This window comes from Eptesicus fuscus, chromosome 5 (genome assembly GCF_027574615.1).
Source record: "Eptesicus fuscus isolate TK198812 chromosome 5, DD_ASM_mEF_20220401, whole genome shotgun sequence".
Classification (NCBI taxonomy): Eukaryota; Metazoa; Chordata; class Mammalia; order Chiroptera; family Vespertilionidae; genus Eptesicus; species Eptesicus fuscus.
The window spans coordinates 3683205-3825777 of NC_072477.1; the positions used below are offsets into that span (position 1 = coordinate 3683205).

Genomic DNA, 142573 nt, shown 5'->3' on the forward strand with positions numbered 1-142573 from the left:
ATCCATCCATCCATCCACCCACCCACCCATCCACCCACCTGACCATCCATCCATCCACCTGGACATTCAACCATTCATCTGTCCATCCATCCATCTATCCACCCACCCACCCATCCATCCATCCACCTGGAGATCCCTCCATATGTCCATCTAACCATTCAAATACCTGGCCACCCATTCATTCATCTATCCACCTGGAGATCCATCCATCTGTCCATCCAGTCATCCACACACCTGGTCAGCCACCCCTTGTTCCATTTGCACAATCAACTACCCACCTTGTTATAGACAAAGCAACCTCAGTCAGAGAAAGCTCCATTGCCTGGGAGAGGCCCAGGGAGAAACTCTCAGAGCATGGAAATGGTTAAAATAAATAAAAATGAAATCGGAGTTGGTTGAGGCGTGTATTCTTAATGATACACAGGAAACGACAAACCAGCCATGCTACATAATTGACCACTGAGGATTTTTCGTTCCCAGTCAGTTTGAGATGTACCGAATCCAATATCATATCAGTGATTTGATTTGTTAATAATCAAATTGCAAATACCTTTTCATTTGGCTTCAAAAAGCAAACAGCCATTCAGAATAATTTTTATGGGTCTTGGAATGTAATATAAACTTAAAATATTGTGTTTGCAAGTCCCATTGGCATGACCGTATTATAATTTATATTGCCCTATTTTGATGTACAGTGGCATAATGAAACTTTAAAAAATATATTCCGCAAAGCTGCATCTAAGCCCAAGCCAGCAGCACAGATTAATGTAAGAACATCATGAGGATTCTTTGAATGTTTTCTTAAGGAGATTTCTAGAGAATGGCTGTTCTACTCACCAAAACTTTAACTTAAGCAGGAATTGCAATGTCTTTCAGAGTTTTCCTCTTGTCACTTTTCTAGACCTCCTGTCTGACACCCCCCCTCCCACCCCGTCTTCCCTCCCTCCCATGCATCCTCACCTCTGCCCTACTTCTTTCAGTTTTCTGAACATATTGTGTGTGTATGTTTCTGTATTCAGTGTTCTGTTTGCCCTGTCTGTAAAGCTCCTCCTCTCTTCTCTACTTGGGGGAATAGCTCTTAGACATTCTTCAGCTTCTGGCCAAAATGCCATCCCTGCTGACACTCCAGAAGTTACATCACCATTCCTCCACAGCAATGGAAAGGGGACTCTGTATGGCACTTGTCACAATGTGCTATTATTATTCGTTTACGCACACTCCACTCTGAGTTCCTTGAAAGCCTGACTGTGAGATGTTCAATTCAAAAGCCCCTGTGTCAACCTCTATGCCAGGTGCATAATACTTGCTCAGTAAGGGTTGGTGCAATGGTGCTTCGGATGGATGGGTAGGTGGATGGAAGGCAGGATGGGTGTGCGGGTGGATGGGTGGATGGATGGGTGGGTGGGTGGATAGATTGTAGGAGGATAATGCTCTCTCTGGCCCTGGAGGCCTTCAAGTACAGGACGTAGGTTGTCAGGCGAACGAATCTGTAATGCATTGTGCTATGACGGTAGGACAGCTGTGATGTCCCTAGGCAATAGGAATTTTTCAGCTCTGTTATAATCTTACAGGAGCACCATCGTGTGTGTGGCCTATCGTTGACTGAGACATCAGTATGTGGTGCATAGTCAAGCCAATTATTGAAATCTCTTATTCTTTTTAGTACTTTTTCAATAGGAAAGCAGATAATTATAGTGCCTGCACATAATGCAGATTTAAATTTCTTCCTAATATTCATGCTCTTATTTTCACCTAATTGCTTTGGGTAGGACATCCAGCGAAATGTTGAGTAATAAAGAAGATAGCAGGTATCCTTTTCCTGTTCCAGACTTTAATGAGACAGTTTCTATGATTCATCATTGGAAATTGGTTGTGGTGATTTCTGGTAACTATACTATCAGTGTGCTAATTAGGGCATAGGCTGAATGGTACGGCAAAGATACTCCAAAATGCAATGGTTTGGATAACACAGGAGCTAATTTCTCGTTTTCGTAAAAATTCGCAATGATGGCCCAGGGTAAGCAGCCCAAAGCTGGTTCTGCCATTCTCCACCAACCTGCTCTACTCTTGCATATTCCAGCCAGCAGGAAGGGGGAAAGGAAGTCTAGGGTAAGCAGCTTCCTCTTTAGAGCAATGACCTGGCAATGGGATGTATCATTTCTGCTCGTATCCCATTGGCTTGAACCTAATCACCTGATCACAACCACTGCAAGGCAGGCTGGGAAATGTAGTCTCTGGCTCAGTGGCCAGACTGGCAGGAAAAGCTGCGGTTAACTACAATTGAAAAAACGGGGAGGGAATAGAGCATGGGAACTAGAACCATATTTGCATTTCTAGGATTCGACTACCAGGATCAAGCTGCACTATTCCCTTAACAGACTGTTGACCATGTTTTATTTAGGGTTTGCTTCTATATTTATAGATGAAATGGACCTATAGTTTTTATGTGTGCACCTGTCTTGTTTTCAGTATCAGGGCCATGCCAACCTGAAAGGATGAGCCGGGAAGCTGTCTGCCTTTTTCCATGCTCTAGAAAAGTTGATATATTATGAAACGATCTATTTTTTTTTTTTTTAAGACTTGGGAGTATTTGTTCTTAAAACCATCTGGCATGGTGATTTCTTAGAGACAGATCTTTAGCTCCTTTGGCAGAAACAGCTAATTGTCCACAGGATCCGTTCTCTCCTTTTTCTAAGAGAAAAGGAGCCTTGGTTTGTAGCTGGGCAAACATGCCTGCAATGCGACGTTCCCCTAGCTTCTCTCGTGGCTAGGTGTGACCGAGTTCCAACGTTCAGGCTGGAAAGCTTTCAGAATTCAGGTGGCAAAGGCAGTGATGTTTGTGTGCAACTTCTGGCACATGCTTTTGCATGTGAGTGTCCCCCTTCTTCCCTCCACGTGCTGGCCGGAAGGGGGGCCCAGAGGGGAGTCCGCTGGCAGCAAGCTGGGATGGCGGGTCAACAGAGCAGACTGAGCCCTAGTCTTTAGGGCTGTGAGGCCGCCACGCCAGCTTCTGAATAGGAAACTTGCCTTGTGCAAAGGAAAAGTTGACTTCTGTTTTGTTTAAGCCACTTATTGCGGGTTCTTTTTTAAAAAAATTAAAATTTTAATATATTTTTATTGATTTCAGAGAGGAAGGGAGAGGGAGAGGGAGAGGGGGAGAGAGAGAGAGAGAGAGAGAGAGAGAGAGAGAGAGAGAGAGAAACATCCATGATGACAGAGAATCATTGATCGGCTGCCTCCTACACCTCACACTGGGCATGTGCCCTTGACTGGGAATCAAACCGCTATCTCCTGGTTCACAGGTTGATGCTCAACCACTGAGCCACGCCGGCCGGGGTACTGTGGGTTCTTGCTACAACCACTGACTCCCATCTCATTAATATAAGGCACAATTTTAATGAATTGCATTTAAAAAAACTCCTCTGTCTGTAGTTATGCTTCTTTCCCATTTCTGTTATTTATTTGTTCTTCCCGAGGCGCCTGTATGAAATGATGTAAGACAACTCTTCCAGCCTAAACAGGTCAGCCTTGACTAACCAGGAGTGGAGGGGCTGTCGGGAACGAAGGTTCTGGCTAATTCAGTGATCTGCCTGACTGGGCCCATCAGTCAGTTCGGGTTATCATCGCGAACTGGGAGGCTTACACAGTAGGACTGGATGGCCTCCCAGTCCAGCGGCCACCAGAGCGAGGTCAAGGTGTGGGTACCAGAGGCGGTTTGCGGGTGTCCTGCCTCGCTGAGAAGGGTGCGCTTCCCAGGGTGAGCGTTCAACGCCGTGCAGAGCCATTTGAGGTTGTAGCCACTTCCAAGTCACAGAGCTGACTCACCCGAGCCTCCGCCCTACAGCCCTGGGGACTTACTTTTGAGCTATTTCATGCCCACTTTTGTTAGCCAGACATACCCAACACCGTGTCCGTACTAAGGGATGATTCTAGAAACAAGGTTTGAGTAAGGACATGCTCTGAGCTCTCTCTTCTTCCTCCCAACATCAGTGCTTCGTCTAAGTGGATAAAGGAGTTTCTCCTGAAAGAACAGAGTTCTGTATGCAAAAAACCCACATCATTCTTTGAACAATTAGCCTGGGGATCTGGCCGGGCCTTAGGCTCACTGCTGGGAATAAAAGCCCAGCTCTACCTTGACACGAAAAGACAAAACGTTGTGGGTGATGGCGAGGGTGGTCATGGCCGAACTGCCTGGGACACTGGGAAGTCCAAATTCCATAGTTTCTCCTCTTGAGAGCAATAGACATGAATACACTGGTAGACAGCAAGGGAAGAAGGAGGAAAATGAGGAACATGAGCACAGAAGAGCCATTCACAGCAGGCGTCCTTGTCACCATACGTCTGCGCACAATGCCCAGCTCAGAGCATGCATTCTGAGTGCGTTACTCGACGAGAACAGATATGAGGCTCGGATCATTGAAAAGTCCCCATTACGGTTCCAACCAGTGGGGACCTCCAGGCTCTGCTGAGTGACAGGCCAGACAGTCGCCCGGCACCCAGTCACAACAGGGGAGGGAGACCCACCCACCCCCTCCTTCTCCCTCCGAACAAAAGCCCCCATGGCGCTGTCAGGTCCCATTCGGAAACACAATATCAGTCTTGCCTTATCCATATTATTGATGGGTTGTGGGTATTTGACTGTAATTATGTCAAAAATGAAATATTTCAAAATGTGATTGGCAGGCTGATTACAGTAATGCGTGGGATTAACCCAGCGCTCGCCTGTGCGCCCAAAGGAAGCCTGTCGGTGGCAATTATTCTATTTTCTTTCAAGTTTGCCAAGATTTCTCTTGTTTTCCATTGTGTCCTTGAAAAATAACCCGCCCGGCACCTGTAGGGGGCGCCCTTACTGTTCTTCCCCAGGGGAGCCCGTGGATTGGGGTTGGGGGCAGAAATGAAAGGAGTCTTTGACTCCTGTGAGCTTTACCAGCCTCCAGAAGCGACTAGAACCAAGGACAAAGACTGCCCGAACTCTCTCTCCCTCTCTCTCTCTCTCTCTCTCTCTCTCTCTCTCTCTCTCTCTCTCTCTCTCTCTCTCACTCTCAGGCTCTCTTAGGGTCCATTTGTCTCTCTTTCATCATCTCTTTGCCCCATCTTCTCAATTCCAAATCCTTGAAGGAAGGGACTTATTGGCCACTGCCAGATGTGAAGGAGCAGTTGGTCACAGCTGTCTCCATGCCCCCGGGAATGGGCTGCGCTGGGTCCGATTTTGCTCTCATTTCAATTCAGTGACATTGTCAGAGAACCTGCGAGGCGCCAGGCTCTGATCTGGACCCTGCTGGGCGTAGATTCCAAGAAAGGACACCCCCCGGCTGCCCCATGGGGCTCATAGGGCACAGGGCGGGCACAGGGCGGGCACAGGAGGGCCTCGGTGGCCTTCCCCGGCTGCTCTTCTGCTAACTAGAGCCCCTAGAGGAGAAGGATCTCATCTTGAGATGGGAGCACGTGTTGAGTGCCAGAGCCCTCCAGGGACCGTGACGGCGGCGCTCAGCTCAGGAGGAACGTGTCCCTCGCGGCCCTGGAGGTCATCCAGGCTTAGAGCCACTCCCAGAAGCCTCCGGGCCGGGGCTGGCGGGGGCTCTTCTCGCCTTTGCTCGGCCTTCGTTGTGAGCCCAGCACGCTGCCTGGCAGGAGTTTTCTCTCCAGAAGGCCCCGATTGCCAGGCAGGACCGGCTCTTATCCGTCTGCGTCTGAGGCCTGGCGCATGTATGTGAGACGAATGACCTGTGTGTTTTCCTGGGGCCACTAGCCGAGTGGCTTAGCCGGCAGGACTGTGTGGCACAGGTCAGAGGTCAAGGTGTCACAGGGCCGGCGCCCCCTGAAAGCTCCGGGAAGGTCTGTTCCCGCCTGGCTCCTGGCTCTGGTCGTTCCTCGGCAGTGACAGCATCACTCCGCTCTTCGTGTGCCTGTGCCCAGATGCCCCTCTCTATTTATTTATTTATTTATTTATTTAGTTAGTTAGTTAGCTAGTTAGTTAGTTAGCTAGTTAATCCTCACCCGAGGATATTTTTCCATTGGTGGTTAGAGCGGGTGGGCGGAAGAGGGAGAGACAGAGAGAAACATCGATGTGAGAGAGACACATCAATGGGTTGCCTTCTTCACGCATTCCGACCAGGGCCGGGGAGCCTGCAACCAAGGTACGTGCCCTTGACCGGAATCGAACCCAGGACCCTTCAGTCTGCAGGCAGAGGCTCTATTCACTGAGCCAAACCAGCCCAGGCCCAGATGTCCCTCTTTATAAGGACACTGGTCAAACTGGATTAGGGGTCCACCCCACTCAAGTATGACCTCCCTTGACAAATGACACCTACGAGGACCCTATTACTAAAAAGGCCACCTTTCGAGGTATGCTGGGAGTTAGGTCTTTAACACATGAATTTCGGGGACACACAGCTCAACTGCTCACCCCCCTTCGGCTGGTCTCCAGGCCCCTTCCCCAGAGCGTGCAGGCCACTGCCTCCCTGTGGCCTCACAATGCCCCTGCGACAGAGCAGAGCTGCTGCGGCAGAGACTCCCAGCTGCAGAGCCGGCATGTGAGCGGGTCTCGCTCCAGCTCAGGCCGGGCCTCCGAGTGGCCTCACCAGCGCGCCCCGGGCCTCCCGGACTGTCCTTCTCTCCCCTGCAGCATGGCCTCCCCGCCCCAAGGCGTGTGTCAGCCCTGCCCCTGGACTCCGGAGACCCAGGTAAGGCTGCGCTTTGTCTTGGGCTATTCTGGGTGGAGGGGGAGCCGTGGGAGGAGAGGAAGGGCTTGGAACGGCCCCACACGCCTGCCTCGGAGGGAGGGTTTGCTGGCGTGGGAGCGCGGTCTCGGCTGTGGCCCAGGAACACGAGCAGTGGCTGTAGCGATGGCTTTGCAGAGGGAATGAAACACCGACCGGCATGGTGCCATTGCTTGACGCCCGGAATGGCGTTAAATTCTCATTCGTGAATGAAACCCACTACTAATGATGTTCCCGTGTTTATGCCGCGTTCTTTCCCGCATGGGCCATGGGCCCTGTGCTGTCAGGACTGTGGCTGGGACCTGACACATGCTGGGGCAGGAGACAGGGTGGGGATGACGGATGCAGTAGATGTGCCTGAGAAGTGTGTGTGCGTGTGCGTGCGAGCATGTGTGTGTGCATGCATGCATGTGAGTGTGTGTGTGTGTGTGCACGCGCGTGCACTACTTCTTATCTTCACGGGACATTTCTGTTACTAGATTTGATGCTTTGAGATTGTCCACTGTTCTGTGTATGTCTTGCTGTGTCTGAAACCCCTTAGTGACATATGTCAGCAGCCATTTAACTCCATGCACACTTTGTGGGGTGGGCATTGGGGCAGGGACGCGAGGCAGCCAGTCTCTGCTCCCAGTGGCGTGGCCGAAGCTCTGATGGTTTGACCTGGAGATGGCCATGCAGCCCAGTCGCGGCCACAATGCTGGCGCCTGGATCCGGCTGCTGGCCCTGGTCCCTGCTTCTTCCCCACGCTGCGTCAGCCGGGCTGGGTGGTCCATGATGGCGTTTGCACTCACGTGTCTGATGACTGGGCCCGGCGACTGGAACAGCTGGGGCTGTGGGCTTCTGGCCCTCCGTACACACTCCCCGTGTGGCCAGCTCGGGCTTCCGTACAGCGAGGTGCTCTGGGGACCTGGGCAGGTGGCTCCCCGCCAGAGTGGGTGTTCCAAGTCCGGGCGGAAACCCCAAGGGCCCTGTTTCCCAAATGTGGTGTTCAGTGTCCCTTCTCCCAGGCTGTTGGCCAAGCAGTCACCGAGGCGAGCCCTGGACCCGGGGAAGGGGAGGGAGCGCCACCTCTTGATCGGAAGCTTGACAAGGTGCTGCCGTCTTTAACCTTTAACGCTCCTTCAAAGCCTCCTCACAGGAAGTACAGATGCCATGCTTCCCACACTGATTTCATTCGGGGACGCTGGCGGGGCCATCGGGAAACGTTATGTTTTTATTTTCCTTGTCAATGCTGCTCTGCCTGCCACCCTTCTCAGGGGATACCTCTGCTGTTAGCGCCCATTGAGTAGGCAGACAGTGGACCAAATATCCTTGGTCCTCAGCTACTGGCAAAGGGCGGGCCAATGACCCAGAGGGGCCAATCACATCCTCTTTTCCGTAGCAGGTGACTGAGCTGGAAGGTCACGTGGAATTGAGGTGGAGGCAGGGGTGGTCCACGCACAACATGAGTGGCCAGGACGACTCGGTGGCATTTTCCAATGGCCTTTACAGTGAGGAAGAGGAGGTTCGAGAAGTGAATGGCTGGCCCGGGGTAAAAGGAGAGTCAGTGGGCTGAGCTCTAAGTGGGGTTCTACCCACTACTCCACTTCCCTCAGTGGGACCTGAGTAGATGAAGTGACCCAACCAAGGATCGCACTGCAGTAATGAGGGGGTCATAATTCAGCTCCACTTCTGGGTGGCTCGGCTGTCTTTCTTCCTTTAAAAAAACTCTTTTAGTTTTGTTTTTATTTTAGTACTAGAGGCCTGATGCATGAAGATTAGTGCAAGAATGGGCCTTCCTTCCCCTGGCTGCCACACTGCCTTCGCTCAGGCCAGAGCCACCTTTCTGCCTTCCCACGCTGCCGAGAGGCCCAGAGTGGCTGGGGCTGTGAGGAATGCCTGCATTGTCGCCATGGCGACGATGCAAGCATCCCACCCCCAGCCACTCGGCACCTGTGTATGCAAATTAACCGGCCATCTTTGTTGGGTTAATTTGCATACTCACTACTGATTGGCTGGTGGGCATCATGAAGGTATGGTCAATTTGCATCTTTATTATTAGTGTAGATATTTTTATTGATTTCAGAGAGGAAGAGAGAGGGAGCGAGAATAACATGGATGTGAGAGGTTGCCTACCACACGAGCCCTGACCAGGGCTAGGGATTGAGCCTACAACCTAAGTACATGCCCTTGACCAGAATCGAACCCAGGACCCTTCTTCAGTCCACAGGCCGACACTCTATCCACTGAGCCAAACCGGCTAGGGTTCGGCTGTCTTCCTTGCAGCCCATCCAGGATGGTTTAGGTACTGCCAATGGGCACAGCGGAGGCGCAGGCCTGAGAAATGTACCTGACTCGCTGGCTGGAGGTCCAGCCTGGCCCTGGGGCTGGCCGCTGCGTCGGCTGCTCCCAAGGCAGCCTTCCGGGGAACAGGATCAATGGCAGAGTGGGTAGATCCAGCAAGGCTTTCGCAATAAAAGCTTTTTATGCCTCTTGTTCAAAGCATTTAAGTGCCTTTTAGATCACAGATTGAACCATCGACATTCTAAAGTGGAACCTTTTAATACCAAAATACACTTCCAGAGTGAAATTCCATTATGGGAAAAAGCATTTCACGGCACCGGGCTAGATAATAATTCTCTCACGTGTAATAGGATGTATGAAATGTTTGATGATAAATAGAGTTTCTCAGCATTGTAATAAGGCGACTGATACTGCAGTGTGTGTGTGTGTGTGTGTGTGTGTGTGTGTGTGTGTGTGTGTGTTGTGTACACATAACAAGTTCCATCTTATTCTGGACACCAGTTTCTTTATCTGTAAATAGTGGGAATTGAACTTGATGGGCTCTGAAGTGCTTTCCGCTGTCAGATTATATGAAAAGGCTATTTTTCCACTCTGGGTTTCCATTTCCTCATCCTTAAAGTGAGGGCTTTTGAATCAACCAGGGAATGTTTAGTGCAAGTGAGAACTGAAAGTGGCTTAAGCAAAGAAAAGGGGGGCAGGGGAGGAAGGACTATCATGTTTCGTGTAACTAAAAATTTCAGAAGCGTTCCGGGTGCAGGTAAGGGTGCATCCAGGGGCTCGGCGGTGTGGCCACTTCTTGGTATCGTGGGCAGCCAGGCTCCCCCTTCATGCTTCCCGCCCTCTGGCCCAGGTTCCCATTTTCATGGCTCAGCAAGATACTCCAGTTCTTACTCCAGCTTAAGAACTTCTTTCTCCCAGTACTTTTCACAAAAGCCCCAGGTTTGAATCCCATTGGCTCCGATCGGATGACACGTCTATCCCTGAACCAATCAGCAGTTCCAGGGTGCAAACCACACCGATTGGCCAGGCCTGGGTCACATGCCCACTCTAGGGCAGAGGCGGGAGTAGGGTGAGCCCATCCAGCTGTAGAGTGAAAGTTGGGGCACGGTTCCCATGGAAAAGTGGGAGCTGCTGATAGAGGGCGGGGGGAGGGTGCAGGCAGAGGAAGCCACGGTACCCTTTGGGTTTGAACTGGCTCTGGCTGGCCCTGCGGCTGGCCCAGACGGCAGGGGCTTCTGAGTAATAAATGCTTAGAGCTACAGGCACTTTTGAGATTATAAAGTACAACTTTTATTTTATTTTATTTTTGCTTCAAAGTTAAAGGAGCCCTGGGCAGATGTGGTCCAATGGTTAGAGTATCGTCCCATGTACTGAAGGGTCTCGGGTTCAATTCCAGTCAGGGCACATACCAAGGTTTCAGGTTCGATCCCTGGTCCGGGCGTGTTCGTGAGGCAACTGATCAATGTTTCTCCTATGGATGGTTTTTTAATCTTACATTGAGGTTTCTCTCTCCCTCCCTCTCCCTTCCTCTCTCTCTCGAATCAATGAAAAACACATCCCCGAAGTGAAAGGAGACTGAGGTGCAGAGGGGAGAAGGGGCTTGCTCAAGGTCACCTGAGTCTTCCGTGGCAGGCCTCCTGCCATAGCTCGGCCTCTTTCCCTCAGCTGCGTGCTCCTTAACTCTCTTCTGTGAACTGCGCAGCGAGGGGGGCCTCCTGGGAGGGACCGACCCCGGGGAGCCCCTTGGCGGTGCCTGGCGAGGGCTTTGCTGATTCGACTTGCTTCCGCCGACTGCAGCCCTTTGCACAGCCAGTTTGGGGTGGTGCAGGCTGGCTGATGCCTTCCAAGTTTCCCTGTGCGGATTTCTGAGTAGCTGCGCCCGATGTGCTGCGCACTCTTGGCCAAGTCACTGAACCTCTCTGGGCATCAGTTTCTCAATCTGTAAATCTGCCCTCGTATCAAAGCTCCTCTTTCTTGCCTCTCTCCCCACGGACACCTCCCCGCCAACCCCCGGATCTCTGATGCCCAGAAGAAGGGGATCTAAGACACAGGTCTATGAAATGGGTTTCCTTGGAACCTCAGGAAGCGTTTGTATTCCAACGAGTTCAAAGAGCGCAGTGTGGGCTCTCCTACAGCGGGCGTGTTTCCGGCATGCGGGACGGCCTCGGCTCCCACCAGGGCTCAGCCTAGGCCCGTGGTCGGCAAACTCATTAGTCCACAGAGCCAAATATCAACAGGACAACGATGGAAATTTCTTTGGAGAGCCACATTTTTTTAAAACTTAAACTTCTTCTAACGCCACTTCTTCAACATAGACTCGCCCAGGCAGTGGTATTTTGTGGAAGAGCCACACTCTAGGGGCCAAAGAGCCGCATGTGGCTCGCGAGCCGCAGTTTGCCGACCACGGGTCTAGGAGATTCACCTGTGTGTGACCTCGTGTGGCTGATGCCATCTTTTCAGACCTCTATGTCCTTCTCTGAGAGCGGGGACCCTGCAGGAAGGCTGTGCTTGGGCCGGAGCGGGCTCCCGGTGAGGAAGGTCAGGCAGCGGCAGGAGCCGGCGGGCAGCACCTGGGGCGGTGAGAGCTGTCAGCGCGGCCTGCTCTTCTCATTCCGTTAAAGGGGGTGAGGGCGGCCCCACGGGCCATGGCTGCTGGGACGTTGTGTCTCCAAAAAGATACGACCAAGACCTCGGCCCTGCGCCTGGGACTGCGACCTTCGTTGGCAATAAGGTCTCTTTGTAGATGGAATCAAGTTTAGGACTTTGAGACGAGATCCTTCTGGATGTAGGGTGGGCCCTAGATCTAATAATTGGTGCCCTTAAAAAAAGCGCTTTTTTTTTTCAAGAGAAAGCGGAAGGGAGAGAGAGAGACTGAGAAACATCGATGTGAGAGAGACATGCTTATTGGTTGCCTCCCACCCATGCCCCAACCAGGGCCCAGGATCGAACCTACAAACCCAGCCAAGGCCGGGGATCGAGCGTGCAACTGGGTTATGTGCCCCTGACCAGAATTGAACCCGGAACCCTTCAGTCCGTGGGTTGGTGCTCTATCCACTGAGCCAAACCGGTTAGGTTCGGCGAGAGAGAGGGAGATGCCCACAGAAAGAAGGCCCTGTGGAGGCGGAGGCGGAGGCTGGAGAGAGGCAGCCACGAGCGGGACCCCAGGAGCCGGAGGAGGCCCGGGAGGACCCCCCTGGAGCCTCCGCAGGGCGCGGGACCTGCTGGCACTTTGATTTCGGGCTCTGGCCTTCAGATCTGTGAGAGGAGACGCTTCTGTTCTTTCAAGTCACCACGCTCGCCGTAATTGGCTGTGGCAGCCACGGGAAACCGAAACAGCTGCCGACCCAAGTTTGTGATAAAGCAGGAACTTTGTGAGTTCGGTGGTGTGGACGCCAGCTGCCTCTCTGACTACAAAACGGTCTTATCTCTGTCTTCCTCTCTCCCCCCCATTCATTCTCAGCGTGAGCCCTATCTTTATGTCCGGTCTGATTACCCGTGGAAATTATCCCTACTGAGCTGATTCATCAAAATACTGAGTCATTCACATTGCACTTAGGAATTCCTGATCCCGCTTAAAAAATAGGCAGTAACAGCCCTGGCCCGTTTGGCTCAGTGGCTAGAGCGTCGGCCTGCGGACCGAAGGGTCCCGGGTTCGATTCTGGTCAAGGGCACGTACCTCGGTTGCAGGCTCCTCCTCGGCTTGGGCCCTGGTGGGGGCGGGTGCAGGAGGCAACCAACCGATGTGTTTCTCTCACAACTGTGTTTCTCTCCGTCTTTCCCTCTCTCTAAAAATCAATGGAAAAATATCCTTGAGTGAGGATTTAAAAAAAAAAAATCAATAACACACAAATAAACCCGGCCACGAACCAGCGAGCTTATTGGTGATTTAATTCACTCCAGGTCATAAAGTGTGTGTGGGGGGGGTGGGGGGTGGAGGTGGAGGTGGAGGTGAAATTACACGGCAGGAATGCATGTTTAATCATACGTCTTTGCTAATAAAAATATATTAATACGTCATTATACATGCATAGGCCTTGGTGAGTTAGCCACCCCAAACCACTCATTTCTTTACTCAGCAAGTATCATTGGACTGCGTGCTCGGCCCTGGGCAAGCCCTCCGCTGTTATGGACCTTCCGTGCAGGAGGCCGGCAGCTGAATGGGCGATGACCTTGGATGTTGGACTCCGGGATGAGAGGTTTAAACAGAAAAGGGCAGGTGCGGAGAGAGCTGTTTGGATGCGGTGGCTGAGAGCATGGGCTCTGGGGCCAGAGTCCTTGGGGCTAATCCCAGGCCTGCCGCTCACTAGCTGTGCACCTGAGACCAGCTCCTGCTATGGCTGTGCCTCAGTTTCCTAGTTCCCTAGTCCTTGGACGTAGCCTCTCTTAAGTCTTGGTCTTTTGGGGGGTTTCAGGGGACAGCCCCAAATGTTGATGAAGCTCCACTAGGTTGGTAGGGCTCAGGGTCCAGCCCGGTCTCCCCTGCGGAGGGCGGGGGGTGAGGGGGCAGCTGCGGTCTCCGCCTGCCCTTTTGCCCCCCCTCTTGTTAGGCCTGGGCTGCTGGAGGCCTGGCTCGTGCAGGTGCAACTCATTCATCAGCCAAGGCTTCCAGGGGTCCTCGATGGAGTGTTAGGGCTGCCCCTGTAGCTCCCTCCTTTCGGGGATCCCACCTCCCCAAGTTCCAACTGCTCTGGCTGTCCGCACTCCCCCTCTGGCTCCTCGGGCTGAGACTGGACGTTCTGCTGGAGTTGGAGCCACCGGGTGGCCCGTGATTCCAGGAGCGTCCTGAGAGGGCAAGTCAGAATGACGTGGGTCTCCCTCAGTGTGGCTCCTCCTTTCAAGGCCAAACCCCCTGGGCCCCTGCCTGCCCTTGGCTGCTGTCGAGTGGGAGGACAGTGTGATGTAAGCTACTCGGCCATCGCCACGGAAACCTCTGGCCTCTGTTCTAAATCCACACTCACTCCTTAGGGGAGTTCGTCCATTCTCCCGCATAACCCGTTCTCATTTCTCACAAGCCAACTCTACGCAGCGGTCCCCGCGTTTCTTTCCCCGCCCCCCGCGATCTGTGGATTTGAACAGAAGGAAGAGAACAGGGTCTGGAAGACGCAGAGGTTGGAACCGGAGATGAAGTGCCAGCGAAAGGACCCGCAGGAGCTTTCAGAGGAGGGAGGGAAGAGGGCAGCAGGTCACAGGCCCGGGGGAACGTGCTGGGGAGAAGGGAATGGGCAACGGGGACAAAGAGGCCGGCAGGGTAAGAATGGTGGTCAAGCCCGGCCGGCATGGCTCAGTGGTTGAGCGTCAACCTATGAGCCAGGAGGTCAGGGTTCGATTCCCATCAGGGCACCTGCTCGGGTTGCGGGCTTGATCCCCAGTGGAGGGTGTGCAGGAGGCAGCTGATCAAGGATTCCCTCTCATCATTGATGTTTCTCTCTCTCTCCCCCTCTCTGAAATCAATTTTTTAAAAAAGAGCGGTGGTCATTGTAATCAGTAGCGCGTGGCCACTGGGGGCAGCGCAAGCATGCTCGGGGCGGCAGGAAGAAGGCAGACGGCGAGGGAGAGGTCGAAGAGGAATTGAAGACGCAAAGGCCTAGACGGAGACAAGGCGGTGGAGCCGGGGCCTCAGCTGGAGCAGGTGCCGGCCACGAGGTGGGGAGCTGTTTCCAGTTCCTCAGAAGCTCAAGCTGCTTTCACACTCCGTGCCTTTGCGGGTGCCTTTCCCCGGCCAGGAATGCCCTTCCCGCCCTTGTCTGCTCGACTCGTGTCCTTTCTCCCTCCAGAACTCCACTCGAGGGCCCAGCCTGACCCACCAGCTCCTTAGGTTAGGCCTTTCTCCCCCTCCTTTTTTTTTTGCTCCTTCATCTCCACCTACTTCCCTCTGTCACAGCTCATGGGGTTTAGGAAACCAAGTAACTAACACTTCGTCGTCCCTTGGCATTTTGAAATAAATCAAAATACAGACACAGAATCAAGTCGATGAATATCCACATGTCAACTTGATCTTCGATAAAGCTGCATCGGAGAACGCGGCTTGACCTGTGGCCCAATGGGCTTCCTTAGCCTTTGGTCCCGGATCTAGACTTGACTCCCCTGAGCAAGGCCTATACCGCCAGATGCATGCGGGTCTCTGTCCCACACCTGTGAGCCTTACAGAGTGGTTTGTGCTCCCAGACCTGAGTCAGGAAGGCAGCACTGACCCCAGCTTTCTTACCCTGGGAGGTAGAAACAGGCAGGCAGATGAGAGAGAGAGAGAGAGAGAGAGAGAGAGAGAGAGAGAGAGGAAGAAGGGCACTTGGCCCCATGCTGAGTTCTGTTTCCGTGTTCCATGAGACAAGTCACTTATTGGGAGGAGTGGGTGGGGCAGAGCTGAAATCCATGTCTAATAACCCCCCCGGGGTGTGGGAAGGAATTCTCCCATGGGAGCTTGAGGCGGAGACAGCCATCCTCTCCCACAATGCAGCCAGCATCCCCATCCTGTAGCTGTCGCGTTGGCTTTGTGTCCACCTGCCCCAGCCGAGCGTGGCCTCCTGAGAGACGGCAGTCTTGGCAGGTTCATCCCCACCCGGGAACCCAGCACCGTGCCTGGGGCACAGCACATGCTCAGCAAACCACTGTCCAGCAGCAAACGGCTAAACGCCAGGCGGCACCCGTGGGTACGTCCAGGGGCTGTGCCGTGTATCCTAACTCCTCTGGAAGCTGTGCGGTGTGAAGACCCCAAGGCCTTATTGTGGGGGCCGGTGAGAGCCAGGAGAAGGAATGACCAGGTTCACACATGGGCCTTTGGTTTCTATTTTAATTCCCCGAGATAAACGGTCCCTCCGTTAAATCACGCGTCACGCCACCGTAGCAGGTGTTCGCTTATGAGAATATTGGCTGAGCTCAGCTCCCTGGTGTGAGGTGCGAATCCTGAGGAATTCCAAGGTGCTGGCGAATTGAGGCCCGGGTTTCTTTCGTTATTGGTCACTAATGTTCTGCCATCAAGCCACACCCATGAGGGGCCAACTACGTGGCTAGTTTGCCTGAATCGAGGATGATTTACCAACTTGCTGACTAGTCATTCTCTCTCAGGGTGTTAGACAGACAGCGAGGCAGAAAAAGACAGGGGGTGGGGGAGGGGATGTCCACTTGTCGAGTGTCACAGGCAGGGTGGCGTGGTCGTGGCTCCGGGTCAGACAGTCCTGGGCAGGAAACCCGTCCTTTCATGAACCGGCCGTGAGCGCAGGGGAACACCTGTTTCTCAACATTAGGTCCTGGCCACGCCTGCCTGTCAGGGTGGATGGCGAGGGTGACATGTCAGTCGTCTCCCAAGCCCTCCTGTCCCAGAAGTGCCACACATTTGGACTCCCGTCCCCTTGGCTGCTTTCTAGGAATTCTGTCCATCCAGTTAACATATGAAGCTCTAGCTGGTGTGGCTAAGTGGATAGAGCGTTGGCCTGCAGATGAAGGGTCCCGGGTTCGATTCCTAGTCAGGGCACATGGCCGGGTTGCAAGCTCGATCCCTAGTGGGGGGGTGTGCAGGAGGCAGCCGATCCATGATTCTCTCTCATCATTGATGTTTCTCTCTCTCTCTCCCTCTCCCTTCCTCTCTGAAATTAATCAATCAGTCAACCAATCAATAAAATTTAAAACCAAAAAACATGTTAAGGCACATTTGCGCCAACGTCTCTCCCTCGGTTCACATTTGTGGCCTCATAGGAGGTGCCCTCTGAACTGAGTGACATAAGAAAGGGCCCCTGGCCTGGTGGCCAGCCAAGTGGCAGCAAAATGCTGATGGCCAGCAGTGATGGATTGACAGAACGCCAAGGCTCTCCGCAGGGCAGGAGCAGACTCAGGGACTGGGGGCTGGCTCACACCAGAGCCACCTTTCTCTGTGGCTCCACCTGCTGGTCACCATGTGTGTTCGCGTGCTGGGGCTGCCACAGCAAAATACCACAGACAGGGTGGCTTAAAGCGCAGACATCCCTTTTCTCTGGATGTCCAAGGTCGAGGCGTTGGGAGACTGGTTTCTTCGAAGGCCCTCCTCCCTGTGTCCTCATCCGTCTTCCTTCTGCGTGTGTCTGTGTCCCAGTGTCCTCTTGGCGGGAGGACGCCAGCCCCACTGGGTTCAGGTCCACCGCATAGCCTCGTTCTGATGTAACCCCCTCCGTAACGACCCTGTCTGCAAACCAGTCACATTCTGAGACACTGGGGGTCAGGACTTCAACATATGAACTTTGAACTCGGTGGGGGTGGGGACACAATTCAGCCCATGACACCTGGGAGCAGAGCAAGCAGCCCAGAGCCTGGGGGACAAGGCAGGCCCCGTACCGGGCTCTATCACCACCACTGCCTGGGATTGGGTGGGGGGAGAGGGCAGGATACACACAGGGCCTCTCAGACACACCTGGGCACCTTCCCTCTGGCTTCCCTCTTCCTTGCCCCTCCCTGTCTCGGATGGAGCTCAGTCTGCTGGAACTTCTGCTTTTCCTTCCAGATCTTGGCTGTCCGTGCTCAAGAGCCCAGGCTTCTGAGCCACAAATCTTCTCTGGATTACATTCCTACTGCCCTGAGTTTCAAAGGCGTATTTCAAAATTTGAAGACGGAGACTTTCCATCCTTGCCCTCTGCTTCACACCCTTGGGGCATCCCTCCTCGGAGGCTGACAGCTGGAGTCCTCTTTGTGGCCTGGACTGGGGAGAAGCTCCAGGTCACAGAGAAATCAGTGGGGAGAAGGGGGGGTATAACGTACTTTACAAACAAACCATGGCCCCTGCACGCCGTCTCCTCAGACTCTGCCTCACTGCGCCTGAGCGGAGCACTGGTCTCAACGACCAGACCCCAGATTTCTGAAGATCAGGGTCCATGTGCGACTTTCCGTTGTTTAATCCCATATTCCCATTGACAGAGAGGCGGAGCATAATCCCTGGAATCGTACAGCTGAGTTCAATCCCTGCTCCGCCACTTGCTAGCTTATGACTTTGGGCAGGTTGCCAAAGTTCTCCAAGACTCAATGTGCTCTCCTGTACCGGGCTGACAATGGTGCATACCTCGAAGAATTGCTGGGAAAATCGAGTGAGATGCTAGATAGAAAGTGGTTCCGACCGTGCCTGGCACATGGTAGCTGATAAGATATGTCTATTATTATTACTATCTTCTATAATAATAAAAGTGTAATATGCTAATTAGACCGGACGTCCTTCTGGATGACCTTCTGGACGAAGCCAGGGCTGTGAGGGAAGTCCGGGTGCCAGAAGGAAGCTGGTGCTGGCAGCCAGGAGAAGGAAGGCCTACACTTGCACGAATTTCATGCATCGGGCCTCTAGTCTATATAATAAAAGGCTGATATGCAAATCGACTGAATGACGAAATGACTGGTCGCTACGATGCACACTGACCACCAGAGGGCAGATGCTCAATGCAGGAGCTGCCCCCTGGTGGTCAGTGTGCTCCCACAGGGGGAGTCCAGCTCAGCCAGAAGCCCTGAGCTGGGCTCATGGCTGGCCAGCACAGCAGTGGTGGCAGGAGCCTCTCCTGCCTCCCTGAGGATGTCCGACTGACAGAGAACGGGCCTAAACCATCAGTCGGACATCCCCCCAGGGCTCCCAGACCATGAGAGGGCGCAGGCCGGGCTGAGGGACCCCCCCCCCCAAGTGCATGAATTTCGTGCACCGGGCCTCTAGTTTAAAAATATTTTTCTATAGATTGATAGGCCATGAGTTTCGTTAAAGCAGGTGGTGGTGATGGGGATGATGTGTTAAAAAAAGGAAAATGCATTTTCCATGCAGTGACTATATTTGGCAACAAGTCTCTCCAATTCTCTTGTGATGAAAGGATTTTGTTGTGCTCAGAGCCCCTTTGAGTCTCATAATAATGCTTATATATAGTGCCTTTTGTCCCAGCATCTTGGAGCGGCCCCGAAATCAAAACATAACAAGAGTTGGATGGTGGCAAAAATAAAAGCAACAATTTGCTTTTGTTTTTGGAAAAGCTTGCCTTCCTTTCCTCATTTGCAACTTGGCAGCTGGATGTGAACACGTACGTGTATTTGACCTGCGTCTGTGGCTGCCACTGACAGTGAATGATGGCAGCTGTCTGCCGCTTGGCTCCTGGAGCCCGAGTGACGTGAGGGGTGGGCCTCAGGGTGTTCAGAGGGAGGCACACGGGTGAGGGGCGAGCGGGAGGGGGCGGAGGAAACAACCACCCCGGTGCCTGCTCGGGGCCAAGAACTCTCCCCATGCTATTGCATTGAATCCCCGAAGCTACACACCCGTCCAGCTGAGGAGGGAGGCTCAGAGAGGCTAATGGTTTCTATAAGGTTGCACAGCAATGAAGTGGTGGAAGGAGGCTTCAGCCTCAGGTCAGTCTCATTCGTAAAACCCAAGCCTCTGTCCCATCCCCACGCGTGTGGAGGGGGAGGAAGGAGGGCGGGTCTAGGCCCTCGGGAGTGTGGGAGTTGGAGCCCGTGTTCCATGTGGGGCGTGGAGCGGACAGGGGAGGCGGCCCGGAGGGAAGCTCTCACGCAGCAAGCGCCAGGTGTCCTGGAGTGTCGTCAGATCTGAGCCCGTTCGTTGTAAGACGCCCCCTTGTTTTGTGTGTTATTAATAGAGAAGAAATGAAACCACTGCTAAGTACAGCCGGCATCGATTGCAAGGCATCTCTGAAGTTTAGAGACATGAACATGTGAAAGGCTTGCGTGTTAGGATTGATGAGCGATGTCATGTATCAGGGACAGTGCCTCTTCGGTGTTGGTGAGTTGGACACAGGACACAAGAACCATTCTGGGGATGCTGAGCACCGAGGGGTTTAATGCTGGTACAGGGCGGCAAATGCTGACAACACGGCCACGGGGCTGGGCTGGGCTGGGCTGGGCTGGCAGGAGCCGCTGGGGGCACTGCAGAACCGCGTCGCTAGGGAAGCCACCAGCTGTGCCACCATGAGAAAGGACAAGAAAGCCTGGCCAGCGCGGCGCAGGGGTTGAGCGTGAACCTATGAACCAAGAGATCACGGTTTGATTCCCAGTCAGGGCACGTGCCCGAGTTGTGGGCTCCATCCCCAGGGTGGGGCGTGCAGGAGGCAGCCGATCCATGATTCTCTCTCATCACTGATGTTTCTATCTCTCTCTCTCCCTCTCTGAAATCAATAAATATATATATAAAAAGGAAGAAAGAAAAAGGACGAGAAGGAGGAGGCTGCCACTGGGACTAGAGAGTTAGGGACAGTGGGAGTTCCAATGAACGGTCCAGATGGAGGGAGCACAGTCCATCACCCGCTCTCTGACACCAATTGCGAGTTTGGGGGAGGCCCCCGGCCCCCCCTCAGTTTTGATCATTCACGAGAAAGACTCACAGAACCCACTGAGAGTTGTTACACGCATGGGTGTCATTGATCATGGGGGAAGGACACGGGTGAAAACTGGCCACGAGTAGACGCGGCGGAGGCCCGAGGAGTCCAGACACGGAGCCTCCGCTGTCCCCTCCCCGTGGAGTTACGGCAGCATCGGGCTCCCAGCATCCACATGTGCCATACATGTGCCAGCATCCACATGTGCCATACGTGCGGGTAGCGCCAGCCGGGCACCCAAGCCTCAGGGTCCCGGGTTTTCACCGGGGCTTCGTCACCAGGGTGTGACCGAGTGCCAGGGGGCTGACCGCAGTCCCTAGTCCCTGCAGGGGCTGACTGATGCTGCGTGATGCCAAGCACCCATCGCAGATGGCACGGCCAGCCCCTGCCCTACGCCCTGTTGAGGACTCAGGCTCCAGGCCAAAAAGGTACTCGGATTAGGCATGGCATTCCAAGGTCTAAGAGATCACCTCCGAGAAGCTGAGGACAAAGGCCGGAGCTTTTTGGGAGCGAGGTTAAATTCTGTCCGACACAAACTCCCAACTGTCCCTGCGCCCAGGGACCAGGGCGCCGCCGCTGCCACCAACACAGCTGGCTTCTGACCACCGGGCCCGGGAACGCAGCCGCAGGAACATCCACGGCTCCCTGACCGTGACACCGCGCTCTGCCCTTCACAGCTCCCGGGGGATCTAACAGACGGAACCCATTTTGCATCCAGGGCCTTAGGCACGAGGGTGTGGGTGTCTGGGAACTGCAGGTGTTAGCTCCGTGGCCTCACCGGAGGAAGGGAGAGCAGGCGGGGTAGGATGTGTGCTGTGTGTCAGTAGCATCTCCGCCAAGCCCCTTGGCCAACGGAGCAGCCCATCCACAGGCAGCTCACGCCCCCTCGGGCCGGACTTTCCCCCGCACCCGGGTCTGTGAGGCGACCCAGTCCCTCTTGGAGGCGCACGCATTACAGTTTCCCCTCCCATTAACCTCTCAAAACTCGGGGAAGACAAATAACCATGGCCCCCGGGTCACCAGCTCGGGGGGGAATGAACGGCTGGGCACTGCACGGGAGAGGCTAAACGTCTGGTCTTGTGAGAGTCCGTCCCAACGTCGGCTGAAACCCAAACTGTATCGCTTACCAGCTGTGTGACCTTGAGCCAGGTACTTCCCTTCTCTGAGCTCCCGTGTCCTTATCGCTGCAGTGGGGAGGGGACACGATCAAACGTCACGTGTCATTGGGAAGATTTCTTGAAATGTTGTTTGTAAACTCTGGGCGCAATTCCTGGGAAATGCTTATGTAAAAAATATAGAAGCTGTCATCGTCACCATCGTCACCATCGATGTCGTCACTATCAGGATGAAGAAAAGGAGGAGGAGGAAATGTTAAACCCCTGTTTGAACGTTTCCAAAAATGTTAAAACCCCATTCATCCACTTCTGACCTCAGAATCTATCTATACCAGTGGTTGGCAAATTTTGGCTCACGAGCCACATGCGGCTCTTTGGCCCTTTGAGTGTGGCTCTTCCACAAAATACCACAGCCTGGGCGAGTCTATGTTGAAGAAGTGGCGTTAGAAGAAGTTTTTAGTTTAAAAAATGTGGCTCTCAAAAGAAATTTCAATCGTTGTACTGTTGATATTAGGCTCTGTTGACTAATGAGTTTGCCGACCACTGATCTATACTAATAAAAGGGTAATATGCTAATTAGACCGGACATCTTCCAGACATCCTTCCAGACAAAGCCACGGTGGTGGGGGCCGAGGCAGAGGCAGTTAGGGGCAATCAGGCCAGCAGGGGAGAGCAGTTAGGGGGATCAGGTTGGCAGGAGAGAGCAGTTAGGGGGATCAGGCTGGCAGGGGAGAGCAGTTAGGGGGATCAGGCCAGCAGGGGAGAGCAGTTAGGGGGATCAGGCTGGCAGGGGAGAGCAGTTAGGGGGATCAGGCCAGCAGGAGAGAGCAGTTAGGGGGATCAGGTTGGCAGGCAGAGGCAGTTAGGAGCAATTAGGCAGGCAGGAGTCCCTGATTGGAGAGGGTGCAGGCCGGGCTGAGGGACCTTCCCCTCCCACCGTGCATGAATTTCGTGCACCGGGCCTCTAGTAATCTATCATCATCAATTATTAGGGCGTTAAATCTACAAGAACCTATTGCTAGGATGGTGGGAGCCCCTGGATTAGTTCAGCAGGTCAGCTGGTCAGTGTCCCCGTGCCTGTGAAGCCTGGCAGGACCCTGAGCCCGTTTCCCTGCACCCTCACTGCACCAAGTTGTGCCCACAGCTAGCTCTTACCGCCTTGCCTTTTCCAGCGTCAGCAGCTGCGGCTGATCGCAGGGTGATGCGGAGTCAGGCAGCTCTGTTGGTCACCGCAGTGTGACCTTGAGCAAATCAAGTCCATTTCTCAGGGGCTTTGTCTCACTTGGACACTGAGGCTCTCAGGGTTACAGGAGATGGTTTTCCCCAACACGTAATAGGTGCTCAAGAAAATGCCTCGTTATAGCATTGGAGGGCACGTCGGCCTCTCCGACTGGACTGTGAATCTGTTAAGGACACTGTGTCTGGCACACGGGAGATGCTCAAAAGTCGTTCCCGAAATGGAAACAAGGGCGCTGGGCAGCTGGGATGAGATGAGGCGTCAAAAGGGGATGGAGGAGCAGGAACCAGGGGCAGGGTCCTCAGAAGACCCCGGAAACATTCTGCCCCTCCTCCCTTTCCCCTCCCCTCCTCCCAGGAGCTCGCATTTTCCTGGGCTGTTGTTCGGTTGCAGCACTGAGTAATGAGGCCCTAGCAGCTTTGTTCTGGGAAGATCAAAGTTCTTCTCGCTCATTACCTCGCCTACCTCCCACCACCTGGGCAGGCAGAGAACTGGTTGGGCCAGGATGATTGCTCCCATTCTACAGATGAAAGCAACAAGGCCAAGGACTCGTGGGCTGACTCCCGGGTGGAGCCAGCATCCGCTGGGCAGCCTGCCAGGGCGGTGTTGTTTGCTAGAAGCTATCACGTTTGTTTGAACTTCACAGACTTAGTTTCTGCCATGGTCCAGTCTATACCAACCTCCTCTCTCTTTCCCAAACTTCCCTGTACTACTATGGCCTTTCTGTGCCTCTGTGATAGGGTTATGAGGGTTGGAGGGGCTTCTGGAAATAAAAAAGAGTGAATCAATACTGATCACATGTATAGATTTAACTGGTCTGCCCTTGCTAGGTGGCTGGAAACTTTTATTCTTTGGGTTGAACCCATGAGTGCGTCCCCCTGTTTTATCCATGATGATCTGCTTGCCAGGAAACCCATGACCTGACTATGCCAGTATTTCCAAATCTCTATCACAGCACTGAAATTATTATTATTTTTTTAATATATATTTTTATTGGTTTTAGGGAGAGGGAGAGAGAGAGAAACATAAACGATGAGAGAGAATCATTGACCGGCTGCCTCCTGCATGCCCCACACTGGGGATGGAGCCTGCAACCCGGGCATGTGCCTTGACCGGGAATCGAACCTGTGACCTCCTGGTTCATAGGTTGATGCTCAACCACTGAGCCACGCCGACAAGGCTGACATTATTTCTTTGTAAGAAGTCTCCTCATGTACTGAAGCTGTGCATAAAGGGGCAGTACAAACATGACTTGGAAGTAGATTCAGGGGGCCTGGGATCACTTAAAACCTTTGAGATTTTTTTCTCTTTCAAACTTGAGAGAAGGCACAGTACCTAACACATAGTAGGGCCTCCTTAAACATTAGGTTAACCAGAGTCCCAGAGTCCACAGCGGTTAGCACCATCCCTGGCTCACAGTAGGTGCTCAGTGAGCATTTGGGGGGAATGTAGAGGTGGTTTTGAATACATGGCGGGACTATTTTCATGAACCAGCCCTTCCTAGCTCCATTCTGAACGTCTAAGGCCCAGCCACAGCAAGTTCTCACTGGTCAACCTTCTGCTCCACACTGATCTTGACACCAAGCTACCAACTCATCAAAATTCACTGAGGATCTCCCATGTCCCCGAGCTGTATCCTCACAGCTTGCACTGGTGTCCTGCCGTGCTCTGCGCGGGTAAGGTGCGCGCGGGCGGTACTGGAGGTGTTGGCAGCTGTCTTGGAACCTGGGTGCCTTTAAGCAGCATTTAACAGTGAGTCGTCCGACTGAGGGTGAGGGAGCCATGAGCTCCAGATTAAATGCATTCCCCTCTTACCGTGGAACACTTCAGGCACTGCTGCTGATTTAATGGCGCTTTGAGGCCAGCCAACTGTCAGTCCAGCGTGGACGCAGGGACTGTTTTCTGCGCGTGTGTGGTGAGGTTAAGGGAACATGGCCGCAATGTGCCAGATAAGTTCTGTTCCAAGGCTTCTTAGCCTGTGTGTGTGAGTGTGCCTGTGGGCCTGCATATGTGTGCAGTAGAATGTCCTCCTCTCAATGGATTCTGGCCACAGAGCCTTGCTGGGGAAGTCCACGCCCATCGGACGTGTGACTCTCAAGTCCCCTTTGCTGACAGATGTTCAAGGGCTCACCTTGTGCATGTGTTTCCGTCAGGGTCTCCACAGGAAGCAGAGGACACATGTGAAAGAGGATAATTTCAGGAGGTTTATTTGCAGTGAGTTTACTCGCAAAGGTGTGGGGTGGAAGCCACAGGAATGGAGCAGGAACTGGAGGTTCAGCAGCAGCCTGTGGTTTTCAGCTGAAGATCTGAGGCACCAAGGGAGGGCTGGCTGGCACTCACGGCAAGCCCACAGGAAGAGCCAGGGAGCAGTGGCCTTCAGTGAAGGACCCAGCCAACTGGAGGCGACCTTACCGAGGACCCAGGGGAATATCTCCCCCCAGAAACCTCTTTCTTTCTGTCCAGTCCTCTGGAGGGGGGTGGCTCCCCACCGGCCTAATCCAACAGAAGCCACGGGTCATAGGAACCTTGAAGAGGTTTGTCCAGCTCACCTGCTGGGGCGGAGGGCAGGCTGGAGAAGTATCTGGAGCAGGTGAGGGGACCTGGAGGGGCAGATGGACCCAGTGTTTCAGGTTTTGTGGGGACTAAAGCTCCCATAATTTTGGAGGTCCTCTTTAAGAAAAGCATACAAAAATATCTTACATGGCAAATACAAAAGTTAACCAACCAACCAACTAACCAACCCACCCCAACAACATGTAACCACATTGTTAAGGCTTAAAAGGGCCCAGAGCCTTAGAAGGACCCACACTGATGAAGCTTTGTGCTTCATCAGCTTCATTGTCAATCTCCCTGTGCCTCTGGCTTTGGTGATTTTGACTTATAACAGAGTCCCAGTCCACAATCAGCTTACAGACTCTTGGGTGGTGCAGGCTTAGATGACGGATTTGAAGTACAAAGCTAACTGTGGCATAAGAGAATTACAGATAAAACACTAGAAAAGGTGAGGTGGACGCTGAGGCTCTGAAAGACAGGCAGCATTTAGACACACGGCAATGGCTGGGCAGAATAACGTAATATTATCTGCTACCGGTCACTTACTATGTACAAAGCACTGTGTATAGATTATCTTATTCAATCCTAACAGAAACAGGAAACTGAGCCTCCTAAGGGTTAAGTAACTTAGGTCACAAAGCTACAAAGCGGAAGAGCTAGGATTTGAACCACTGGCTCCGCTGTTTGCTTCCAGAGGCTGGCCCTTGTGCACTGAAGCAAGCTGCTGTGGCACAAGCACCCCCGTTAAGGTGCCCCAGAAGTGGGAAAGCGCCAGTTCCAATAGGCAGAGGAGACACTCAGCCCATGGAAACATAGGACTACTTTTACAGCTCACCCTTTGTCAGCCCTTACTGAATAAATCAAAGCCACTGCGAATATTGGCAATCCCTATTTCGGGTTCCTAAGGCACCGAGCCGGACGGACTCTGAGCTTGTAAACTACATTTCCCAGAAACCCACGGGGGCAGGTGGACTGAGAGCCCGCTCCGGCTGCGAAAGACTCCATTTCCCAGCATGCAGTGGGAGCGCGGGCCCAGGGCTGATAGCATCAGGGGAGCCCGCGGGGCCGGCGCCGGCTCCGCCCCACTCCGCGACGTCCCCGCTCGCCCCGCCTCTCCCGCCTGCCGCCGAGCCAATGGGAAGGCGCCATACTGCAGAGTGTGCCGGGGCTGGCGCCGCCGCGGAGTTGCGAGTAGTGGAAAGCGGCGGGAAGTTCATACTGGGAAGGAGGAGACGTTTCTGCGGCTCGGGGTAGGGGTGCTGCGAGCGCCGAGCGGGGGCCACGCAGGGGGCTGCCGGGGGCTGCCGGGGGCTGGGCTGGCGCGGGGTGGCCGTGTCCTCGGGCGGCGCCGGGGGCTGCGGGCGGCGCGACGCGGGCATCCCCTTCCGCCCGGTCTCCCTGAGGCCCCGCGGCGGCCCGGGCTCCCAGGCCGGCCCCCTCCCTGGCCCTCACCCTGGCCCCCAGGCTTAGTTGCACGTTCTGGACGGCGTGTTGGCGCGGCCGGGCCGGGCCTGAGAGATGGGGTCCGTGCCAGCCTGGCCCGACGAGGTCCCTCTGCTGTCACGGAGCTGACATTCTGGAGGGTAAACACGATAGAAGCAACCACCCAACCACCCAACCAACTTGATGTTCTGCAGGAGCTGAAAAGCCCCTTTAGAGCGAGGACCGGCGATTGTGGGGCCCCGGGGATGGGAGAGGCGGGGGCAGCCCAGAGGCCGTGACGCTGGACTTGGCACCTGAGCAGGGACCAGGGGTCCGGGCCCCCGAGGACAGCGTCCGGGGCCGCCCTCGCCTGCCTGCCCCTGGCTGCTGCGAGCTTGCCCTGCTGGGCGGCGGCCAGGCCGTGGGGCCCGGGGGAGGTCTCCAGGGCTTGGCGTAACCCTCGGGCAGCTCTCCGGTCCTCGTCTCCCAAGCCGGCGGGCGGCACCCTGCGCTGTGTTCAAGGGCAACAAGCAGCTTTTCCTCCCGTCGGAATGGGTTTTGGCCCTGGTCTCAAAACTCTTAGGTGATTTAGTTAATTAGCGCCGACAAACTGCACCGGAGTCTCTGGGGAGAGAGAGAGGGGAAGGGGGGGGAAGGGGGAGGGGAGGGGAGGGGAGGGGAGGGGAGAAGGACAGAGAGAGAGAGACAGAGAGAGAGAGAGAGAGAGAGAGAGAGAGACACACACACAGACACTATTTAGGTTCCTGTTGAGGCCACCCATTTTTCTAACTTCTCTACCAAGCCACCCATTTTTGTCTTCCTTTGTACTTCCCTCCCCACCTTCCATGTTTGGGGGAACAGCTTGGAAAGACCAGTTTTGCTGTCGGGAGGGTGGGGGTGCTTTTAGGGAGCCGCGGAAGAGCACCTCTAATTATTTTCCTTTCTCCTTTTTGAAAACTGGGGTTGCCCATCTGTTGAGTCTGAAGCGTGTAGGAGGAAAAAAATAAATAAGTGGTGAGCAGCACTTGTGAAGAGTTCTGAATACAGGCACCTTGCTTTTCATGGCATGCCGAGCAGGAGACTTTTGGGGGAGAAATCAGCCTACCATTTCCACGCTCTGTCAGAGGGAAGCAAGGGTTCTTGATGGAATCCTTTGGTTCAGGTTATGCTTGCGCTGTTTGAAATGGCAGGGAGTCCTCGGCATTGAATTTCTGGGCACGTGAGGTTCTGTTCCTCTGCTGCCTAAGAAGGGGATGTCCCTGACGAAGCCATGGCTCTCTGCCCAAGCTCCCACACATGGTCCTCTCTCTGCATCTCGGCATTGCTGACCACGTTGTAGCAACACAGCAAGCAACTCGCATTTCCTAACAGCGAACCTGTGTTAAGCATGACTGTCCGTTTAGTGCTAGTATCTAGTACGAGTCATATCCTGTGTCGAGTGTAGTGGCTTCTTCTGTTCCGTGCTGCAAAAACGAAGAGAGGATATTTGTTCAACAAATGAGAGAATGGAGTAACGTGTCAAGCATAGAACCTGGCATATAGTAAGGTAGTACGTGCCCAGGAAATGGTGATGGTTATATGAAAAGCTTACGCTAAGTTTTACTCCTGGGTGCAAGTGTGTATTTTAAAAAAGAACAGTAATGCATCCAAAATGTTGACAGCTCCTAAAATTAAATTTCTTAAAGAGGCCAGCTTTTTTTTTTTTTTTAAAGAACTAATGTGAAATAATAATATATAAGTGAATGTCCCAGATGTCTAGAAAAGAAAAAACAAGGTTTTTATTTTGACAACTATATTATTTTTTTTCCCCTTAAAGCCATCCCTACTCAAATACAATTTACTATGAATAGAATTTTGACTTGAAGAATAAACTCTTATTGAAAATGATGCAGAGCTTTACAATTTACCTTATATCAAGTGAAGGATGACTCCTGAATTTATACAAAAGTTCAAATGCTGGTATCTCCATATATCAATCAGGCAGTAAACTTAATAGGAATTAAATTCTGTGTGTGTGTGTGTGTGTGTGTGTGTGCACGCGCGCCTTTCAGGAAAATTAATCTGGGTGGGTTTGGAGAATCGATTGATAACTGAAGAGGCCTGGAAAGTATTTTTCACACTGGCCAGATATTTTACTGCTGAGGTTATTTTTCAGTGAGTGGAAATGGACTCATTTGTTCACCAGATAGCACGTGCCTGCTGTGTGTCAGGAATTGCTAGGTGCAGTCTATTCTTGCTGTTGTAGTGTTTTGTTGAAGCAAGTTTTCTTTGTTTTAAATTAATAGACATCATTCTTTTTTGCTTAAGTTATCTAGCATTCAGCCCACAAGAAGTCAATAAATGTGTAGGATACACTTGAAATTACACTATCGACAAAAGTATAGCAACTATGGACTTTTTGATAAGGATGTAAGATTAATTTAGAAAGATGTAGAATCCCAACAAAACACCTAGCTAGGTGGTGTAACGAAGATGTGTTTTGCTGTTTTGAAGTAATTTTATGCACTTTCCCAATTCCTCCTGTCCAGCTCTGCCAATGTTGTTGCAAATCTTTGCACTCAAACATAAGCACGTTCTATTTTTGGTCTGGGTGACATGGACAACACTCTTAAAAACACACACAAAAAAACCTCTCTAGAGAGAGATGAGGTGTGCCTTCCTCCCTAATAGGAGTTAGAGTTTTAATATTCACTAATAAATAAATGCTAATGACAAGAAACAACTTTTGGGAATATTCTTAAGTAAATTTACTAAGAATTTTACTAGTCACAGCATCAACGTTGTCAGCTGGGAAAAATGCCTTGTGAATCATATTATTTATGTAGTCTTCGTGTAGGTACATGGATTTTGACGATTCTTTGCAGTAACGCCTATCTGTCCATGGGTCTTTGGCCCATAGGAAGGGAACCAGTACTCTAGGATTTGAAAATTAAGATACTGTGCACATTGGCAAATATTTAGGATGAATATTAAACCCATACCAAAATGTTTATCAGTAAGCCATGTACATTAAGTGGGAAGATATACTAGATGGAAGTCATATAATGACATGGTTATTACTTTGAGATTTGGGAGTGTTCTGTCATATACTTTTTAAGCAAATGTGTACAATATTGGAAGGACACATTTATCTTGAGCTCAATATCTGGAACAATGTAGTTGATCCCACAAGGGACTAAATGAGAAATGGAACTAGGGCTGCACCGTCCCACTCTGTTATAATTTCTTCCCGTGTACTTATTTTATTTTCTCTTTGTAGACTGGCGGGCTTGCTGCTGTTTGCATGTGGGGTAGATAAGTTTGATCTAGACCTAGCTCCTGGTTTCAAGAACCCAAAAGATACCCTGTTATCTGTTTAATTGACAATTATGTCTAAAATCTAAAAAAATCATGAAGGTAGAAATCTAAGATAACTATAGCTTTATTTCAGGTTAATTACTTTTCTCAAATTGTTTTTCTAAGTAACAGCTGAACAGATGTCATTTTTTGATGGTACTGTGTATAAATGCATTGTGACCACATTTCACAGTGCTAAGGGTTAGAAACTGCTATTAAACTTTTCGTCTTCGTAGACTGTCTGGAAGGCATAGTTGTATATTTAACTTATTAAGAAACTACCACACTTTCCCAGAGTAGTTGTACCATTTTACAGTCCTATTATCACTGTACTAGAGGCCCGGTGCATGAAATTCATGCATGGGGGTGTGTGTGTCCCTCAGCCCAGCCTGTACCCTCTCCAATCTGGGACATCCCACTCACAATCCAGGACTGCTGGCTCCCAACCACTCACCTGCCTGCCTGCCTGATTGTCCCTAACCGCTTCTGCCTGTCAGCCTGATCACCCCCTAACCACTCCCCTGCCAGCCTGATCGACGCCTAACTGCTCCCCTGCCGGCCCGATTGCCCCTAACTGCCCTCCCCTGCCAGCCTGGTCGCCCCCAACTGCCCTCCCCTGCAGGCCTGGTCCCCTCCCCGCCAACTGCCCTCCCCTGCAGGCCTGGTCCTCCCCAGCTGCCCTCCCCGGCAGGCCTGGTTCCTCCCAACTGCCCTCCCCTGCTGGCTTGGTCACCCCTAACTGCCCTCCCCTGCAGGCCTGGTCCCTCCCAACTGCCCTCCCCTGCAGGCCTGGTCCCCCCCAACTGCCCTCCCCTGCAGGCCTGTCCTTCCCAACTGCCCTCCCCTACTGGCCTGGTCCCCCCCAACTGCCCTCCCCTGCTGGCCTGGTCCCCCCAACTGTCTTCCCCTGCAGGCCTTGTCCTTCCCAACTGCCCTCCCCTACTGGCCTGGTCACCCCTAACTGTCCTCCCCTGCAGGCCTGGTTGCCCCCAACTGCCCTCCCCTGCAGGCCTGGTTGCCCCTAACTGCCCTCCCTTGCTGGCCTGGTCGCCCCCAACTGCCCTCCCCTGCCGGCTAGTCACCCCTAACTGCCCTCCCCTGCCGGCCTGGTCTCCCCTAACTGCTCTCCCCTGCAGGCGTGGTCCCCCCTAACTGCCCTCCCCTGCAGGCCTGGTTGCCCCTAACTGCCTTCTGCCGGCCCAGTCACCCCTAACTACCCTCTCCTGCAGGCCTGATCACCCCCAACTGCCCTCCCTTGCAGGCCTGGTCCCTCCCAACTGCCCTCCCCTGCCGGCCGTCTTTGACCACATGGGGGCGGCCACCTTGTGTGTTGGAGTTATGGTCAATTTGCATATTACCTCTTTATTATATAGGATGAGACCCCCAGTTTCCTTGAATCTTTGGCAGCATTTGGTGTTGGCAATATTTTTTGTTAACCATTATAATAGGTGCGTCGTGGTATCTCATCATGGCTTAAATTTTATTTCCTTAATGGCTAATGATGTTGAATATCTATCTCTTCATGTGCTTATTTGCCATCAATATCTTATTTGGTGACTTGTCTGTTCATTTCTTTTGCCTGTTTTGTAACTGGATTGTTTGTTTCTGTATTGTTGCATTTAGAGTGTCCTTCATGTTTCTGAGTACAAGGCCTTTGCCAGATGTACGATTTGTAAATATATTCTCTTAGTCTATGGCTTGTCTTCATTCTTTTACAGTGTCTTTTGCAGCATGAAAGTTTATGTGGATTGTGTTTTTGGTGTCATGCATGTCTCAGAGCTCCTTGCCTCGCCCTAATGATGGATACTGAGGACTCTGCTGAACTTTGAAACTCCTTCATATTCTACTTGTAGTGAGTTGTACGTGTGGGAAGAAAGGAAGGTTTTTTTGGCTTGTTGACGTGGATGACATTTCTTACCAGGCCTAATAAGGGTCCAAGAGGTGAGCAACTGCAAACAGGGTTGATAAATTGCTCCAAAGAGGAAATGTTAATGGAATCACTCTTATTTATGATGGCAAAGAGGGGACTTGGGGGTTATTTAATCAGTGTGTCCTGATCCTGTCTGTGAAGAACTATGCGGAGAATGATGATGGCCAGCTGTTCCTCAGAACCAGCGAGGACTGAGTGAGGACAAATGGCTCGAACAGCGGCCTCTGGTTTTAGTCTTAGGGAAGCATTTGCAGGCAACAGGGCGTTAGGCCCTGCATGCCAGTGATCTACACAGTCCCTACAGGCAGAGAGGGAACCTGGACGCAGGTTAGGAGCATTACTGCGGGGGGGGGGGGGGGGGATGCGACAGGCGACAGCCCTCTCGTCCTAATTTATTGTGACTGAAAATACTCAGTTTCTTATTCTTAGCACCCATGCCGCTGCTTGATTCTTTTCCCAAGCAAATTATACTCTTTTTCCTTTTATCTGTGGGAATTTCATTTGGTTTTTGCTTTCTTTTGTGTATTTAAACGACTATTGTGGATATAGATTAGACTTCTGTTATTTAAAAAATAGAACTTATTTAATGTCAGATGACTACTAAATTTCAATACATTTCTACTTTTTAATTTAGAGCATGGAAAAGTGTATTATCCCATTTAAAAAAATTAATGATGACTTGTTGAGCAAAGGATTTTATTGCATCAGAGATTACTATGACATGTATTTTCTGTTTGATTTAATTTCCTTCATCTGATTCTTTTCTACCAATCTAGATATTTTTTTCACTGAAATGATAAAATCGACCAAGAATATTTCACTTATGATTGTAACCCTTCAGTATTACCACAGAGAATTTTATTTTATTTTTCCTGCAGAAGAGCATGCTCTTACAGTGCTATGCAAGCTGCCCATTTAAAACTATCATTGCTTGGCACCTATGCCCTAGTGACAGTTTGACCAACATGTGAGCAGGCACAGTGCCATCCTGACAGATGGGCGTGAGTGTAGGCAGCCAAGAAACCATGTATCTGCATCTAGTGTATTTGTTAAGGGCAGGATTCCCAGTCGGGGCTGTTCAAACGTCTGTCCATCCTGAGCTTTTACGCCTGTGGATGAAGGGATGTCATCATTAATCTCAGCTTCTGACTGAGAGTCCATGGGACCGGAGCTTCTGGGCTCTTACAGGAGTAGGCAGTTGGGGACAATCAGGATAATTTCTCTCTCCTTCATCACAGGACTACTTAATCTTTCCCCCTTTCTCCTAGCCAACTAGGTTTGCAGTGAGTACAAACCTGTTCGGACATTGTCCCGCTACTTCTAGAACATGGGTGGCTTTGTTTGTTGTCTAGAGTGCACAGCTTTGTCAGTCATTTAATATTTATGGTTTGAACAGTGAGGTATATAATTGGAGTTAGGTAGATCTGAGTTCAGATATTGACTGATATGTGACATTAGGGCAACCTAATTTTACCATCAAATCAAGGCAAAACTACCTGTTTTATAGGGTAGTTGTGAGAATTAACTGTGAAATATGTACACTAGTCACTTGATAAAATATCTGACTCACAGTCAGTGTTCAATAAATATTTATTATCATTTTAACATCCCTGTTTTTCTCTGGAGAGTTATCTGAAACAGGTAATCTTTTTTAAAAATATGTTTTTATTGATTTCAAAGAGAGGAAGGGAGAGGGAGAGAGAGAAACATCAGTGATGAGAGAGAATCATTGATCCACTGCCTCCTGCACACCCCCTACTGGGAATTCAGCCCGCAATCTGGGCATGTGTCCTGACCGGGAGTTGAACCGGTGACCTCCTGGTGATGGGATGACGCCTGACCAACTGAGCCACACTGCCTGGGCCAGATACTCTTTTTCAAAAAACCCATTTTCCATCATTCTTGAAATCCACATACTAGATATTATCCCATTATCTAGTCTACAGTGGAATATCTCCAATGATAGGGAACTCCACCTCTGGAGTTTTTCAGCCATGGACTAGTGACATTTTAGACACCGTGTCAATGGAGACAGAACTTCCCCTTGAAAAGAGGACTGTTTAGTGTTCAGGTATTGCTACTGAAAAGGCTCTCATGGGGTTGATGACCGCACATGACCCGAGGAGGGTTGTGTCAGTGTCTAGAGGCAGAGATTCCCTTGGGAGGAGGAGAGGAGTTTTAAGAAACGCCAGGCGAGCCCGGTCTCTGGCGTTGGATGAAGTCACAGCATTTGGAGATGAGCTCCTGCATTTCACCCTGGGCCCTTGTAATCGACACCCAGCTTCAACTGGACATTGCCTGTGTAGGGTGGTATGATTTCTTCAGTGCGCATCCTTTCTCTTCTGATTTGGGAACAAGACTCATCTTATCACCAGCTGTTGTTGCTTTAAAGGGGGCTCTGCCCTGGTCGCAGATTCTCCATGAGCCTGGGCTCTTCCCAGCAGATTGGCTGGGATTCCAGAAGAAGCTTCCTGAGAGTGACCGATTCTCAGAAGTCACATCACATCACTTCCCCTAGACTCTCTTGGTTGAAGTAGACAGCCTGCCTGGACTCACGGGTAGAAAACAGACCTCGTGTCTTTATGGGAGGTGTGTCAAAAAATTTCTGGCCATTAAACAAATCACCACAAATTATATACCACAGTGTATCTATCCATTCTGTTGTAAGTGAGTGAATAGTTCCTAATTTGTAGCCCTTATGAATAGTGCTGCTGGAATCATTCTTGTTCATATCTCTGGGTTCACGTGTGTTCATTTTAGCTGGGTTTCCAGCTAAGAATGGAATTGCTGGCATGTATGTGTATCTTTAGCTTTAATAGATAGATACTGCCAAACAGTTTTCCAGAGTTTACCAGTTATTACCAGCAAAGTGTGCGAGTCCCAGCTCCTCTGCAGCCTTGCCTCCACTTGGTACTGTTGGTTAAACATTAAATATTTTTACCACCTTTCATTCTGTGGTTGTGTGGAAGATCTCAGTGTGGCTTTAATTGGCATTTCGCTGATAACTAGTGATTTGAGCACCTTTTCATATACCCATTAGCCATTTGGATATCCTATGTTGTGAAGTGCTTGTCACATCTCCCCTCCCTCCTTTAAAAAATCCTCACCCAATGACATGCTTTAATTGATTTTAGAGTGAGAGGAAGGGGGGCGGGGAGAGAAACATCCGTTGGCTGCCTCTGTACGTGCAGAATGTACCATATGAGCCCCCACCAGGAATGGAACCCACAACCCAGGCCTGTGCCCTGACTGGGAATCAACCCACGACTTTTTGGTCTGCAGACGATGCCCAACCAGCTGAGCCACACAGGTCAAGGCTTCCCATTTGCTAACAAGTTGGGTTATCTCTTTCCTTATTGAAATGTTGGTTTTTTAATATATATGTATAATAGGTCTTTCTATTTTATACTAGAGGCCCAGTGCACGAAATTCATGCACTGGTAGGGACCCTAGCCGCTACCAGCTGTCAGCCAGGGCCTCCCTCCCTTCCCCCGGCGCCTGCTGCCACCTCCACCCCCGGCCAGGGCCTCCCTCTTCCCTCGGCCGGCCCCGCCCCCTGGTCGAACTACTGGACAACTCCCAGTCGAGGGGGCAGTTTGCATACTACGCTTTTACTATATAGGATAGATACAAATGTTTTACACAGGGTTCTTTCCTTGCACTTTTTCATTTAAATATATCTTGGAGACCATTCCATATGTATCGAAGGAGCCTGGAATATCTTGTACTAGAAAGCAAGGAAAATACCTGAGACTGTTGGGGTCATGTCACAAGGACACAGTGGCCAACGTGAAGGCCTTCTGTTGCCGATTCAAAGGCAGAGAGAAAGGAGCAGCCCTGGTGGTCAGAGGCCAGCATGGCCGTGATAGACCATGTTCTCCAGGTGAACGGAAACAGCCCAGCCACTGCAGGCAAGTTTCCTCCGGTGCATGATCAGGGAGACAAAGCTCGAACGAAACCAAGGTTGCTGGGCCACTCACCAGATACTTGACTAAAACGAGTGACTGCTGCTTCCTTGCCAATTACAGCTTCATCGTCCTAGTCTCCCTTCCCTGAGAGAAAGTTTTTGAGATACCCAAACATAAAATGCTGCCCCTTTCTGACAGCATCCAGCTCAGAGAGAGCCCTCCTTCCCTGAATCCTCCCCAAATCACCCCACGAGCCCAAATCCCAGCGAGCCGCGGCTTGCTGCTCTGTTGACCAATGAGTTTGCTGACCATGCTGTAGTCGATTCTCCTACTGAGCTGCACCAATGGTCCTATGGTGTGTGTTCTCCCAACTTGTGTAACTACAGATGTGTTCTCGGTGGTCTTTGGTTGAAGGGCTTTGCCACCAGAGAGAGGACAATTTGAGCAACAACCACCATTTACAGGGGAACAGGTTAAGTGACAATATAGGAACACAGCAAAATTCAAAATGTGGGAAATTTTACAGAACAAATGACTAGGGGAGGGAAAATAAGAAGAGATAGGTGGCATTTGTTGAATAAAAAGATTCAGAGTGCCCGGCTGGCATGGCTCAGGGGTTGAGTGTTGACCTATGAACCAGGAGGTCATGGTTCAATTCCTGGTCAGGGCACATGCCTGGGTTGCTGGCTTGATCCCTAGTGTGGGGCGTGCAGGAGGCAGCTGATCAATGATTCTCTCTCTCATTGATGTTTCTATCTCTCCCTCTTCCTTCCTCTCTGAAATCAATAAAAATATATTTAAAAAATATGTTAAAAAAAAAGATTCAAAGACACATCAGCCAGATGCAGTGACTAAAAATCAACAATAAGAAGACATTTTTGAGACAATTAAGATTTGAACATATTTTATTAGATATGAAGGGATTATTAATTTTGATAGGTGTGACAGTGGTATATGGTGGTTACATTTTTTACAAGTTCCTGTTAGTAGTGTTTACCTATGAGATGATGTGATGTCTGGGGTTTGGTTGTAGACTGGGGTTTACAGAAGAAACAGATGGCCATGTGTTGATCACTAATTGTTGAAACTAGGTGATGTGTACATGGGAGTTTATTCTATCATTTGCCCACTTTATGATATATTTAAAAACTCTAATAAGAATTTTTAAAAAGCTATTTGTATTTCTTTTTCTGTGAGTTTGCCCCTCCATGTCACGTTTCATTTTTCTTTGGTTTTTCCTTATAATGAAGGATTTTTAAGTACTAAGAAAATTAGCCTCTTGTCATATTTTGTAGATATTTAGTATTTTTTAGTTTGTTTATAGTATTTTTTATCTGGAGAATTTTTATTTTGTCAAATTTAGCAATTTTCCTTATGTCTTGAGTGTTTTATTTTGTGTGTTGCTCAGAAAAAACTTGTCTCAGATTCTGAAAAGTTCTTTTGTTTTCATCAAGGATTTTTTACTGACCGCAGTACACTTCAGATAATACTTTGGTTACTTGGTAATCCTAATTTCCTTTTAAGTAGTTAGAAATATTCTCCCTTTGAGCCTGCTGCAAGAATATATAAGGAGAAATGTTTCTCAATAGTTTTCTCATATAGACTTAATAGTGAACACCCAGGGAAATAATTGCAAAAAAAGTTTGGTAGGTAATTTTGCTCCCAAATGGGAGAACTAATGGGAAATCTATCATTTACAAAACTGTCAAAATATGCTAAATGTTATGTAAGAACATTAACAATATAGTGCAGAATTTGTAATTTTAGAAAGTGTTTGCTTTCCAGAAAGAAGCATTCTTTGCAGCTTTTTCCTTTTAGGGCCTGTGAGGAGACCAGTGCCACTTCCCTTTGCAGTCTGCATGTGTGTCTGTCTCTGTCTCTTTCTTTTGTAGGTGCATTTTATTTCTTCTTTCGCAGCGTACAGCTTCCTCAAACCATCAACCACCAGGGTATCTGATGAGGAGAGAGTGAGTATTGCAGTAAGTTTTTAGGGTGCAGGTTGGCTGGTTCCCCAGAATCTGTACGAAGAAGAAACGTTTGAGTGTTTTCACAGCCTCAAGTCAGAGGGTAATGTGGTTGGTGATGCTCTCGTCTTGGTTAGGTGATGCTTTCCCATGCAGGTGGGCTCTCTCCTGGGCCTGTGGGAAAACATGTTTACCTTTGCAGAGAACGGGGCAGGGCGTTTTCCTGAGGCTTCACACATCAGGGAGGGAGTGCGCCAGGGCTCAGAGCGGCCTTCTGAGGGAGGGCCACCTCGTTGGACCTGCTCCCCTCTTGCATGTGGGATGCTTTGCATAGGCAGAGCAGGAAGTGCCTAGTTTCTAAAATCGAGGGGCGGGGGGATCGATGAAGCAGTGCCTGCTTCATGGTTGGTTCCTGGAGACCTGTTAGGACTCCAGGGATGGGTCACCCGCCCACTGCCTCAGAACTCAGACAGGGAGGTGAACGGGATCCTTCCATTGGGGAAGTGGTGGCAGGGAGGAATCTGGGCTTGTGTGTGAAATGGTACCACACTGCGTGTTCTCGCTAAAAATCAGTTCTGTGGTTAGTGTTCCTCTTGTAGACATCACTTAGAGGAATGAGATTGAGGATGTATATTTGATACTGTAGTTTAAAAATTTTATTCACTATACCAAACAATTTAATGTAACCTTAATCACTTTCCTAATACAAGTGAAAATAATAATGGCTAGGAAGAAATTTTTCTTCTCCGAAGATACTTCCTTTTCCAGAGTTAGAAGCGAGAGTCTTCACCTAGTTCTTTCCAGCTTAGGTGTGAAAACATGACTCGTGTGGCAATTGCTACAAAGATTGCATCATAGTTTGAGTTTAGCTTAATGTTTTTACAGAATAAATGTATGGATTTATGGGATCATTATTTCAGGAGGTTCACTTCTATATTCTTATGGTTTGTTATGTTACTCTTATTTTAAAGTTACTACAGGTACCATATAACATGAATGTCTTTCATACTTTTATTCATTGGCATGGTTCTCTGAGCAAAACCAGGGGTCTGGTTGGGTAGCCCTAACAGGAACTCACAGTTCACCTTCCAGTGTCTCAGGTTTTATGTTAAACTAGAGGCCCTGTGCACGAAATCATGCACAGGTGGGGTCCCTCGGGGTGGCCTGCGGAGATTGGGCCCCAGCTCGTGCCCCCAGCCCTGCAGCCCTGCCTGGCACCCCACCTTGGCCTGGTGCCGCCCCCTCACCTGCTCCACCATCCCGCCTGTGGGGCGACTGATCAGGGCCGGGCCCCCTGCCCTGCTCCCTCAGCGCCTGGCAGCCGGGCGGCGGCCCCCCCCCCCCCAACCGCTGCTGGTCGCCGCCTGTGGGGTGATCGGGCCCCGCTCGCACCCGCCTTGACCTGGCGCTGCCTGCTCACCTGCTCCACCATCCCGCCCCTGTCCTCTCATTGGGTCCCATGGGGCCCACAGGGCCTCCACTGCCGCCTGCTGCCAGCGCTGCATCACCGACGCCTGCCATGTTCTGTGCCACCCCCTGGTGGTCAGCACACATCATAGCGGGTGGTTGAACTCCCAGTCTCTTGGTGGAACGACTGCCCGAGGGGACAATTTGCATATTAGCTTTTATTATACAGGAGGATGGTGTTGGTAATAAGTATATTTTTTATTCTTGTGGATATCTTTATTTTCCTGCCATTTTGTGTGGACAAAATGAAGTGAATATGTGAAGACCCTTTATATTATTCGGAAGTGGCTATGTAAACTCAAGATTCAGTATTTTATTTTTCAGATGATCTCTTAGCACTAATCAAATGCATTGATCAACTTCTGATTAGCTGGCTCATTTGTAAGAGAATTGTCTTTAGATGTATTGCTTTCAAATTGTTCCTGATATAATTTAGCAAAATAGGTGCTGAAGTTCTTTGTTGACTGATTATCTCCTGTTTGATTTTATTCTTTAACTTACTGTAGTTTGGCAGAAAGCCATTTACACCAAACTATGTAATTACTTCTTAATCCCAAATAAGTTTGAAATACAAATGAGGATTTCGGCTTGGGATGCAGTAGGATGAGAAAAGGGCATTTTTATTTTTTTTTATTTTTACTTCTCTTGTGTCATTCATTCACTAATTTATATATTTTACCAACTTCTAAAATGAACTGGAGGCGGCTTTTATTAAAATGATCTAATCCGGTAGAGTTGTAGGTAATAGAGCCGTTACATTGGAGGGAAGGACTTAATGAAAGGCAGATGTACCAGAACCTCGGTCAGGGAGTGGTCCAGTGTGCGCCTCCGCCCTGTGCAGCACTACAGCGTCCGGCCGCCGGGCCCTTGGGGAGCAGGGCCTTATTTCACGTCCCGCTGGTGATGATGCTGGATAGCCATGGCTCAGAAGCACTGCCTCAGATGATGGGTAGTCACGTAACAGAGTTTATACGTCTGCTCTGCACTTTGTGGCACTGGTTGAAAAAGAAAACAGAAGGTTCATAGCTCTTAATATCTTAAAAACTTACATCACTGGAAGAGGCATTTTTTCCCCCACCAAGAAACTAACAGAGTTTGATTTTGTAGATCCCTGCAACTGCTCGCGGTCTTGAACAAATAGTTTTATCAAGGATTCAGAAACATCCTTTACCTGAAGGGCTTTTTATTGATCTTTGTGTGACGTTGACAGCATAGTATGAAATTATAACTGTGTGATGGTGTTTCTGTATGAAGCTAGAGTAGATTCCTGAGTCCAAATGTTGCATTTCATTCATATTTGTATTTCCAGCCCCTCACACAGTTTTGGCACATATTTCAGAGGTGATTTATAAGTGCTTTTGGAATAAATGAGTTCAAATATTTAATTTCCTGGTGAACTAAATTGCCATAAAGATAGAGCTGAGGAAATCTAGAGTAAGAAATGATTAGCATGTTTCCTGGACCATCTGTCACTAATATCAATTGTTTCTACTTGGCACTGAAGACTTGTTTTTTTTTTTCTTCTTTTTTTTGGCGGGGGGCGGGCGGGAAGGGGGAGCGTAGCTTGTGTAAAGTTAAAAGAATAAAAGAAAACCTCTTAGTTTATTCTGTAACTCTCTGTTTAGTGGTTAAAAGGAGTGGCTACATCCAAAGTTAGACTTCAGGTACTCAAAGAAAAAAAAATGTAACTTTTGCTGTTTAATTTTACACATTAAAAAAAATATTTTGATTTTTTTTTTTTTTAACAGAGGAAGGGTTAGAAACATCGATGAGAGAGAAACATCTATCAGCTGCCTCCTGCACACCTCCCACTGGGGATGTGTCCACAACCAAAGTACATGCCCTTAACTGGAATCGAACCTGGGACCTTTCAGTGGGCAGGCCGACGCTCTATCCACTGAGCCAAACCGGTCAGGGCTAATTTTACACATTTTTTAAATTCCTACCAAGTGCAATGTATTGTAAGATAGTTCTCTTTTCAGGGAGCTTATAAATTAACAGGGAACATTATCAAATGCAATAGAGGTAAGAACAATGCTGAAACCAAAGGTCATATCTGACTGAGAAAGAGAGATATTTGGGTGCGGAAAAGATTTCAGTAAATGTAGATGGCGGAGGGCAGGAAACAGCCTTATACTGTGAAGAGTGGAGAGAAGCCCATGTTGGTACCATGTTAACGGAATGGTGAATAGTCCAGTGGTGCCAAAGGATCCTTGAGTCAGGGTGGCTACAGAGTTTAAAGGCATCAGAGGAGCTCCTGACTTTCAAGAAAACTTCATGAAAATCTATGACCCTCAGAGGAACTTATGTGCATACCTATTTTAGGGAAAATGCATGACGAGGCATGCAGTGTGTAATCAGCTTTATACAGCATCGTCATCTCCCAGTTTGGTTGTGAGGAATTCATAGAGCTCATTAAGTGTCCGTAGAATTGTTTGAATCATTCAAACACTTATCTCTTCAGCAGAAGATTTAAAAAAAAATTGTTCCAAATTTGAATCCAGGACTTGAAAAATGCCAGTTGTCTAAATACAGTACCGTATTGTGATAAATATAGCTATGGAAAATTTAAAAAATCTCTTCACAAAACTTTATTTTAATATTCATAGCAGAATATTTTTGGAACGTTATCTGAAAAAGAACCATTTTATTATCAGAGCTGACTATTAATTAGGGCATTGTTTCGGATATAAAAGTTGATCTGCCACTGAATTTCTATTTGAATATGTATAGTTCCAAGCTTGCTTTGTGTATTTAATAACTTTACCACCATAATTACTCTGTTTACAATTAGATTTTGGTGAATATGCTAATATGGAATATACCAGTGAGTGGTTCCAGCAAAGGGCGGTGCTGATTTGCATTTGGATGCGCTTTTCACTTGCATCTGAAGTTCATTTCAGTGGGAAAAGAGGGGGTCGGATTATGTAGTAGATTATATGTGAGGTAAACTTTTTCTTTGCAACATTTCTGTCGGATTGGCTATCATAATATTGGATTTTCTTTGCTCCAAGTGGGCAGAAATTACACGGGAAGATTTAATTTGGTTGAGGTTTTTGCTCTCCGATGTATTGTTTAATAGAAATCTTAAAGCAGGTCATTGGTTCATTATTAGAAGAAGCCTATAATGTACTAATGCAGTTGTTTAATTCCAGTTAATATTTTAAGCTCTTTAGAGAATTCACTGACTTACTGAAGCAAATGCTATGGTTTGTTTTATGTCATAGTTTTTGAGCAGGAACTTCTGGTTTCAAATAATTCTTTCTTTTCAGAAATCACCTGAAAAGGAACAAGTAGATTGAGAAACACAGATTTCCTGTTCTCCAAAACAAGGAGACTTCTGTAACCCTGAACCAGAAAATAAGAGGGGCTGCCAAATACAGTGGAGTCAGATAGGGGCAGGGGAGGATGCTGCAAAGGGACACTGGGGTCTGAGACGCAGATCTCAGGCAAAGCTGGCAGAGTAGCCTTCTCCAAAGTCAGTGCACGACCTGAGCGGCTCGCCAGTAAGCTGAAGGAAGGAATGAATGGTGTTGGCAGGAAAGGGCCGGAGGCATCGTTATGGTGCGATGAAATGCTCTCCGAGTCCTGATCCCAGGGATTGTTGCTCGGGTGTGTATACATGTGTAAAATTTACCAGTCTTGTGCACATTTTCAGTTTATTGCCTCTCAACTGCAAATTCACCTTTCTTTGTTGTGTTTGTGATACTTGAGTAAGATACAACGAACATTTTTTCCTTTTCCAGCAGTGTTAGGTTTTGTCACTAGAGGATGCGGGAGGGACACTTGCAAGGCATAGTGGGGAAGGCGCTTCCCTTTAACATTTCTTGCAGTGCTGATTTGGTGGTAAGGTACTCCTTTAGTCTTTTTATTTTATTTTTTTTTTTGTCTGGGAAGCTCCTTATTTTGCCTTCAATTTTAAATGATAGCCTTGCTGGATAGAGTAGTCCTGGATTCAGGTCCTTGCTTTTCATTACTTTGAATACTTCATGCCAGTCCCTTCTGGCTTGAAGTGTTTATGTTCAGAAATCAGCTGACAGTCTCATGGGAAGTCCCTGTGGATAACATTCTGTCTCTATTGCTGCCTTTCTTTGTCTTTAATATTTGCCATTTTAATTATGAAGTGTCTTAGTTTGGGTCTCTTTGGGTTCATCTTGATTGGGACTCTCAGTGCTTTCTGAACTTGTGTGACTTTTTCGACTTCACCAGGTTAGGAAAGTTTTCTGTCATTATTTTTTAAAACAGGTTCTTTATTTCTTGGTCACTTTCTTCTTTCTGGTACCCCTATGATGCAGATGTTGTTACGTGTCATGTTGTCCCAAAGTTTCCTTACGGTATCATCATTATTTTCAAGTGTTTTTTTTTTTTTTCTTTTTGCTGTTATAATTGTTTTTTTTTTCCTTGTCTTCTAAATCACTGATTCGAAACTCTGCTTCATCCAGCCTACTTTTAATTCCTTCCAGTATATTCTTGACTAGAGGCCTGATGCATGAAATTCATGCAAGAGTAGGCCTTCCTTCCCCTGGCTGCCGGCACCGGTTTCCCTTGGCACCCGGGACCCGGGCTTCCCTCTGGCCGCTGGCAGGCACTCGGGATCCGGGCTTCCCTCACAGCCCCGGCTTCATCCAGAAGGTCGTCTGGTCTAATTAGCTTTTATTATTATAGATGTTAGGTATGCTATTCTTCAATATTCTTATGCATGGTTTCTATTTCCTTGTTCATGTTGTGTTCCTAAGTTTATTATAATTTTCACTCAGTTCCAAACCATGACTTTGAACTCGTTATCTGATGAATTGCTTGCCTCCCTTTCATTTAGCGCTTTTTCTGGAGATTCCTCCCGTGTTTCCTTTGGGGCCTGTTTCTTTGCTTCCCTATTTGGGTGCCTCTTTGTTTGCTTCTCTGTGTGAGGTAGCTCTGCTGTGATTCCTGTTCTTCGTCTGGTGGCCTTATGTAGTAGGTGTCCTGTGGGACCCAGTGCTGCAGTCTTCTTGAGCTCCAGAGCTGGGTGCTTACGAATGTCCCTTGTGTGGGTTATGCGGGCCCTCCTGTTGTAATTGGGTCTTGATTGCTGTTGGCCTGTCTGTGTGTCGGATTGACCCTCAGGGTGGCTGACTGTGAGGCTCAAGGTACATGCCCTTGACTGGAATCGAACCTGGGACCCCTGAGTCCGCAGGCCGACACTCTATCCACTGAGCCAAACCGGTTTCGGCAGAACAGTATTTTTTTAATGTTATAACTGTAAACTACCAATACCGAAAACCTTATCAAACAAATATAGACTTAGTGAATTATAAGGTATTTTTATAATTACCGCCCACATCAAGAAATAGAACTTTGCCAGCCATGTTCCTCATCCTACTCACAACTTTCTTATGCTTTTCCAATGTAGCTTCTATCTTTTATGGTAGTCATTTCCTTTTCTTTATAATCTTATCACTCAAATGTGCATCCCTAAACACTGTAGCTTAGATTTGCCTGATTTAATTTTGTTTTGCATGTTATTTTTAAGCCTTTTAAAATGTAGTGTGTTTTTTTTTTCCCTGCATCTCTTCTTTTTTTTTTTTCCCTTTAGTGAAGAAATGGGATTCTGTGTATTGTAAGATTTCCACAGTTAGGGTTGTGCAGATTGCTTTTCTGTGTTACCGTTTATCATGTTGTTCTGTTCTCTTCAGAGCTTGTGAATTGGTAGGCTTGATCAGATCCAGGGCTTATTTATTTTTTATTTATTTTTTGGCAAGATTGTTTCATGGGTAGTGGTGTGTTCTTTTATCAGGAGGCATATAATGCCTGGTTATCTATTATATTTTGATGCTTGTAGCTGTTAAGGCTCAATGTGTAGATCCATTAATTCATTAAGAGGGAGGAATGGTGTTAACTTAAACCATTCTTAGTCATTTATTAGCTGAAATTTTTCTGTAAGAAGAAATTTCTCATCTTCTATGGGTTACCCGCTGGTGCAGTTTATATTTACCACTTTTCAAAATTGAGTGGTTTTCTGTTCTTCTTTAGAGGTGACTGCTTAGAGTTTCTTACTGTTATGAACTCCTGGATTGACCCATTTTATATGTCTTCAGCCATTGTGGAGGTATCTTCATTGACGCAGATTGGCCCATCTTTGGTCAGTGGGAACATCTTTCAAGCTGACTCCTTAGACGTATTTGACATAATGCTAGTAGTTTTTGATAGCTTCCTTGCCATCTAGAAACTACAGGTGTTCCAAGTCTATCTTGTGTATTTACAGCTCCAGACCTGGAGTCAGTCCTTTCTTCAACCTGGTTTCTTTTAATAAGAATTGGTACTAGTATTTCAAGAATACAATTTATGTACCAGGGATGCGCTCATTGCTACTGGTTTGTTTTCAAGCTTTTTTGTGAATGGGGTTAGGAAATACAAAGGTGTGTGTGTGTGTGTGTGTGTGTGTGTGTGTGTATGTGTGTGTGTGGTTTTTGTAAAAGATAAGATACCTTCTGAATTAAGAATATTTCCAAATACACAGCATTTTAACCTTTTTTGTCTTTCATTTGTATTCTTTCTTCCATTTTTTTAATCTTGATTTTTAAGGATCCAAGGGGATGGTAGAATTCAAATATCACATAATTACTCATTTGCATTATTCCACATTTGTGCATACAATAGCCTTAGTTAACAAAAGCAAGTATCACCACAATATGATTACTGGATAATTACTTTTTTGCATATGTTCTCTTGATTTTTCATAGTTGTGCTATATCTGAATTGTCAGAACATATAGCCATTATGTATTCTATTCTTTCCTTTATTGCCTTTGTTGGTTCTACAAGTAAATATCTATTTACTGCTCACTGTCAGTTCTTACGTTAGTCATTTTGGATATGTGATGCTTGTTCTCTAGTAGGTTCTGACTCCCTTTTTCCATTTTGATAACACTTTGAAGTCTTTATAGTTGAAATTTAACTGAGTATAAAATCTTTGGCTTATGTTTTCTATCTTCAAGTCTTAAATACGTTACTTTTCCCCCATGGCATAAAGTGTTGCTGTCAATGATGACAATCTGATTTTATTTTCCATATAAAATATGCTTTTTTTGGCCTGCGTGCTCAGAGAATATTTTCTTTTACTATTAAGTTCAGTAATTTTATTAAGTTGTGTCTTAGTGTTGGTTATCCTGGGTTGAATTTTGTTAAGTGTGTGGTGTGACCTTTCATTTTGATCTTTATTTTTTTTTTAAGTACAGAAAAATTGTTTCCTTTCCCCTTGTGTTAATTGTCTTGTGTTTTCAATCTCTGTACTGTGCTCTTATCACATTGGTATTGACCTTTATAAACTTACTGCATTATGATAAAGTATGCATGCTAATTGGATGCACCTTTCCCCTAAACTTCATAGAGCATTTTTTGTGTGTGTTTAATAGCGTTTTTAGTTATAGATATTAGATCACTGGAACTTTAAACTAAATATTTTTTGAAAGTAATTGAATAGATCTTTTTTTTTTTTCTTCTTTTTCTTTTTGGTTAATCCTCACCTGAGGATATTTTCCCATTGATTCTTAGGGAGAGGGAAAGACAGAGAGAAATATTGATGTGAGAGAAATACATCAATTGGTTGCCTTCTGCATGAGCCCTGTCCAGGGTCAGGGCTGGGGAAGAGCCTGCAACCAAGGTACGTGCCCTTGACTGGAATTGAACCCTGGAACCTTTGGTCCACAGTCTGATGCTTTATCCACTGAGCCAAACCGGCCAGGGTGCATAGCTCATTTTATTTATTGTTTTCTCTCCAAAATTAAGAGATAATCCAAGAGGATTATAAATTAGGACATATTCTTTAAGTTTTAGAGTTAATAAGAATTTGAATAGTACCTGTAATGCACAGAAGCTTTCCTTAGTGGGAATTGTTTGGACACTTCTGGGAGTATAATCCTAAATATTGCTTTGTTTTATATTTTAGTGAAAATGCCTCGTGTAAAAGCAGCTCAAGCTAGAAGACAGGGCCCTGCAAAGAGACGTCTTGCAGAACAGTTTGCAGCTGGGGAGGTAATCACCGACTTGGCAAAAAAGGAATGGAAACTAGGATTACCCATTGGCCAAGGTGGCTTTGGTTGTATATATCTTGGTAGGTGTATGACTACTTCTAATGAATTGTCAAGCCAAAGATTTATGTGCTTTCATATCAAAATAGTTTCTCAATTATGAGCTATTACAGGAAGTTTTTAATAATCTACAGTCAACTTAATACATGATTAGGCAAAAATGCATCTCTGGCAGGAGTGGAAGAGAAGATGGTTGACTTAGTCACAATAGAAAGGGTATAAAGTATCTAATATTGTCATTAGTGAGCACCGTGGCTTTGGATTTTTAAGGATTCCATATAATCTTAACTTTTTTGAGATGCAAAGAAATTGATGTACATTTTTTCCCCTACCTCCACCCAATTAGGATTTACTCCCTCTGTTTTGGTTTAATTTGGCAATTTTCAGATCTTAACAGTTGTATGTTTTTATTTTCTTCCTATACAACCCTAATAAGTTATAATTGTGGAATTAGGAGAATGATCTAGAAATTCATATTAGGCCTGATTTAATGTACTATTATTTAGCATATTTACCTTGAAATTTGGGGGGACCTACTGTGGAACCCTGAGATTCTGTAGGTTAACTAAATTGTTGATTTAAAAAATATTTTACCTAACTACTTCTAAAGTTGTCTGCTTCACCAAGAATATTATAGTGATACAACACACTTCATGTTTGCTTTTGATATTTCTAATGTTTCTGTGCTCTTATTCTACCTCTAATCTCGATTGAGCTAGTCCATCATTTAATTGTTTAATTTCTGCCTGGAGGTTTATAAAACTTTGCTTTTAGTAGTGGAACCCCTTTTCTCTTTGAAGGAGCATCTTTCTCAGAATACTAATGTTGTAGTGTAGATTAGCATCACATGGAAACCTGATTGAACTGCCAGTTCTCAGGTTCCACCCAGACCTGCCAATCAGAAACTAGAGGGCCCATGCATACTGAAGCTCGAGAGCCCCTGACAGAGATAAAAGAGCAGCTGTATCTCCTCCAGGACCCACGGGCTGCAGTGGGCTAGCCGGTCTCTGGGGGCATGGTCATGAAACAGCTTAAAAACCACTGCTTTACTCTATTTCATAAATATGAGTCCTCTAGGTCAGAGGGAAATAGGTGTTGATTCTTTAGTTTTGTTCAGAGCCAAACCCATCCCAGTGAACTAGGCTATCTCTGACTTAAGGTGAAAATCCTTGTAAACCATGACAGACTAGAGGCTTTTTCAGTCAGGTATATATTGTTTGACCTTATAACTTAGAGATGGTCGATTATTAGGCCGTCTCTCGACAGAATGTGTGGGTTAGGACATCCCATAGTAGGAATGGTTCTAATTTTGCAAGCTGGTTCTTAATTTTGCATTAGTTACTTTGCTTTAGTAACCTTTGGCAAATATGGAACTTGCTTTTGCATGTGTGCTAGCTATTTTGTTCGTATTTGTATTTATCATCAGAAAGTGCCACTTAATAGTAAGTATTTTTCATATTTGATGGTTTGAAAGATTTCTGTGACAAAACTTCACTGTTATAGGCCTGGATTGATCACTCTGGAGAAGGGTTTGCCTTAATGCTGCCTCCAGCTTATCTCTCCATAACTGCCCTACCGAAGATCATCAGCAATTTCTGCTCATGAGTTAAACAAGTTGCTTTTGAATTTTCTTTGGGTGTCTTCTGCAGGACTTGGTACTGTTTGTCTTTTACACATAGAAATTGCTTCCATCGTCTTCATGGCACCGTACCTTCCCCTCTGGCCTTCCTCCTCCCTCTCGATGTGCTTAGTCATCCTCCAGCTTTCCTTCTTCGGCTCACCTTTCTTTTTCTAATGTTTTTTTATTTTTATTTTTATTGATTTCAGAGACGAAGGGAGAGGGAGAGAGAGAAACATCAATGATGAGAGAAAAATCATTGATCGGCTGCCTCCTGCACACTCTACTGGGGATAGAGCCTGCAACCCAGGCATGTGCCCTTGGCTGGAATTGAACCCGGGACCCTTCAGTCTGCAAGCCAACGCTCTATCCACTGAGCCAAAGTGGCTAGGGCTGTGGCTCACCTTTCCTCTGCATATTCTCTCTGAGGGATCTCCTCCAGTCTCTCGGCTTCTCTGACTGTCTACTGTTGATTACCAATCAGAGTCTGATCTTTCCAGTCCTCTTCTCAAAAGCTTTTCTCTGTAGCCTAGGACTTGACCCCGACAGTGCAGGCCCATAGCCAGTGGCCTACAAAGGGATCTCTACCTGATGTCCCACAGGAGAGGATTGTCTACATGAATTACACCCCTCGAGGCAGACATTCTCCAGTGTTCTGCACTAATAGCCCTGGCACCTCCTCTGGTTCTATCGCTTTACCTGAGTGACTCCTCAGGTCCCTTCATTTCTCTCCACCTTGGCTGCCACTCCCTTATTAGTGGAGGTCATTTTCATGTCTCGTCGGGGTTCTCACTGTAGCCATGAATCCTCTGCTCAGTCTTGTCCCCTTGCATCTCCTTGTTCACATTGGGGCTTAAGTGACCCAGACTGCTAATCAGATCATATGACCTTCCATTTAAATGTGTTTTAATGTCTCCCTGGTGCCCTTGGGATAAAGTGACAAAGTTTTGAGAATGGCATAGAAGACCCTTCATACAGTCTGGTTCCAAAGTAACTTTCTTCATCCCTTTTATCCTCAAAAGCTATGCTTCAGCTATAACGTTGCCTTTTGCCTCTTGGTTTTTGTATGTGATGCTTCTTTTGTTTAGATTTTCCAAAGCTGAGTTTAGGGCAGGCGCTGTCTTTTTATGGTCCCCCTGTGTCCTGTGTTCATCCTTTCATAGGACATCCCATGCTGTGTTGAAATTATTTTTCCTCCTTCCAGAATAAACAGGTTTTTTGTTGTTTAGTTTTGTTAATCCTCACCAGAGGAGATTTTTTCCATTGACTTTTTTTTTTTTTTTTTTTTAGAGAGTGGGGGTAGGGGGACAGATATCAATGTGAGAGAGCCACTTGAATTGGTTGCCTTCTGAACACACCTGATCAGGGCTGGTGATCAAACCTGCAACCCAGGTACATGCCCTTGACCCAGGAATTGCACCCACAATTCTTTTGTGCGTGGGATGGTGCTCTAACCACTTAGCACGCCAGCCAGGGTTAAACATGTGCTTCTTGACGATGGGACAGCTCTTATGGCGTTCTTAGTGCCTGGCATATTTTGCAATCCATATTGTTGGAATGAATTATTGAGCTTCTTTTCCTCTTTTTCTTCATTTGAATTGTGCAGTATTATTAGTATACTAGCCTCATTTGAATATTTTGTATACTAATTGCGCTTTATTACTAATTCAGTATTTAAGTGACATTCCTTGGCTATTCCTTCTACTCATTAGCCAGTTTTGACTTGGAGTTTCTTCTGTGGACTGAAGTGTTCTAGCTGCTTCCCAGCTGGTGGGGAGTTTCTTGGTTTCCTGTTGCCTGTCCCTCCTGCCTCTTCACCTGCGGATGTGAGAACGCCTTAGGGCTCAGTCCTAGGATTTCTTCTTTTCTTTCTACACTCATTTCCTGGGGAGCTCTCCCAGCTTCATGGGCTTGGAGTGAATAGGTTGATGACTCTCATTTATTTTTAACTTGCATCACTCTTCTGAAACTAAGATTTGTACAGGGTGGAGCAAAAGTTGGTTTACAATGAGTATGTAAGACAGTTTATTCTTGTGTTATCACTTATTAATTATTGTATTATTTTCCATGCAAGCAGTGTAAACCTACTTTTACCCTACCCTGTATATCCACTGCCTATTTAACATCTGACCCTGGATATTTAATAAGCATCTCAAAAAAAAAAAAAAATAAGCATCTCAAACTTTTATAGACACCCCACTGCACCAGCTTCTCCTGCGGTTTTCTCCATCTTAGGAAGTAGCAGCTTCCTCTTTCCATTTGCTCAGGCCAAAAGCCAGGAGTCATCCTTACCTCCTTTCTTCCACTTAACCTCCATATCTAAATCCTGTTGGCTCTTCTTTGAAAATATGTCCACAATCTGACCACTTCTCTCCACCTTGTCTGCTGCCACTCTGGTTCAGGCACCGCCATCCCTCACCCGGAGTACTGAGCTCCTTGCCCTCTACTCTCCCTTCTCCACCAGCATCCTGCAGAATTCTCTACAAGGCAAAGTCTGACCTTGCCAGTCCTCTTCTCCAAACGCCCAGTGGCTTTCATTCATAGAGGGACAGCTTTATGGCACCAGTCAAGCTCCTTGTGTGTGTTCCTGCTGCTTTCCACTCACTTATTCTTCTCCGGCTCCTTTGGCCTCTACTTTACTCTGACATGTCAGGGGCTCCCACATCAGGGCCCGGTGCTGGTTGGCCTGGAATGGTTCCACCCAGACATTTCCATGGCTCATTCCCTCACTGCGTTCAGACCACTGCTCCAGGGACACCCTGTCAGTGAGGTTTTTCTTACTATCTTGCAATACCGCCTGCCTTCCTTTCCTACTTAATTTTCCCCTATAGCACTTATTACCATCAACCATAATCCTATATAATAAAAGGCTAATATGCAAATCAACCCAATGGCGGACGATCGGTTGTTGTGACGTGCACTGACCACCAGGGGGCAGACGCTCAACGCAGGAGCTGCCCCCTGGTTATTGCGCTCCCACAGGGGGAGCGCCACTCAGTCAGAAGTTGGGCTCACAGCTGACGAGCACAGCAGCGGTGGCGGAAGCCTCTCTCACTTCCGCTGCAGCACTAAGGATGTCCGACTGACAGCTTAGGCCCACTCCGAGGGCTTCCGGACTGTGAGAGAGCACAGGCCAGGCTGAGGGAACCCCCCTGAGTGCATGAATTTCGTGCACTGGGCCTCTAGTCTATATATATAAAAGCCTAAGCGACCATTGCAACCTAATGGACAACCAAACAGGCTGTGTGGGGCGATTAGGTCTGCAGGGGGGTCAGTGAGGGGTGACCAAATGACTGAGCAGCAGGCTGCGTGGGGTGACCAGGCCGGCCGGCAGGGGAGCAGTGAGGGGCAACAAGCCAGCAGAGGGGGGCAGTGAAGGGTGACCAGGCTGGCGAGGGGGGTGACCAGGTCGGCATGGGGGGCAGTAAGGGGCGAACAGGCTGGTGGGGGGGCAGTTAGGGGCGACCAGGCTGGCAGGGGCATCAGTTGGGGGCAACCAGGCTGGCAAGGGGGGCAGTAAGGGGCGACCAGGCAAGCAGGCAGGTGAGCAGTTAGGAGCCAGTGGTATCGGATTGTGAGAGGGATGTCCGACTTCCGGTTTAGGCCCGATCCCCAGGATTGGACCTAAACCAGCAGTTGGACATCCCCTGAGGGGTCCTGGATTGGAGAGGGTGCAGACTGGGCTGAGGCCCCCCCAGCCCACGAATTTTGTGCACCGGGCCTCTAGTTTATATATACAGTGTATTCATTCTTGTTGTTTTGTGAAGCCTCAATGAGGATATTTTTTCCATTGATTTTTAGAAAGATGGTAGGGAAGGAGGGAAGTGGCGGGGCGGGGGAGAGAGAAAACATTGATGTGAGAGAGATACTTCGATTGGTTGCCTCCTACACACGCCCCAACCCGGGGTGGGGATTGAACCTGCAAACCAAGGTGTGTTCCTTTGACCAGGAATTGAACATGCAGCCTACCCTTCGGTGCACCGGCTGACACTCTAACCACTTGCTTTATTAAATGTAAGGAATTGCATCAGTTAGTATCTGGGGAATTCTTAACATATGTTAGCATATCTAAGACCGTGCATACTTTCAAATTAAAAATTTAACTTAGAGTTTTTCATACTTAACAGATGATCATATTGAAGATACCAGCCATTACAAGATATTCCAATTTCAGACATGTTAAAACATTAAAAAAATAGTCTTAAAGTTGATGATATACAGTGTATTGATATGCTGAAACACTGTGTATTTGGGAACTGAAATTTATTCTATCAAGGAATTATAATACAGACCTAAGTGTTAATAAAAAGTAATAGGCTATGTATCATAATGCTGCTTCTTGTTCTGATAGTACATATATCACTTTTTTCAAACAGCTGATAAGAATTCTTCAAAATCGGTGGGCAGTGATGCAGCCTATGTTGTAAAAGTGGTAAGAAAATATTTTTTCTTTTTTGTTGATTTAGTGTAGGACTGTGTTTATTTTGCAAAACATCCTCTTTGATAACTAGAATTAATTAAACCATAAGGTATTACATTTTTAATAACATTAATAAATATTTAATGAGACATAAAAGTAGTTTTATAGTTTTAAATAATTTGAATTCTAAAAGTCCGTCTCCTGTCTTGAATTAGAGTGGCACTAGTGTTTGGGGGAAATGAGTGAAAGCATAGAGGCATGTAGATGTAGACTGAAAATACTCCGCTCATTCTTTTTATTTTAGCTGTATTTACAGGAGATGAGATGCTTTTTTATACTTATGTCCTATAAGACTATACTACCTTAATGAAATTTAATTGTATTTTATCTTGCATTTGCTTCTGAAGTACTTGGTCAATTACTTCTGTGTATTTTCAATTTTCTTCTCTTCCCCTTCTATTTTAGTAAATTAAACTATTTATTTAATTGTGATCATTTTGAACCTTTTTTTGGCTATGAGAACATTGAAAGTATTTTGTAACTAGAGGCCCGATGCACGAAATTCATGCAAGGGTAGGCCTTCCTTCCCTTGGCTGCTGGATTCGCAGCCTCAGCCCCTGCCCGTACCTGCCTTGGCCTGGCGCTGCCTATGTCTGCTGCCACACATCCCCGGTTCTCCGGTTCTGCAGAGCCCCCCAATCGATTGCCCTGCAGAGGGTGGCCTGGGCCTCCCTCTTTGGGGCAATTGCGGCACCCCACCATGGATCGCCCCACTGGCTGGTGGCCTGGGCCTCCCTCTGCGGGGCCATCATGGAGCGATGGTTGCGCCCCCCGACCAATCGCATTGCACCCGCCTTGGCTGGCCTGGTGCCAGGGCGTGTCATAGTGTGGTTGTCTGGACAGTTCTGCTATTCGGCCGTTTGGTCGATTTGCATATTATGCTTTTATTATATAGATTAGGGGCCAGTGCACGAATTCGTGCACCTTGAACTGTGGTCTGCGAGGCTGCGGTGGGCACAGGGGTGGGTCTCGGCCCATCCTCCGTGCCCCCACCTGGCTCCTCCTGCCACGGTCCCTGGTCACTTGTCTCCTGGCAACCCTGGTCCCGCTGCCGCCACTCCCATGTGCTGCTGGCACCAGCCCCACTTGCACTCGCTAACCGTGCAGAGTGATTGGGGCCCGCACCAGCAGTGGGTGTGAGCAGGGCCGGCACTATCAGTGAGTGCGAGTGGCGGCTGCTGCCCTGATCACCCCTCAGGAGCAGGGGGACGTGGAGAAGCCCTCAGGGGCGATGGGGCTGGCAGCTGTACTTGCACCCACTGATGGCGCTGAGCAATCAGGTCGGGCACTGGCAGCGGGTGCGAGCGGCGGCTCCGGTGCCAGCAGCAGGTGCGAGCTCTGGGCCGACTGCAGCGCGTGGCAGCAAAGAATTTTCAGTAACCACCAGAGGCTCGCCCTGATGACAACGACCAGCGCCCCACTTTGGTCTGGCACCCCGCTCACCTGCTCCACCATCCTGCCGCAGCTGATGACCATGTCCTGTGTGTGCCCCCTGGTGGTCAGCACACGTCATAGTGACTGGTTGTTCGGTTGTTCTGCCGTTCAGTCTGTTTGCATATTAGTGTTTTATAATATAGAGAGAGAGTAAAGGTTGATAACCTTCTGTCTGACATAAGCATACTTGAGTAGCCAGGCCAATTTATATACTGGTGCACTAAATGACATTTTAACTGCTCTTTATTTGTTATCAATATATTATGCTTTTATTATTTCTTACCAACATTTGTAACTCCCTTCACTCAGAGTTCTTTCAGACATTATAGGACATGTTTTTGTTACATAGAGGAGATAACAGTATCTGTTATGTGAGCAGCCTACCACATATGTCTCCCACCCCTCCTTTTTTTTTTGCTAAAGGCTACAGAATTCTAGAATTAGAATTACCCCATGTTTTTTGTTTGTTTGTTTGTTTTGGTTTGTTTTATTTTACTCACTTTTCAAAAGGAATATATATGATTCCTTTGAATGAACTATTTTGGACCTGAATTGTTTTAGTGATTGTTTTGAACATATTTTAATTCAGGTATAGTTTTTACAAGGAAATACGTAGATATTAAATGAACAATTTAAATACTGTTGACAAGTATATATACCTTTGTAATTCCCACCCCTATTAAAATATAGAGTATTTTCATCACCCCCAAAAGATTCCTTGTTTCCTTTTCTGGTTGAACCCCTTCTTCCTGCATCTTTGGAGTTTTTTCCACTGTGGATGAGTTGTTCCTGTTCTCGAACATCGTATAAATGGTAGTGTGCAGTGTGTCCTGGCTTGTCTCTGACTTAGCACAGCTTTCACAGGTTCTCCATGTGGGTGTATCAGTTGCTTGTTCAGTCTTACTGCTCAGTAGTATTGTGTCGTATAGACATAGTTTGCGTTTCCTGTTGGTAGACGTTGGGATTGTTTCTAGTGTTTGTTATGAGTAAATGTCTATAAATGTTCTTGTGAAATGTTTTTATGGATGTAGGTTTTTACCTACATGTGGAATTGCTGGTTCATAGGGAAGGTGCATATTTAAATTTACAAGAAAGTGCCAGGTTTCCAGCGTGGTTGTGTCACTTTACACAATCACAGTCATATGTGTGAGTTCTGGGCGCCCCACGTCCTTTCCACACTACAGCCCTCGGGTTGGTTGGTTGGTTGGTTATTTAGCCATGATGTTGGGAGTGTAGTAGTGTCTCAGTTTCAGTTTGAGCACTTTTTTTTTTTTTTGGTGACTGATTTTAAGCACTTTTTCATTGTGCATATTGCATATTAGCCAATCATACATTTTCCTTTTGACACCTCTTCATCCATCTTTTTACACTTCTCCATCCCTGCTATTTTTTTTTAATAACAAGGATTTTTTGCTTTTGAAAATTGAGTCGTAAGAGAGGTGTTCTGGATAGAGGTGTCCTTTTGTTACATAGAGGAGATAACAGTATCCTTTTTCAGAGCTGTCCTTTTTCAGATATATGTGTTGTAAATATTTTCTCCCAGTGGTGATTATATTGATTGATAGTGTTGAACTAACTTTGTATTTTTAACATACACTCCACTTAGTTATGGTGTATTGTGCTTTTTAATAATGCTGAAATCGACTTGCTAATAGTTTGTTAAAGGTTTTTACCTCATTGTTCATGAGGGATACTGGTCTTAGTTTTTCCCTGATATTTCTACATTAAAGGACTTCCTAATCTCCTTGTACGGCTTTGGTGTCAGGGCTGCTGGAACAATGTATTTGGTTTCCCCACTTCCAGTCTCTGCCTTTTCCTCCTGGTGCCCCTGGAGAAAGCTGGGCTGTCGTGGCTCACTTTGTTTTCTAGCTGTTACAGCTCACTGTCTGGACTGCCTGTTCTGTCTTATGTATGAAAAGAGTAGTTTCCTGTATTTGTCTCATTTTTATGTTTGCTTACACTGGAGGGCTAATTGGATCCAGCTACTTCGTCATGTTTGTAAGTGCAAGTGAAGTCTGTCACTCTCCTGTGTGTCATTGGTGTGTCTCCCCCACCATTCACTTTTCTTCATGCCTTTTCATTTTAGATTTTTCTTCTTTCTCATTTGCAGAATAATTCCTTTTGAAATAATCGGTTTGCTGCTGTATCAGTGGAACGAAAGTTCTTACTGTTAAATTGGGTCATTTTCATGGAATTGCAGAATATTAACTGCATTTGTCTTTGGTACAACTAATTAAAATATTGAAATCTATGGGTCAGATTAGTTTCTTCTTAGGATCTTTAAAAAGTTTCCATTGTGAGAAGAAAGCAAGGTAAAAAAACATGGTTGCCCTGACTGCTTTGCAGTTGGCTAATCTGCAGTCCTCTCCAGGTCTTGGTAGGGAGGTATGCCAGCGCCATAGCTTATGGGAGGACGTGGGGTCATGTCTTCCGTCTCTAGTACCCGGGCTTCCTTAAATTGCGTTTTATTTTAGAATTATGATACTCTTCTTTATTATGGGTGATTCTAAGTATTTTAGTTGAGACTCACTGTAACTTCATTTTTACTACCTTTTTTACCTAGAGTTAAGAAAAATGTGTAGTAACAAGTATTTCCTAACTGCTTAAGGTAGCAAACTACCTTACATTTCTAAGTTTAAAGCCATTTGTTATTAAACCTGGTTCTGTGCTTTGCCTCTCCAGTCTCCTAATGTAGTTCTATTTCCTTTTGCCTATATTACTCTTCTTTGTAATTAGGAGAGTGATAAATATTTCTCCTTTGCAGTGAATATTTCGGCAACATTTTCAATGTCGTTAGTTTGACTGTGATCCAGAAAGAATGCCATAAACAAAATAATGTTACTGCCTTTCTTTTTCTTCTCCAAGGAAGAGTTTAGTAACTGCTGTTTGCTTGTTTGTTCTCTGATACCTATCTTTTCTGAACTCCTTTAAACTCCTATACCACTCATTCTATTTCCATTTATTTTACAATTTCACATGCTAATATCTTTTTCATGCCACTAATTGTTTTTCTCCCTAACTAGATTTTCAGTTATTTCATGGGCAGGGCCTTGTTTTCAACTTGGTTTTCTCTAAACTGCCCTTAAATGCCTATTTTCTATTCTTTTGAAAACATTTTAGCCATGATTCTTACCACCTTTTAACATCTTCATGCCACCCACTTCCGTTTCCTGCCTGTGCCTTTAGATAGGCTCATTTATAATTTGCCTTTATGTGTTGACATGCTATGCCAGAACTCTGTACATCACTATTCTGTAATTGTTCTCAGAACTTTATGATATTAAAAGTTCAAATGGTTAATCAAATATAAGCATATAAAATGAGAATCAGATCTTTTCAGTATTAAAATCTGAACTACTTATGAACATTGACCATATAAAACATTAAGGGCTATTAAACTTCATGTTTTCAAAGAATAAATACTACTCTTTGGGGAAATTTTATGATTAATCTATAATAATAAAAGTGTAATATGCTAATTAGACTGGACAGCCGAATGACCTTCTGGACTAAGCTGCGGTGGTGGGGGCCAAGGCAGGCAGGCAAGCAGTTAGGGGCGATGAGGCAGGCAGGCAGGCGAGCGGTTAGGGGCCAGCAGTCCTGGATTGCGAGAGGGTGCAGGCTGCGCTGAGGGACCTCACCCCCTCTGCACGAATTTTGTGCACCAGGCCTCTAGTTACTAAATAAAAGGCAAGATACAAAATTATAGTATAGAAGAAGTTTTATAAAATAGCTATGTATGTGAAGAAAACATCAAAATATTTTCAGATTTTCTAAAATTTTAATTTTTAGAGAAAAAAAAGAGGTAAAACAATCAAAGGTAAATTGCTCTTTAATGTGACATTAGACTTAAAAGCATATCTCAGCTCCACTTGTACAATGCCTTCTGAATCTCTGGATGCAGGGCCTGGTGAGTAAAGCTCCCAGAGGAGGCTTTTGTGCATCAAGGTTGAGAACCACTGGTAGAGTCTGGTGCACAAAGCACCTAATGACGTCCAGTGGAACCATGTGTGCATGCTCATGTTACCTTTGTTTGGGGATCCTTTTTCTTTAATCCTCACCCGAGGACATGCTTAGAGGGAGGGAGGGAGATAGGGAGAAAGGGAGGAAGGGAGAGGGAGGGAGGAAGGAAGTGGGGAGAGAGAGAGACATAGACATCAATTGTTTGCCTTCTGTATGTGCCCTGGCCAGGGATCGAAGCGGCCACCTTTTGAGCACAGGACAGTGCTCAACCAACTGAGCCACTGTGGCTGGGCGGGGATCCGCGTATTCAGTGAGCATGCAGGTACCCTGTGCTTCTGGTAGGGCTTCCGCCTTCACGTGGAGACTTGTCCAACATTTGATTGCTGCTAACATGCATACCTGCTCCATGAAAGAGCTCTAAATAGATAACCCACAAACTGTTTACAGTCAACTTTGAAATGAAGTTAAGAAATACATGTTCAAGATAGATGTTTAGGTAAATGCTAAATCGATTCTTTCTTCCACCAAATGAGCGTGTCTGGTTCAGAGCCTTAATCCTGTTGACCTATGGGAGCCGCCGTGGATCATGGTGCTGGGTCAGAGGTGGCAAACTTGTATTTCCACTGAAGATAAGGGAGAGGCCCTCTCTTTTTATTTCAGGAAAGTAATGGTAAAATTGATAGTAAGTTGGATAACCAAGGGGAAAATTCTCTCTTGTGATTTCTTGCTAACAGATTTAATAATAATTCTTCCCTTTGCGAGAGAGGACTGGTGGTGAGGGTCAGGCTTTGGGGCCTTGGGTCCTAACAGTTCTTTATGTCATGGTCACTGCCCAGTATGAACTGATACAAGCCTGCATTTTGAAGTTCCATGGGAAGAATTTTGCAGACTGATGTTTAAGTTCCTCACTGATGTTATGAGGAGTGACCTGAATTTCCAATTCATATATCAGAATTTTTTGGTAGGAAGGAGAAATTTCATGTAGCTTCATTTTTAAATGGCAGCCAGTTGCTTTTAGATGGTGCCATTGAAATATATCACATTTTAATTTTTTTCTGTTGTCATCTTCATTTTGACACTTAAAAGTCTTAAAGAAACGTTTAGTGATATTCTAGTTAAAATGTCAGCCCCGATTTTTTCCCTAAATCTTGGCTATTATAGAGTTGGCAAAGTATTTTAGATTTGAAATATGTTAATAAAATTTTAGTTGTGAGTTAAGGTAGTTTCTTCAACAGCAAGCTTTGGCTAGAGTGCAATCAATGCAAGAAAGTAGCTCCTTTATTTTGTTTGGAATCTTGCTGGATTAGAAAAGTGAACTGAGCTCAGAGAGCCTTCGCTGTAGTGAGGCTTTTATTATAATAGCTTGATTTTATAGGCTGATTCTCGTTATTATAAGTTTAATAAATTATTGCCTGAAGGAAAGCCTGAAATTAAAGTTATTATGACACAGGTTGAAATTGAATAAATTAGAATTTTATACTGATGAATAATAAGCTGGGGTTTGTCTTAGAAAAACCCCTTTCAAACCTGAATTATATTAATGAGCTATTCTAAAAGTTCGCCTTTGGAGAGTAACTTTACCAAAATTCTCCCCCTTGAATTTCCATTTCTTCGTTTCCTACTGAGTCTCTTACTCCTGCTGAAGGCCTGTGTTCAGCCATGAGCTCTAAACATGCATGTGTCTGTCCGGCTTCCTTTGCTGCTAGGAAATGAGCCACAGGTTCCAGTGACACCTGAGGTACCGAGACTGAAAATTAGTGATTTGGCGTTCACCCCCTGGCATATGGTTAGATGCAGCTTCTTAGAGGTGGTGATATTCCCCCCAGGCTGGGCTGAGAAAGTATACTGACCAGTGACACCCAGGCCAGGTTATTTGCCGGTCCTGATCCAAGTGTCCTGTGTGTCACCTATTTGCTGCTGGAGGCTCAGTCTTAGCTAGGTCCTGCCTGACTGCAGATTGGCTTAGTAGTTTTTCTGTAAGTACTTTAACTTGGATTCCTGTCTTTCTGAATTACAGGAAATCTGAGATACTAGAACCGTGCGTCTAGAGTGGTTTTATTTACTTATTATTTTTTAAAATCCTCACCTGAGGATATTTTATTCTCCATTGACTTCTAGAGAAAGTGGAAGGGAGGGAGGAGTGGGAGAGAAAGAGAGAGAAACATTGAGTGGTTACCTCCAACACATGCCCCTACTGGGGCTGGGGAACCTGCAACCAAGGTACATGCCCTTGACCGGGAATCAAACCCAAGACCCTTCAGTCTGAGGGCCAACACCCTGACCCTGAGGCAGACCAGCCAGGGCCAATTTTTTTTTTTTTTAAATATCCTTAAGGATATGTTTTTATTGATTTTAGAGAGGGGAAGAGAGGGGGGGGGGGGGAGTAGGGAGGGAGAGAGGAGAGAGAGAGAGTGAGAGAGAGAGAGAGAAGAGAGAGAGGAGAGAGAGGAGAGAGAGAATCACCAATGTGAGAGAGAAACATTGACCAGTTGCCTCCTGTATGCACCACCACCAGGCATCAAACCGCAACTGACCAGGAATTGAACTCCAAACCTCCTGGTGCATGGGAGGACGCTCCAACCAAGCGAGCCACCGGCCAGAGCTCCTCTTGACTTCACATTGTCACGTGTGAAGTAAATTGTAGGGCCTTTAGTTTGCTACATGGGAATCGGTGTCCGAAAGGAGAGGCTGCAGTTAAATGGCCAGTACTTGCTCTCTGCAGTTGCAGAATATTCTTCATGGGGAGGCCGGCTTCTGTCAGTCCTGATAAACTATGTATAATGGTCAGGAGAAACACAAAAGGAATGGGGTTTTTGCCACTAATTGGTTAAAGTTAGTTGTTGACATTTTATTGAATCTCAGAAATATGTTGTGGCCTCTTGGTGAAACAATTAACATGGTTGCTCATCTTTCCTTAAAAGAAAGCTAAATAAAGATAAAAATAAATTTAAAGATTTTTCTTAAACTTTTGCAAAGACTGAGCCATATGTCTAATTTTGTATAATTTATCACTTAAAGAATTAGAACTGGAGAGAAATAAAATATAGACTATTCTGAGAATATTTGAAACATTTCTAAAGAGTTTGAATTAATCTTAAATATAGTTATAAACTTAAGTATCAAAACTACATTGTTTGATAAGAAAAATTGATAGTCTGTTTTGAAAGTTTGCTGAAAATAACAGTAATTTTGACGACTGCTGGTACTAACTGATGCCTGTGTTTCAAGGAACCCAGTGATAATGGACCTCTTTTCACTGAGTTAAAGTTCTACCAGCGAGCTGCCAAACCAGAGCAAAGTAAGAACACGGCGCCCGCGTTTGCACCTCACCGTGACCACCGCTTGCTTCGTTTTGCTTAAGCTAAGACTAGGGCATTGCATCTCATATTAGGGTTCTTTGTTACTTTATAAGCATGTTCGATTTACATGAGGTTTGTATGAAAGAATTCTGATCTCTTAATGAGTTTATTGTAAGATTTTACCTGTATTGATATATAGACTAAAGTTAGTAATGATGTATAATTTAGAAAATGTTAAACATTGAGAAAAAACCCTAATCCATGAGTATGGCTCAAGGATCTCTGAATCTTTCTGGGTGTATATATATATATTTTAATTCTGGAGAACATAACCAGGGGTGGGGTTAGGGTGTCATAATTGATGAAACAGAGTAGATTATTGAGGTAAGGAGCAGGGACTCTTCTAGCTACTCTAGACCCTTTCCTCTCTCCCTCTGTCCTCCCTCCTTTCTCTTCTCCTTCCCTCCCCTCTCATCCCACCCGCTCTGCTCCACCTAAGACTCTTCCCAGGCAGCCTCCTGGGAGGATGGAATCAGCGGCGTGGCAATCTCAGGGAGGCCTCCCACCTCTCCCAGAGCTTTATTTCCTGGTTGAGGGCTTTGAGGATGAGGCATTAAACTTGTAGATTGGGATAAAAAAGAAGTCTTTCTGTGGAAGCAAGTAAACATTTATTTAATTAGGGATATGAATTGCAACCACAGCTCTGTGGTTTGATTTTTTTAAGAATGTCTTCTGCAAATTTTTCATTGTAAAGACAATGTTTAGGGCAGGATAACAAGATATTGTGGGTTAATAAAAATGTTTCGAATTACTTTTTATGTTGGGTCATAAAATACTGTTTCCTTTATGAATAAATAAAAGTGAAATTTTATTATGCATATAAGTACATTTTTCTCATAATGATTTAAAAGATTATTTATGTCTAACAGAATTGAAATCACAAGTATCTGTTTTGATTTTTAGTTCGGAAATGGATTCATACCCATAAACTGAAGTACCTGGGTGTTCCTAAGTATTGGGGGTCTGGTCTACATGATAAAAATGGAAAAAGGTAAAAATACACGTTTTGTTTTCCTCTTCTACCTTTTGAGCATTCACGGTGTAGCTGGTTTAGCCAAGAATTACACTCTGAGCACTTCCAGTACCTGCTCCGCCTCCTCTGGGCTGTGGAGTGTGCGCGGCAGAGGCCCTCTGCTTCCCACAGCAGCGGGTGGCCGTGCCCTGTCAGGGGGCACCGCTCGTCCGGGGCCGTGCACAGTGTGGGCACAGCTGCCTGGAACCCCGATGACAAGTAGGAACAGAGCCCGATGTGCCTGGCATCGTTTTGTCTTTAAAAATAAACAAGCAAACACAAACTTCCTGTCCTTTATGTGAAATGGATCCTTTTAATTTGGTGTTTCATGTTCGATGTGTAAGCTGCCCACAGAGAGGATTGCTTTTTATGAGGTTTCAGTCTGGCTGGTGAGAAAAACGAAATGAATCATGTATGAAACAATGAGAACAGTTAAGTGCTAAATTCTGTGATTGTGACTCTTATGGGTCTTAGGAGTTCAGAGAATGTAGAGAATATTGTTGGCATAGTAGAGTAGGAGAAAATCTCCGCAGTTTGATGCATAAACAATACTTCTTAAATATTTGAATGGCACTTCATGGAAGAAGGCTGGAAGCTGAGATTTGAAGAATAGATTTGGGTTTGACTGTCTTTATCTGCAAATAAAGGAGACGTTGACTCAGCTCTCTTACGTAATTATCAAGGGCCCAGGTTCCTTTTTCTTGTCCCTTTGTCCTTCTCATCCTTGCCCTGCTCCCTGTCATATGGTCTCAGGTGGTGGCCCATTTCTAGGCTTTGTAAACAGACAGTACCCACAGCAGAAATTGGTATTGCTTCTGTGAGCTTCAGTTTCCTGGCCAGGAAAACCCTTGGGAGTCTGGTGGCAGACTTTCTGATGTGTTTTCTTGGTCAGTTTCATCTGGTCTGTCTGAAACCAGTTTCCGGCATGCGAGGCGGTCACTGATGGGCTTGGGGAGCACGTGGCTGTGTGGGAGGGGACGGAATGCCGAGCCAGACCTGGGCTTGGTGGAAAAGGTGGAGTGGAGGTCTCCTCGGAGGTTCTGATTCTGGAACCATGCACCTCTTAGGATTTCCCCAAAATGTGATATATTATATTTTGTTATGTATGGTTTTGCTGGAGCAAGAGTATATTTTTATGGAATTTTCTGGAGAAATAGTATAGATCAAGGATTGATTAAGTTAAGATGGGATAATAGTACTTTATGGAGTTACTGTGAAGATGAAATTGAAACGTAATTCCTAAGGGGGTTGTTCTGGCACAGAGTATGTGCTCAATAAATGTTAGTTGAGCCCTAGCTGGTTTGGCTCAGTGGATAGAGTGTCGGCCTTCAGACTGAAGGGTCCCAGGTTCAATTCCGGTCAAGGGCACATGCCCGAGTTGCGGGCTCGATCCCCAGTAGGGAGCGTGCAGGAAGCAGCCGATAAATGGTTCTCTCCCATCATTGATGCTTTTATCTCTCTCTGAAGTCAATAAAAATATATTTAAAAAAATGTTAGTTGCAGTCATCATATCATTTCCCTCTTTCCCTCCCTTTTCCCCTTCTTCTCTCTTTTCCTCTCTCCCTCTGTTCCTTCCTCCCTTTCTTCTTTTGGTTTGGGACTGGTGCTTTTTCTTAAAGGTGCCCACTCTATCATAGCACACTTTGTCTTATACAGTCTTACCACTTATTGTGTGATAAAGCAGAGAGCCAGTTAAACAGGGCTGTGTGTGGCTCCTGTGAAGAGATCGGGCCTGGGGAGGTGGTGGGGTTGCCGGTCGGCACTACGGTAGCTGACAGGGGCTGCAGGAGAGAACTCCCGGCTTGGACCGGAGGGTGCTGTGGAGCACAGGCACTCTGGAACCCGACACGGGCTTACTCCTGAGAGCGCCGTTCACTAGCCTCCCAGCCTCTTTCTTCTGTCATGTGAAGTGGCGGCAAGTGTCTCCTAAGTGGAGCATTAATCACCTCTAAGGTATTGATTTGCTTTTTAGGTTGAATCTCTTAAAAACAATCATTTTGGTTCTTATAAAAGTATAGATACAGAAATCCTTTTTGTGTGTGCCAGAAATCTTTAATTTTCCTTGTAACTGATTTGAATTAATATGTATATAGTGCTTAAAACAGTATCAGGATTATATAAAAAGGTTATCTGTGATCATTATTAAATTATTTATACTGATTCATATTTTCCCATTATTTGCGTTGTTTATCCAAGTTTCCAGGAATTAAGCAATTGTGGTTCAGCCCTCTTTCAGACTGTCAGTAGAGGCTGTGTTACTGTTACCCATATATTATCCTATACAATAAAAGGCTAATATGCAAATCGACTGAACTGCAGAACGATCGGTCGCAATGACGTGCACTGACCACCAGGGGGAAGACGCTCAATGCAGGGGCTGCCCCCTTGGTGGTCAGTGCGCTCCCACAGGGGGAGCACCGCTCAGCCAGAGCTGGGCTCATGGCTGGCGAGCGCAGTGGCGGTGGCGGGAGCCTCTCCCACCTCTGCTGCAACACTCAGGATGTCCGACTGCCGGCTTAGGTCTGAGGGCTCCCGGGCTGCGAGAGGGTGCAGGCTGGGCTGAGGGACCATTCCCCCCGCCCCCCGAGTGCTTGAATTTTGTGCACTGGGCCTCTAGTTTTATAATAATTGTATACACATCACTCATTTGTAACAAGTGCATGTGTCCTTGGTCATCCCTCAGTCTTTGAAAACCTGTTGTACAAAGGGAATTAGGCAGTCAGATTTACTCTTCCCTCTTTATTATCTCAGAGTTCAAGGCAATGAGAACTCTTACATTTGCCACTGGCTAATTGTATGACTTTGGTCAAATAACTTTACCTCCATACACATTAGTTACTTATTAAAGATGTTCACAAAAGATGATCTTCAATTCTCTTCTAGTACAAAAATGGGTAGAATTCTAAATTTATTACCCTATTTATTTGACTTGTTGTCTTTTTTGGTTGTTGTTGTTAATACTCACCTGAGATATTTTTCCATTGATTTTTAGAAAGAGTGGAAGGGAGGGGGAGAAACTGAGAGAGAGAAACATTGATGTGAGAGAGACACATCTATTGGTTTCCTCCTGCACACATGCTGACTGGGGCAGGGGATTGAACCTGCAACCCAGGTACATGACTGGTAATTGAACCTGCGACCCCTCTTTCTGAAGGCTGACACTTTAAACCACTGAGCAACACTGGCCAGGGCAAAACCAAAAATCTTCACATTTTTTCAGAATATTTTTTCTTCTCCAAGTCTTGTCTGTTGAGTATTTAATGTATAGTTCTTTTGCACGATTTAAACAATCATATTGAATTTATCTATTTAAAAAAATAAAAAATATATGTTTTTATTTATTTCCGAGAGAGGAAGGGAGAAGGAGAGAGATAGAAACATCGATTTGCTGCCTTCTGCGCGACCCCTACTGGGGATTGAGCCCACAACCTGGGCATGTGCCCTGACCGGGAATCGAATGAGCGACCTCTTGGTGTGTGGGTCGACACTCAACCATGGAGCCACACCGGCCAGGCTGAATTTAGCTATTGATACAGCATCTTTTGACAGTCTTGATTTAAACAGAATGGTACTACTATTGCTAAAATGTGCCTTAAAAAATTGAGAAAAGCTGTCACAGGAAGGAAGCTAATATCCAGAAATATACATTAACTTTAACTGTCAGAAAAAACCAGTGATTTCTCCCTCAGATGGTTTTGTCCTTACTGTGAATGGATCTGTTGGATTCTCTGTGGGCGTGATCTTACATGGCATGTGCCTCCTCTTACTGGATGAGGCCAAGAGAAGGCTCTTGAGAATTACAGTCAGAAGAAACTGTTTCAAATGTTAATCTTTCCTTTTCTTTCTTCTTTCTTCCTAAACGTGGCCTTGAAAAGCCACTCTCACAGGAGTACTCACTGCAAAGTCCGTTTTCCAGGGGTCTGCTTGTCCATTGACTTTTCTTGTTTGTCTCCAGTTACAGATTTATGATCATGGATCGCTTTGGGAGCGACCTTCAGAAGATATACGAAGCAAATGCCAAGAGGTTTTCTCGGAAAACGGTCTTGCAGCTAAGCTTAAGAATTGTATGTGAGCTACGTGTTCCTTGTTTTACCAGTGAAGCTGTTGTGTTGAAGCTTGGTCCTCTGCTGGTTGGTATGGGGTACTGCATTAACTTCTTCTGTGTGATGCTTTCAGCTGGATATCCTGGAATATATTCACGAGCATGAGTATGTGCACGGAGATATCAAGGCCTCAAATCTTCTTCTTAGCTGCAAGGATCCAGACCAGGTAGTTTTATAACTTTAACTTCTACTACTTAAAACCTGTTGTTTGAAAACTAATATGGCTGCTTTGAACTTTCAAACCCATGCAGAAGTTTTACTTTTTGAAGTAGATATGGTAATAATAATATTTTTTCTTGACACTCTTCTCTATTTAACATTTTACATTGTTGATGCTATTTGTTGGCACTTTATCAAGTTGGCTATTTTTCCCTAAATAATATTCAGAAGAAGTGCTTGTGATACAAAATGAATTTCAAATAGCTGTTTGGGGGTTGAAGCTTAAAATTATATAGTGCACCAATGAATTATATTTGCCTGTCTGCTTTGTCATGTTTTTATTTCCTTTGTTCAAGAAATCCATCAAATGTAAGTGTTCTGTTGAGAAATTTGGTCTTTAACATGTTGATTATTCAAATCAGTTGGTTTACAGAAATATCGTAGCTGTCTAAATTTGTATGCCCTTAGTGTTTGAAATTTAAATTTGCATTCTTTTTAGTTTATTACATTCCCTTTGTAATTTTTACTTTTTAAGGAAAGAAGAAAAGCTAATGTTATTTTACCTTTATTTGAGTGAGTTTAGTTGGAGTCAAGGGATCTATACAATTTTCTTGTAGCTGTTTCTATGATTTTGGTAAGTAAGGTTTAGTTGACATTTCACTGTTGGGCTACTGTACTTATTCCATTCTGTATGTTCTCTCTACTAACTTGATCTTGTTTGAGAAAAGATGATTTAAACATTTTAAATGTGTTTGTGGCAGTAGTCCGTACTTCATTTTTCTTTTCCTCAAACCTGTCTTTAACTTCTTGCTTATTTTTTCCTTGTAACTTAGGCTCCTCTTTCTTTTTCTGTCACTCATGTGTTTGCTTCCCCTCCCCATCTCCTTTATGGTGGCCATGGGGATCCATGTGCATAGACAGAAGAAAGCTGCTATACTAAAGCATGGTCATGCAGAAATCTTAAAGGCAGTCGCAGAATTGCCAGCCATCTTGTTTTAGATTAAAAACAAACAAAACAAAACTAAGACCCCAAACGATAAGGATTCTGTTAATTGAAGTAGACCGGACTTATGTAACATAATAAATAATAGTACAGCCTGTTTCAGTTTGCGGTTGACTAAAACATGCTGCCTTTTGTTTCTAGGGAAGTACGTTTGCAGCTCTCTAATTCTTGGGGCATATGCTTTGGAGGGGATTATTTTTCTAGTATTAGATGTATGTGCTAGATCCATCCCCATATTTTCACTTCACTTCCCTCTTGTGACCAGCTGCATACATTTGTGAGACAGTTCCCAGAACTAGGAATGTAATAGAGGCTCTGGCAGAGAGAAAGCCCAGGTTATTAGATTTGTATGCTAATCAGACCCACATGTGCATGTCCACAGATGTGTGTGTATGTAACATTAAAATGTAGCTTTAATTTTGAAGACTTGACTTTAATATATAATATTTAAATGTAGATAAGAACCTCATCTAAAAGTTTTTAAAATCATAATCTGAAATACTTTTATGAAGTGAATTGATATTTGATTATTTTACAAGCGAAGAAGCAGAGGAATGAAGACAACTAATGGATCGTGTATCAACTAAGTTAGCAGGATTACACTAGAGTGTGGCAGTTGTATCTCGACATGTACTGATGGTTTGCTTTGTGCTCAGGTTTTTTTTTCAGACTGTAAGGAGAAGTATGGGGTTTATAATCCTTGCTCAGTTGAAGATTAATGAGAAGTATAACATATTTATCCAGAAAGGAATTAAAGTCAGGTGACACTGTCTGTACTGTAGTTACATGGTCCTCCGACACTTTCCTTTAAGTAGAGAGTCTTTCAGAAGTGAGCCTTGGCTGTTGTTTGCATACAGGACCTACCTTGTCCGGGTGCTATGTTGTGGTTTTGTGGGAGGGGATGTGCAGTCTCTGGCTTAAATTTGCGCTTACACATTTACAGGTGTACCTGGTAGATTACGGCCTTGCTTATCGGTACTGCCCAGACGGAAGTCATAAAGAATACAAGGAAGACCCCAAAAGATGTCATGATGGCACGATTGAATTCACCAGCATCGACGCGCACAAGGGCGTGGGTATGTCAGCGCGGCTGAATGAGAAACACACAGCTAACATTTCGCCTGGATTCCCATTCGGTTCCTCATTCTGCATAAGTAACTGAGGAGAGGAGGTTGAAGAGGCGGAAGTGGGACGGGAGGAGGGGAGGCGGACGCCTGCAGCAGCCTCTGCGCTCTCTGAGCCCGAGCGAGCGCCAGTGTCTCAGCAGCGAAGTGGCTCCGTCAGCTGCAGCGAGTGGTTCTTTTCAGCTGCTTGTAACTTAATCAGAATGTTGGTTGTTTTTCCCCCTAAAAGTCTAAGTTTTTCATGCAGCTACAAGTTTATAACAGGTAAACTTGTATCTTGTCACCTGTTAATAAGTTGGTCTCTTCCTTCAGCTGTCATTTCTTTTTTCTGTGCCCACTTCTGTGGGGGAGCTAAAACCCCCAGTTCGCTGGGCCTCTTAATAGCTCATAGCATTTTTGATATCTTAAATATTAAATGTGGCATTATTTTATATTTTATTTCCTAGATTAATAGTCTCGGTTTGGAACTCTGGAGTTTGCCAATTTGGGTTTTTTAAAATAAATTATTAGCCGGGGGGTAAATTATTTCTTTGTACTATCTAATATTCAATACTTTCTTTAAACGCAGGCAGGATTTTATGAGAAACAAGACTGTGGAGTTGCCTGTTTTACCGTATTGCTTATATACAATTGAAATTGCACCTTAAGAATGATTTCAGTGTGCTTCACCTGCTGCTTTTGTGTTCACAGCCCCGTCAAGACGTGGCGACCTGGAAATACTCGGTTACTGCATGGTCCAGTGGCTCAGCGGCCACCTGCCTTGGGAGGATAATTTGAAAGATCCTAACTATGTTAGAGATTCCAAAATTAGGTAAAGGAGACTCACCAATTATTTGGGGAAGCTCACGATAAGGCAAATGTTTTCCAGTCAGAATTCCTCTACTGGAACTGTAGCTTTAACTGATATTAAAATAGAAATAAGAAAGTACTTGTTAAATAGTAAGGTTTCTTGTGTTTTTTTTTTAAACTATGTTTTTATTGATTTCAGAGAAGAAGGGGGAGAGAGAGAGAGAGATAGAAACATCACCGATGAGAGAGAATCATTGATCAACTGCCTCCTGCATGCCTCCTTCTGGGGATCAAGCTCACAACCTGGGCTTGTGCCCTTGACCAGAATCAAACCTGGGAGCCTTCAGTCCACAGGCCAATGCTCTATCCATTATGCCAAACTGGCCAGGGCGGTTTCTTGGTCTTTTGTTCAATTTATTTTAGAAGAATGTCTATAAGGATATTTAGGATGTAGCACAGTGCTGCTTAGTGTGCTATTTACTATTATTAAATATTAATAACTTTCTATGGCATCAAGCTTCAAACAGTGACTCATTCTTTAATTTTTAACAGATACAGAGAAAATATTGCAGGTTTGATGGACAAATGTTTTCCTGAGAAAAATAAGCCAGGTAGGAAAAGACTTCTTATATATTCACATGGATTTTGTTTTCTGAGAGAAAGTCATGAAGTCCTTTGGATATTCCTTAATGTGAGAGTGTAGGTAAAATCATTGAAATGGGGCCTGCTCCCATCAAAAAAGAAGTGGCTACAGGGATGCTTGAGCTTCATTCAGTGACTGCTTTCGGGAGGGGAGCCAGATTTCACTCATTCACGCAGCTGTTTCTTTATTGAGGCTTCATCGTGTGCCAGGGGCCCTTCTGGGCACCAGAGCTACTCAGTGAACAAAACGTACACAACCCTGTCCTCATGCAGCTCACGCTCTGTTTGGAAGAGACACACAGTGAAGAAACGAGTGCATTGCAGCGTCTTATGTGGTCGGTACAGTGGAAAAGAAGAAAGCACAGGGTAGAACTAGGGAGTGAAGGAGTGAGGAGGGTTGGGTTTGAAATAGGTGGGCAGGGATGGCCTCCCTGACCAGGTGCCATTAGCATTGTAGGGAGGAGCTAGGGAGTGAGGTCTGGAAGTCAGGAAAAGCCTCTTGGGCCAAACTGCCTCAGTTATGGTAGCTTTATCTTAAGTCTTGCTATCTGGTAGTTTAGGTCGTCCAGCACCGTTCTTTAAACTTGCCCTTGCTGTGTGGCTATTCTTGGTCTTTAGCATATCTATGTAAATTTAAGAATCACCTTGTCACTTTCACGCATACCCCTCCACCCCCAGTTTGCTGGAACTCTGAGTGCAGTTGCATTGACTGTGGACTGATTGGGGGGCATTAGCATTGTAACAGCATTGAGGCTGCCAGTCTACCAATATGGTAAATCCTCCATTCGATTTTGTCTGTTTCTCTCATCTGTGTTTTATACTTTCCTCTGCAACAAATCTTGCCCATCTTTCATTGTGTTTCCTGCTTTTGATGCAATGTTATGGGATATGTATTTTAAAATATTTTCCAATTGCTTGTTGCTAGTTTACAGAAATAGAATAGATTTTTATATACTTACCTTGCTTCTGTGACCTTGTTATGTTTACCTGTTTTAGTATTTTTTAAAACGGATTCCCTGGGCTATTACATACACTATCATGTTTGTGACTAATCTGTTCTGTAGCTGGCATTCAGCTCTGCCTTTTATTTCTTGCCTTACTGCATTGGCTGAAAGCGCACATGGCTGTTGTGCTGAACACGGTGGTGAAAGAGGACGTCCTGGCCATTTTCCTCTCCGAGGAAGGGTTCAGAGGTGACCAAGCTCAGTGACGATGCTTCAGGCTTATAGATCCCCTCGATCAGATTAAGAAGTTGAAAAGAGGGTTTTGTTTATCTCTTTTTAACTCATGTATGTCCAGTATCTAGAATCTTACCTGATCCGTAATGGATGCTTAATTTGTACTAGGATTTGAGTGAGTGGAAGTGTATGCGTGTGCATGTAGCACTGGCAGGAGCCCTGGATTGGGTGGGTGTGGGTGTGCGTGTGGGAAGAAGAGTGCTGGCTTGAGGAGCTGGAGGATGGAGGTCTCAGTCACCCAGACTGGGAAAACGACAGGGGGCAGGTGTAGGGGCAGGTCAGGGGTTTAGGTTTAGATTTGTTGGGATTTGAGATGACAGTTACACATCCAAGAGCTACTGTGTGAGGCAGTGTGTGGACCAGTCTGCAGGTCAGGGAAGGGCGAGGCTGAGGTGGATTCTCGGTGCTGAGAGGTTTCTCTTTATGGCTATGGTTCTGTCTGTACGGTAAACCTTCTGTCACTCAGAAGGTGATTTTTCTCTCTCATGGGAAAACCAGGCCTTGCTTCTTTCTTCAGCCTTTTTTTTGGTTTGGTTTATTTCTCATTTACATGAAGAACCCAAATTTTAAAAGTTGGCTATGATATTTATTGTACTTAAGCACATTTTATTTCATAATCTATATTCTAGGTCCCTGTGTGTTTCTGATAGCTTTAAAACTATGGCAGTTATTTTTGTGAATGTTTAAATTTTAAGTATATCTTTTTTCCTATTGTCTCACAATTTAAAAAATGTTTTTTACATCATACCTCAAAAATATTTTTTATTCTGACGTTTTCTGAGTTCAGAAGCACAATTTTCAATGAAGAAGTAATTGAAAAAAGATCGTTTAACAGAATATCCATTTTAATTCTAATTTTACTGTAACACAAGTTATTTTCTTCAAAGTAAGGGATAAATATATTGTATTTGTGATTTTAAAATTACAGAATAATTGTGTTATTTTTTTAGATGAAATTGCTAAATACCTGGAAACAGTGAAATTGCTGGACTATGATGAGAAGCCCCTTTATCAGAATTTACAAGACATTCTTTTGCAAGGTCTGAAGTCTATAGGAAGCAAGGATGATGGCAAACTGGAACTTGGGGCTTTGGAGAACGGAGCTCTGAAAGCAAGAACGACAACCAAGGTGAATTCTGTTTTTGACTATCCTTTGACTTCCTGAGATTGTGATTGCAAATTCAGTAGAATAACTCAGTGAGTAGCTCAGGAAAGAAAATAACAGATTGTTGGCAATTAAATATTTATCTCCATTATCTAAGGGCAAGCTAAGCTCTTTATGATAAAGAAAAATATATAGAGGTTGTAAAAAATGAATATTTATTTATTTACTAGTGGTCCAGTGCACGGATTTGTGCACATTGAAAGGAAATGAATTAGAAGAAATATTTTAATATTGCAGCAATCTAACCCATGGCCGATTCCGTAAGGAATCGGGCTCCCTCCTTCCTCCTCTCTTGGTCCAGGGTGCAGGTGAACCAGACTCAGGGCCAACAGGGCCCCAGCAGCAAGCTAGCCATGGCCAGCATATTAACCTACCAATTGGAGTGTCTGCCCCCTGGTGGTCAGTGCGCATCATAGCTACCGGTCAAACGGTTGAATGGTCGCTTAGGCTTTTATATATATAGACTAGAGGCCCAGTGCATGAATTTGTGCATAGGTGGGATCCCTCAGCCTGGCTGGCATTCGGGGCTGATTAGAGCCATCTCGCCCAGTCCCGATCGGGGCCCATCAGGGCTGGCGGGGGAGGGATTGCGGGAGGTTGGCCGGCCACGGGAGGTTGGCCGTGGGAGCACACTGACCACCAGGGGGCAGCTCCTGCATTGAGCGTCTGCCCCCTGGTGGTTAGTACACGTCATAGCGACTGGTTGACTGGTCGGTCGGTCAGTTGTAACGGTTGCTTAGGCTTTATATATATAGATTATGTACAGTAGTAAGTGATTAAATTTTTTCAAGAGATTCTAGCTTGGGATAGTGGTACCTGGCAGAGGGATTTTGGTAGGGGCACTCAGCTCAGTTTGTATTGTTGGGTTTTTCAAGTCAGCCCCTAGGGTTGATCTTGTTTCTCACTTTTTTCTTATTTGTTGGTGTGATCAAAGTCTTCATTATTTGAAAATTGGTATTTGAAAAATTACCATTTGAATGTTCTTGTTTGTTGATAAGTTTACCATTTGAATATGATTTTGCTCTTTACCGAAATGCCATTATATAAAGTGGTGTATATGCATATAAGGGGATTACTTTTTAAGAGAGAAATGTTAAATAGTGAACTTTATGGGAAAGTATTATGCAGCCATGTAAATAACTCCTGATATCACTGTAATATTTAGATTTTGCAGGTATGCATTAACTTTTTGGTTTATTGATTATTTCTAATAATTGTTGACATTGATTTTCTTTGTAATTTGAAATCATTTAATAAAATGTGTCATCTGCTTTTGTATGGAAAAGGAAAACTACTTTCAGAAGAAAGATAGTGTTTACATTAGTGCCCAGTCTTATGTCGTTAACTCTGAAAGCTCCAGCAGCTTCCTTGGGGAACGCGCATTCCAAACTATTGAGGAAAAGGGTTAAAACAAATTATCTCTTTAAAACAAGAAACAGCAAATTAAAAGATTTTTATAATTCTTCCTAGATTGAAATTTTGAAATTGGATCATGAATTTGACTTTTTGGCAAATAGTAGGTCTCTAATTTCATCGCAGAATCGAAAATTACACATTTCATCTCCATAGGCATTTCCCCTGCAAGTTTTGTGTTAATTGCGTCTGCTCAGTTTTGTGGTCAACAAGTGTGCTAACAGCTACATTCAGCTCTGAGACGGAGGGATGGACTGGAAGCCTGATGGAATTTCAGTGAGGCAGTAGCTTACAGTTTGCATACATGGGTAAACACACAGCGTGCATCCTCGTGTGCCGGACAGATTTCTTTACGTTATATTTATAGCTCGCTTCTCGAGTGTTTTTCCCAAAATTTAGCTGATTGAGAAGTAAAGATCTCTGCTGCAGTGAGAACTCGTCCAGTGCCATCCCCTTCTTTGCAAATCGCTGTTTGGACCTGTGTGCTGGAGAAATTTGGTTTCTGCAGGTTGGCTGACTTTACAGCTGAGTAGGTCAGTCTGCTGCAGAGCTAACATCTGTGCCTTATCCCCTGTGTCCTTGGGTAGTTCAGAAGGCTGGAAAAGTCCTGTCGGATCATGCCCTACATGCCTAAAGCTTCATGTAGGGGGAATATATGAATACCAAATTGAGCTGTTAGGTCTCCTTTATTAGTTTACTGCTTCATTTTATATTTTCCTTTATTTTTGTCTTCATGGCTGACACAGGGCTATTCTTGGTATTAAAAAGAAATTAATAAAAGCTAGGATTAAGTACGATCATGAAGCTGCTTGATAGCCATGTAACTATGTAGATGAGTTATTAAATGTGTTGGCCCTTTGTCTTTTTTGTTTATAAAAGTGAAAAAAATTGGACCAGACCAGTTTTTTTTAAAAAACTTTTCTTTTTCTTCTTTTTCTTTTAAAGCCCTAGCACAGTTTTCCCAAATACATTGTCAGTGCCACGTGTCTAACACTGGCCGAAGCAGCGCTGCACTGGCTGAGAAGTTGGGGGCTCCCGAGAAGGAAAAGCTTCTCTTTTGAGAAATTAGAATTCCCTCTCTTCTTTAGCCAGGGCATGCAATCAGCATGGCGCTCTTTGCTCTGGTTACCAGGAGGCTCAGAGCTCAATAGGATTCTCTGATTATAGAAACTATAGTATTAATCTTTATAATTAGCGGATTTTCGCTCTCCTCTTTTTGTTATAATTTTTTAAAATTTTTTTCAGATACATTATTCAGATAATCCGTGTCCAGCTGTAGTTTTGTTTTGGAACTTATTCATTTCTTGAAAATCCATTTTTAGATTTCTAAGGGCCTTAGAGGTCATGTGACTTACACAGTGAAGCTTCAGAACTGAAGTGTCTTGACTCTCTTCATTACACACTGCTTCCTGCAACTCAGCTGATTTTGTCTGACAGCATTTACGTTTATAAAAATCTTTGCTCATGCCTTACTTTTTATTTTTAGTCTTTCCAGTCTTATTGAGATAAAATTGGCATTCAACACTGTATAAGTTTAAGGGGTACAGCATAATGCTTTGGCTTAAATATATTGTGAAATGACTACCACAGTAAGTTTAGGGAAAAAAAAAGAAAAAAATATATATGTTCTTTTTATTTCTTAGACTCAATTCTCTTTTGGAAAGGGGCAGGTGTAATAAGTTCAGCACATGTTTCTCTCTATGTTCCTAGCAGATATCCTGTATGGTAACCTAGAAGAATTGATCAACAATGGCATGAAGCGAGGTTTCTACCCAGTTTTTATCTGACACCATCCATAGTCACTGCAGTCTTACTGACTTTATTCCCCATGCTGTACTTTATCCCTGCGGCTGCCTTACAACTGGCGATTTGTACTTAGATACCATTAAACTTGAAGGTTTTTGATCTTGGGGAAAAAAAAATAGACCGTTGCCTGTGGACCATTGGTTCTTTCTATCCACATGGCATCCATTGTCAGGAAAGCTGGGCAGGAGATGCCAGCTGAAGGCGGGTGAATGGAAGTCAGGTGCCACGGCTGAAGACACAGGTGTCTCTCTTGTCGGTTGAATACTGTCTGATTTTCATTCCCGTGTCATTTACCTGCATGGAGATGAAGGAAGCTCCTTTTTATTAAACAAGCTTGAAAATAAGATGAATGCACTGGGTTCTTGGGTAGAATGTATTGGATGGCTCCCTGTATGATGAGCGTGTAGAAATCTGCCCTCCTAAACCTGCAGAAAGCATTCTCTCCGGTGCAGAAAGCAATATAGTCCTGAAATATTCCTCCTTAATTTTGGTCCGGACGAACAAAAGTGTCCGTGTTTATTCCTGCCTAATGCATCACGAATCTGCTGACATGCTAACCTTGGAGTCTTGGCCGGCGTTAATCAGGCCTGCGCGCCGGAGGGAGGAGGCACCTAATGCACTCCATCAGTGCCGTTTGCATATGGAAGCCCTCACGGGGGAGCTGCCCGTGCCGGCGGAGGGTTACCTGCCCACTGCAGTTATTGTGTGTAATTATCGAGCCAATCTGTTCAGCCCAGCAGGGCCGCGATGGTAATCACGGAGCGACACTTGGGGACGGGAGGCTGGGAGGCACTGCCCCTTCTCTCGTCAGTGTAGGAAGCCGCAGCCACGCGGGCAGCTCTTTTTGAGAAGGGGTCCCTCCTCCCACAAAGCTGCTCAGCCAACGCTGCTTCTGCCGTTTCCTAAGCTCGGTGCGCTCCTTAGGTTTGTATGTGTGAGGCCTTTTCTTCAGCAGCCTGGTATCTCCGCGCCCTAGTCTTCCCCAGCCGCCGTCAGCCTCGGTGGGAACAGTGGGACTAATTGGAACGCGGGGATAACGGCACTTCTGACCGGTGGGAGGGTTCAGATAATGCGGTCTGAGCGGAGTCGGGCTTCCCCCGCAGCTCTCTTCGGAGCAGAGCCGTGGTTGCCATTAGGGGGAAGAACAGTGTGCTGTCAGCAGGTATTACACTCTGATAGCCACACGCACAATGGCCCGAAGCAAGGCAGGTTCTCAGATGAGGTTCAACTCCATGCTAATTGTTAGGAAATATAAATGAGGACATTCTGATGCGATGTGAATCTGTGAAACTTGCGAAGTATCAGATGAGTCCCTACATGATACACACTTATTTTAGGCAACCCAGAGAAGCTTTGAGTTTTCATTTGCATTTTAACACATTTAAATTTGAGACTACATGGAATAAAGTTATATGCAAAATGCAAAGTTTTAAATTATTTCTAAGGTCCTTCTAGAGTTATACTTACATGTGGAGATGTTAGGTGATTTAAAAACTTTACACAGGGATGGACTAGGTAGAAAATAGTATAGTGCTGGAAAATATTAATAAGGAATTGAATGAACAGTTGGGAAGAATGGATGGTGACAGAATATAAGCATTAACTCTCCTAAGTCACACTCAACTGGAAAAATAAGTCGAAAATAGGAAAGGCCTGAGAGAATGGTGGGAAAACCAACCATTTCTGAGACTTTAGGAGGCCTGTGTACTTTTAAGATCCTTCCTTACAGTAAGGTTTTTGGCCCTTTTAAACTTGTAATAAAAATATTCCAGAAGAAAATATACCCCCACAGATACACACTGCAAAATGGGAGAATAAATATCACTGGCCTCAGAGAGGGGTGATGCCAAGTCTGTAAAACACTGGGCTTTCAGAGAGTTTCTGTATCAGCAGTCCTGAGGGCTAAAGTGCGCCTTTCCATAACGAACTGTGTGAAGCGTAAGTTAGAGGGGGTAACAGCAAACAGACCCACCTTTCAGGCTAACTGAACAGTTGAGGGCTCTCTAATCCCATTGTCTTTGCCCCCCTTCCCTTAGGCCCCCACTACCTTGAAGTTGTGTATAGTAGCCCCCCATCCATATTTCTCTTTGCTCGGTTCAGTTACCTGCAGTCAGCCATGGCCTGAAAATACTAAATGGGAAAATTCAGAAATAAACAAGCTTTACCTTGCCCTCTGCTCCGAGTAGCATGAACGATTGCCATCCTGCCCGAAGCGTGAGCCATCCCGTTGGCCAGCCTTTCCACACCCGTTAGTCTCCCCGTGGCCCTCTGGGTTATCAGACCAGCTGTCACAGTATCACAGTGCTCGCTCAGGTCACCCTTATTTTACTAATGGCCCCAAAACGCCAGAGCGGTGGTGCGGCAATTCGGATGTGCCAAGGAGAAGCCGCCAGGTGCTCCCTGTAAGTGGAAAGGCGTGTATCTGTGGGGAAACAGCACACTGTGTATAGGATCCGGAACGTGTGCCCTCAGAGAAGGGGGCTCCTCTGTCTGTGTGTTGTGCATTTTGACAGCACACCTGTGTAGGTTCATATGTGTCCTAACATACAGTGGGTTTGAGTAGTTACTTCTTTGACCATCAATCAGACCACATCTTTCTCTCTTTCAATTTTCACATGTAAGAAGCGAAAGAAGGAACCGGAGAAACGCCCAGAGGCAGGTGCTGAAGGCATGGAGTGCTCGGACGCGCACACGGAGGAAGCCATGCAGACGCGTAAGTGGACGGTCTCGCTGCGACCTCTCTCCGCGCGTAACGAGGTTTCCTTTCCGTCCGCTGGCAGGACTCCGCTGTTCAGTCATCACGTTCCTACCTCGTATGCAGTGGGTGGGGAGGCCTTCCCTCTGTGGTGTGTGCCCCAGTGGCGTGGTGCAGCGGCCATCTGTGCAGTGTGTGCCCCAGTGGCGTGGTGCAGCGGCCATCTGTGCAGTGTGTGCCCCAGTGGCGTGGTGCAGCGGCCATCTGTGCAGTGTGTGCCTCCGTGGCGTGGTGCAGCGGCCATCTGTGCAGTGTGTGCCTCCGTGGCGTGGTGCAGCGGCCATCTGTGCGGCGTGTGCCTCCGTGGCGTGGTGCAGCGGCCATCTGTGCAGCGTGTGCCTCAGTGGCGTGGTGCAGCGGCCATCTGTGGTGTGTGTGCCCCAGTGGCGTGGTGCAGCGGCCATCTGTGCAGCGTGTGCCTCAGTGGCGTGGTGCAGCGGCCATCTGTGCAGCGTGTGCCTCAGTGGCGTGGTGCAGCGGCCATCTGTGCAGCGTGTGCCCCAGTGGCGTGGTGCAGCGGCCATCTGTGGTGTGTGTGCCCCAGTGGCGTGGTGCAGCGGCCATCTGTGCAGCGTGTGCCCCAGTGGCGTGGTGCAGCGGCCATCTGTGCAGTGTGTGCCCCAGTGGCGTGGTGCAGCGGCCATCTGTGCAGTGTGTGCCCCAGTGGCGTGGTGCAGCGGCCATCTGTGCAGTGTGTGCCTCCGTGGCGTGGTGCAGCGGCCATCTGTGCAGTGTGCCCCAGTGGCGTGGTGCAGCGGCCATCTGTGGTGTGTGCCCCAGTGGCGTGGTGCAGCGGCCATCTGTGCAGTGTGTGCCCCAGTGGCGTGGTGCAGCGGCCATCTGTGCAGTGTGTGCCTCCGTGGCGTGGTGCAGCGGCCATCTGTGCAGTGTGTGCCTCCGTGGCGTGGTGCAGCGGCCATCTGTGCAGTGTGCCCCAGTGGCGTGGTGCAGCGGCGTGTTACTTACTGCTCACGGGTCACGAAGTGGCCCCAGAGCGCCTCATTTGCAGCTGTGGAGCCCAGACCCGAGCGGTCACGGCAGAGTTGTGGCGCCTGGCCGGGTGGCTCTTTACTTGGAGCGTCGTCCCGTACACCTGAAGGTTGTGGGTCCGATTTCCAGTCATGGCACATATAAGTTGTGGGTTTGATCCTCGGTGGGGGCACAGACGGAAGGCAAACCACTGATGTTTCTCTCCCTTCCTCTCTCTAAAAAAATCAAACATCTCCTCAGGGGAGGATTAAACAAAAACGACCGAGTCGTTGAGAAGGGGGTGGCCTTAGAGACCAGCACTCCTGACCCTCGGGCCTCTCTTTCCATTCCCACGCGTGGGATGGAGGGGGCGCGTGTCCAGGCCAGGGCTCAGTCCTTGGTTCCTGCGCTTCCCTCAGCCGCCCGCTCCGCTCGCCTGCGCTGCCTGGTCGTTCCCACAAAATGCCGGCCTTTCTCTCTCTACCACTTAGGATGCCAGGATGAGAGCCGCGCACCGTCATTTTTCAGAAAGCAGGGCGTCAAGTCCCCCGGTGCCTCCAGACTGTGCTGCCGGCGGAGCGGGTCCAGAGCCAACCTGAGCGAGGCCACGGCCGCACGGCGGGCAGGGGGCTTCCTCTGAGGGGCGGGCAGGCAGGCTTTGGGTGGCCAGGGAAGGGAACCTGCCCAGGTTCCGGGTCCTTTGACGCTATGCTGGCTGCTGCCCGCTCTCCTGGGCCCTTGGGTTAGTGCTGCCTTGCCCTTGGTTTCTCGCGGGAAGGCTGATGTTAGCCACGTTTCCCTAAGGCGCCAGGCTCTGTTGGGCCAGGTCGGGGGCGCTGCACCTCCCCTCTGCCCCGGCCCAGGGCCGCTGCGGAGGCAGCGATTTGACCTGCCAGGAGGGCCACTCTGCCCATTCCATCCCCCTCTCTTCACTGTGTGTTCTGGGGAGAGCTTCCAGAGGTCTACCTGCATTTACTCAGAGAACACGGGGTGTCTGGAGAGCGAGTGTCCCTTGGCTCTGGGTGCCCCGGGTCTGAAAATGCCCCGTCTCCCCTCCGCCGCCGCCCTCCGCTCTCCAGGGCCCCTCCTCCCGCCGGTTCGTTTTGTTGTTGGGAAGTGAGGGGCTGAGGAGCAGCACGGGGCCTGTCTCAGCCGGCGGTGAGGGAGTAAATTCATCAGCATTTCTGAAGACAGAGCAGCCGTCTTCCTTAAAAGCCCCTTAGGTTCTACCCCTGGCGGTTGCAGTTTAGGCGCGGCCCTCAGTGTTGGTAAGGTTGACACCCATTAGGTCCGGATCAGCCTCTCCACTGCCTGGAGTCCTGTCACCTGGGCTCTGCTGGCTGAGCATCGGAGGGGTGTGTTTTCACACCTAAACCACACCTAAAAGATTTTACATTGGGCCATAATTATAAATAAGTTTCTGTACCTACAGTTTTAATCAGAGGTCCTTATACTGATACCTTTTTTACTGTGAGAAAATATATTGTTTTTTTGGTTTATTTAATAATGACAAAAGAAGAGAGTAAATCCCATGCTAATTTAAGGAGAACAATCCAGCTATGTTTTTGGTATAAAAAAGCAGATAAAGAATAATCAGATTCTGCCTTATTCACATAAACTCGGAATTGCTTTACTTAAATGCTGTCTATTTTCCCATTGTAATTCATTTTTTTCCTAAAGTAAAAGGCTAGTTAAGGTATTTTACTATCTAAATATTCAAAAATAGGAGAAATATCACCTGAGATGGTGAAATATTACTGCTTCTAGCAAAAACAAAAACAAACAAAAAAAAACACCCAAAAAACTAAATGCACAGGAAAATGTATATATATTTGTATTCATCCCTTTAAAGAAACTAGAAGGCACATTATTACATTTGATTTTTTAAAAAAGTAATCCAATTCACTGAATACTGTTTTAGAGCTTTCAGATTTTGTGTCATAAATGTGTTTGAAGAATGGTTACCTCCAACAGCAGCTTTAGAAATGTCAGTTTCTTCATTAACAATTTTATTTTCAAACACAATTTATGGTTTACAATATGGTGAGAGATTTCTCTCACTGTGTGATCTTTCAGAATGCTGTGCCTCGCAAAATGGGAGCAGCTTTCCTTTAATATCTATTTAGACCATTTTAAAACGGGGATAATTTTCTTGATACACCTAAACTCATTTCGACTGGTTGGGGGTCTATTGTGTACGAACACATTCTGAAAGCTTTGAAAGTGTGTATTGTGTGGGTTTTCTCAGAAAAGGAGAGGGGGTAACAGGCGATTTTCAAGAAGAACAGAGGCCCTAATCCTTTTATTTTTATGCAAGGCGTAATTTTTACCAATTGAGAACATTTGGTTATTTGCTGCAAGTAATTTCTTTCCTCCACAAAACGGTAAGCCTTATAAAAACCATGTGTATTCTGGCATTTCAAAATCATGCCAGTATTTCAGAATTGGACTAACAATTAGTTAATGCCACCATGATATTTGTGGCTGGTGTACTTTGTCCCGACTGTTCCTAGAATGGTCAGTGCACAGCAGTAGTCTTGTGGGTGCTTTTTAGTTTTAGTTTTGAAGTGCCTTGCATTTTGGATCATTCTTGAGGATTCTTTGATGAAAGCATGATTTATATTTACCTCTTGAATATCTATATTCTAGTCTAAAAAAGAGATATTTTTAAGGGTACCCTACATACATGGACATTTCCCATTTGTTTTTCCTTCTTCATTATTAAAATCATAGAAGGCTATTTCCAAATTTGTATATTTTATTTTTCAAATATTAAATCTCACACATACTTGTTTTGTGATTAGAACTTTTACCAGTAGTAGCGTATTATGAAACTGAGTATATTTTTTAAAGAGATGAGAAATTGACTTTGCAGCAATCAGAATTGATTATTAGGAATTGATATGTGCAGCAAAGTATCTAAGTTGCATATACTGATTACATAGTAAATTCCAGGTGGTGATGGCATTGAACTTTAAATCTAGATAGAAGAAGGTGAGCAGCAATGGTGTTTAATAAGAGTGACAGTCCAACTAGAACGTTAGCGGGACAGTACTGCTTGAACACGGCTGTAATCGTGTGTGCTTTGGCATGCTTAGCGTGCGGCTGCAGGCAGTGCATGGAGAGGCTGCTGTGCCCAGTGCTGACGGTGGCCTGGAGCGGGGGATAGCCCGTTTCACCCGTCCCAGACGTCACAGCACTCTCCGTTTCTATGCCAAGTTAATGTTGAAATTCTTGAACTATAACCCTAAAACCTATCACAGGGTGCTTTTAAAGGAAGGCTACATCACAAAAATGGAAGAAAAACTCAGTTCAAACTAACCAGAGTTACAGGTTGTGTATTTGAGTGTCAGGAAAAAAAAAGATATTCATATACCTTTGAAATTGGCTTTAATTTAGTGATTTTTCAACCCTTTTCCACAAAAATGGAAGAAAAACTCAGTTCAAACTAACCAGAGTTACAGGTTGTGTATTTGAGTGTCAGGAAAAAAAAAGATATTCATATACCTTTGAAATTGGCTTTAATTTAGTGATTTTTCAACCCTTTTCACCTCACAGCACACATTAAACTGATCAGTGAAGTTCTGCAGCACACCAAAAATACATTTTTGATGATCTGACCGAAAAATAGGTATAGTTTTGATTTATTCACACCGGATGGCCGTTGTTGTATTGGCTCTTGTCATTTTTCTTATTGACAATCAAAGGGAAGAGAGTCGGTGCCCCTGACTAAATAGTCAGGTACCGCATGTTTTAACATTCTTGTGGCCCACCGGTTGGAAGTCGCTGATTTAGTTAGTGTATGGCAGTTGACTAGAAACTAGAATTTGGAAAAATAAAAAAAACACTAATTTTTAAACTGCTGATCTTCCAGTTAAGGGACTAAATAAATCTGCAATCAGAAAACCTTTAGGCACTATCCATTATTAGAAATGTGTGATGGACACTTTGACTAGGTTCACAGTATTTTGTCCATTTCCGAAAGGCAGTATTGATCTCTTCCTTGTTCGGTGCGGGCATTGATTGATCGTGAGCCACCCTCTGCCCTCTCCCGGGGCCACAGCGCAGCACTAGGCATCTACGCGTGGAGCTCAGCCTTGCCCACGTCCCTCTGACTGCCGTGCTTGCGTGGGAGGGGGTGGGGGTGGCTGGGAACAAAGCCCGGGGGGAGGCAGCACTCCCTGCCCTCGATAGACTCGCGGGTTTATTCCACCAGGAGCAGTCGGGCGGGAGCTGTCGGAGTCCCTTAGCCCGGGGTCAGGTGATGCTGTCCTAGGGGCTGTGCGGTGGCCCCTGTTTCGTTCCTGGGGGAGAGCCGTTGTGCAGCGGTCCCGTGCTCGCCTGCCTGAAGGGCACGGGTAGCAGGTTTCAAATCAACACCTTTAGACTAAACCTCCCTGCTCTTCCTAACATGCCTAACCCGTCCCTGCCCAACGAGGTGAGTCCCGTGTTCGGCTGTGCTGTGCATGAGGCTCACGCTCCGGCTGTGCGTACAGTTGGGAGATGCACGTCAGGGAGTCGCTCTGTCTGCCAGTGGGAGAGCCGATGGGACTGGGAGGCAGACTTTGTTAGCATATTTTTGCCATTTTCGGGGCATTAACAGTTACACTTTTGTGTATGAATTTCATCTCCACAAATCAGCATGGTGAATAAAATTTAAAGTATTAATAACTATGTATGGAAATGCTTATGTTTCTGTTCTTTTGCTTTTGTAAGTTAATGATTACTGTTTTAAATTTCTTTGTTTTCTCTTCAAGGTTCAAAAAGGAGAAAGAGAGTCCAGAAGTAAACCACACGCTGTGAGCCAGTTTTTCTTTCCGTCCTGTCATTCGGCTTTTTCTTCATTTTCTATTTTGCGTGTTTTCATATGGGTCTTGTGGGTGGGGGTAACAGGGAAATACCTATGTCTTTGAAAAACAATTTTTTTTTGAAATAAATGCTTTGTACAATTTATTAAAGGCTAACTTATAAAGTTTCAGAGTGTTTAGGTTGCATGTACTCTTTAAGCTGCCCGGCTGTGGGGAAGGTCTGATACTTAGAAGAACTGCTGTGAGGTGCACTTTCCAATTGTGTTACTTCCCAGAGGGTAAATGTTTGACCGAGTTCTTCCTCTTCAGGAAATGCGAAACTTCAAATAAAGGGGTCTTTTTGCTTGATACAGATTCAGTTTGCTGTGGCCGTGTGTTTGGTTTTCATTGATTTTGGTCGGTCCCACCAGCATGTGAGCACCTGCTGCATGAGGCAGGAGATACGGAGAAGGGGAGGAGTGAAAGAAAAGGTGGGTAATGAGCACGTGTGCTGGTCGAGGACACATGCTTGCATGCGAGGTGATGTAAGAATTACGGAAGCGGGCAGGCTCTGCGGTCACAGCATTTATATGTAGACACTTCCCTAAGGAAACCCTGTGAAATAAATCTCTAGAGCTTCTGTCTGTCTGTCTGTCTGTCTGTTTAATGTGTCTATCACTATATCTCATTGTTCATTCACAGATTATTTTTCTTAAAAGTTTCATTTTTTGTAGCATATAATATTTGTATAGTAAAGCAAACAGTGGAGAGTTTTGATGATTAGAAATTTTAAGATGTGGACTTTTTATAGTTGCCCTGGAAACAAACACTTGGAATTTAAACATTTATGAACAATTTCAAGATTTGCTTTGTTAGAGAACCTGGGGCTGGATTGGCGTCGCTAAATGTTGGCACACGTTAACAGCTGTGTCACGTCCAGGGTTTTCAGATGGTGTAGAGACACACTTTTATTTAAGTCTTTAAAGTATTTATTTTTAACACATCCTATCTAATAAAAGAGTACTATGCAGATTGATCATCACTGCAACACACAATATAGCTGCACCCATGTGGTCAAAGATCCTGCCCCCATGTGGACACAGGATGGCCACCACAAGATGGCCAGCAGGAGAGGGCAGTTGGGAGGCACCTGGCCTGCAAGGGAGGGCAGTTGAGAGGGACCAAGCCTGCAAGGGAAGGCAGTGGAGGTGATCAACCCTGCAGGAGAGGGCAGTTAGGGGTGACCAGGCCGGCAGAGGAGGGAAGTTGGGGGCAAACAGGCTGGCAGCAGAGTGGTTAGGGGGTGATCAGGTTGGCAGGCAGAAGCGGTTAGGGGCAATCAGGAAGGCAGGCAGGCAGGCAGGCAGGCAGGCAAGCAGTTGGGAGCCAGCAGTCCTGGATTGTGAGAGGGATGTCCGACTGCCCGTTTAGGCCCGATCCTTGGGATCGGGCCTAAACGGGCAGTCGGACATCCCTTGAGGGGTCCCAGATTGGAGAGGGTACAGGCTGAGCTGAGGGACAACCCCCCTCCGTGCACGAATTTTGTGCAATGGGCCTCTAGTATTCAAAATATAAGCAGCATGTTAAACTGGTCATTTTCTGTACTGCTTAGGACAAGCCTCATTTAGGGTTTCAGTTTTTTAAAAGGGCGTTGACCGGAAGAAAATATTAAGTGCGGATGGGATGCCTGCAGCTAAAAATGGTCCAGGTCGTACCAAGTGTGAGCAACTCTGGGCCAACACAAAGACTGGAACTCTCTGATGCGGACATTCAGCTGCCCCTGAAGCAGGTGCCCCTGAAGCAGGTGCCCCTGACGTGGTCAGACACTGACCGTGTGTAACAGACGGCAGACTTCCTGTGAGCTTAGTCTCAGAAGCCTCGCGGAGTTGTAGGGCCCTGTGTCTTTCCAGAAGAGGGAACTCAGCTCTGGGCAGAGACTTCTGCTTTCTGGAGAATGTTGGATTTAGTCCTCGCCAGTGCTATGGTCCCAAGTTTATTTGTAACACTTAAATCAACTCTCAAGTTCTGTTTCAAACACATTGATGCTTAAAATAGGATCAAATGCGTGTGGTGTGTTTTTGTGTATATGCCTTAGCCTTTTTTGTTTTTCAAAACACAAAAACATAGCAAAACCTGTTGGTTAAATATTAAGAAAACAAATATTTCCTCACATATTGTTTTTACAAGTGCTGGCATTTTCTCGAATGTTCTTCTGTTGGCAGGGCTGCAGAAGTGGAGAGCAGTAGCCATAGTAGCCAGTCTGATTCTGCTGCTGGTTTTCTTTCCCGGACTTTGCTGGTTTTTCTTACCCCCCCCCCCCCCCCCCGTGTTAAAAAAAAGTGGGGGGGGGGGAAGAATCTCCCTGTCATCCGAGTTACGCTTTCGTGTTTTTTGCCTTTTCCAGTTCTGCGTTTACTATGTGCATCTTGCATTGTTTCTATTTTCTTTTCAGTCCCCGCACGCAGTGGGGCTTGCCATTCTTTGTTCACCCTTCACAGTTGGACTTCCACATCCGATGTGTGTCACCTGCTTGGCATTCTCTCAGGTCTGTGAGGACCGACACCTGTGCCGGCTCCTGGCCTTCACACACTGGGGCCATGCGCACGGGTCCTGGCAGCAGCCAGGCAGCCTGTGCAGCTGCCCGAGCCCTTCAGGAAGGGAGCGTCTAGGTGCTCTCAGGGGTCATCCTAGCGTCTAGGTGCTCTCAGGGGTCATCCTAGCGTCTAGGTGCTCTCAGGGGTCATCTCTAGGGTCTAGGTGCTCTCAGGGGTCATCTCTAGGGTCTAGGTGCTCTCAGGGTCATCTCTAGGGTCTAGGTGCTCTCAGGGTCATCCTAGCGTCTAGGTGCTCTCAGGGGTCATCTCTAGCGTCTAGGTGCTCTCAGGGGTCATCTCTAGCGTCTAGGTGCTCTCAGGGGTCATCGCTAGCGTCTAGGTGCTCTCAGGGGTCATCTCTAGGGTCTAGGTGCTCTCAGGGGTCATCTCTAGCGTCTAGGTGCTCTCAGGGGTCATCTCTAGCGTCTAGGTGCTCTCAGGGGTCATCTCTAGGGTCTAGGTGCTCTCAGGGGTCATCTCTAGGGTCTAGGTGATCTCAGGGTCATCCTAGTGTCTAGGTGATCTCAGGGTCATCCTAGTGTCTAGGTGCTCTCAGGGGTCATCTCTAGGGTCTAGGTGCTCTCAGGGTCATCTCTAGCGTCTAGGTGCTCTCAGGGGTCATCTCTAGTGTCTAGGTGCTCTCAGGGTCATCTCTAGGGTCTAGGTGCTCTCAGGGTCATCTCTAGGGTCTAGGTGCTCTCAGGGTCATCCTAGCGTCTAGGTGATCTCAGGGGTCATCCTAGCGTCTAGGTGCTCTCAGGGGTCATCCTAGCGTCTAGGTGATCTCAGGGGTCATCTCTAGTGTCTAGGTGATCTCAGGGTCATCTCTAGGGTCTAGGTGCTCTCAGGGGTCATCCTAGCGTCTAGGTGCTCTCAGGGTCATCCTAGTGTCTAGGTGATCTCAGGGGTCATCTCTAGGGTCTAGGTGCTCTCAGGGTCATCCTAGCGTCTAGGTGATCTCAGGGGTCATCTCTAGCGTCTAGGTGCTCTCAGGGGTCATCCTAGTGTCTAGGTGCTCTCAGGGTCATCTCTAGTGTCTAGGTGCTCTCAGGGTCATCTCTAGGGTCTAGGTGCTCTCAGGGTCATCTCTAGGGTCTAGGTGCTCTCAGGGGTCATCTCTAGGGTCTAGGTGCTCTCAGGGTCATCTCTAGGGTCTAGGTGCTCTCAGGGTCATCTCTAGTGTCTAGGTGCTCTCAGGGGTCATCTCTAGCGTCTAGGTGCTCTCAGAGGTCATCCTAGCGTCTAGGTGCTCTCAGGGGTCATCTCTAGGGTCTAGGTGCTTTCAGGGTCATCTCTAGGGTCTAGGTGCTCTCAGGGTCATCTCTAGTGTCTAGGTGCTCTCAGGGTCATCTCTAGGGTCTAGGTGCTCTCAGGGGTCATCCTAGGGTCTAGGTGCTCTCAGGGGTCATCTCTAGCGTCTAGGTGCTCTCAGGGTCATCTCTAGGGTCTAGGTGCTCTCAGAGGTCATCCTAGGGTCTAGGTGCTCTCAGGGGTCATCTCTAGGGTCTAGGTGCTCTCAGGGTCATCTCTAGGGTCTAGGTGCTCTCAGGGTCATCTCTAGGGTCTAGGTGCTCTCAGGGTCATCTCTAGGGTCTAGGTGCTCTCAGGGGTCATCCTAGCGTCTAGGTGCTCTCAGGGGTCATCCTAGCGTCTAGGTGCTCTCAGGGGTCATCTCTAGCGTCTAGGTGCTCTCAGGGTCATCTCTAGGGTCTAGGTGCTCTCAGGGGTCATCTCTAGTGTCTAGGTGATCTCAGGGGTCATCCTAGCGTCTAGGTGCTCTCAGGGGTCATCTCTAAGACAGACCAGCCCCGCTGCTTCCTCTGAGTCACTAGGTTCACTGCCTAGAGAGACCTGAGCTGCAGTGATACAGCTGTGGCGGAAATAGAAGTAAATTAATGCATTTGGTGTGTGTGTATATACAGTTGATCATTGTCCGCTTGTTTATCCTATAAACTTCTATTTTTAGTGGCCTTTATTAGTCTGGTTATCAAGAAGTATTAATAACACCTGGTCATTGTAGAAAATTGAGAACATATAGAAACTGCAAAGACCAATGAGCCATGCCACTCCCATACCACCACTGGGGACGTGGCGTGTCTTCTAGTCTGTTCAGGCATTTTTACCTTGAAATAATTACCATGCTTGATAGAAAGCTTTATATTCTGCTTTTTAAAGTGAATTTTAAATATTTTCCATGTTGTTACAGATAAGTATAATAAGTGTAGTTTTTCTCTTATGGATTTATGATACCTTCATGGCGATTTCCCTAATATTGGACATTTAAGTTGTTTACAGTATGGAATAGTATAAGCAATATTCTTCAATAAAAGGGGGCAGAAATCTTTACCCACATGTACAGTATTTCTTTAGATTTTCTGAAGGGAACCACTTTGCCAAAGACTAGAAGGATGGAAGAAGGTTGCTGAGGCCTGTTACCAAATTGCCTTGTAAAAATCCGTCCCTGGACCCTTACTCACCTGGTACACCAGCGTGCTCAGCTCACGTTTCTGTCAGCCCGAGTATTACTAGTTTTCATAATTGGATAACAGATTCTCTTACTGGGTGGCAAACCTGATCAGTTCTTATGTGTAATCTGCTCATTCTGTTCTCTCTTTGGAGTGTCTGTATGTTTGTATAGTAATAATCTTAACTCTTTGTCATGTTGTTGCTAACTTTTCTTAGGTTTTTTGTTTTAATACTTCCAATTTTTAATCAGTGTGAAATTTACTTTGGTGTGTGTATGCCATGGGGTAAGTCTCACAATGGATTTTTTTCCAAAGAGCTAACTAGTCGTTTCAGTTCATTTGTTAAATAAATTCTCTTCCCCACCCTGGTTTGGGATGTCTGTTGTGTTTACAGATTATGTTCTTACGCCGGGGTCTGTTTCTGGACTAAGTGTTCAGTTTCACTTTATCTGTCTGTTCTTATGCCCACACCACACCGATTTAATTAATGCCATTTGACTTATTCTTGTTTATTGCCTAATATACCTTAACAGAAATCAAAGGAAAGAAAAATTTACACACAATCTCATCAAAAGTAAAAAAGTCGAACTCTTGTCCCTCGGCTGTGCTATTTTTTATTGATTTTTTAGAGAGGAAGGGAGAAGGATAGAGAGTCAGAAACATCGATGGGAGAGAAACATCGATCAGCTGCCTCCTGCACACCCCTCACTGGGGATGTGCCCACAACCAAGGTACATGCCCTTGACTGGAATCGAACCCGGGACCCTTCACTCCACAGGCTGATGCTCTATCCACTGAGCCAGGGTCAGGGCTGTGCTATTTGAGTCCTGTTTCATGCCTGCTTAAATTTCATAGTTCACACTGCTGCATGGGTCAGGTGTTGTGGGTTTTGTGTTTTTCTTCAGAGCACAGGGTGCTGTGCCCCTCGCTTGTGAAGCTCTGCAGAGTGGGGAGCAGAGGAGAGGCAGTCACTTCCCGAACCCTCCTGGATGGAGGAACGCGCATTCCAGACCCTTAAGGAAGGCCCGTTGTGTTTTGGGCATTTCAGTTCCCCTCTCCTCCCCGCTGCTCGCCCAGATAAAGGCTCTGCCGGCATTTATGTGATGAGCTCCCCCGAACACGTTGGGGTTCCCGCGCGGTCACCCCTGGAGAAGGCCTGCGCGTCCTCCCTGGGCGGCACCTGCAGAGGTAGGACCTGCTCCCTCTCGGCCCGCAGCCCCTGGGGCTCCAGTCCGACAGCCTGGGCACATATGTAAAGGCTTCGGATAAAAATCCGTCTTTTATTTATCCCACCACTTGTAATGTAAAGCGGGATCGTGCAGACATTCTGAAAGATACACATATAGCCACAGTGGCCTCCCCCCGACCCCCTTTAAAGTTTCGAACCACGTTTTTGACAGAAGTTGTCTGTCCCAGGTGCTCCCCTTGCGGGTGAGCCTTTGATGTCGTGCAGAGTGTTCAGAGGCAGAGGTGGCTGCAGGGCCATCACGTGGTTTCCCGGGCTCCGTCCTGTGGAGGTCGGAGAAGCCACAGCCAGGCGAGCCCAGGGCGCGGCCAGGGATCCCCGGCCCCTGCTGCTCCCAGCGAGCCGCGAGAGGCCCCCAGAAATGTGTGCAGGGGGTCAAGCTCAGCGAGCAGCCGCCCTGATACCTGGTCGGTCTTTTAGCAGCAACATTGGGGGAAATGGGAAACTTTTAAGAAATGGTGTTTTCCCGGGTGTTATTGTCGCTCTCCCCGTGTGAATGAAGAGCCCCTCACAAAAGAGGCACCGCCTGGAGACTCCAGTTGTGTGTAAATATTAGAAAACAGCGGGGCCCCGCGTGCCGGGAACCACTTGAGCAGTGCCACGAAGACAAGTGTCCTTCCTGGTGCTGGCGGCGTGCTCCCGCCCTCCTGCTGTTTCTAATCTGTGCGCGCAGCCGTGCACAAACCGGACTGACATTTACAGGCGCAGCGGGGAGCCCCTGACGAGGGGATGCTAAAGACGCCGCGCCCCCGAAGCCCACGGCCACCGCACACGGCACGTGCTCCCAGGCGCGGGGCGAGGAGGGCGTCAGTGACGAGGCCCGGAGCGAGCGGCCCTCCACCCCGGCTGTCCCGCAGGCATCCCTGGTCTTTAGGCCTGACTGCCTCGAGGAGATCCACTTCTGTGCGGAGGCTCTTCCTTCCCAGCGTGCTTTGTGGAGGGTCTGTGCCTCCTCCTCCCTGTCCCCCCCCATCCCCGCTAGACTGCAGGAGGTGCAGGAATGCGTCCAGGGAGCCACCTTAGCAGGTACAGGGAGAGGGGCAGGTGCTTTGTTCCGAGCCTGACACTCCTCCATCGCCCGCGCCCGGCCAGATCCGCGCGTGTACCCCGCAGTCAGTTAGGCCCGCGCAAGCGTCTGGTTGGCTTCTCCGCGAGGCGCTCCCCTGGGAATAAGGCGAGACAGACTGTCATTTGCTCTTACTAATTCTGTTAGCATTATCGCTGGCGCTTTTTTTTGTAATTAGCTATCTTAGTTGGCTCTTAAATTTTAATAGCCAATTGAAGCTACGTTTTAGCCAAGTTCCATATCTAAATTGCATTCAGTCCATTAACAAAGTTGGTTAAAAGGCTATTAAGACAAAAGCCAATATGTGGCGGCTTGCACTTCCTTCTCTGCGGCGGCCACGCGGCCTCCCCCTCGCTCTGAAGGGACTTGCTCTCCGCGAGCAAAGTGGCAGGTGAGCCGGATGCAACTTCCAGGGGCCAGAAACTAATGTCGGTGAGATTTTTACTGAAAAATGCCACTGCCGCCCGGCTGTCCTGGCTCTGGTTGAGTGTCAACCTACGGACCAGCAGGTCACGGTTCGATTCCAGGTGGGGGCACATGCCCGGGTTGCAGGCTTGATCCCCCGTGTGGGGTGTGCAGGAGGCAGCCAATCAATGATTCCCTCTCATCATGGATGTTTCTATCTCTCCCTTTCCCTCTCTCTGAAATCAATAAAAATATTTTTTAAAAAATGTCACTGCCTACGCCTGCCCCCTTTTCCTTTCTGTGAGGTTCTTTTGGGGTTGGGTTTTGTCCAGTCGATGGTGACGGAGGGTGGGAGAAAGGGGCATTTAATATTCCTACTTCACATTGACGGGTTCTGAAAAGGGAATCATTGAAATGATGTTTTTCTCCATTTCAGTGGATCAAAGTTATTAGCTAAGCCATCTGAGGCACCTTCTGGTAGGACTGTCGTCTTGCTGGGTCTCGTGTGTAAAACGTTTTGCCAGACAGTAAAGAGGAACCGCAGACGGGCCAGCACACGGGCCCCGGCACGTGCGGCCTACACAGTGCTCATCGCTGCTGCTTCTTACCTTCCGAAGGCGCTTCCTAAACCAGCACCCCCCCCCCACCCCGCGCACATTAGTCTGTCCTGATTGTACCCTCAGCATCGAGTCTCCCCCCCGCCCTCCAAAGGCGACGATGGGTCTGTGTTCCAATTTCAAAGATACATGTTGGTGATTTGTGAAGCAGGCTGGCAGAAATCAGACGGGGACCGGGCGGCCTGAGTTGACTCACTAGCGCTCCGGGAGTGGAGGGTGGAGAGAAACCAGCGGGCAGGGATTCTGGCCACCCTGACTCCACCCAGTACCATCGTGGGCAAACTGCGGCTCGCGAGCCACATGCGGCTCTTTGGCCCCTGAGTGTGGCTCTTCCACAAAATACCACGGCCTGGGCGAGTCTATGTTTGAAGAAGTGGCATTAGAAGAAGTTTAAGTTTAAAAAATTTGGCTCTCAAAGAAATTTCAGTCGTTGTCCTGTTGATATTTGGCTCTGTTGGCTGATGAGTTTGCCGACAACTGGCCCAGTACATCTGAAGCCTCCCCCACCCACCCGTCAGCGTTACCAAAGTCCTGTTTTGAGAGGAATGCTTTTTCTGCTTCAAAAAAATTTGTAGATTTAAAAAACCTTCAAATGGGGTTTTCTTCTATTTCCACATTTAGGAGATATTAGCGGTTGTAGTTTCGTCTTCGAGTTGGACAGCAGTGAGTGGGTTTGACTCCCTCGTGGTCCCCAGTATTGGCCACTCCTCGGGTTCGCTCTCTCCACCCTCAGGACCGCGCTCAGCCTCTGAGCGCCGTCTCCCGCCCGGGGCCCCCGGAGACGCGCTGGAGAAAGACGCCAGGAGGGCGTGGGTCCCCGTGGTGAGTGCCCAGGGCCCGCTTTCGGCCTTTGGTGGCTGAGCTGCCAGCAGTGAGAGTGCGGCCGGGACCCGGGTGAAGGGTGTCAGGGGTCTGAGCCGAGGGCCCGACACGCTGGCGGCCCGAGCCCGAGGGAGGGCAAGAGAGGCCCTTTCAGCCGAGTTTGTTCCGATGACAACGTTCGTCCACCACGGAGATGTCTGTGACTCATTGCCCTCCGATAAACGCAGAACTGGAAGGTCACAGACAGAGGTCAGGGCTGCTGGCTTCTCCGGAGGACCGGAGGGGAGTGGCCCTGCCCTGGGTGTGCAGGGGACCCGCCACTGTGGATGGTGGGGGCCCTGGTGGGCTTTGCGTGCGTGTCCGAGGTGTGTACCTTTTCCAGCGGGTTGTAAGGGAACAGGCACTTTGTGAATAGGTGGTGCCGGCACGTGGTGCCTGATACAAAACCCAGTAAGAATCCAGGTAAGCCGTGAAGTCTGACGTTTGGAGATCATGGGCCTCCACGGAGTCTGGGCGGAAGAGAATCCCGTTTTTATTTGTTTGATTAAAAACGGGAAGAACCCACGGCAAAAAAAAAAAAAATTAAGAACCTTCCCTTTCCCTCGGCACCGTCTTCACAGCCGTCATTTAAGATGGGTGCATAGAGTTTCACCCAGGACTGGGCAGAGCACCGCCTCGTAGTGTGTGTGTGTGTGTGTGTGTGTGCGCGCGTGTGCACGTGTGTGTGCACGTGCGTGCCTGTGGACACGTGCGTGCCCACGGGGAGATGGGCTTGCAGGGCCCAGCCCCTCGTGGTGGCTGACGGCATTACCACCTGTCCTGGGATGGCCAGAGAGTCCCTCCCTGCGCCTCTGAGCCTCGGTCACCAGGCCTCTTCCAGTGCCTCGGGGCCCCGCGGCCTCATTCCCACCCGTCTCCCTAGAAACCTCTGGTGCTCTGACTTGTGTACTGTCTCCCATATTGGCTATTTTCTAAAAGTGGTGCAGGCTTAGGACGCTGATTCACGATCATACCCCGAGGGCACAAGAAGGAAGGCTCTAGAAGGTGCTCTAGACGCTGCCAAACCCAGCTGGGGACAGAGGCGTGCCCCTCGAGGCACATCGACGGGTTGTGAGTGGTTGCCGCCACGTGACCAGGGCCAGGGTTGGAGCCCGCAACCAAGGTACGTGCCGTTGACCGGAATCGAACCCGGGACCCTTCAGTCCACAGGCCGACGCTCTATCCACTGAGCCAAACTGGCCGGGGCCCTACCGATTTTTAAGAGTTCTGTCTCCCTTCCTCCAGGAACCCTTCCCTGATCCCATGGGTCTGGCTTAGCATCCCTCCTGTTTGCTCCCTGTTTACATTCATAAAGGACATTTTAAAAAGAATGTACTATCTATATGTTGTCCTTTCCCAAAAGGCTCACAGAAATACCGGGAGAATAATTGTCTGCAGACTTAATCCTTGATGCCCAATGTTTAGAACGTGAGACTCTCAACAAATGACGTTTAGGTGGGATACATGAAGGAGGGAGTTATTTTAAAGGAAGAATCGCATTGCTCCCTCAGAACAGGATGGTCGTTCGAAGCCACACCGTTGGGGGGGCGGGTATCCATTATGCATGGGGGTATCCTTACGCACATTGGAAAGTGGCGCTGGGGGAGCTGAGAGCTCGGGTCTGGGTTCTACTGGTTCTGCCAGTGCCTCATGGGGGGACCTGGACCTCGCTCTCCCCCGTCGGCCCTGGCATCCCCGACGGCCAGGTGGGCAGATCAGGTGACCATGAAGGCCTCTCCCAGCCTGGGAGGAGCTGACGAGGGGTGAGCTCCAGGGAGAGGTTCGTGCACACGGAGAGAGGGGCAGGGCGTCCCTGCAGAGTGTGGCTGAGGAGACGTTGCTCAGAGTCTGAGGAACCACAGCGCCGGCTGCGTAAGAAGCGCATATGGGGCCGATGGAGGCGATTTGCATCCGTTACCCGAGTGCATCCAGTCTCCCAGCGACTGCACGGAAGCAGCTCTTACAGCTCAGACCTCTGGGCAGAGAGGTAGGGGGACTGGCCCAAGGTCACAGCTGGGCAGAGAGGTAGAGGGACCGGCCCAAGGTCACTGCTGGGCAGAGAGGTAGAGGGACCGGCCCAAGGTCACAGCTGGGCAGAGAGGTAGAGGGACCGGCCCAAGGTCACAGCTGGGCAGAGAGGTAGAGGGACCGGCCCAAGGTCACAGCTGGGCAGAGAGGTAGAGGGACCGGCCCAAGGTCACAGCTGGGCAGAGAGTTAGAGGGACCGGCCCAAGGTCACACAGCGGGCGCAAGGGAGCCAGGGTGCGAGCCCGTCGACCCCCAGGTCCACGTTCCTCTGCGGTGGCTCCCTACGTCGGCCTTGGGGCCAAGGCTCCCGAGTGCCATCGGTCACCCCTCCCCCCACTGAGAGGCTCTCTGTCCGCAGGGCTTGGGCGGCTTCCCCTCACTTTCAAGTCCCTTCCTCTCGGAGGGAGGGCGGACGGGCCAGCCATCTGGAGGGGCCGGGCACAAAGGCCGTTATTGTCTCTCAGTAAGAGCTGAGGATTTGTATGTCAAGGCCAAGCCGGGGGGAGGTTAGATCTGCCCCCCGAGCCCCCTGCGGGCCGGGCCCCGGACAGATGGCTCACGGCCGGCACTGGAGACGGAGTCAGGCCAGGTGGAAGTTCAGGTGAGAGGCCATGGTCCGGGGTCCCATCCGCTGTCGGGAAAGGGAGCCCCAGGGGCTGCCTCCCGGCGCTGGGGTCCCCTGTTCACTCTGAAAACAGCTTGGTGTCTGACGGTCCTTTGCCATCACAGCGGTGACCGTTCAGATGGGTGATGGATGGGGTTCTGATCGCCCATACACGCTGCGCCTTTTAGTGGGGTGCTGGTGTGGGTGCAGGAGACGGCTGCACGGCGCAGCGGCCGGAGCCATGATCTCATCTTCACCACGTGGTGCCTCAGTCTCCCCTCTGTGCATTGGGGATAACATACAAACCCCAAGCGTGTTCCTGACGATGGAACACTGTCATGTGACGGTCCCATCTAGCACGTGCTCGCTCATGCCCGTCCTCCCCTCCGTCACGGATGCCCTGGCTGTTCAAGGTGCTTGCCCAGTGCCCGCTGGTGCCGGCCTCTGGGAGCCTTGGGTGCAGGGACACTGAGCACAGGACAAAAGGTGGTCCCCTTCCAGCCAGGGAGGGGGCTGCGTGGACGGGAGCAGTGCGGGTGCTGTCAGAGGTGCTGGGCTCCGCAGAGGGGGTGCTGGTCAGAGGCCTGCTTCTCTCCTCCCTGCCTGAGCTCTCTCTCCTCCCCCCCCCCCCCAGCTCTCTCTCCTCCCTCCCTGAGCTCTCTCTCCTCCCTCCCTGAGCTCTCTCTCCTCCCTCCCTGAGCTCTCTCTCCTCCCCCCCCAGCTCTCTCTCCTCCCTCCCTGAGCTCTCCTCCCCCCCAGCTCTCTCTCCTCCCCCCCCCCCCCAGCTCTCTCTCCTCCCTCCCTGAGCTCTCTCTCCTCCCTCCCTGAGCTCTCTCTCCTCCCTCCCTGAGCTCTCTCTACTCCTTGCCTGTGCTCGCTCTCTCAGGAGCAGGGAAATGGTGAGCGCGTGTTCACAGTGAGCTCGCAGACGGAACAGTCTCACGGAATTCTCTTCCTCGTAAACACGCAGAAAACACTTAACAGTCCTACAGCGGCCGCCCCACACGGCCTTCTCAGCGGAACACACCCGGGGTCGCCCACAAGGACACGGGTGGGCTCCCCGGCTCCCCGGCACATTCGTTATCCGTCAGCGAGGGAGGTCAGCGGGCATTTCTGAGCCAGTAAAAGGGTTCATGTGGATGTATTCTGGGGTTCTCCCACTCACCCCCCGCTTATGAATTAAGCAGCTGCAATGTGCGAGAAGGTGGGGCGCAGGCACAGTCACTCTTCGTGGAGGGCGTCTCTTGTGGGGTCACGGGCTGGGCCTCTCCGATGCGCCCTCTCCTTCAATCCTCACAGCCCCCCACGCGACGGGCACTGGGGCTTGGAGGGTCTCAGGAAACGGACCAAGTCCCCCGAGTTAGTAAAGCGAGGCTGGGGGCTCTGGCCCAGGCCGTGAGGCCACGCGCTTGACCCTGACCCTCGGCTCCTCTGTCCCCTCCCCCCTCCTCAGTGACCAGGTGACTGGCTTCCGAAGGGACCCAGGCTTCCCAGGGGGGGGACGTGAGAAGCTGGAGCAACGCCCTCTGCTGTTGTTCCGATGTGATGGGTGAATCGTGTCCCCACAAAGGTACGCTCTCTGGTCCCTGAGAACCTGTTTGGAGCTGGGTCTTACACAGTGACCAGGTCAAGATGAGGTCATTAGGGTGGCCCACTCCAAGGTGACCCTGTCCTTACAGGAAGGGAGAATGGACACGGGGTTCCACAGAGGGAGATGGCAGCCCCCCACAGGCCAGGGGCCGCCCCAGGCTCTCAGATGCCGGAGGCCGGGCAATTCCCCCGCCGCCCAGGGACCGACCGTGCGGGCTGCCGGCTTCGGTGAGAAGCCCTCCCTCCTGCATCGTTTCCTTCCCTGATGGTGCAGATGGTTTTACCTGCCTCCTCCCCTCTCCCTCGCTCATCCCAGAGGCAGACTCCTCCCTGGTTCCGCTGACTGGACAGTTTAAATGTGGGTGCAGCTTCCGTTGTTCTTCCCACACTCGCCCCCCCTGCCCCAGCCCCCGGCCCCACACCCCCCCCCCCCCCGCCCCAGCCCCCGGGCCTCCCCCTGCCCCAGCCCCCGGGCCTCCCCCTGCCCCAGCCCCCGGGCCGCCCCCCCCCCCTGCCCCGGGGCCTCCCCCTGCCCCAGCCCCCGGGCCTCCCCCTGCCCCAGCCCCTGGGCCTCCCCCTGCCCCAGCCCCCAGGCCTCCCCCTGCCTTCAGGGTCAGGCCCCATTGGCCTCCCCACCCCTCTGAGCACTCGCTCGCTGGGGCCTCTCTCCGCACTCTGGTTTTCCCAGTTTCTGGAGCACCCCGCTCATTTTCATCTGTGGCTCCCCTCCACCCCGCGTACGTGCTCCCCTTCCCTCTCCCTCTGCCCTGGGTCCTCTCCCCTCGCCCTCGATGCACTAACAGCTCTGGCCCATGACCCCCCACTGTCCCTCGAGTGACCCCAGGGTCCTGTGCCTCATCGTTTGTCATCGGTCTCTCTGTCGGTCTTCCGTGCTTGTCCTCCGTGGCGTGCCTCCTCGGCCGGCTCTGAACCAGGGGCCGCTGTGTCTGGCACTCACTTCCCCTGGTGCCCAGACAGCACTCAGCTGGTTGCCAGGACTCGCCTGGGCCCTGGGAGGGCCCCCTCAGTGGGACCTCAGCAGTCACGCAGGGCCTCAGCCTCCAGGCCAGTGCATCCCATCCCGCAGCCAGTCCCACACCTGAATACACCAGCCCCTTGGCCCCGGGGAGCAAGGGCCACTGAGGGAGGAGGTGGGCTGGAGGGGACACGCTTGCAGGAGAACTAGACTGGGCGGGTTGGGGGGGACCCAGCAGGGGGAGCGAGGAGGAGGAGCCTCGTCCAAGTTCAGGGCGGAGATTTGTCTTCAGCAAACTTTCTCCGATTTCCCCAAACCCTGGGAATGAATCAGGTGGTGGGGCCTCTGGGAGCCCCTCTGCGGGTGGGCCGCCCTGCCAGGAGACTCGGCAAGTTTACGGACAGCCCCAGGGGTCTCACTGCCCAGGTCTGTCTTGTGTGTCCGTCTGCTCCTCGCCACACCTGCCGCTGGGAGCGCCTCCTGCGTGAGACCGCGTATGCACACAGACGCCCTGAGCGCGGCTGCCGACGGCTGGGGCCTCTGTGCCGCTGGGCCGCAGGGCGAGGCCAGGCCCGGCCACCTGCCCGCAGCAGACAGGCGCACCTTGGAGAGGGAGTGAGGACGCTGGGCTGAGCTGAGTGGCCGGGGCTTGCAGGAGGGAGCAGCAGGGCTGTGGCCCTCAGGCCCGCGACACCCCCCCCCCTCCCCCGCCCCGTAGCAGATGCTCAGTTCTCTATTTAGGCCCAAGGCTTCCAGCAATCAGTTGCCTCAAAGAGAACCCAGGCAGCAGCCCCTCCCCCAGGCCAGAGGGCTCTGGGAGCTGGGCCACTGCAGAGTGTCGGCCTGGGGGCAGTGACCTCCTCCAGGCTGCTGGCAGCCACAGCTGTGACTTGGTGGTTGTACTAGAGGCGGGACAGCAGGCTGAGCTTCTCCAATTTGGCCGAAATGCAGCCTTGGATCAGAGTCATTCCTTCCATTCCTGCAGCTTCGGTTACCACCGGGCGAGGCTCCCGAATCCCGGCTCCTGGTTAAGATGTCGCCTCTGCCAGGTTGGTCTGCGCTCCCTTCTAACCTTGCTTTCCGACTCCTGCTGCTTGCTCAGTGGCTCCGTCATGCTGCCGGAAACCGGGAATCTCCTGGGATTCTCTCTCCACCTCAAATCCAGCCGGTGAGCCAGGGCCTCTGGATTGTCTCTCCCTAGCACCCCTTCCATCCACCCGCTCTAGTGATCTCTCTCAGCGTTTTATCTGGGATGTTCCTATTTCACACCCGGAAGACTGCAGCAGCCGCCCCGCTGGGCACCCTGTCCCCACTCCCACCTTCCCCCCGACTGTGCACATGGAAGCCAGAGCGATCTCTCCACCATGCAGGCCTGTTCACGTCACTCCAATCCCAACAGTCCTTTATCACATTGGACAGTCCAAGCTCCTATAGGACACGTGATTCCCCCAAGGAGCTGCCCCAGCCATGCCCGTGGACTCCTCCCTTCCTGTCTTCCTCTCTGCCCATCCATCCATCCATCCATCCATCCATCCATCTATCCACCCATCCATCCATCACCCATCCATCCATCCCATCCATCATCCATCCATCCATCCACCTACCCATCCATCCGTTCATCCATCCATCCATCCATCTATCCATCCTCCATCCATCCACCCATCACCCATCCATCCATCCATCCATCCATCCATCCATCCATCCATCCTCCATCCATCCATCCTCCATCCACCCATCCATCCATCCATCCATCCACCCATCCATCCATCACCCATCCATCCACCCATCAATCACCCATCCATCCATCCACCTACCCATCCATCCATCCATCCTTCCTTCCTTCCTTCCTTCCATCAATCCATCCATCTGTCTGCCCATCCATCCATCTATCCACCCACCCTCCCACCCAATAAAATCCAACAGCACATCTTTATGTGTCCCTGTGACTCTGCATAAAAACATTGCTGTTTATTGGGACAAACAACAACTGCAGAAATCCCATATGGGAAATTAAGGACAACAAAACAAAACAAGACTCCATCTCCCTTTCTTAATACTTTCTATTTTTGTGGCCTCTTGAGTTAAATTTTCATAATGATTCCTCTCTCTCTCTCTCTCTCTCTCTCTCTCCTCTCTCTCTCCCCCTTTCCCTCCCTTCCTCCCTGCCTCCCCCGCCTCTCTGTTTGCATTTTGCTTGGGGTGAAAAACAGTCATTTGCACTGAGGCCAATACGAGTATCCACTCTTTGGGTGCTTTTGTGAAATGGCCATGTGACAGCCTCCGCTTGCTAAAATGGACCGTCTTTCCCAGAGCTCACGGGAGTTGCACACACACACACAGAGGGAGCATCACCTCATGCTGGAGTGTGGGTGCCCTTGAACGCGGTGACGCTGAGGCGGGCGGTGAAGAAACCCCATGCATGCGCAGGAAGAGCTCACAGAGTCCCCTGGCCGTGTTTTACACCCTCGGAAACAGCCGGAGACATTGGGATGATCTGAAAGACAAAACAAGACAGAAAAGGGCTTGGCCCGCGTGTTGTTCATTTAGGAGCGTCTTTCTTATTTATTTATTTATTTTAATGACGGGAACCCCTCCCAAGGTGGCGCGCGGCCCTAATGAGAACCCGCGGCATCGGGGCGCTCCCAGCATTCCGCCCGCAGCTGCGGGTCCCCGGGCTCCCTGGCATGCAGATGCCTCATTACGGACACACGCCCTGTCATGTGTTATTCCTCACTTAGTGACAATTTGTCACTGTCACCCTTGACATGTCACTCCTCGGCAGACGGATTTGACTCCCATGCCAAGCCTGACACTTGGATGAGAGGCAGTCGTAATCGGAATTGAAACAGCGGGTCGAGAGTGGCTGGTTTCACTCTGACACAATTCTGATACCACGTAGAACGAGAGAAGTGCTGTATTTAAGGGGGAGGGCTTCTGTTTTAAAAGCTTGCCCCCCTCCTCCCCGCCCCCGCCCCACTCCTGCTCTCTCTTGCTCTGAGTATTCAATTATTCTTTAGGATAATGCTTTTATTTTTGAAGGATTAAGTCTTGCGTTTTAATAACATGCATTTTCAATTAAGTGCACCCAGATCCATGGATCTAACTATTACTTAAACGATAAGTAATGGTTGCATGCAAAAATTAGGAAACATTGTGCTTTAGATAAATTACATTCAAATTAGTCCTTATTATACATGGGATAGAAAATGGATTTTTTTTTAGCTCGGGCTGGCCAAAGAGCCAACATTTGTCTCTACTTCATTTGTTTAAATAAATTTCAAGCCAGATTGAAACCCACACGGCCTGGCATTAATTGAACGCTGCCACGTGACACAGCCACGCCGCACACCACTGAAGAACGCGTTCTTACTGGCTGGAGTCAGAAATCTTCCAGCCTCCCTACTACTAAAATAGTGCTACTTCGATAGTGGTTCTGTAAGCCATCATTAGGCGGGATAAATCTTAATAAAAGGCACTCGCAAAGACGGCAGGCAGGTATGGCTGTGTGTTTAAAAAACAGCATTTTTTTTTTCCCCCTAAAGAGATGTTTGCACTTTTTTCCCGTGGGAAGAGAGACTTTTGCACAATATTTTCCCTCCACACGCCTTTCCTCTGGCCAGGTGATGAGCACCGAGACCAGGGGAGTGTGGGATTCTCTGCCTCCCTGCTCGCCTGCCCCTCCTGGGGCTGGGAAAGGACAAAGGGACGTCATCGCACCGTCTGTCCTGGGGGAGAGGACAGGCGCGAGACGGCCCCCTGCAGGGCGTCCCCGGGACCTGGTTCTGTGTTCAGGACGCAGGAGTGCAGCGTGCCAGTTTACAGTGAGGATTGTAAATGCCGTGGGGGCCGGGTTCTCGAGTCACGACCGAGGGGCCCTCTCCCCTGGGCAGCCCTGGCGAGAGAGGCAGAGCCATCAGCAGCGGGTTGGGTGCCCGATGGCATGGCAGGACTCCACAGCCCAAACGCGTGCCCCTTGCAAGATGTGTTTCCTGAGCACCTGTGCTCTGGGGAGCTGGGCCGCAGGGGCCGAGCTGGGAACCGAGGGTGGTCGCCATGCACCGTGTGCAGAGGAAGGAGACGGGTGCCAGGGAGACGCTAGGCCTGCGGGGAGCCTCGCAGAGCGGGAGGGAGGAGGGCCCAGCCGGGAGCCCACCCAGGGGGAGGCGTGCAGCACAGGTGTCTGGAGGAAGCCGGAACAGGAGGAGGCAAGGCGTGGGGCTCAGAGTACACGGGGTCATGCAGGAACTGGAGGGAGTCGGAGGCACCGAGCATGTGGGCGAAGCTCCCCCACACCCCCGGACCGGATGGGCCATGGGATGGCTCTCCCAGGGGTGTGAGCGCGGGCAGGCCTCTGCCTGGGCCTTGGCCTCTCCTGGGTCCTCGGTGTCGATGGGCTTGAGCCACACCTGAAACCGCAGGCCCCATGGCATCTCTGGGAGGCCCCCGCCCGGTGGGGGCTGTGCTTGTGGAAAGAGGAAGCACTTGGAGACGCTGCAGAGAGAAAGACCATCCCTGGCCCGTGGCGCCAGGGTCCCGGTTGGAGGTCGGTCCCATCAGCGCTTCGCCCCTTTCTGTGGGTCGTGTGTTCCCTTGTGAATTCACTCCGTGTGTGGTGCGGGCCGACATCTCAGGCCAGGGCGGGGGCAGTCCCGCACTCAGCCCCCTGGGCTCTGGGTCAGCGGGAGGGGCGACAGCGTCATGATGGGAAGCTCAGGAGCCGCGGCCGAGGCTGGGGCCGGACAGGGCTCACCCCCAGGACGGGTGGAGCTGGGCCGGCAACGGGGAGCGCTCCTGCCGGGCCCCAAGAGGAGACAGACCCCACCATCTCGGAGCCGGAAGTTGGGGCTCCAGTCTGAGCTCCAAGGTGACCACTTAGGTCCTGGGTGAGTCAGCTGGCGTCGGGCCTCAGTGTCCTTGCCCAGAGGACAGAGACAATGACAGTGGTGAGAGTGGCACGGGACAGCGCATGGGAAGAAGAAGCTGGGACACGGCCGGGCCGGGCCGGGCTCCGGGGCGGCCAGGGGACCAACGGACACCACATTCCCTACCCCAGTGGTCGGCAAACCCATTAGTCAACAGAGCCACATATCAACAGTACAACGATTGAAATTTCTTTGGAGAGCCACATTTTTAAAACTTAAACTTCTTCTAACGCCACTTCTTCAACATAGACTCGCCAAGGCCGTGGTATTTTGTGGAAGAGCCACACTCCAGGGGCCAAAGAGCCGCCTGTGGCTCGCGAGCCGCAGTTTGCCGACCACGGCCGTAGGTGTTTAGCGTGGGACAGCCGGCCAATGGGGAGCGATGGGCATCGACTGCCGACTCCAGCCAGTGCAGCAAGTCAGAGCAGCTGTGCCAGCGGCATGCCACGTCCCCATTTCCCAGGTGAGGAAACGGAGGCTCGGGAGGGAGGAGCTGGCTGGGGGGCACTCAGCTGGTGAGGAGGGTGGCGAGGGTCTTGCCTGCATGCTCTGGCCCTGTGCCCTTCCACCCTCACCGGGCGCAGCCTCCAGAGCTGACAGTCTAGCCCAGGAGCGCTCCCTGGGGCCTGGTGCCCCGGTGGCATCTGGCGGCGTGAGGGGGCACTGTGGTTGGCGTCACGCACAAGCACAGAAGTCCCCTCACAACAGGCAGTCCAGTGCCCAAATGCTGATAGAATCGAGGTTGAGAAACCCTGTTCTCTTTTTTAATTTCAGAGAGGAAGGGAGAGGGGGAGAGGGAGAGAAACATCCATGATGAGAGAGGATCATGGATCGGCTGCCTCCTGCACGCCCCACACTGGGGATGGAGCCCTCAACCCGGGCCTGTGACCTCCTGGTTCATAGGTTGATGCTCAACCACTGAGCCACACTGGCCGGGCGAAACCCTGTTCTTTGGACAGAGACACCGAAAAAGACGGTGTGGGTCTCCATCGCCGGTTTACAGACGCTGCCGTGGGAACAGGGTGAGGGCACTTGCATCCCAGCCAGGCTGGGTCGGGGAGCAGAGGGCTGGAGGGAGAAGTCTTCCCCCGGGGGGGTAAACTGCAGAGACCTGGGCCGTGGGAAGGAGTGGGCGCAGAACCGTGCAGGGAGGCGCAGCTGAGCGAGGCCAGGGCGTGAGGGCATGTGACAACCACAGGTGTTTCCTGAGATGGAGCCCGAGGAGGCACGTGGGGTGCTGGTGGGGGGCAGTGAGCCGGAGGCTTTGCTTTCTCCCGCGAGGAGCTTGGATTTTCCGTGGGGGCCGTGGGGAGCCAGTGCGGGCCAGCGGGCTGGGCAGGGCTGTGAGCAGCTTTGCGTTTCAGCTGGATGAAGAGGAGCATGAATCTCGGCGGCTGCGCAGGTGAAACAGGAGGTTCTGGGGAAGCACCCCAGCCCAGCCCAGTGGGAGGCGCCCACTTATTTGCCTCTGCCCCGGGGGGTCCCTGGGGACAGGCCTTTCTGGGTTGTCTCCACTCCCATCACGGACCCGTTTTCCAGGCGGCCGGGAGCTGTGCGAACGCCGGCCCGCGAGCCCCGCCCTGCGGTGACTCCAGGGCCTGAGCCACTTGGCATGCACAGGTGGCATCCTGGGGCTGGACACTGATTCTTGGCCACCGAGGGGCCGGGCGTCCACCGCCCAGATGGTGGCCACTCTGGCCTTTTCCAGGAGGCAGAGCAATTACCTCCCAGCAATTGAGCGCCGGTCCCAGCAGCGGCCGGGGAGTCGCTCCGCACTGCTTTCCGGCCCAGGGTTAATTGGGGACTGCTGTGTGCCTAATGGGGGCTCGGGACAAAGCCGTGCGGGCCTCCGCGTTCAATAGTCCGTCAGGCGGCACTTGAGAGTCGAAGGGGTCAGCCGAATCTCCGGAGAGAGAACTCATTAAGGGGACAGTGAGTTTCAATTAGTGGCCCGGCCCAGAAGGACAAGGGGCAGAAACCCGTCCCCGGCGTCGCCCAGAGCAGCTCCCCGCCCAGCAGCTGCTCCGCGCTGCACGGCCACGGCCACGGCCACAACCAGCGCGAACGAACGTTTGCTGCCAGGATCCACCTTGTCATCCATCTTGCCAACGAGCGGGAAAAACCACCGAAGCCCCTTCACCCATTCAGAGGAAACACTAGTAAGAGGGCCACCTGTTTGCCCTGACCGGCTTGGCTCAGTGGATAGAGCGTCTGCCTGCGGACTGAAGGGTCCCGGGTTCGATTCCGGTCAAGGGCATGTACCTTGGTTGCGGGCACATCTCCAGTAGGAGGCGTGCAGGAGGAGGCAGCTGATGGATGTCTCTCTCTCATCGATGTTTCTAACTCTCTATCCCTCTCTCTTCCTCTCTGTAAAAAATCAATAAAATATATTTAAAAAAAGAAGGCCACCTGTTCCCACAAGGCAATTGCTTCTCTGGACAGGAAGGGAAAAGCCCGCTGGTGCGGCCCGGAGCGGCTGCCTTCCTGTCGGGGTGCGAGGCTGGGGTCCCAGTTTGGGAAGAAGAGCGCTGTCTACCCGTCTCCTGCTGGTTAATCTTGAGAGAGGCTCACGCACCCAGTGTCTGACGCGGGGAGACTGATCTGGTGCGTCAGGGTGTCAGCCTCACTCCCTCACTTCCTCGGGCTGACCTTGAGTTTGCAGCAGTGACCTTGACCTCTTCCATGGAATTGCCTCCGGCATGGCCCTCACTCAGGGCTTCCTCTGCAGCCGCCCCACTCTTCCTGCGGGAGAGGCGGTCCCCAGGGACAGCGAGGCGCCGGGGCCGACCTGAGCAGGGCCCCTTGGGCTTCTGTCCTCTAATGGGGGGGTGACAGGCAGCATCCGCCTGGGACTGAGGCCCGGGGGAGCCCCGGGCTCCTTGCTGTCGATTAAACATCTGCCCCTCGTCTCCCCCTGGCCCCGAGACCAGGGTGCTGGTGGGCTCTACCTCCCGCTCCCACGCTCACAGGGGGTCACCACCCCCTTTTCTCGGCGGAGCTTCTGCCAATCTGGAACCGAATGGCACTGGGGAAAAGTCCCCGAGAGCGGTCCTGCCCTTGTGAATGGATTGCAGCAAAACGTGGCGCCTGGCCTGCTGATGGCGCTGCACGGGGTTGTGAGAAAGGGGCTCTGCGCAGGTCACAGAGGCCCATGTGGGCGTGGAGGAAAGAGGGGTGCAGGCAGCTCAGAGGGGCCCAGAGGAGCCCGTGCCTCTGTCCATGGTGCTGAGCAACCATGCCCATCAGGCTCCCTTGCTTCTCCAGGTGCTGGTGACTCCTGACCCAACTTCCCCGGAGTTTCCGGCTGGTGGAGAAGGCGGGAGAGTGTGGGGACAGGGGGGAGGCTGGGCAGAGGCGGTGGCAACAGCCCAGCCACGAAGGACCGGGAGGCAGAGAAATCGCCTTTCCCACATAACGGCTGCTGCCCAGGAGGTTTTTTCTCTCTGGGAGTTGAGTGGAAATGGGGAGTCTGGGACCACCCACATGCTACTCATGGCAGAGAGGAGTGTTTATCTCCACCCCATCCTGAGGCTGGGCCCCAGGGTCCGGGCACACGGATGCATCAGTCCAAGCCCAGCGGGATCTCCGCGGGAAGCTCCCGCGTCCAGGCAGAGCTGGTCACCCGTCCCACGCTCCTTGCAAATCTCACTTACGTTGCCTATCACTTTAAATGACCACAGCGTACCTGGCAGGGGCGGGGCGTCATTGATCTCTGTACCCCCAGCAGACCAGGGGTGTCGCATGGACAAACACTCCCTGTGCTGTCCACCGGCCAGCCCTGGGATCCCCCGCCTGGCCACCCTGCCTCCTGTCTTCTTAATTTTAAAAAATACTTTTAAATTGATTTCGGAGAGGAAGGAAGAGGGCGGAAGAGAGAAACATCAGTGATGAGAGAGAATCATTCATTGATTGACTGCCTGCTGCATGTCCCCCACTGGGGATGGAGCCTGCAACCCGGGCATGTGCCCTGACCAGGAATGGAACCGTGACCTCCTGGCTCATAGGTCGACGCTCCACCATGGAGCCACCTGTCTTGAAGAGAACGGCCCCCGGGGACAACCAGCTGGCCCCCCACTGGCCACCCCGCTGCATTCAGCTGTGGCTGGACCCCTGCCTGCAGGTCTCTGTCTGTTCCCAGGGCTGCCAGAGAGATGGGGCAGGTCCCCCCAGGCACACGGGAGCCTGAGGCACATGGAGGGGACGGTTCCCCCAGACTAGTGGTCGGCAAACTGCGGCTCGAGAGCCACATGCGGCTCTTTGGCCCCTTGAGTGTGGCTCTTCCACAAAATCCCACGGCCTGGGCGAGTCTATTTTGAAGAAGTGGCATTAGAAGAAGTTTAAGTTTAAAAAATTTGGCTCTCCAAAGAAATTTCAATCGTTGTCCTGTTGATAGTTGGCTCTGTTGACTCATGAGTTTGCCGACCACGGGCCCATACAAAGCGCTCTGCCTCGGCGGCCCGGCCATCCAGTCTCCTCAGCTTCGGTCCAGCCGGGGTTTCTTTTTTTCTCTCCTGTGTCTGAGGCATTTTCTAAACAGCCACTGCTGTCTGAACCTCTGAAGAGGCCCGTTCCCTTTGCTGGGTGTGTTGGAGAGTGGGAATTTTTGAGCATTCCAGAGAGGCCGTGGACTATGCCCCAGATAGAGGTGTCAGTGCTGACACCAGGCCAGGCCTTGAGATATGGTCTCATGGCCCCTTCCCAGCACGTAGGCCTTCTTTCACAGAACACTGTCAGCTTTCTGAAGAACAGGATGACCCTGTGAATAACATGGTCGTCATTGGCATGATCCTGACGTTGCTTGGGAAAAACTGTTTTGTCTTGGGTTACTTGTTCTGCAAAAACCGGATGTGGTTAATGTGCTTAAAAGCGGTCCTACACAAAGGGTCGCTGCGGCTCTCTGGTCTCCCTGCGTGGAGAATGGCAGAGCAGTCGCCGGGTCGCCCAGCCACCCGGCTAATAAAGGCTCCCTAAATTTTAATTTGGTCTGGGCTCCAGTGGTCGTTCACTCGCATCCGCTCCACAACAGGGGGAGGCCTCACTGCTCGTGCCTGGCCTCGGCCATGCTCTGGCTTCTTTTTATATTTATATTTTTATTGATTTCTGAGAGGGAGGGAGAGGGAGAGAGAGAGAGAGAAACATCCATGATGAGAGAGAATCATGGATCAGCTGCCTCCTGCACGCCCACTCCTGGGGGCCGAGCCCACAACCGTGGCATGTGCCCTGAACCGGAATCGAACTGTGACCTCTTGGTTCATACGTCGACGCTCAACTACTGAGCCACACCGGCCAGGTGTGTCCTTGCTTCTGGTGCTTCCACACGGAGCCTCCCCTCTCCCGTGATCTGGACCCAGACCTTGATTGCACATTTGCTGTGCGCCAGGCACTCACAGCAGCCCTCCCTGCTCAGGGGACACCCCGTCCCCACGTTAGAGGAGAAGATCTGAGAGCTGCGGGGTGAGGGACTCCTCCAGGTCGGACAGGGACGCTGCAGAACGAAGCCACCCAGGCCGGCGGCCACTGCTGCCACCTCCCTCGGCCTGGGGCCTCCCGCTGCCGATGCCCGGGGACCATCTGGCCGGGCAGCTAGAGCAGCAGGTCTGTGGGAGGAGCCGCCCTGCGATTTCTTCTCTCCGAGGTTCCCAGGGTTATTTTTTTCCTCCTTCCCAAACGCGGGGCTGCCGGGTTCCCACCTGAGGTCATTAGCTCAGGTTCAAAAACAAACTGTTTGTGTCCATTCCTCTAATTGCCCAGGAGCCATCAGGCCCTCGTTACCAGCCGCCTAATTATTCTGAAACCCGGCCTATTATCCTGTCGAACAATTAGGCAGCATTAGGCAGCCGAAGCATTTGCCACACCTGCCCGGGGACAGGAGGGAACCCGGGCTGGAGGCAGGTGGAGGGGAGGGGGCCTGGGGCTGCTTTGGGAAAAAGCGAACTGTCGACAGGCGCCCGAGACAAGGAAAAAGCTCCCGAGAGAAGGGAGTCGGCAGGCACCCACCCACCTGCTTCTCATGATCTTCTGTTCCCCCGCACTTGCAAAGCCACTAACAAGGGTTACCCCTTAATGAGCAGGGCGGATGGGACCCCACTGCCAGAGGGGAAGGGGCAGCGTTCCAGAGGGCAACCCTAGTTGCCACCACTCGCCCTGAGTAAAGGCTTACCTGGTGTGGTGAACAGTGGCCTGGGCGGCTCTAAGAAGAGCTTGCAACCTGAGCCAAGTGCCTGTGCTTGCTTGCGCCGGAAGCGTTGTCCTGCACTGTGACCCCTGACCCTGACCCCTCATGCTAGGGGCTCCTTCTGCAGCTTAGGTCCGCTTCCTGAACTGGCAGGTGGACATCCCCTGAGGGCTCCCAGGCTGCCAGAGGGATGTTTGACTGCCAGCTTAGGCCCAATCCCCCGGGGAGCAGGCCTAAGCCAGCAGGTGGACACCCCCCAAATGCTCCTGGACTGCGAGAGGGTACAGGCCGGGCTGAGGGACCCCTCCCCCCCCCCAGTGCATGAATTTTCATGCACCAGACCTCTAGCATTATAATAAATGTCTTCCTATATAATGTCTTCCTATATACATTTTCGGGGCCATATAGAAATAGTGGGCCTACCGCTCTACCCATCCCTCTATCTGCTCATCCCTGTTTCTACCCATCGTCGGACTGGTTCTACTGCTCAGGAGAACGCCGACACATGCCCTAGCGTGTGACTCCGTGCAGCCGACCTGTCACCTGGGGCTTAGTTTCTTCGTTGGTGAAGTGGCCGTTAGCATGCATCTCATAGGGTTGTTTTAAGGATGAGACTGGATTGTGCCCATTAAATACTCAGCACATGCCTGGCCCATGGAAAGGACTAAAAAAAAATTAATAGTCGTGACAACATGTCCTCCTACCTGAGGCATCGCTCATTCGTTAGCTGTGCCGCTGGTTTCATGAGCCACTAAGAAAGGGAAAAAACGGGGCTGCCTAGCTGTAAGCACCCATCAACGGGGGCCCATTCTGGTTTCCCAAGACTCTCAGTGAGCAGGCACCTGCGAAGGCGGGGAGGCGCGTTCTGTTCCCACCACGAGCTGCGCCCCCTGGCGGCCCTCCTTGGAGTCACCTGCGGGACAGCGTCGGTGCGGTTTGGTTGGAAAGAAGTGCGATGGTCCCTGTGCGTGGTTTGTAGGTGTTCGTCCTTAGTTATCCCTCCGTGTGTGACTGTGGTCCTTGGTACAAAGGGTGAGAGCAGGGCCAACACTCACCAGGCTCACTCTTGGGGGGATAATATAAGCCCATTTTACAGATGGGGAACAGGGAGTGGGGGATGTGCTGGTGGTGGGGATGCAGCTTGATTTAGAGAAGGGCCTACACAGACCTCTCTGAGGAGGAGACCCTCAGGAGACCAGCAGGATGAGAAGGGGCCCTGGGGGAAAGTGAGGGCAGAGCATTGCCGCCAGAGGGAAGGGCATGTGGGGAAGCTGAGAGGCAGGGAGAGCTCTGAGGGCTCCCACACGGACAGAAAGCTGGAGAGGCCTGCGGGGTGGGTGAGGGGGAGACAGGCTGAGACCAGACCATACAGGCCTCAGAGTCACGGCAAAGCGACGTGGCCTTGGACAGTGCAGAGCCCTGAGAATGGGACGAAAGCCCCGGGAATTGAGAGGAAGAAACAGGAATAATGAAGCGCTCATTCGCAGGCAGCCGTGATGGAGATAATGGATGGTGGCCAGGCAGACCATATGCACTCGGCTAACAGAATTAATCATGTTCGGTTCGGCACAACACGAGAACGACAAGCACAATAAAACATTTAAAGACGGGAGTGGGTTTTAATTTCAGGAGGAGTCTAAAACAATACGATAATGATGATAGCCAAGTTGGCCCCGTGAATGTAAAATCTAAATAGGACCCAAATTAAAGTCATAAATAATATTTAATTTGCTATACCAGTGCATTCTCAAAAGTCATATTGATGAAAAAAGTTATTAGAATGAATCAAATGAGGAGCCTCGTACGTCTGGAATACTTAGTGGCCTGGAGAAGTGCTGGCAGGAAAAAAAAAACCTACACCACAACGTCTGGGCTGGAAATTGGAAGGAGAGCATTATGCTTGCCGCTTGCGTCCGCCCGGCAAACCACGGGCTGGCTGTGCAGGGCTGTTCAGCGGGATTGGAACCAACCGGAGAAGAGGGATTTGTAAGAACCTGTGATTAACGACGCGCAAGGGCTTCAACGCGGTTTTGTAAAAACTCTGTCCCGACGATGCTCTGCCCACTCATCTGTTACTGAGTCGCGAGCCACGGGACTTGAGGGACCTTGTTCCGCCGTCACCCAGGGTTCCTCCCGGGCATCGGACTTTTACGAACTTGGACTTAAAAGAATTCGGGGAGGGTCTGTCTGTGGTCTGCGCAGCGCTGGGAGAGGCGGGGCGGTGCGGGAAAGAGAGGCTGACTGAGGAGGGACAGCTGCTCGCCTGCAGAAGGCGAGGCCTGATGGGCAGCCGATGGGAGAGAATGCAAGGGAAAAGGGATTGCCGATGTGAATGCGAAACACAACGACACGAACAAGGTCAGCGCCGGGGCGGGGGCAATCTGGACGCACTGGTCCCCCTGACAAGGCGACGCCCATGGCGACTTTAAAACCAGAAACCAGCACGGGGGTCTTCATAGGCCTGTGCTCTGCTCTGTTTCTCCGACTGCAACCAAGGCTGGGACGGTCAGGCCAAAGGGGCCCCTGGGTGAGCGGTTCCCCGCCCCGCACACAGGTTTCCAGGGCGCTGTGTAACCCTGAGCTGTGCCGTCGGAGGTGTGGGGACAGGCGGTGGAGCATCGACCTAGGAACCAGGAGGTCACGGTTCGATTCCCAGTCAGAGCACATGCCCGGGTTGAAGGCTCCATCCCCAGTGTGGGGGGTGCAGGAGGCAGCCAATCAATGATTCTCTCTCATCATTGATATTTCTCTCTCTCTCTCTCCCTCTCCCTTCCTCTCTGAAACAAACAAACAAACAAACAAAAAAACAAAAAACAAAAACAAACAAAAACAATCTCCAAAAAGAACCCCTGAGGAAATGCGGCCACAGGGTCTCTTTGCCTCCGATGATCACGTGACCTTCCACCAGGCTCTCTCCCGAGAGGGGAGGGCCAGCTTCCTGCCCCCTCGTCCCTTCCCTCTCTTCCTCGTGCACTTGAACACGAATGCTGGTCTGGCTCTCTCGACTGACACTGCCCAGGAGCAAGGAGTCCACCTCCACCCTCCCCGAGGCCCATCAGTCACCAGTGCCCCTGAGTTCCCTGCCCCGCCTCCGTGGGGCGCCTCGCGCGCACCTGCCACGCCGCCCCTATCGCTCTCACCTGCTTGACTGACGTGGCCTCCTGGCGGTCTGCCTCCAGCTGCCCTCCTCCCATCCATCTCCCACCAGGCTGCGCAGGGATCTCTCCAAAGTGCAGATCAGATCCCAGCAAACTCTCCCTTAAAACCCTCGTCATAGCTCGACCTTCACAAAACCCCAGGCGCCGGGTTGATAAATAACCATAATCGCTGCTATTCATCAGGAGCGATGGTTCCCTGTACCCACCATCCCTGTGTGCCCGGCCCTGCGTGTGTGTTCATCCGTGTGACCCCGCCGACGTTACAGGCGAGGCAGTGTCCTGCAGGCGGTGACGTCACACAGCAGGCCGATCCAGGTCTCTGACGGGGTCGTCCCGTGTGGCAGGAGGCAGCGTCTCTGCGTCACAATCTGGCCCTACCCTTCCTATGCCGACTCCCCTCCAGGGCCCCGGGGTCCCTCCATGACCCCATGTGGCATTTCTTTGGGGACTCCTTGTCCTGGGCCTGAGGATGGACCCCAGCATCCTTCCCTGGCCCCCGCTGTGGGCCCGCCATCCATCTGCCCTCTGCTCCTGCTCTCTGCCTCTCTGCTGTGGGCTTCCTTCTGATTCTTGCTCCTCCTGGAGACTCAGCATCAGCATCACCTCTTCCAGGCAGCCCTCCCTCACACCCCAGGGGGGATCTGGGCGCCCCCTGAGGGTTCCCGCTGCACCAAGCACCTCCACCCTCTGTCACCCTCTCCAATCAGGCATGTGCCTTGTCTTTCTCCCCCTTCAACCGTGAGCTCTCAGAGGGGGTAGGCCGTGTCCCAGGCATTCCTTCCTTCCTTCACTCAACAAATATCAACTGAACGCCTTCCGCGTGGCAGACACTGCACGAGGCAAGCCGAAGCAATGGTGACAGGACTAGGAGAGACCACACTCTCACAGGCATCTGGTTTGTACCAAGATGTTGAAATAGAAATGTTGGTCGAATTTATTTGGAAATAGATGCCACATCCCCAGGAGACCAGCCACGAAGACCTGGCTCCCACACCTTGGGGTGTCCGTGCATGGCCTTGGGGTCAGGTGGCCTGTCCCCCAGGATCGGCTCTGGTGGGTAACTTGCTGCGTGTCCTCGGGCAGGTGGCATAGCTTCTCTGAGCTGTGAGACGAGGTGAACGATTCAGACTGCACAGGGCTGCAGCGGGGGTCCAGTCAGAGGGGTCCCCTGGCGTGTGGCTGGGGTTCCACCGATGAAACATCCTTTGGTGCCTGCCCCTCATGCCCCTGCCCCCCCCCCCCCCCTTTGAGCTCCGTTGCTCATCTAGTCTCACGTCTCCAGTTTGGCTTTAGGTACCATTACTGATCCCCCGCCTCCTGGGATGACATCTTCCGTATCTCCCCCCGCCTCCCCTCTCCCCGCCTGAGGTCCCAGGCACACCCCTGAGGCCAGTGCAGCCATTTGCACACCTGCCGTCGATGTATTACATTGACTACCATCTCTCTACTTTTCCGAAACTGTGCTTTATTATTCTGCTAAATTACGAGTAGGGTGAGAACGGAAGAATCCAGTCTTAAGAAACCCATTAAACACACACACACACACACACACACACAAAACCCTTCAATAGGCGGGTAGATAAACTATGGTTCATGGAATACAGCTCAGTGATAAAAGGAAATGACCCATCAGAGCCACCAAGACACGGGGCAGCTTTAAACACCGCGCGAAGTGAGGGAAGCCAGTCCAAAAGGCCACGGGCGGCAGGACTCGGGAGAAGACAGAGACAGTCCAGGGACCGGGGGTTTCCCGGGCCTGGGAGCGGGAGGCTGAGTAGATGGAGCACAGACGTGTTTAGGGCAGTGACACCTGTGTGGTACCATCGCGGTGGACACGTGTCATCACACATTCGTCCCAGCCCGTGGAACGCGCACCGCCGAGCGTGAACCCCGATGTAAACCACGGGCTTCAGTGAACGGGGCGCACCCACCCGGCTCCTCGGTTTAGAGCAAGTGCGGCTGCAGCATTGACGCAAAGTGTTAGTATCGGGGAACCCCGAGTGTCGGGGCACATCCATGGGGACCCTCTGTACTGTGTACTTTGTTCTGCAAACCTAAAACACACCCTAAGAAAGTCTATTCCAAATTTTTACTTATTTTTATTTTTTTAAACATTTTTTTTTTTATGGATTTCAGAGAGGAAGAGAGAGGGAGAGAGAGAAACATTAATGATAAGAGAAAATCATGGATCGGCTGCCTGCTGCACGCCCCACACTGGGGATCGAGCCCACAGCCTGGGCATGTGCCCTGACGGGGAATCCAACCCTGACCTCCTGGTTCATAGGTTGACGCTCAACCACTGAGCCACGCCGGCCGGGCAAGTCTATTCTAATTTTTAGAAGAAAACAGAGGGATTCCCCGGGAATAAGACAAATCTCACCCGATGAGACGCCGAGGGCCCTGCGTGGGATTTAAGTTTGGGGTTCTCCAGCTGTGGAGGAAGGATGGCGGGGGACGGGGGTTGGGGGTCGGGGCCAGGCCTCCCCCAGCGTGTGTGTGGCCCCGGCCTGCCACCTGCAGGGGTTCAGAGCAGCACCGCCCGCAGACACACACGCAGCCTCTGTACCTGAATGTCCTAGTGGCCGCACTCCGTAAAGAGAAGTGAACATTAGTAATGTGTTTTATTTAACCGAATTGTCTAAACTATTACCATTCAACATGCAATCCATATTAAAATATTAATGGGATGTTTTACATTCTTTTGTTTCTACTAAGTCTTCTGGACTCGGACTGGCCACGTTTCAAGGGCTCAGTGGCCTTGCGTGGCCCGTGGCAGCGTAGTGGACAGCGTGGCTCAGAGGTCATGACCCTCGGGGGCAGCAGGCCGAGTCCTGGGAGGTAGGGTGCCTTCGGCCCAGCAGCTCCTTCCTTCTTTCTTCCTGGCCGTGCCCAGGGCGTGCCAATTAAAAATTAATTTTTAGGTTGCTCCTGCCTCTCCGACTCCTCGGGGCAAGCGTCTGTGCCCAAGGCTGTGTCTGCGCAGGCGGCCGGCCTGTCAGGGAGCTGCTGCCGGCACTCTGCCCGGTGGCGCGCCCCTCCCCCTCCTCGCTTCGCTGTGCTTGCTGGAGAGGGAGGGAGGCGGCAGGGAGCACGGGCTCTCCTCGCCGTGGCCGGTCTCTGCCCCTCGGAAACCTCCTGGCAACACCCCCTGGATGAAATGGGACTCCCCCGCTTGCTGTCCCTGCTAAGACAGCATATGTCGCCTGGGGTCCGCCGGCCCCCTTCCCGTACCCAGAGCAGGCACCACTAAACCAGCTCAGCTCTTTCCGGGCCTCCCACTCACGTGCTCCAGGCAGACCGTGCTGGGGCGGGGCCAGCGCCAGGTGAGCCCGGTTTGCTGTCCTGCTCTGGGAACCCCCAGCTGTTCTGTCCACCTTGTGGTCTCATTGTTCCCGTCTCCCCCTGGGCTTCAAACTCCAGCGGCATCAAGTGACTCTTCGTTTTCTTTCCTTTCTATTTTTGTTACTAGAGGCCCGGTGCATGAAATTCATGCACAGGAGGAGGGGGTCCCCTCAGCCCAGCCTGCACCCTCTCCAATCCGGGACCTCTCAGGGGATATCCAACTGCCAGTTTCGGCCCAATGCCAGGGATCGGGCCAAAACCAGCAGTCAGACATCCCTTTCACAATCCAGGACCGCTGGCTCCTAACTGCTCACCTGCCTGCCTGCCTGATCACCCCTAACTGTCTCTGCCTGCCAGCCTGATTGCTACTAAGTGCCCCCCCACCACCTGGTTGCCCCTCACTGCCCCCCTCTGCCGGCCTGATCACCCCACACAGCCTGCTGTTCAGTTGTTTGGTCATCCCTCGCTAACCCCCTGCCGGCCTTGTCACCCCACGCAGCCTGCTGTTCGGTTGTTACTGTGAGGGCATAGTGACCAATTTGCATATTACCCTTTTATTAGTATAGATTATTATTTTAAAAATATAATTCGTATGTTATGTGTGTTTTAGCACAATTAATGATAAAGAGTGGTAACTGCTAAGAGAGGGGTTCTCGGGTCCTTGGACAGAGTACACCAGGTGCATGGGGTCTGGAAGCAACCCCCCTCCTCCAGGACTGGGGAGCGGGGCAGGGGGTTCCTAGCACCAAGTAGGCAGAGAAGCAGGTGCAGTGGGTGCTGGCATCTCTGATGGGGAGGTCACCAACTACCTGGTTTGCTCAGCACTGAGGGGGCCTGGGATGCAGAACTTCCTGCGCTAAAACTTGGTCTCCTTGCCCGGGGCAGGGCAGCTGGTTGGGCACACCGTAAGACGTGCCAAGTGGATTCAGCTGCTGCCAGAGGGAGACACTGCTATCGGGGGGGAAGGGGGGAGGAGGGGAGGGGACACACTGGGGTGACACTCAGGGACCAGGAAGCCGGCAGGAAGCACAAGTCCCTCCTCCTCCCAGCCAGGCCGCGGCAGCCGACCTGCGGTTAGCAGGTCAGCAGGGCTCTGGCCCTCGTCACAGAGCAGAGGACAGGCCAGGGCTGGAGGGAGACACATCGCTCGCTGCCATCAGCCCTCCCGGCCGATCCCCACTGGCCACCGAGGTGAGGGCGACCCAGCCTGGCTCAGGAGCTGTTGCTCACCATGTAACGGATCACCCTGTCCCACCCCAGCTGGACTCTCCCCTCCCCCGGGGGGAGGCGGGATGATGTCTCGTTCATTGTTTCAGGGTGATAGTGAAAACACACATTGCCCATCCTGCTCGGCGCCTCCAGGAGGTTTTCCTGCTCATGGACGTGAATTTTGGCCACAACGAGGTCCCCGTTTTGCAGTTGAGGAGACTGAGCTCAGAGACAGGCAGCGATGTGCTCAGGGCCACACAGCTTTGGGGGCCGCGGGGTCTGAGAGGAAGCTGGGCGCCTCTCTCTGGCCGAGGGCATCCCGCTGTGTCCCTCTGGCGCTTCGCAGCTGCTCAGGGTCCCTCGCTGGTTCTGTGTCCGACAGGGAGGACGAAAGCCTCGGCCCCTCTGCGATGGTGACGATTCTAGAAACTTCCCTCGGGGTCGACCCCTGGCTGAAGCCGGGGTTGCTGAGTTGATTTCACGATGTTGAGCTGTTGAGCGCAGCGTCTTCTCGCCCCCACAATCCCATCGCAGCCCCGCGGTGAGAATTAATCCCGGAGAAGGTGCGAGCATGCGAGACAGGCTGCTCTGAGTTCCGCATAAAAATGAAACGGGGTGCCTGATGTCGGGGACACATCACTCCTGTGTCACCTGCAGAGGCCTTTGCTTCTTGTGTGAGTACAATGCGGGCATACACGGGCCTGTCCCGGTGGGGTGCCGGGCCCCCAGGGGTTTGTGAGAAGCCGGGGTAGAGAATGAGAGAGAGAGAGAGAGACAGAGAGAGAGAGAGAGAGAGAGAGAGAGAGAGAGAGAGAGAGAGAAGAGAGAGAGAGAGGGAGAGAAGGAGAGAGGGAGAGAGAGGAGAGGGACAGGGAGGGGGGGCAGCGAGGAGGGAGAGGCAGCATGGGTGTGGAAGTGACAGATGCGGGTGCAGAAGGGGTCTGCGCACAGGGAAGGGCTCTGTGGAGGCGCAGGGAACTTGGGGACTGGAATTCCGGGAGGAGGCGTTTGGAAGCGCCGGCTGCCCGAGCGCCTTGGGTGGCCTCAGAGCGCAGAGGTGACGTCTGTGATTTTGCCTGATGCTCTGTGCGGGCTCATCACGGCGCTAACCGGCCTGAGGATGGCGGGACGGCAGGCACCCGCGCAGACGCCCGGCTTTAAGTCATCATGGGCGCAGGCAGCGGCTGGCGCTGTGCGGGGAGGACCTGGGGCGAGGCCCTGCCGCTGGCCAAGGGCCGGGCTCGCCGTGGGCACCGTGGCTGCTCCGGCTCCGGACACAGCCCCCATGGCCGGCCGGGCCCCTCGGCCTCGGGTCCCAGACGGGAAGAAGGCCCCCCTCCCGGGTCCGGCCGCCGCGCTCGGGCCCTGGGCCTTGCGGACGGCGGAGGCTGCCCAGTCCCGTTCCTCGGAGCTGCCATTCTTAACGCGGAATTTAAAACCCGTGCTGGTGATCACGCCCCTGTTCCCATGGACACCGGCGAGCGGCACAAGCAGGGTGAACGGAGAGCCGTGGAGACCAGGCCTAAAAGGGGGTCCCCCGCGTGGATCCGGCCTGTCGCGCGGCCTCCATGAGCGCGGAGCGCGCGTCCTCGGCGCGCGGTGTCGCTGGGGCCGCGCCTCTGCAAGATGGCATTTCCCCGCCCGTCCACAGATCATTTCTCCACTGCTCACGGCGCCGTAAACGGGACTTACAGCTCAGCTGCTGGCATAAATAAGTCCCTTTGATAGCTCGGGGAAGGCGTTATGGCACTCCGGGGTACGGGAGGGGACCCTGGCGCTGTCATTTTCCCTCCCCAGCCCTGGCACCCCGGTGCCTGTGATCTTTCCGGAGATTCAGGGCACGCGCTCTTCATTACGGCGTGGGCACCGGGGACTTGTTTTTTTTGCAAGATTAATGAGTGCTGCGGAAACTCTCCAGCGCATCTCGATAATTAAGTCTTTGTTTATCAAAAAACAAGTTATATTAGGAGCAGAAAATTCGCAGTAATTATTCATAATTCTAACAATTCAAGTATAGCTACCTCATTTGCCTGGGTAATTCTGCTTTTTAATTTCTTGCATACATTTGCATATTAATTTTGCCCGTCGGCTGCAGCCGGCTTGACAGTTTGCTGCTATGTGATGGTTTTCACAGGGGTGCGACTCAGTTGGGTGGCATTTCGACTGGGTGCAATGATAAATTATGAATTTTCTAATTTGCTGCATAATGAAGTAACCCCTTCCAACCCAATTAAAAAAAGAATCGCCAGGATCCCTTTTTTTTTTTTTTTTTTTTTTTGGTAAATGCATTTTTTTCCAGGTATTTCGTCTCCTTTTCTTTACTGTTCACAGGCAGGGCGGATGTATTTTTTTCTCCCCTAAAAAGAAGAGAAACCACAGAGTGCGGCCATTTGCAGCCTTCCCAAATGATGGTGACTTTCTCTGTACCCAAGGGGACTCGACTCAGGACCTTCCCAGGAGGCACGCGGGCCTCTGGGGGCCACTCCTCAGCCTGCCGGGCCCACAGGGGCATCCCGTCCACTGGAGAAGTTTCTGCTCCTTTTTTTTTTTTTAAAGATACATTTTTTATTGATTTCAGAGAGGAAGGAGGGAGAGGGAGCGAGAGATAGAAACATCAATGATGAGAGAGAATCGGTGATTGGCTGCCTCCTGCACGCCCCCGACTGGGGATGGAGCCCACAACCCAGGCATGTGCTCTGACCGGGAATCGAACCGTGACCTCCTGGTTCATAGGTTGACGCTCAACCCCTGAGCCACGCCGTCCGGGCAGTTGCTGTCTTTGTGTGGAGGTGACGCCTGGGTGACTGGGGGTGGCGGGGAGCGGGGTGGTGGCAGCAGCTCACGTGGAAAGGGAGAAGGGCTGCGTTTTCCCAGCCACAGTTAAGTGCCAACGCTCTGCAAGCTTCTGACTTCTTAAACATAATAACGGAAGCCCATAACAGCGCTGCCGACCCAGCCCAGGGAGACGACATGTGTCTCCTGCAGGCGCCGCTGGGCGAGCCCGCGAGGAGGCCGACGCGTGCAGAAGTGTGTGCCGGGTTGGGGTTGGTGTCCGCGGTGGCGTCGGAGCGATGCGCAGGCTTCCGGGAGGGACAGTGGCCGCGGTGAGGGCTGTGGCGGCCCAGTTCCCAGCCAGGCCTGCTGAGCTGAGCCCAGGATGCAGGCAGCGGGCCGTGTGCCTTCCTGCCCTCCCACATGGTCCTGGCGTCACGCACATAACATCTTCTAATGGTGCAAAAAACCCAAAAATTTACAAGAGAGCTTTGCACTACCTTGTTACTTGATGTCAAACGATTCCTGAAGCGCTGGGGTTTGCAGGCAGCTTAGCTTTGCCCAGAGCACCCCTCAGCATGCGGCGGGGACCCGTGGCCTTTCGACTGGCACGGACATCTCTGCTCCCCACGCACCTCCTCATCGCAGGCACAGGAAGTGCGGGTCACTTGAGCTCAGCCCGCATCGGCTCCGGCTGCCAAGCAGCTATCCGTCTCAGATTCAGGCCTGATCCGCGGGCGGCGTGGGGGACCCCATGTTGGAGGATGCCGTTCAGTTTATCGCATCTGATACCGCAGCGTCTTATGTCCGGTGCAGACTCCCGGAGCCTCTGGATTAGCCAGAACCACAGAGACCCGCTGGCCCAGTGTCTGCAGGACTCCTCTGTGCAGTGTTCCCATGAGGGAATGTCCGGGACTCCTCTGTGCAGTGTTCCCATGAGGGAATGGCCGGGACTCCTCTGTGCAGTGTTCCCATGAGGGAATGTCCGGGACTCCTCTGTGCAGCGTTCCCATGAAGGAATGTCCGGGACTCCTCTGTGCAGTGTTCCCATGAGGGAATGTCCGGGACTCCTCTGTGCAGTGTTCCCATGAGGGAATGTCCGGGACTCCTCTGTGCAGTGTTCCCATGAGGGAATGGCCGGGACTCCTCTGTGCAGTGTTCCCATGAGGGAATGTCCGGGACTCCTCTGTGCAGTGTTCCCATGAGGGAATGTCCAGGACTCCTCTGTGCAGCGTTCCCATGAGGGAATGGCCGGGACTCCTCTGTGCAGTGTTCCCATGAAGGAATGTCCAGGACTCCTCTGTGCAGTGTTCCCATGAGGGAATGTCCGGGACTCCTCTGTGCAGTGTTCCCATGAGGGAATGTCCGGGACTCCTCTGTGCAGTGTTCCCATGAGGGAATGTCCGGGACTCCTCTGTGCAGTGTTCCCATGAAGGAATGTCCGGGACTCCTCTGTGCAGTGTTCCCATGAGGGAATGTCCGGGACTCCTCTGTGCAGTGTTCCCATGAGGGAATGTCCAGGACTCCTCTGTGCAGCGTTCCCATGAAGGAATGTCCGGGACTCCTCTGTGCAGTGTTCCCATGAGGGAATGTCCAGGACTCCTCTGTGCAGTGTTCCCATGAAGGAATGTCCGGGACTCCTCTGTGCAGTGTTCCCATGAGGGAATGTCCGGGACTCCTCTGTGCAGTGTTCCCATGAGGGAATGTCCGGGACTCCTCTGTGCAGTGTTCCCATGAGGGAATGGCCGGGACTCCTCTGTGCAGTGTTCCCATGAGGGAATGGCCGGGACTCCTCTGTGCAGTGTTCCCATGAGGGAATGTCCGGGACTCCTCTGTGCAGTGTTCCCATGAGGGAATGTCCGGGACTCCTCTGTGCAGTGTTCCCATGAGGGAATGTCCGGGACTCCTCTGTGCAGTGTTCCCATGAGGGAATGTCCGGGACTCCTCTGTGCAGTGTTCCCATGAGGGAATGTCCGGGACTCCTCTGTGCAGTGTTCCCATGAGGGAATGTCCGGGACTCCTCTGTGCAGTGTTCCCATGAAGGAATGTCCGGGACTCCTCTGTGCAGTGTTCCCATGAAGAAATGTCCAGGCGTCCCGTGCAGACCCCAGGGGTGGGGGGCGCACCGTTTTCCTGGGCAGTCCACTCTCCTCGAGATAGTTCCACTGACTCAAATCACTTCCCCACGTGTCTCCTTCCCATTTCTCCCCCTCGCCCTCTTTTCCCCCCAATCAATGTTAAGTCTGACTCTTGCTTTCTGGAGGTTTCTAGTACTTATCTTTTTTTTTAAATTTTTTTTTCTTTATTGATTAAGGTATTACATGTGTGTCCTTATCCCCCCATTGCCCTCCTACCCCCCACTCATGCCCTCACCCCCCTGGTGTCTGTGTCCATTGGTTAGGCCCATATGCATGCATACAAGTCCTTGGTTGATCTCTCCCCCTTACCCCCACCCTCCCTTGCCTTCCCTCTGAGGTTTGATGGTCTGATCAATGCTTCTCTGTCTCTTGAACTGTTTTTATTCATCAGTTTATGTTGTTCATTATATTCCATAAGTGAGTGAGATCATGTGGTATTTATCTTTCTCTGACTGGCTTATTTCACTTAGCATAATGCTCTCCAGTTCCATCCATGCTGCTGCAAATGGTAAGAATTCCTTCTTTTTTTTTTTACCGCAGCATAGGATTCCATTGTATAGATGTACCATAGTTTTCTAATCCACTCATCTGCTGATGGGAACTTAGGCTGTTTCCAAATCTTAGCTATGGTAAATTGTGCTGCTATGAACATAGGGGTGCATATGTCCTTTCTGATTGGTGTTTCTAGTTTCTTGGGATATATTCCTAGAAGTGGGATCACTCGGTCAAATGGGAGTTCCATTTTCAGTTTTTTGAGGAAACTCCATACTGTTCTCCACAGTGTCTATACTGCCTAGTACTTACCTTTGTAGCCTGACCACGTGGCCCTTGAAGTCACATACTGGCTTACAGTCCTCTGAATTACCCGTGCCTTGCACAGGGCTAACTTCACATAGACGCTGAAACAACAATTGCTGGCTGTTATGTAAGCATTTAAATGAATTTATTGCAAAAATCAATAGGACGGGATGGTGGGAGAGAGCAGTATCAGGACGCACCCTCACAGAATGAGGCCGGATCAGCTCCAAACAGAGCAGTCCCGTTCCTAAAGGCCCAGGAGGACGAGGTGAGCCGGGACTCCTTTATGCGTCCTCTCTTGATTTTGGAGGCTTGCAGTACTTCTCATTTTAGCATCTACAGGTGCAGTAAGACCCAAACACCGTCTTTAGTACACATTTATCAGCAAATTGCAGCATCAGGCTGGCCATGAGTGATAGTCTTCATCTATTTTGGCTTTTTAAAATCATCAACTGGCCGGTGTGGCTCAGTGGGTTGAGCATCGTTCCCTGCATCAAGGGGTCACTGGTTCTAGTCCTAGTCAGGGCACATGCCTGGGTTGCAGGCTTGATCCCCAGTAGGGGGTGTGCAAGAGGCAGCTGATCGATATTTCTCTCTCACTTCAATGATTCTCTCTCTCTCTCTCTCTCTCTTTCTCTCTCTCTCTCTCTCCTCTTACCCCTCTCTCTAGAGTTAATTTAAAAAAAATCACACATATAAAATAACCAAGATGGTCTTTTAATGTTTAGTGAATAATATTAACAGGGCTTGAACAGTGTGTAGGCTCCGTGCCTTTCTGGGTGAGGAGAACAGGCCTGGATCTTCCCTCAGAGAGCTTTATTCCTGTCCCCTGCAAACCAGGCTGGGTTGCATCCTTGAGATGCCTGTGAATCAGAAAAACTGGGTCTAAACGTCATTTCTAGAGACCTGTATGATGCAGAGTTATAGCAACGGCTCTGGAATTAGAAGGACCCTGGACCCCTAATGTGAGACCTGTTTTAGCTTCGGGCAATTGGAGGTCTGGGCTGTAACATTCAGGAAACCAATGGACAGAGAAGGCCTCATGGAAAAACTTCTCTGCAATCCTATCTAATAAAAGAGTAATATGCAAATTGACCATCACTCCAACACACAAAATGGCTGCCCCCATGTGGTCAAAGATGGCTGCCCCCATGTGGACACAAGATGGCCGCCACAAGATGGCCAGCAGAGGAGGGCAGTTGGGAGGGACCAGGCCTGCAAGGGAGGGCAGTTGGGGGCAATCAAGCCTGCAGGGGAGGGCAGTTAGGGGTGACCAGGCCGGCAGAGGAGGGAAGTTGGGGGTGACCAGGCATGCAGGGAAGGGCAGTTAGGGGGGACCCAGGCCTGCAGGGAAGGACAGTTGGGGGGGACCAGGCCTGCAAGGGAGGGCAGTTGGCGGGGGACCAGGCCTGTAGGGGAGGGCAGTTAGGGGTGACCAGGCCTGCAGGGGAGGACAGTTGGGGGGGGAGGGACCAGACCAGCAGGGGAGAGCAGTTAGGGGCGATGAGGCTGGCAGGGAAGGGCAGTTAGGGGCAATCAGGCTGGCAGGGGAGCAGTTAGGCATCAATCAGGCTGGCAGGGGAGTGGTTAGGGGGTGATCAGGCTGGCAGGCAGAAGCGGTTAGGGGCAATCAGGAAGGCAGGCAGGCAAGCAGTTGGGAGCCAGCAGTCCTGGATTGTGAGAGGGATGTCTGACTGCCCATTTAGACCTGGTAGGATCGGGCCTAAACGGGCAGTCAGACATCCCTCGAGGGGTCCCAGATTGGAGAGGGTGCAGGCTGGGCTGAGGGACACACACCCTCCGTGCATGAATTTCATGCACTGGGCCTCTAGTTTTAAATAAAAGTTAAAAAGAACATGAAGAAATTCAATGCAACAAGAGACAGTCAGTATACCCACCACACGGAAGAATTCAAACCTGAGGAAATAGAAATAATGACAATAACTAACATGTCTTGAAGGCTGAGTGTATGCTAGGCACGGTTCCAAATGATTTGTATGGATCAACTCATTAAAACTCCATAAAAACTCTGTGGAGTATGCATTGTAATCATCATCTTTATTAAGCAGAAAGAAATAGAGATACAGTCAAATGACTGCATTGGAATTGACCTAAACAGACTGCTTTTGAATCCCTCACACTTAACTGCCATGCTGCTATGCAGCTCCAGATACATCTGAAAGGATTTAAAATAAGTGCGTTTATAATTCTCAACTAGATTAAGGTTGATATATCACCCTTAAAATAAAGAGAAGCTTGTTAAATACAAGAAGTAATTATAGAAAAGTGGGAACAGGAGAGTTTTTCTTTAATGTTGAACAAAGTAAACAAGATATTAGAAAGAGCTAGAGAGAGAATTAGTGAAGTGGAAGCTACACGTGAGTAACATCCCCCTCTATTAGAGAAATGGAAATAGCTAACATCAAAGAGATGTGGAGCCGTGGGATGTAGACGGAAATGTTCAAGCAGTGTAAAACATTTACATCGAGACATATCATAGCGCAATTGCAGAATGGGGAGGCTAAAGAGAAATAAGCAAGGAGACAGAGTTGGTTCTGTCAGTTTGGGGCAGTTACAAGTGCTTTTATGTGGCAAATACTGTGTGAGAAATCCTCGCGTTTGTTTTTATTTAATTTGCTTCCGAACCACCTGCATTAGCTTTCCCATCTTAAAGACGAGGAAACTGAGCCTCAGAGAACATAAGTCATGTGTTAAGGCACGCCTCCTCAAACTATGGCCCGTGGGCCACATGCAGGTGTTTTTGCCGTTTTGTTTTTTTACTTTAAAATAAGATATGTGCAGTGTGCATAGGAATTTGTTCATAGTTTTTTTAAAACTATAATCCGGCCCTCCAATGGTCTGAGGGACAGTGAACTGGACCCCTGTTTAAAAAGTTTGAGGACCCATGTGTTAAGGGCTCCATAATCCTTGTTGCATGAAGGACTGGCCCTACGACCAGCCAGGGGGTCCTGGGTGATCATCTATCGTCTGTGAGCTTCTTTGCATTTTTCCTGAATTTTAAGGAAAACGATAAAGCCAGTCCTTCTTACCTTGCGGGACCATTTATGTTGGCGTCTGTAGGAGTAAGAATGAAAGTGGAAAAGAAAAACACACCCTGGTCATGTTCACCTCTTCTCATTCTGTGAATCTGTGGCCATTTGCTTTATAGCACCCTGACCTCTTCATCTCTTATTATCGTTTTTTTTTTTTTTTTTTTTAAATGGGAAGTTTATTATTTGGGGGTAACGTAGCAGGCAATATCCAAGAATAGGTAAGCTTTAAACAAGAAGGAAAATAAATTTTAAGAAAGTGAAAATCCCTCTTTACCTCCTTCTTTCCCTGGAATCTCATCCCGGTTGTCAATCTCTGCTGACGATGTTTCTTTCAGGCCTATTTGTGCCCACGTACACACTCATGTTCACATCGTTCTTCACATAGATTGTAACCCACTGTGCATAGCACAATCCAAGTGTCCTCATGAATATGTTCAAGGCGTCTTTCCATAACAGGACACGTATGCCCAGCTCATTCTTTATAACGACTGCATGCTATTTCACGGCATACAGAGGACTCAGGCCATTTGGTTACTCTATATCAAAGGGTATTTATGTGGGTCCTAAATCTTCTGTTATAAACAACTCTAATGTGCACATCCTTATACATGCTCCCAGTGACGCAGACCCTAATATTTCTGCAGGATACTGCTTAAGAAGGGGGAGCCAGGGGTCAAAGTAGTTTTGAATTTACAGTTCAGTTGGATGTCCCTGAATTCCCTTTCCCCCAAAAGCTATGGTAAGAGATTCCTCAGCGACTTGATGGAGTTTATTTTCCTTTTGAATGTGTGTCCTTATCACTCTCTGAAATATTGATTACAATTGGTAATGGAGTCGGAAGTAAGGGGACATTAAGAGGCAACCAACAAAGGGAAAATCTATAAAAATCCGAGTAAATGAGAAGAAATGTGTATTTCAATCACTCACCCGCTCATCATGATGCGGAACATGCCGGGGGCGGGGGGGGGGCGGGGGGGGCGGGGGGAGGGTGTCTGTCCACTTGGTTCTGACGGGGAGAAGGGGTCCGGAAGGGCAGTCGGGTCATCAGCGAGTGGCCACAGGGGGAGGTGTGGCTGGAACAGGAAAGCCGGGCGCTGTGGGCGCTCACAGCTTGGCACCAGGGGTTGGGGAAGGGAGATCTTCCCGGAGGAAGTGACGTGCAAGCTGAGACCTGCGAGACAGGGAGGCGGTAGTGGGGCAGAAGGAGCGAAAGGCAAGAGGAGGATGTGGCTGAGATTCGGTGACTCTGAGGCTAGAGGAGGCACGTGTCTTTAAAATAATCACAGGTACTTCTTGAGCTGTGTTTTGTGATTTTCTGGGTGAACCTTACTTGGAACTCTACCGTCTCCCACGGAAAACAGAAAAGCTGGAAACGAAGGGCCTTCTGCCATTCGGATTCCAAACAATAGCGGCCAGATCACGGCGGCTGGAACAGACAAGGTTTCTGTTTTGGTCCTTGAGTGAGAAGTGTTAGGAGGCGGCTGCTGGCCCGGGCTCAGCGCTTCAGGAGGCCCCGGCCAGGATGTGGGTGCTGCTTTCCTCATGCTGCCAAGACGGCTGCTGCCCCTCCAGCTCTTAGGCCCGTGCCCCAGGCAAGGCTTAAAGCACATACCTCCCAGCGGAGCAAGCTCCCTTTAGAGAATGTTCCAGAAACCCCCCTCAGCACTTTCCACCCACCTGTCATGGGCTGCCCCGTCGCAAGGGAAAATGGGAGGTGTGCTTTTTTTTTTTTTGTAAGTTGGAAAATTGCTACTTGCCAAGATAAAGGGGTTTTACGAGTGAGGCGGGAAGGGAAATGGATTTTGAGTATTTATCAGCAGTCTCTGCCACAGACCTCCACGACCCTTCTTCCCGCCTGGCTCCAGTGATGCAGAATTAAACGGCAAATCCAAAACGTTTGTTTCTCACTAATTCTTCTTATAACATGCCCTTTTCCTCCGGATCCCACGGCAGCCCACTTCAGAATGTCCAGAAAAAGAAGAAAAAATACAGAAAGAAACCTGGAAAATTCTGAGTCAAGGGACAATTTCCTAAAGTACAGCCCCCCCACCCCCCCCAAAAAAAAAGAAAAAAAAAGAAGGGTTTTTCTAAAATAATGGTACTGGAAGATCTTGGGTCTTCCCTCATTTGCTACGGTTTTGAGTTGGTCAAAGTCACTTTTAACCCTTAGAATACCAGAAGGCCACTGTACGCAAACCCATCCTAGAGAGCTTCTTTCCAGGCGGCATTGCCTCTTCTCTTGGTAAATACCACAGACGTTGCGCGTTCGCTCTGCCATGGGCTAGTTTATTTGTTTATTCGAGGGTTCCATTCGACAGCCAGACAGCTGGGTTATGGGAATGCCAGTTATGAATTCCCCAGAGACCTACCTGAGCACTTGAATTCTCCACAAAACTGGTTGGATTTTTTTTTTTGTTTTTAAGCAAGGCAAACTAACTAAATGTTGAGCAAACTTTAGACAAAGAAAATAACATCTTTGGCCATGATGTGTTATGGAAAGCAGGAGAGAATTTCAGTATCCACGAGAAATCACATTTTTGAATCCAAAGCTGTAAGATCCAAGAGGCAGTAGGAGTTTTATCCAGGTGCCTAGCTGATGTAACGACTCCCACAGTCTACCAAGACTCTGTATAAGCCTTATCCCATGTGGTGACGTCAGGGCAGAAGTCATTGGAGAGAGGGGGGATATGCAGGCCACGTGGCAGTGCACCCTGACATGTATGGCGGCTCCCACGCCCCCCCCCCCTAAGGCTAATACTGTGATAAAACTGCCCACCGTTTCAGCATCAGGAGCGTTTCCTCGATATGGAAGCCTGGGAATTTCCTTGACAAGCTCTTCCCAGCAAGGAGTTGTTGGAAGGCATATCCATGCAAGAGATACCCACGGAGCGCTCCCTGCCTGTGCTGGGCACTGTGAATGCTCACGCTCGGTTGGCCACTCAGCAGCCCGAAGCTTCGTCTCATTTCCAAAGGACACTGTGGGGTAGGGGCTGTCATCACCCAGGTGTCACAGCTGGGGAAACTGAGGACCAGCGAGACGAGGAGTAGCAGGTGACAAGTGCCCAAGCCCTGCTCTTCACGGGGGGGGGGGGCAATTGTGAAGAGCGATGCGTCGATGAAAACAGTTTGTGGGGGCTCTACACTTCCCTCAGCTTCAGCTCAGAATCACGTGGGTTCTGATGGTGGCCTGCCCTGGACGGTGACCTCCAGGAGGGTAGGAGGAAGCCTAGACCCTTACACCCGCCCCATGCCCCCTGCCCCTGCCCCCTGTGCCCGCCCCCTGCCCCCTGCCCCTTGTAGGAGGAAGGTTGAGCTTTGTGCATAACAGCCCTGAAAGCACGTGGGTGTAGTTGATAGTAACACTAACCAATCGGTGGCTGTGGAGGGGACAATGACCGGAAGCATGGATGGTTGGGGAGAACGATGCAGAAGAGGCCCCGGATGTCGTGTGGGGAATGCAGGGAGGGGGACACCTGTTTGTGTTGGCAATGGGCCAACCTCATTCTGGCAGCAGGTATTTTAAGCAGAGGGACATTCAGAGATGAAGTCGCCGGGAGTGGGGTTGAGAGAAAAGATGCTGATGATGTTTCCCGATGACTGACCTTGTCCAGCCGACAGGACCAGGGCGCACGCGTGAGGACGCCCGTGTGGATGGCGAGGGCCCGGAGGGGATCACGGTTCTCCGGTCCTTGAAGGACGGTGCAGAGCTCGGTAACAACCAGAGAAATCACAAGTTGGGGGAAAATAAACTTTAATGGCTCATCGGTATTAATAAGTCAATACAAATTAATTCCAGGCTTTAATTTGATAATATTTTAACTCTCTCAGATGTGAGGAGCCCCAGATGTTGGGTTTCATTAATATGGAATTAGGCGTGCAATTGCACGTTTTTAAAAATAGTTATTTTCTGCGCTTCAAATTAAAAATTTCAGAGAAATGAGTTTGGAGGCACAAAGCGCCCTTCTGTGCCGCGTTCTCGGGCTGGTTACAAGGCGGCCCGCTTTCTTCCCATGAAGCCATTCGTGGTTCTTTCGTTTGCAGAAGGCGGGCCAAACCGATGTCTCACTCGGTTCTTGACTGAGGTTGGGAATGCGGGCGATGTGAGCGCTGGGGGATGGGAACACCGCCCACATTCCCAGTGAATCCTGTCCAAGGTGGGATTCGGGGGTGGGAGGGGGGGGTGGGGGTGCAGGCTGGGAACCTGGGGTCTCCCTCCGGAGTGTTCTCTGCCCAGGTCTGGAATCCAAGCAGAGCTAGACAAAGGGAACCTCAAAACCAGGAAGAGCCACTTCGCCCTGCAGCGGCACTTTGCCAACGAGAGAGACGCTTGGAGAATCACTGGACCCGCCTGAGCCACCCACCCCGTCATGGGAGAGCCCAAAGGAGACGCTTCCAGGCGTCCCTGCGGCGTTCAAAGCCAGGCCCTGGTCCTTCGGGAGGCCTGCGAGGCTCTGCGGCCCGGCCCCTCCGGTCTGGCCGCTCGGGCGTGACCCACCACCTGGGGGTGGAGGTCTCCAGAAGCGAAGCTAGGCCCACTCGCCCCGAGCCGTGGGGAGGTCAAGGTCACTGTGCCCAGCACATCACCTCCTGCTGCCCTCTCCGTCTTGCACGCGACGTGGACACCCCTCGGAAGTCTCCCAGCGCCCAGGCACGGGCGAGATGCGTGCAGGGCCTCTGGGACCCCCCTCTTTCCCTGCCCCCTGGCTCGGCTCGCCCCCGGGACGCGGACCTGGGCCGCATCTGTCAGCCTCAAATCCACGGAGCTCTTTGGAAGCGAAAGCAAGGAAAACAAAACTGATTAGGGACAGATCTGCTTTCAGAAAACCTATTTCTGTCACAGGGGGATGGATAAATAAAATAATGTTTCAATAATTTATGCGGGCTGCGCGCGGGGGACGGCGCAGACGTGGAACGGGGACGCCGGCGAAGAACAACTGGAGTCGATCGCGGCTTTAATCAGCGCGGCTGATAATTCCAAAATAAATTGGAAAAATCAGTCTTGCTCTCAGCCTTTGAATGATGATGGGATGGTGGGGAGATGTGTGCTCTCTCTCCCGGAAAACGCTCCTTCTTGCCGGTCCCTCCAAGGACGCAGTCCCCAGCCCCCAGGATCGCACCCTTGGCCACCCCGTCTTCACTGCTCCACGCACCGTCCGCAGGTTTGACCCGTAGACCTGCCTCACCGAGCTTTCTTTTCTTAACATATATATGTTTTTATTGATTTCAGAGAGGAAAGGGGAAGGAGAGAGAGAAACATCAACGATGAGAGAGAATCCTTGATCGGCTGCCTCCTCCATGCTCCCTACTGGGGATCGAGTCTGCATCCCCAGTACGCGCCCTTGACCGTAATCGAACTCCGGACCCTTCAGTCGGCAGGCTGTCGCTCTATCCACGGAGCCAAACCAGCGAGGGCCAAGCTTGCTTTCTGTAGAGCAACCCGGGGCTCCTCCGTGGTGGGACGGCCAGGTGAGGGAGGGAGTGGGGAAGTCCCTACTTGGCAGATCGCCCCCACCTCCCCGTCAGCGGCAGCGAGAAAGACCTAGAACCCCAGTTTCGTCCTGCTCAGCACGCACTCCCCTGGCCCGGCCGCGGCGCAGGTGTTACAGGAGACTCGAGAGAGATGAAAAGCAGTGACGGTGGCGCCTGGGATCTGAGGTCCCTTTCATGAGCTCCACCTCCACAGTGACTTGCTGAGACACGCCTCGTGCTCTAAACCAGAGCCCGAGGGTCCTCCATGTGGGTGGAAGGTCCTCATTTCCCAGCCCCATCTCTCAGCTCCTCCCACAGCAGGCCCCCCGCCGAGCAAGCGTTCCCTCCAACCAAGCTCCCGGACCGTGGGAGGAGGAGGCGTGGAGACTCCGCTGTGGGCGACCATGACCACGGGGCAGTCCCGTTGGACGGACGAGTCCTTTGCAGGGGGGCAGGGGGAGCGCCTGCTGGAAACGTCTGCATTTCCGGGGTCAGAGGACAAAGAGCTGACTCTCCGGTGGAGATGCCCGAAGCAGGACAAGGAGAATCCAAGGCACAGCCCCAGTCGCGGACTCGAAGGTGGACAGCATCTCCAGTGCCCTGAACCCCCACTTCAGTGGCCAGAAGACAGATTCCGAGGCATGTCCGGGAGCTCAGAGCCTCGCATCGATGGTCTAACCCAGTGGTCGGCAAACTCATTAGTCAACAGAGCCAAATATCAACAGTACAACGATTGAAATTTCTTTTGAGAGCCAAATTTTTTAAACTTAAACTTCTTCTAACACCACTTCTTCAAAATAGACTCTCCCAGGCCGAAAACGGACTTCTGCGCATGGGCCACTAAGTTTCAATCGCACTGTACGTGTGCGCCCGCACGTGGTATTTTGTGGAAGAGCCACACTCAAGGGCCGCATGTGGCTCGCGAGCCGCAGTTTGCCGACCACTGGTCTAACCCACAGGAGCAGCAGTGTGGCCTCCCTCACTGCCCCGCCCTGCCTGTCCCGTCCTGCCCCATCGGTCCTGCCCCATTCGGTCCCATCCAGTCCTGCCCCATCCAGTCCCATCCTGCCCCATCCGGTCCCATCCCGTCCTGCTGGAAATGTGAGCCCTCCCTTTGTCCCCACACTGTGTACATTCCTGCCCTGCCCGTTAGTCACGTAGTAGCTCCGTTATCAGACGGACGTCACAGACGCAGTGCTTGTGTTAAGTCCCCCTCTGTTACTTCCCCGTGGCCCCAAACGCAAGGTAGTGATGCTGGCAACTCGGATGTGCCAGAGGAAAGCCGTCGGGTGCTCGCTTTAGCGGGAAGGTGTGTATGTACAGGGGGAAAACGTGTGCATATAGCGTTCGGTACAGTCTGCAGGTTCAAGCATCTCCTGAAGGTCTTGGCACGGATCCCCCTTGGATAAGGGGGGGGGGCGCCTGTCCATACACTTAGCAGCTAAATCTCGGCGCACTCAACACCGGCCCTCGGTGAGCGCTTTAAAAATGCCCGGCTCCGGGAGCTCCAGGACTCCGCGCCAGGAAGGCCGGCCAGGCTGCTGCTCTTGTCTCTCGCTCTTTCCGTCTGTCTGTCTGTCTCTCCTGTCCGTCTGTCTGCAGCTGCCGGAGCTCAGCTCTCTCTCGCTCGAGCCCTCCCTCCTCTGGCCCCTTTGTCGACACTTGATCATTTACATCAAGTTGACATTCGCAGAGTTTACTCAGGGGCCTGTAATTGTATTCTTTCCCTGGTTCTGCATTGCCAACCATGAAAATGGAATCTTATCATCCCTGACCAATTTTTAATGTACAAAATGATTTGGCTGAGGTTCAAAGCAAGGCACAATTGAAATCAGGTGAATGATACATGTAGTTTTTTCCATCCCTTCGTGCTCCGATTTGATTTTTTTTCCCCGGCATCGCATAGGGGAAGTAGATGATTTGTACGCGTTCTATACGTGCATGTGTATGCTGCGGAGGTCCCAGAGCACAGGCATGCATGTGCATGTGTGTTTCTTGTATGAGCATACTCGCACGTCACATGGGTGCACCCACTTAAACATAAGCAAACACATATAATTATATTGTTTGCCATTTTATTGATGGCAATCAAATTTGCAATGATGCTTAAAATGTATTCAAAACACCCAAAGGGCTGGCTCAGCCCGGCAGCCAGTGCCGGATTAATGGCTGGAATATGCAAATGAGCCCGGCACCCCTTTGTTCCTCCGGCAGGAACCTCTGGGGAGGAGGCCGGACTCAGGCCGGCATCTTCCCGGTCCCGGATACACTAAAAGGAAGTATTCCCACGTCCTTTTGCAAATGTCACCCTATAGGGAACAGGCAGAAATCAGGAACAAAGTGCTTTTTTGCCAAAAACGAGAGGCGATTTGGCAGGTGCCGGGCCGAGAGTCTCTGAGACCCCTGGCTCTGTCCCGGGGGCCATTTCTCTTGGGCCCCGGGGCCTGGTTCTTTGGGGACTGTCGTGGCGGGTGAGCCCCAGTTGGGACTCCTCAAGGAGTGAAACCAAATCTCCCAGGAGAGCCTGGCAGACAGGAGGGTGTGGGAACACAACGGAAGTAGGGGCGAGGGGTCTTTGAACTCAACTGTACACAGAGGGAATCGACCGACTATCAGACCCACGTCAGCGCACAGCGTGCTCCGGGGTATGCCCGGGGCTCTGTCTCCAGCTCAGCCAGCTGCTTGTTTTCCTTGGCAACTCAGACGAGGCATGGAAGGTTTCTTACCAGCTGGTGCGAGGTGGGAAGGGGCTGGTGACGATGTATCGGTTGCCGGTTCTGGACTTGACAGGACCCCGATTCTTAGTCCATGTCCAAGCCATCAGGAGAGATCACACACTGCCCAACAGTTCCTGGCTCCCGGAAAGGCTTGCCAAAATCCCAACGACCCTGCCTGGCCGTGCGGCTCAGTTGGTTGGGCATGGTCCGGTGCATCAGGGGGTTGCCGGTTCGATTCCCGGTCAGGCACAGGCCCGGATTGTGGGCTGGATGCCCGGTGAGGGGTGGGTGCAGGAGGTGGCAGATCGATGTTGAACTCTCGCATCGATGTTTCTCTCTCCCTCGTCCTTCCTCTCTCTCTAAAAACCAATGAATGATTCTTTAAAAAAAAATCCCAAATATCTCAGCAATATGGTTTAATATGCGTTTTCACGAAAGAAGGGAACTTTTGGTTAATAACAGCCATTATTTACCGAGTTCCTTTTATGTGCCAGGCATTTTATAGACGACCGGTCCCTGTCGCTCTCCCACTATTCTCTAGGGTTCAAAGAGAGTCGGTCGCCTACTCAAAGTCTCAGGAGCTTTGGAGCCTCCGAACCCGGATTCAAACCCAGACATCCGGGTGCAAAGCCTGCCGTCCTTCCGCTGTGTCTGGGCTCAGGAGCCCAGCGCCAGTCCTGTCTCCCTGCTCGGGGGCTGGACCTGAGGGGCCGGGAGGGCGGAGGGCGGAGGGTGGAGGGCGGGGTCACCAGGCCTCATGATTGTCTGAAGAGGCCCACCCACCCACTCGGGCCCATACCCCTCTGGTGACGTCTGCAGGACCCTGAGCAGGGCCGCGCCCAGCTCCTGCTCCTGCCTCCTGGAGGTAGGGGCCGTCGGGGGTCACCTCCCCATCTCCATTACAGGGCCGCCTCTGTCTGGGGACCGGAGCGGAACCCAGCCAGCCGCAGCCCTCCGACATCCCCGGCTCGGTTCCAGGCCCCGCGGCTTCTCAGGCCTGAAATTGTGGACGCGGCTGTGGTCATGGGTGGGCTAACAGGTCTCCTGCTCATGAAAAGAACATCTCCCGGAAGAGCTGACGGGGGCTGGGAATGCAGAGGAGACAGCCAGCCGGTGTTTCAGGAGGCGCGGCCGTCACCCTCCGTCCTGTGTGTGCTGGTGGCTGCCTGGCCGTGGGCAAAGCATCCCTGTCACACACAGACACACATGCACACTCGTGTGCTCACAGATGTGGCTCTGCTACCCCAGATCCTGGGGCAAGGGGACTATCCTATAAGGACATGGAAGAGAGTATTGGTGTTAAGTTAGGTTTCTGAGGACAGCTGTGATTATATAACTCTTCTGCTCAAAAGACTGGCTGGTGTGGCTCAGTGGGTTGAGGGTCATGCCATGCACTGAACGGTCAATGGTTCTATTCCTAGTCAGGGCACATGCCTGGATTTCGGGTTTGGCCAACTACCAGTTGGGAGGCAACCAATTGATGTTTCTCTCTCACATTTATGTTTCTCTCTTTTCTTCTCCCTTCCTCTCTCTCTAAAAAAAAAAAAAATTAAAAGAAAAAGAAAAAAGAGGAATAAAAACATAGTTAAAATGAAATAAAACAAAACCCTATCTATACTAATAAAAGGGTAATATGCTAATTAGACCGGGAGACCTTTTGGGAGACCTTCCGGACATCCTTCTGGACAAAGCCATGGTGGTGGGGCCAAGGCAGAGGTGGTTAGGGGGATCAGGCCAAGAGGGGGTGGCAGTTGGGGGTGAAAAGGCTGGTGGGGGTGGCAGTTGAGGGCGAGCAGGGGGCAGGCAGAGTGGTTAGGGATGACCAGGCAGGCAGGCAGGCAGGTGAGTGGTTAGGAGCCAGCGGTCCCAGATTGCGAGAGGGATGTCCGACTGCCGGTTTAGGCCTGATCCCTGTGGGGTCCCAGATTGAAGAGGGTGAGGGCTGGGCTGAGGGACACCCGCCCCCCAGGGCATGAATTTCGTGCACCAGGCCACTAGTACTATTATAAGTACAAATTCCTTCCTTTATTTTTTGGCATCCAAGATCCTCCGTGGTTTAAACCCAAACTCTGTCGCTATACCTGCACCTCCTTATCTCCTGTTGCACCCCACACTGTGGACACACCCAGCTTCCTCCTCTCCCTCCTCCATCCTGGCTCTGCCCCTCTCAAACCCCATCCATGTGCCCAGCCATCCCCTCGGCTGGAATGCACCGGTCACTGTAATTGGTTCGACTCTGCTCACCGTTCCCAGGCCATCTCGCAGGCTCCCTCCTCCTGGAGCATTCGTGGGTCTTCCTGGTCAAATGTGAATGTTTCTACTCTGATGTCCAAGGGCACTTTTTCTCTGTCTCGTCCTTGGCTCACAGTAGGTTCAATTTTAGAAATTCCTTTAGCGTTGGAGTCAGACAGTCCTGCTTCAGATTCTGCCTCCATTACTTGTTAGTCATGGGAGGGGTGGGTTATTGAACCTCCTGGAGCCTCCGTGGAAGAACCGAACCCACATTAAATGGTTGACCAGTTGGCTGCATGAGATCATGGACTCACCGTGTCCAGCAGAGGGCCCAGTCACCGCGAGCACTCGGCGCAGCTCATAGGCCTGCCTGCTTGTATCAGGGACACAGTAGCAGCTACAACCGATAAACTCCCAAACCCTGTGGCTCACACAGCGGGGGCCTGTTTCTGACTCGGGGAAGCCCCATGGAGTGCGTTGCTGGGCAGCCTCTCCTGCAGCGACTCAGACCCGGGCTCTCCCTCTCCGCGCTGCTTCCTCTAGGGCAGTGGTCGGCAAACTCATCAGCCAACAGAGCCAAATATCAACAGCACAACGATTGAAATTTCTTTTGAGAGCTGAAAACCGACTTCTGCGCATGGGCCACGAAGTTTCAATTGCACTGTACGTGTGCGCCCGCACGTGGTATTTTGTGGAAGAGCCACACTCAAGGGGCCAAAGAGCCGCATGTGGCTCGCGGGCCGTAGTTTGCCGACCACTGCTCTAGGGGCTCAGACCCTCCCCCTTGGCCAGAGGTGGAGAGTCACTGGGGGACCGTGGGCCCTGCTAACGTCTGCTCCCCTTGCGCAGGCTGATCTTGGTCACCTGCCGCCCCTCGCGCAGGGAAACCCGGGGCCTGCAGACTGCTCTGCCCAGGAGAAAGGAAATGGACTTTGTGGCTCCATAGCAGGGTCTTCAGCCGAGTTCGCTGCCCTCGCTTCCTTCACCGGTTCCTATTCGTGCTCTGATGCTGCGTAGCAGTTATTACACGTGGACACCTCCAGCCGATACGTAGTTATTATCCCGTGCTTTCTGCGGGGCAGGCATCCAGGGCTGGCTGGCTGGGCAGGTCCCCGCTCAGGGTCTCACAGACTATGATGGAGGCATTGGCTGTGCCGAGTTCTCCTAGGAAGACTCAGGCCGATTCATCTCCTTCCGCCTGGAGGGCCGAGGGAGGACCCTGCTCTGTTCTGGCTGTCAGCTGAGACTTCCTCAGCCCTGCGAGGCTGACCCCGGCTCCTAGAAATGGCCCGGCCAGGTTCAGTGAGCCTGAGAGGGGGTGGTGAAGGATTTAGAAAAGACAGACGAGAATGAAAGCTGGGTCTCGGTGGGACACTGTCCTCTCCGATGGAGAGCCTCTCTGATGGAGAGCTAGCGACAGTGCCACGGACAACAAGCCGTGTCTTTATTTTATAGCTGATGCCATGAGGCAAAGGAAGGGCGTGGTCAAGATGTTTACAATATTCTCGTGGGTTTTGATCCTACTCAATTACATGCACCTGAACCCTACCAAGCCCACATCACTCAGGCACGTGGGGCCACATGTTCGGACCATAGGTTCAAGCTCACAACTACAGCTGTTGGCTATCATGGTGCTGGGAGGGCTCTGCCCTCCAGGCTGGGACTTACATGTGGCCGTGAGAGGACTGTGCCCTCTCATCAGTCCGAGGCTTGGACCTGTCCAAACACAGTAGCCACTCTCCACACCCGTGAACCATGAGGCCCAGAGAGGGAGGTGACTTTCCCAGGTCACACAGCTTGTTGGCACTCAGACCGGCCGGCTGCCCACATGCACCCACACCGTGCAGTCTGCTCCCGGAGGAGGCCACGGGGCAGCACGGAAAGCACGACCAAGAGCAGCAACATGTAACCCTGTGCAGCAGGTAACGCAGGTCTGAGTCCCAGCTCGGGGCGGGGCCTTGGGGGGGGCGGGGCCGTGGCAGGGAGGGCCGGACGGCTGGTCAGCCAGGTGGCACAGGGTCTCCACTGGGGAGCTGCTTGGGCTCGCTTTGTGTCACCAGATGCCACCCCGAGTACCAGAGCCACCTCTGAGGGAGCACTTGCTCCGCCCTGGAGCGGACCCTGTGGCTGAGGTTTGAGTCCGCTGCTCCCCAGGTGTGCAGGCCGGTGGCCGCCAGGTGAGTCACCTAACTTCCTGAGCCTCAGTTCCCGCAACACTGAAGTGGGGACGACAGCACCCACCTCTTGGGGTTGTGGTGGGGTGTCAGTGAACCAGGCGCCAGGAGCCTGCCTGTGTCCAAAGCCCCGTGCTGACACGCAGGTCTCACACGGAGAACCCCGGTCGCTGGGATGCTGGGGGGACCCGTGATCGCCCACCGCCCTTGTGGCCCTGAAATCCACGTTCAGGAAGAGAGGGCGGGGCGCGCTCGGGTTATTAGGAATGCCAAGGTTGGGCATCGGCGTCGCATGTCATTTGTGACACCATAAAGTGTTTTAATGCAGAAAAGGAGGAAAGGATATGGCCCAGAGTTTAGAGAAACAAGTCAGAGAAGCTTCGATGGACTTGATTTATTTGTGAATTTAGCAACTTCTTATCATTGGTGATGAGATTCCCTCCGTCAGACCTCAGAAGAGATACGGATACGGCTGGGGCTTCGCAGGGCGTAGGGCGGATGCCCAGACGGGAGGCCCCGAGCCCCGAGCCATGCAGGGAGGGTGCTTTCCTCCCAGGAGGAGGAGGAGGAGGGGTGCATGGTCCCCCCCTCAGATGGTCCCCTGAAACACTGAACGGAACAAATTCCTTGTAAAAGCTCTTTCCAACATCAGTCCCTTTTTAGTCATTCATTTTCTTTCTTCTTCTTTTTTTTAATCCTCACTCGAGGATATTTTCCCAATGATTTTTAGGGAGAGTGGAAGAGAGAGGGAGAGACAGAGAGAAACATCGATGTGAGAGAGACACATGATTGGTTGCCTCCTGCACGAGCCCGACCAGGGCCCAGGCCAAGGAGGAGCCTGCAATGGCGGTACGTGCCCTTGACCGGAATCGAACCTGGGACCCTTCGGTCCGCAGGCCGGCGCTCTACCCACTGAGCCGAACTGGCCAGGGCGTCATTCCTTATTGAACAAATTAATTTAGCCATTCCTCATTGATCAGATCTTTGGAAAAAGAGATCACCTTCAGTTCTCTTTTGGATGACAGCGTGTGGCTCTAGTTGACCTTTGCAATCCCAGTGCATGTGATGAATTTATTTATTTTTGGATTTGGGGTGTTCTCGCCATCACGTGGCAGGCTCCCTGCCCCCCTGAACACCAGCGCGAAGGGGTTTGTGAGGTGTTAGGAACGCGCCCCTTTCCTCCCTCGCACGAACGCTCAGGGATGGAGTCCGCTCACTTCCAAGTGCTTCATGTGAGTGCCCACAGGTGACATCCCGCCCTGCAACCGTGTTGAACTGAGAACGGCAAATGCACATCGTCCAGCCAGCGCTCCAGGCCCGGCAACCACGGGCTCATTCAAAGGAAAAATGACCTCCCCCTCCCCCGCCCCGACCGTCCACGCGGCCCCTTCCGCGTGGAATGTGGAATGTTGCTTTCGGAGCTGCATTAATTTCTTAGCATTCCTTAGTAATTAACATTGTATTTCTGCTGATCAACCCCATCAATATGGTGATTTGATTAGCAAAACATAAAACTACTCATTAAACTCCAATTATGTTGCTCAGGTATAATTTGATTTTGATTGGTTGGAAAAATGTTGCTGTGTCGCCTCCCCCCACCCCCCACCCCCAACCCTGCTCCTGTTTTAAAATATCCGGCTCAGTGCTGCCTTCGCCACGCTGGTGGCAATGCCAGGCTTGCTGAGCAAGGCCCCTTGCCCGTCATGTTGACTGAGAGCTCAGTGGCATTTAGGTGCTAATAGTGGGGGTGACAATTATGGGACCTAATGGTCAGAAACCTTTGGATGACCCGCCCTTCCCATTCCTGGTGGGAGGCCCTGTGTGTGTGTGTGGCGGGGGGGAGGGAAGGAAGAGGGGGTGATCGCCTTTAAGGAAATAAGGGGTCCGGGCCGCAATAAACGGTGCCGATGTTTTCTGTGTTAAATGGATGGAGGTGACTGCCCAAGGCCCACGGAGACGCTGGCAGCTTGGATGTTACTGGAACCGGCCACAAGGAAAGGAGGATTTTGTGTTCTAAGCCAGAGTCATCTGGATGTTCACATGGCAATGTCAACACCTATCTCGTATGTCTGGCAGGATAGGGGACGGAGGCTGTATCGATGAATGAGTTCATTCCATTTTCAATGGGCCAGACACTGTGCTGGGCTGGGGACACGGGCGGATAAGGCTGACTCTCATGGCGCTGAGGTCCCTGGGGGAGGAGAGGTCCCTGGGGGAGGAGAGGTCCCTGGGGGAGGAGAGGTCCCTGGGGGAGGAGAGGTCCCTGGGGGAGGAGAGGTCCCTGGGGGAGGAGTGGTCCCTGGGGGAGGAGAGGTCCCTGTGGGAGGAGTGGTCCCTGGGGGCCTGTGGTCCCTGGTGGAACCGTTGAAGGCATCCGTCCCACATAGGATTCAATCCCAAGTTCTCACCAGGGGCCGCAGGGTCCCCAGCCCCTCCTCTCCTTCCCTTTGCCCTCTCACTCAAACACTCCTGTCACTGGCGTCCTTTGAACCCACTGGCCTGGGGACCTGTGCCCTGGCTGTGCCCTCTGCCAGGCACGCTCTCGCCTGGGTACTGGTCTGGCCGGATTCCTCAGCTCAGAGACATTTTCAAGGATTGACCTGTGTAAGATAGCAGCCTCCCCCGGCCCTGACCCCCTCACTCTGAATCATTTTTATTTATTTATTTAAAAAAAATATTTTTATTGATTTCAGAGAAGAAAGGAAAGGAAGAGAGAGAGAGAGAGAGAGAGAGAGAGAGAGAGAGAGAGAGAGAAACATCAATGATGAGAGAGAATCACTGATCGGCTGCCTCCTGCACACCCCATACTGGGGGTTGAGCCCGAAACCTGGG

At 50.2% G+C, this 142573-nt stretch overlaps 1 protein-coding gene across 4 annotated transcripts; it reads left to right on the top strand.

Moving 5' to 3' along the window:
- The first annotated feature begins 6639 nt into the window (after window positions 1-6639).
- Window positions 6640-85318, top strand: VRK1 (VRK serine/threonine kinase 1). 4 transcript variants are annotated; one of them, XM_054715442.1, is made up of 13 exons: window positions 6640-6683; window positions 47170-47334; window positions 53306-53361; window positions 62035-62104; window positions 63069-63156; window positions 67133-67241; window positions 67354-67446; window positions 69386-69518; window positions 70257-70377; window positions 70908-70966; window positions 73186-73364; window positions 79242-79332; window positions 85101-85318. In XM_054715442.1, exons 2-13 carry the CDS (start codon window positions 47175-47177, stop codon window positions 85130-85132), a joined length of 1191 nt encoding a protein of 396 aa, XP_054571417.1. In that variant the 5' UTR covers window positions 6640-6683; window positions 47170-47174; the 3' UTR covers window positions 85133-85318. The 4 variants fall into 4 exon arrangements, with proteins under 4 accessions (XP_054571417.1, XP_008153006.2, XP_054571418.1 ...); XM_008154784.3 differs by lacking the exon at window positions 6640-6683 and adding an exon at window positions 26405-26469; XM_054715443.1 differs by lacking the exon at window positions 6640-6683 and adding an exon at window positions 26783-26802.
- Window positions 85319-142573: the final 57255 nt, after the last annotated feature.

Coding starts and splice junctions, on each gene's coding strand:
- VRK1 (XM_054715441.1), top strand. Junction 53,362..62,034: donor CAGCCTATGTTGTAAAAGTG/GTAAGAAAATAT, acceptor CTGTGTTTCAAG/GAACCCAGTGATAATGGACC. Junction 70,967..73,185: donor TCCTGAGAAAAATAAGCCAG/GTAGGAAAAGAC, acceptor TTATTTTTTTAG/ATGAAATTGCTAAATACCTG.